General features: G+C 37.2%; 2 protein-coding genes across 4 annotated transcripts; one reads left to right on the forward strand and one right to left on the reverse strand.

Annotated features, from left to right (window-relative positions):
• The first annotated feature begins 29,935 nt into the window (after positions 1 to 29,935).
• LOC129268998 (dynein beta chain, ciliary) lies at positions 29,936 to 96,855 on the forward strand. 2 transcript variants are annotated; one of them, XM_054906449.2, is made up of 66 exons: positions 29,936 to 30,687; positions 31,648 to 31,841; positions 32,251 to 32,440; positions 32,821 to 32,920; positions 33,304 to 33,515; positions 33,956 to 34,189; positions 35,324 to 35,491; positions 36,037 to 36,153; positions 37,665 to 37,930; positions 39,184 to 39,198; positions 41,143 to 41,211; positions 42,913 to 43,039; positions 43,435 to 43,935; positions 44,271 to 44,456; positions 44,872 to 45,018; positions 45,599 to 45,853; positions 46,377 to 46,546; positions 47,700 to 47,922; positions 48,285 to 48,401; positions 49,061 to 49,147; positions 50,645 to 51,046; positions 51,445 to 51,690; positions 52,509 to 52,733; positions 53,260 to 53,351; positions 53,979 to 54,105; positions 54,785 to 54,937; positions 55,311 to 55,544; positions 56,362 to 56,654; positions 58,984 to 59,140; positions 59,654 to 59,916; positions 60,510 to 60,648; positions 61,093 to 61,458; positions 62,496 to 62,628; positions 63,546 to 63,673; positions 64,289 to 64,437; positions 65,235 to 65,368; positions 66,016 to 66,164; positions 67,412 to 67,585; positions 69,408 to 69,612; positions 70,425 to 70,525; positions 70,958 to 71,125; positions 71,889 to 72,128; positions 73,251 to 73,412; positions 73,885 to 74,078; positions 74,220 to 74,382; positions 74,730 to 74,996; positions 75,617 to 75,778; positions 76,350 to 76,583; positions 77,486 to 77,746; positions 78,833 to 78,976; positions 80,589 to 80,870; positions 81,488 to 81,683; positions 82,461 to 82,573; positions 83,103 to 83,461; positions 84,192 to 84,396; positions 84,788 to 85,093; positions 85,612 to 85,782; positions 86,348 to 86,470; positions 87,373 to 87,566; positions 88,185 to 88,461; positions 89,153 to 89,291; positions 89,996 to 90,276; positions 90,735 to 90,854; positions 91,290 to 91,532; positions 91,991 to 92,173; positions 94,283 to 96,855. In XM_054906449.2, exons 1-66 carry the CDS (start codon positions 30,340 to 30,342, stop codon positions 94,898 to 94,900), a joined length of 13,401 nt encoding a protein of 4,466 aa, XP_054762424.2. In that variant the 5' UTR covers positions 29,936 to 30,339; the 3' UTR covers positions 94,901 to 96,855. The 2 variants fall into 2 exon arrangements, with proteins under 2 accessions (XP_054762424.2, XP_054762425.2); XM_054906450.2 differs by lacking the exon at positions 39,184 to 39,198.
• A 5-nt stretch (positions 96,856 to 96,860) lies between these two features.
• LOC129269650 (protoheme IX farnesyltransferase, mitochondrial-like) lies at positions 96,861 to 114,834 on the reverse strand. Of its 2 annotated transcripts, none has more exons than XM_064105180.1 (7): positions 113,849 to 114,088; positions 108,573 to 108,689; positions 104,020 to 104,401; positions 103,495 to 103,619; positions 102,407 to 102,477; positions 100,169 to 100,401; positions 96,861 to 99,756 (listed from the first exon to the last, which is right to left on the reverse strand). In XM_064105180.1, exons 2-7 carry the CDS (start codon positions 108,684 to 108,686, stop codon positions 99,332 to 99,334), a joined length of 1,350 nt encoding a protein of 449 aa, XP_063961250.1. In that variant the 5' UTR covers positions 108,687 to 108,689; positions 113,849 to 114,088; the 3' UTR covers positions 96,861 to 99,331. The 2 variants fall into 2 exon arrangements, with proteins under 2 accessions (XP_063961250.1, XP_063961251.1); XM_064105181.1 differs by lacking the exon at positions 113,849 to 114,088 and adding an exon at positions 114,743 to 114,834 and having other exon boundaries at positions 96,867 to 99,756.
• Positions 114,835 to 118,804: the final 3,970 nt, after the last annotated feature.

Genomic DNA, 118,804 nt, shown 5'->3' on the forward strand with positions numbered 1-118,804 from the left:
CTTTAAACCAGAGTTTAAATTAAATGCGACTTCAGAATAGAGGCCTTTGAATTCAAAATATTAAATATCTATGATACCAAGAAACATATCCCGTGCACTTAAACAAATTGGTTGAATAATGAAGCCTTGTTTGTAATACAAATGACAACAGACAAAATACTGTGGTCCATGACATGAAACAAGCAGCGTGATTTTCTCTCACTCTTTGAGATAAGCTACTGAAAAAAAATCATCTGATTGTCTCTGAGTAGAATTGTTAGTGACTATTTCACTCTAAAAAATGAAGTGTTAATTTAATGTCCTTGTATAGTGACTGCACTTTGAGTGCTGATTTTCTAGTTCAAATTTGAATGACTAAATCAGCGCTTAAAGTGCAGTCACTATACATGGACATTAAGTGCTAAATTAGCACTTCATTATTTAGAGTGTTGTTTCATGAAATGTTCCTGAGAACTTTGGCAGACGACTATCGTACGTGACTCACCTGTAAGTATCGATAGCCGGTTCATCGCAGGGAAGGGGTTGTTCCCAGAAGTATCGAGGATATCCAATCGATATACCTCCCCTCGAATCTTGTAGATCTTGCGGTGAAAGTCTTCGATCGTCGGCGTGTACTGTTCTATAAATTCGCCCGTCAGGAATCTCTTCACGATGGACGTCTTTCCCACCTTGGACGAACCGAAGATGACGAGACGATAGCAGTTTTTGGCGGGAGTGTTGAGTTCCGATTCCAGGATACTCGTGCTCAAAACCATAGTCTGCTCCATGATTGTTGTGCTTTATTCCAACAGTATAATCCCGACTGTGATATCGATATGGTCTCTCGTCTTTCGTGTAGGAAATTCAACACACATCCATCAGGTGGATCAATAAAATCCTAAATGGCTCAAACAATCTCAGTCGACTTGGAAGAAAACGAAGCGTCCGGGCGAATTTGGAATACCCATCGTTCGGCAACCTGTAAACGAAACGTCAAGATAAAACAATTTTAGTCAAGGTCAATGTATATACACTAGTTGTTTTTGTTCAAATGATCACAAAACAATTTCGATGCATACCAATATATGCTTCTTAAAACTTACCTCTTTTGCTCTTAAATCCTGGTATAAAAAAATCATTGGCGATTTTGTAATAATCTAACATTTCCAAATCATTCTAATTTATTCCATAGTTATTTCATCGTGAATTTATCTGTAAGTGCTAAATATTTACATGTAATTGATAAGCGACTTTTGCCATACTTTAATTGATAATTATGTTATATCCCATGTTGTATCAGATTTTGTTTAGCTTTTTAATACTTGGAAATTCCTTGTTTTTAATTCCATAAATATACATGTAACTCTGTAAAGCATAAAGCGCACAGAGAGATGCTAGTCTATTTTGCGCATTATAAATTAATCTTTATTTCATCACCATTATAATCAAAATAGCCACAATTTAATTTCGAAACAACCTTTGCATGACGTTTAAGTGATAATGCATTTGCATCACAATTTAGGGGCAGTACATATTTATGGATCGCCCTGCAATGTTTACTCTAGAGTGTTACGTAATATCATGGGTTGGGTATAGATATGAAATCATGACGATAGAACTTGCCCTTTACGGAGGATGGCAGATGGCTTTATTTTAGTCAATCGATGTGGTTCATTTTTAATCTAAATATATACGGACGGTAATTACAATGGTTTTGATCTAAATAAAAGCATGGGATAATGAGAGTCATGGGACAAGTAGTTTGTCTTGGTGTTACAATGATGTTGCCGATGACTTACTATATAATGCAAAATCCCCGTTTATGAATTTGTGATTTATTAGCTCACCCTAAGAAACGTTTTGATATATTAAAACTTTGCTTTATTTTACAAAAATATGTATACGCACATTGGTCGGTGTGGAGATGTGATGGGATCACAGAGAAAAAAACTTTATATACTCTTAATTTCTTTTTCTATTTTTTATTACATGGAAAAAGAGTATTTTTATATTAAACAGAGTTTTATTCCCCCCTGATATAAAATTGACATAGTTGAAACTATTATGATTTATGATATTATGATGAAGAGATTCCTTATCCTCAAATCGGCAAAAATTGAAATATTGTGTAATTCAAATAATAAAATACAAGTGAATAACGTGTGTGTAACATCATCGACTCTTATTTGCGTATCACCGTCTTGTGCACATAACTGTTATGTGAATAATAAATGATATTTAACAATGTTATGACTTTTTAATTATAAATGCGACTTCGCTTAATTTTTCAGAGTAATACTTTTCTGCTAACATTCGAATCAACTTTTCGTTTAGGTAGACCTCCCCTCTTTGAAATTATTTCATTTCAAGAAGGAAATGAGAGACAAGTGAATAGATCATTATAGTATACTGCCTCAAAATGGGAGTAACAGTGTCCTACTGTAGGATTATATAGTGTTTCGTAATGCCGTCGCCAACTGGTCTTAATAGTCGCGTTTCACCGTAAATAGTTTTTGGATCTTTACATGGCGCCTGTGTAATGGTGAAGATCTTCCTTATAAATTCATTCAAATCTCCATGATAGAAAACGTATACGAAGCTTCGATGTAGGGAAGACGACAAACACGGTGAACGCATAGGATTCTTGAAGAGAATACTGTATGTGAATGAACTTCTTCCTACGCAAAGTGGAGGGGAAATGTTCGTTTACCTTGTCCTCCTGTTTTACGTTGTGTCTATAGACCCGGTTAATAGCTACTCGTGAAATAACCGCCAATGTACATAGCAGACCGGTGTTGTGTTTGTACATTGAAGAGGAAGAATGTAAAGTTTGTACACTGATGTTATTCGCGGATGAAAAACTCTCCGTTACCACCACACCCTTTGCTCTGCCCATCCTTGTACATTGTCTAGTTTTGTAAAGATGTGTTTCGATTAATATCAGATGCAGAAACACACTGCGGTTTGTGAGTGAGGCCATATTAACTGAATAAATACACGTGTGACTCCAAGATATTGTGATATAGGGGCACGGCGACCTAAGAATTACCTACTTTTTTCTAATTCATATCCCATGTTTGAATGGGGGTTAAAAAATAAAGACCCGTAACTCTCCTTTTTTTTTTTGCCTATTTCTTTTCTCATTTTCCCTCTTTTTCCGCCGCTAATATACTTGCAACATTAATTAGGTTGCTGTACCCCCCCCCCCCCATACCCCACCTGCAGCGCCGCCTTGCACATATTGATTGCATGATATCCGTTTGCAAGAGAGGAAAATGCCAAAATACTATAATAAATTACAATATTCCTATATAGAAGAGAGATGTTCATGATATGGTCTTCGGATTAGGAAATAAGATTTCCCTTTACTTCTTATTTAAAACAGCATAAAGAGTTGTTATTCATAAATGAAATATGAATTGAAAAGTCGAATGTAACTGCACAGTTCCTATTAAAAAAAGAGATACAAAATAACTTCAGTGCAATCGTGCTTATTGTTGAAAGGTTAACCCTTTTCACACACAATTAGTGTATAATCTGTTTTGATACCATCGTAGATAGGTTGACATGCGGCCAAGGTTATCTGTTAAGTCCCATATACTTATAATGACGATAGCCAGGTAGTTATAAGAAAATCACGTGATTGCAGATTTGCCTTACCAACAACATTATCAAAGGGTGTTGGCCAGCTTTTCATGGGCCTTTCAATCATGGCCGAAAAAAATGAAAAAAAGAAAGAAAAGCAAAGGGAAAAAGGGTGACATATTTTCTGAATATATTAAAATCTATCAAAATGGGGTTCTTATATTTAAAAGGCCCTTTTCCATAGAAATGTTGGCCTTATGCCATGTCTGCCCCCCTCAAAGTGTTTGGCTCATTACACCACGGACAGCTTTGGATTCATTCTCAAAATGAAAATTGTCATTTTTTTTAAGTATTCGCAAAATGAGAATGCATTGTAATGTTATCTATCCTTGGCAAAAGTGCTTTCCACTTTGTACTAACATAGATAAAAAGTTTGTTGCACTGTGTTGGCCCAACTATCTTACTCACTAATTACGCGTAAATATTTCCCAAGCGCACGATCGAAGCAAACACCTTCGTGCATTAACAGCAAACATTTTAAACATAGCCAGGACTCAGGCATCATTAGCCATAATAATTTTACGTTATGTGTCATTTTGCGTTAAAGAAATGCACTCCCTTTCCTTTCAATAAATAGTTTCCGAAGTGGAATATAAAGCAAATAATCACCTGTTGGTTTCAGTGAATCAGACAAGCTATCGTTGACGATCTGTAATATTGATGAAATCATTCCTTAAATAGGATACTCTCGGGTAATACAGTTATTTGATTTGATTTTATTTTATTTCACATATTTCACAAGTACAAACAAAATTATGAAACAATATCAGAAAACTTATGAGAATACAAATCAGACAAGGCATAACAATTAATTCAAATTAAAGAAAATAGCGATTTGGAATTAAAGACAATTTAAAAGAGTGAAATATGAAGGAACCTGCATAAAAAAGCAAGGCTTGTTAAGTCTGCAGGATCCAGAAAAAAAATCGGTCTTAATGAGGAGAGGACAGGTAAGTAAATTGATTATAACAAAGTAATGCCAAAAATGTGACGATTGTGTAAGGAATACAAAAAATAAAAAATAAATAAATAAAAAAAGAGTCCGCCACTCTATGACAATTATTTATTACTCATTACTCGGCCAGAGCGTATTAACAAAGTGCATGAATATAAAAGTTTACAAAGGGAAATTATAAGAATTGATAAGCATCGCTTTCAATTTACGTTTGAATATATCCTGATCGCAATAAAAAGTTTAATTTGTCCCAACCACTTTCATCAACAGTAATTATTTGCTTAACGTCTGTTTTATTGTAATATCGTTGACATAGCGCTCTTTCCTAAAATTATCTATCATCAGTAATGAAGAAAATAGTTAAAAGTGGAAACAGGAGAGGCAAAAAGAATATGAACTAAATATTGAGTTGAGATTATCACGAAATATTCATTGTCAGTCTGTCTGTTCCTGCTCTACTGGCGAATGAATTTTTATCAACAACAATATTGGTAAAAAAAAACGTCACATCCTCGCTAACACCCACATGCCCGCTCACACGATGACATGCACAGTGCATAAAAAGGTGTTTGTAAAATAAGATCAAGGGTTGTATTCATGGGTATTCAGGTGTGTAACTGAACAAACGTAAACTACGTTAAGCCCGTCTCACCTATGCGATTCGTTGCGATCCGAATTTCAAATTAATTGTGATAACATTTGATATGGATATTCCAACTAATAAAATCTTACGGATCAGAGTTCAGAACAGTGGTAGGACTACTGAAATCGAAATTCAGTCCAGTTAGAGCCTCCCTGAATGAATTAAAAAAAAATCAATTCCAAACCGTAATGACGTCAACATCGGCTGCGACTTGAAGCCGATTTGGACTTTACTCCGACCATAGGGCTTGCCGCAGAGTAAAAATCTGATTTTTGTTTTCCTAAAAATATGCCCAAATTTAAATAAAATAATTTTACTTCTTGGAACTTAAAATGCGATTTCTTGAAAAATCGCGTCGCACCGGATCGCATAGTGTTAGACGGGCTTCATTAAAAAAAAAAAAAGACGTTTGATTTGACAAATATGATTTAGGCTTTGAGTAAAGCGTCGATAACTCATATGGAAACAATTCTGTCAAATATCTGGCTTAGTCAATTTCCATTACTCATTCATTCCATAGAATGAATGATGCATCATGACTTGTGTGAAAATCCCAATATCCCATTATTTGGAAACAGACACCCCCCAAAAGAGGACTTATAAATAAATAAGGAGGTGACACCTTTTTTTGCGCTTATGATTACAACTTTATTGAGCCTGATTCCGTTACCGAACTGCGTGCACCTTCGCCGACGATGATTTTCATTTCTTTTGAATAAAATAAACTAAATAACCTTTTGTTCCACGCCTTAAGTTTGTTCCACGTATCAAATTCTCATTAACCGTGGTCTAGTGCGTACCATAAAGATGAGAATCGAATCCTGGGTCTCGTTTTATGTGTATCAAAGATTAAGAACCGTGTATGCCATGAATGATAATAAAGAATCGAAGACTTGTGCTTCTTCATCCTCATGGATAATCACGACCTGAATGTCGGAGGCATCAGTTTCGACCCTTTTCACCTGGGCTGGCCTCGGTTCGATCTGAGAATGTTGGTGGACTAATTCAGATCACGATCTTAAAGACCCTGACCGGTGTAAAAACAATCATATATCAAAATAAAGGTAATGATTCATACAATACGAATATACCAAAAATATTACATATATCTCCTTCCAATAGTTAAAAATATTAAATAAAAATCAAAGAAACTGCTCCTCCAAAGTACGCTTCGATTGAGCACCCCCACGTCGCCTGGAAATGATGACGTCACGTTGTGTCAGGAGGGTTGTGATTCCATAGGTTTGTGTACAAAAGCATTGGGTATTTTCTTCCATTTCCATGTTATGAATCCATTTTTTTTTTCGTTTTCAGATGAAAATGGCACTCAAAATTATTCACTGTTCAAATTGTTGTAAACCTACAACTATTCACTACCTTTTTTTGTGATTTCTTTATTTGGCTCTTATTGGGCCTACATTGCTATGTCAGGAAAAGTTGTTATACATAATCTAAATGCAGATAGAATTGAAATCTGCGCCAAATAAGCAGGAAATAAAATATGGCAAAAACTAGTTCAAAACTGCAGATTTCATAAATTCAAGCTTGTGGGTAAAAATATATGTGATATCCCTCTGTGATAGAAGTGAAGAGAATGAAATGCGTTATCTGGAAAGCAAAAAAATCACCCAGTTTTTCTGTGTACAAACCTATGGAATCACGACGCTTCTTACACAACGTGACGTCACGGTCTCGAGGCAGGTGAAAAGCACAATAAAGTCTATTTTCTAAGCGGGGTTCGAAACCCGATAATTGGAATATTCTTAAGCAAAATACTCAGCTGGGAAGCGGTGAAAATGCATAAAGCATACCTTGGTGTATTTAGTAGCTTATAAGCTTTCGATTGGTATATAATTTATCAATTTCATTTTCGGGTCCGGTCTGGATCTTTAAAAGTTGTGACATTGGTTGTGGGGAGGCGTTCAAGCCGAACTACTCTGAGATCTGTTATTATTCTTCCCCTGACGAAGTATTTCTAAGAACTGTATGTCACATATTCTTTTCTGCATGTTTTACAAGATGCAGATAATATAAATCATTCAGTGATTAGATTTATACGCGATTGAGCCCGGTCCATATATTTTTTTTTTTTTGGGGGGGGGGGGTCGGTATACCCTGGACTGCTGGACATGCTGATCAGTGTTTTCGCTTCTAAGTGAACCTTAATAGAAATAAGAGAAAAAATACAAAATTCCCACCTCTTGTACGATTTGACAGTTTTTGCATTCATTGAAATGAACTTACATAAACCCTCACCCACTAAAAGTTTACATCACTGTTTTGAAGAAGAAAAAGACAATAAATATTCAAGAACACCCCAACACACACACACAACCACACAGACAAAACCCCTAAAAGAGTACATAGATGACAAGTGATATACTTCCTTAGTGCGGATCATCATGATATATACGCGCCTCGGAAGGCCGAAAAATGCAACACCATGCGTTTTAGTGGTGCTGTCTGCCACAGTTCCGACAAGATACTTTCAACTTTCTGCATTCTCAAATAACAATAATATTTCTTATCAATCCATCAATATTTTTTGTGGTGTTGGTAAACAAAATTTGTCGCATTTTCATTGACAACTTCGTATTTCCGTACACACTAAGAAATCCCGGTGCAAATGGGGTGTGCGATACGTGCGTACACCCCTTAATACCATCGAGGTGCAAGTTAGCTCTTATGCGAGAGTACGTGTCTGTTGTACACCAATGTACTCGTTGCGTGCACCCTACCAGTCTCGCTGATAGACGTATGGTATAGATAAAGTTGATTTGTGATCGAAGATTACCCGAAGTAACAATGCACTAACGCCACACTTTACCTAAGTGATGATTGTTTCAAAAAACATTTGATTACGTACACATTTGGAGAAACAGTAAATAGAGCTACTTGAATCACAACCATCAGAACAAGTAAAAAAGAATCGGATCATGTCGCCAGAGACCTCATCCAGTCTCAGCGCTTCTCGCTGGCGTAGCGGGAATAATCTTGACTACAGATAAGACGAGGTGAGTTCGAGTCACAACTAAGGTAACTAAATAATCGATACAGAGAGTAAAGAGACCGAAAGTCTCGACAATCTTTTTGTCATTTTAGGTGGGGTACATTATGCACCCTAAGGGGTAGACGTGTACACCCTCTAAGGTGCAGATGGACACGCCAAATAGGGGTGCACACTGTACACCCCTATTCGGGGTGTACGTGACCGCTAGGGGTACCCGTATTGGGACAAGCCTGTGCACCCCTGGGGTGTAAAATTGAACCCGAATTTCTTAGTGTGTAATAACTTTCTTGGCTTTCAAGAACGAAAGGAGAATATCCATTTCTAGTTATTGTTGTAAGCAATGACTTCTTCAGTGACATCCCATTCACGGGTTCTCTTTCGAATAGCATCTTACGTCCTCCATTAAGGATATTGTTTAGATTTAGATTTAGATTTATTTATTTCCGTTCAAACAAATGATATAATCCAAGTATCAGTGTAAATACATGTTCAAAATAATACATACTCAAAATAATGCATACAGTTCTATAACATTTCATAACAAATATTGAAGATAAATTATCTGAACGGAGGGACTTGCCAGGAAAAGCAGAGCTTGTAAAAAAAGGCAAGTCCCTAAACTTAGTTCCAACACTAATTAACATTACCTATATACAAGAGACGGACGGAAAACGAAATTAAAATACATAAGCTACAAAATACCAAAATAGAGCGAATAAGCGACAACAAAAAGTGGAAAGTAACTTGGATAATAATTGTAATGATAACGATAATAATGATAAAATTTTTAATAGAAATTATAAGAGTGGAAAAAGGGAGGCAAAGGAAAGAGAGGGAGAAAAGGGTGGTGCAAATAAAACTGAAAATGAAAAGAGGAACATGGTAGGTACACAGGTCATAGGGCACTGTAGTGACATTATTTAGAATATATAATATTAGACAAATTTATTGATAATTAAATGTTAGATTTAAATACGTTTAGTTACAGTTATATATTAGCTTGACTTGTTGGTGTGGAGTATTGACAAATAAGCATCTTTTTAAGTTTGCGCTAGAAAATATTAATGTTCGGTGATTCTTTAAAGGTATTGGGCAATGAATTCCAATACACTGGTCCAAAAAGACGAAAGAGTTTTTTGCTAATAGAGTACGGGTTGGGGGTAGATGATAACGATAACGTTGTCTCGTTGGGTAATCATGTATGGAGGAGTTTTTACAGAACATATTTGAAAAAAATGTGGGGAGATCATTTTTACTTAGTTTATACATAAATTGGGCTAGTTGGAAAATATATAAATCATTCACTTTAAGAATATTATTTTGGAAAAAAAAGAACATCTGTGTGTGATCTGAAATTAGTTTGAAAAACTATTCTAAGGGCCTTCTTCTGCAACAACAGTATCCTTTGTAATTGTGTTTGGATTGCACAACCCCATGCCAAAGTGCCATAATTAATGTATGGTAATATTAATGTATGATATAATGTAAGCAAAGTGTGAGATGGAAGAAAATATTTGAGTTTGTTAATAATTCCGATGTTTCTTGAAATTGTTTTGCATATATTATCAATGTGTGGTTTCCATGATAGCTTATTGTCAATAATAACACCCAATAATCTGGTCTGTGATACATTTTCAAGAACGGTGTTATCAAAAAATTAGATTGTCAGGTAATGTATGTGTTTTATTACTTAAAAGCATATAATTCGTCTTTTGCAGGTTAAGTGATAGTTTATTCGCCTTAATCCAGTCAGTTACATGTATGAGTTCAGAGTTTACAATTATTACAACTTGATTTGCATTATCATGAGAAAAGAAAATATTCGAGTCGTCTGCAAACAGTATGAATGTTAGAAAATTTGAACTTTTTTTAATGTCATAGATATAAGTAATAAAAAGAAGAGGGCCAAGTAAGCTACCCTGAGGTACTCCGCATGTGATAGGAAGAGTAGAAGAAATAACTATGTTAACTGATACGAATTGAGACCTATCTGTTAGGTAACTCGTGAACCACTCCAATGCCTTCCCCCTAATACTATAAAAAGAAAGTTTATAAAGAAGTATTTCGTGGTTAATGGTATCGAAGGCCTTGAAGAAGTCTAGGAAAATACCAACAGTATGAAAACCCTTATCTATGGAAGTAGTGATTTTATCAATAAAAGACAGAATTGCATGTGAAGTGCTATGATTTTCGCGAAACCCAAATTGTGAGTTAGAAAAGATATCATATTTATTAAAGAACGTACTTGTACGTGTATGTATAAGTTTTTCGAGAATTTTAGATAATGAGGTGAGTAATGAAATAGGGCGGTAGTTAGAAACAAGTTGATTGTCGCCTTTTTTGTAAAGAGGGATGACTTTGGCTATTTTCATGAAATTAGGTTTATCGCCCTTCTTATTCATATCTTTTAAAGAATCCTTAAATTTGAAAAAAATACGAATTTAAATTTCTTTTAATACAAAAATATTTGCCATGCTTCAATTATTGAGACAAAGCATTTCTCTAAAAATAAGAATAAACATTACTAACGAGAATTTTATTATTTTACAATGCTTTTGATATGGGATTTGTTCGTGCATCACATTTTGAATGGAGACGATGAGAGAACCTTACCAATTTTCGATATGTTTGCAGAGCTCGGCAATGATATGGAAATTGCTTAAGCTTTCCATAATCGGATTGTGTCAGGAAATTCATTATTCACTACACTGTAGGCCTATCATCGACTACGCCAATGTTTATTCCAAGGATATCACATACTGAACATAGATGGGACTATTATTTGATAACTTACACTCCATTGGCCGATGCCTATCGATATGCGTGTGCCCAAGTCAATTAGGTATGTCTTGTGAAATATATTTTGCCCAAGAAAACCATTTGAAGAAATAGAATGTGATGAAATGGAAAGTGCTTGTGTCAGTATTGATATAATCATTTTGATTGCGTACAAAAAGTAAGGCGCATTCTTGCAAGTTCCAGATGCTGTCCTTGAATTCTCAGACTTGCGGCTTTAAGAATGATATATATTCATTCGATTAATCAATAGGATTTAAATGCCAAATTTAATTTGCGCAACTTTTTATAAGATATTACGGATAAGTGAAATTATTATACTAAATATTACGGTGTTTTCCCCCACCCAAGCACTTCAAATATGAAATTTGATTTAAAGAATAACGCTTTTCATAAAAGTTTGTTTAAGAAGGGATAGCGTACCTTATAGAATGAAAAAGGAAGTTCATTTGTTTTAATTCTCGAATAAGGCAGGGGAGTCTTCGAAGTTTATTGACCAACCTCTTAACGCTACTTGTTCTTTTTTACTCACTCTTCATCTCCATCCATTCATTGAGCCCCCGTAGAGGTTGTCCATACCATTATAAATAAAGCTTCAGTCGATGAGATAAACTGTGTAAACTACCACTAAAATCCAGTCACGTTTGCCTTTGACCATGCATTCTAGTAGGATCCATGCTTTGACCGACTCATAACAAGAGAGTGGATAATTATGACAGTGTATACTGTCTGCCGTCAATCTCATTAGCTTTCGGTCTCGGAGTGTGGTATCCCCAATTCATATAGGCCTAATAAGAGTAAGATATGCTTATATGCTTGGATGGATTGGAAGCCTTGTTTATCACGTCGGTGATTTACATGTAGTCCAAGCCATATCATTTCTTGCCCTGGGTCCCCTTAGCCTAACACAAAGGTTAATCGTACGCTTGATTTTCACGATTGATTGTACATTGTTAGTCAATGCAATCAATCGTAGAAAAATGTTCTACGATCATTGCTAAGCTTTGTGTTACGGGCTCCAGAAGTATAATTGAGTCATATGGAACATAATGCAATTATGTAAACATCATGTTACGAGGGGGTGGCCTGTGAAGTAACAAAATGTTGTATTAAAGACCAAATGGCGTCATTCTTTTATAAGATCGGTATAGATGCACTCTTTATGTGAAGAGGATGTCAAGATTGGTATGGACGCACTCTCTTTATTTAAAGATCACGTGGTTATTAAGAATGGTATGGACGCACGATCTTTAAGCGAAGAAAACGTGGTTATTAAGATACAGGTATGGACGCACTCTCTTTATTCGAAGAGCACGTGGTTATTTTCATAATGCACCAGCTGTGTATTACCGGGATGAAGCGCGGGGCAACCAGCCGTAAAAGCAGGGGATCTGGCTACTGATCTATCATGACTCCACTTCACTCCGAGGGTCATGCCATACTTCTCCGAGGTCTGTTCCCATTAACGCACCTGAGAAAAGGATGATGATTTCATGAAACGTGGAAATCTCGTACGTCGCTTTAAGGGTTGGATTTTGAGTGAGTGGAAATGTGCAATTTCACTTATTTTTTTCTCTGTTATATCTAGAAATGCACAAACAAAACAATCCCACTCAAACGCACACCCACACCTATCGGCATATGTTGCACATACAAGCAAGCCCCCCCCCCCCCCCGCAAGCGCAAAGGGGGGGTTAATGAATATATAGGCCTATATACATATCTGATTTGCTTTCATTTTTCCTTATTCTTGGTGTATTTTGGTATATTTGTTTGAAAACTCGTATTTTTTATATAAAAAAAGAAAGTAGGCCTATATGGTTTGCATTCATTTTTTTATTGTTATTACGAAATCGGCGCTACCATAAAAAAATCATAATCAGATGGTTATTTTTTACGTTTTTGTACACGGTTTTGGAAAAAAAGTGCGGGGGCTGAAGCCACCGCCGCCCCCCCCCCCCCTCCGTTTCCGCGGCCCCTGCAGAGGATACAATTTATACTGAATTATGACTATACATAAGCAAATAATTATGTCTATTTTTCCAAGTTGTTAAAATTGCAATTCTTTGAAATGCTATCAATAAGGAGGATGAAATAAGCTATTATAAAAGTCAGGTGCACCCTCGAGATTACCAATTATTTGATTTCGTTTTCACCGACCGTCACTGATGACGTATGCATGGCCGTTTTCAGGTATAATAATCAGAATATTATTTCCTTATGGAATTAAATGATCAAGAATATTCTTAGCCCCCCCCCCCCCTTCGGACGTTGTCATAATTTCATAATTTTGTTCACGTTTAGAGCTGATGACAAATGGGATTTACTAATCAAAGCTGAGTGAAAATAATCCTGTTTTGTTAAAGGTACATTCACGAAAATGAAGCACACGCGATGTTGTCTCACCGTAGTGGTATGAAATGATTATTAATTTTATTCAAAAATAACTGAGCCATCTATACTTCGAAGACGACGGAGTCTAATTTTGCTCTATTTTTTTGTTGTTGTGATAATCCATAGTTGTTACGCAAAGTAAAAAGCATTACATCCTGGTTTCAGTATGGAGCGAATGCAGCTAGAATGTTGAACGAAATTCAAGTCCATCTGAAATTGACGCGGAACAATTTTGAAATTCAGGGGGTGGGGTGAGGCAGTGGGGGCTGAACATGCATTGAATCCCCGGTGACCCTGTCCTGTTATCGATTTATAATATTTCAATAATGTTTTATTTCATATAGGCCTTGTGAATCCAGGTAATGCATATCTATGACGTCATGTGTTCAAATGGACTCACATCACTTTACACTCTGTCATCCTCTGTACCGCGTGCCAGTCAATGTTGTCGATAATTTCAATTCTTCATTGTGTAAACGTGTACACTGCAAATACTCCGGTGTTGATTTAACACCAGCCCGGAATCTATATATTATGTCCACACCAGAGAAGGGTTAAACAACACCAGATAGGTGTTTATACAACACCAATTAGTATTAAAACAGTTGTTTCAATACTTCTCTGGTGTGGACATATATAGATTCCGTGCTGGTGTTAAATCAACACCGGAGTTTTTGCAGTGTACTTCTATGCTTTCAGGGATAAAAAGAATACGAAAGCAACTGAGTGATAGTCTTATCCAAATCTCTCGTTGCCATATTCCATAATGTACTCTCACATTATATCATGTATATTATGATACGTCGTTTCCTCAAGCCGTTAGCCGTGGTCTAGTTTCCATAGAGACTTGGAATCCTGATGAATGAATGCACTTGGTGACCCAGTCGACGTTCATGTGATCGTTCGATTGTCCTTCGATAGCTGCCGTGTCCTAGATCGAACAAGTCACCTGAGTACTCATATCGACCGATTGCTCTTAACGTAGTTTGTAAGTGCGACGTTTAAAGGCAGGGTTTATGTCTTGTCGAGTCATCACATCGGAAATATGAACGAACTATTTGATGAATAATATTCATTCACCTTTTTGGTTAAATCATTCGGGTTAAAAACATATATTAACGATATTATGATTAATATATTTGTGTTAAAAAGATTTTTTAAATATATATATATTGTTCGCTCGCTGCGCTCGTTCGAATAAAATTTCTCTTGTTTCTAACCCAGTAAATCGGTAGGTGCAATGTTGTGAGACATATCCTAATCATCAAATCAGAATGTAGCGTCAAGGAATGATAAGATTTATGAAAGCAATTAGGGTTTTTCCCTTTACAGTGAGTTTTTTTTTACAGTGAGGCAAAGAAAAACAATCAAATCAGATGACACGGTAGTTTGCAATTTGCAAATTAGGTAAGACACGTCATGGACACTCTACATGACTCTGCAGGACTCTACATGGTTTGTATCATTAGAACATATATTCCCTTCAGAAAGATATGGAAATGTGGTAAAACCTTCGGGCTTGGAGACTTTAATCACAGGAAAAGACAAGCTTCTCAGCATTAATCGGTTGGTTAAGGTGACCTAAGTAATTAGATCTCTTCTGTCTCCGCAAGCAAGACAAAACACACCAACAATTAGCACAGTACACAGAAAGACTAACAAACACAGGAAGGGTTACGAAGATAGAGAAACATCGAACCCCTTCTTCTCTATCCAGCGCCACTTTTGAAAGGTAAAATTGTTGGAAAGACTTGAAAACCGGTGGAAGCCCCCCCCCCCTTATCTCAAAACACTTTGTTCTTGGAATCTTGGACCGAAAACCACTTATAAATAGGAGTAGGAGCAGCTTCAGGATTTGTTTATAGAAGTCAAGACAAGCTTAAAGTGACATTTTTGTTCTCTCTCTCAATCAAATAATACGGGTATGTTAGCGTTACACGACACATGCTTCTGTATATTTATTCTTCTTACTTCCCTATTCTTTCCCTTTTCCTTCTTTTTCTATTTTTAAAACTTCTTCGAAAATCACAAGAGGCGTAGCCCCCCCCCCCCCATAAAAGTTGTGGTGCCTCCCCTCAGTTGAAGCTTAAAATAGCTCAGTTGGCGTGATCTTATCAAATTTATCAAATTACCAGCAAAAAAAGTATTTCAAGTGGTATGCTTATGAACTTTCAATTCAATTATTTATTCCATTTCCATTCAAAACATAATACAAATTAATATAAAGTAATACAAATCAAGTACAATTTTACAGACGAGCATTCTTACTTCGTAAAACAAAAAACGGTATAATATTGAGCATAAATGGAAATGAGGGGGGTCCACTAAAAAGCAAAGCTTGTAAAGTGTGGATCCCCCTTGGAAATGAAGAAAATATAGTCGACTTATTCATAAATGCGTATATATACAGGAACAAAAAGGTCGAAATCATATTGATGTAAACATAATTACTGAACAAATGCAAAGCTATTCACACAAAGAGGTCTTCGCTGTGAAGGATATGTTGCGCAATAGACAGAATAAAAAGTAGACAGAGAGAGGGATGGTGGGTAATTTCAGAATGGAGAACGATCTAAGGTAGATGTAGAAATACCGTTAGACAATATACGGAAAATGATATTCTAAGGAATATATTAATTTCTTTATTATGTAAATTAAGAAATAAGTAGAATGCGACTCATTTTAGGTAAGAAATTCTTTACTCATGAATATTTGGACAAAACTTTTAGTTATGCCATTTGAAGGAGTTCTAGACCTAGAAGATGAAGAAAGAACGTCAAAATACGGTCCAGATTTGATCTTTTTGAGAAAAAATAATTTCTAAAGGTCTTTTTCTACATATGGAATGGTTAATCATTCACAGAACTATATCATTACAATGTTTAGGCTTTTTCTATACTCTACTTACCTCTACTTTCCTCCAATAACAATTGCTATTCACGTATCGCTGGTTGCAATCCAAACAAATACTATTGAGTATTACATCCGATTCCACGCTAACAAAAAAGTGACTGCGTCCAAAAGCCACCAACTCCCCGACTGACACAATAAATGTCTCAGTTGGAAGACATATAGTCAAGGTAGCCCTAAATGCTATAACGCGAGAGCAGCAAGCAGGTCCCTGCCAACCGAGGCAGGCATTTATCACTTAATTGCTATCTAAGCCCAACGAATTCTAAATTGGCTGCTAATCCTCGCATCCATGTGTCGCAAACCATTTATGTACACCCGCTAGCACGGCAGTCACGCTCCGCTCCAATTCGTCACTTGCAATGACGCCACGGCGTCAGATACCGGTAGGGGGGGAGGTCGTCTCCTTGCGGGGCTGCGAGCACAGCGCTGGAAACTTTCATGAATGATCGCTTAAAACTAAGTATGACAGCTTAAAAACTCGTCACGTGCATAAATAAGAATTCTGAGAATTATGGATTGAAAGGGGACCTCGTCTGCAAGCATTATGCTTCTAAGGTTTCCCCCGACATTTCCGATTTATGTACTTCATTCACGTACCATCAAAGTTGCTTGCCATTTATATTTCATACATCTTTATAATGTTATTGTATCAAAGTTTTTTAAACGTCGTAGATTTGTAGAAACAAAACCTACTTGAAAATGAAAAACAATGACCAATTCTCGAACAAGTATGCCCTCATCATGACGGACTGTTCTATGAGAGGATAAATTATACGAATGACTTATTTTGACACTGACTCTCCTCTTCATATATATAGATAGTACTGTGATAGTTCCAGTGTAATTGATGACAACCCCCGTGGTTAAAGATTTACGGTATATGAAGGTTCTTACTTTCACAAATATTTTATGACCCTGGCCTGGACGGCTCCATCAATCACAAGAGTACAACGGTCGATTTTTAATAGAGTATTAATCTGCTCGAGTACACATACGTCAAACTGGTGATGATAGATGATTGTTGTTTAAAAAAATGACCCTTCAAAAACCTGCTGTCCAATTCGGAGCCGGTGGGTTCCTTAACTTCCCTTTTAATACTGTAAGGTATAGATTTGTGCAAAGTTTACAGATAATGATAATTCTATCCCATTTCAATTAGTGATTCGAGTTTCACTAACATTCAATGGGCTATGCAAAAACAGGAATTTTAGTATTCACGGAAATGAAATGAGATGAGAAATAACCCCACATAATCGTTTGAATTGTAATATCGCAGGAGGCCCACTGAGTGTCTTAGAAGATAGAACTTGGACACTTCAACATTGTTGTTATAAAATCAGTAATTACTATTGTTCTTAATATCATCATCATTTCTATTGTTTTTATTCTCTCTATTGGCATTAACGTTATTATCATAATGATAACAATAATAAGTAGTAGTAGTAGTGATATCAATACTATTATGAGCGAGTCGTACATTTTCTTTTCTATGAATATGTGAATCATGAATAACTAGCTACCAAAATCATTTTCCCTTAATTTAAATTGAATCACTAATTTTCAAAGAATATTTAACTGTCTAAAAGTAGTAACCTTTTAACATAAATTACAGAAAAGTAACCCCCCCCCCCCCCCCCCCCCGTTATTTCCTTCAACTGAAAAATTCTAATTGAAAATTGTGATTAAGGATTCTGGCAAAATATTCATTACGTTGTCGTGGGAACTTAGCGAGCAATTAAACATCTCACGCATGTGTAAAATGGAGGTTCGCACACGTATTTGTATTTGTTACCCTTTTAAATACTCTATAAAGTATGAAAATGTGTGATACAGCATATCCCTGGCGTGAATGTGAATTAGCACTTCCAATACAATACGAATGTGAAACATGAATATTATTACGACCAATGGAAAAAGCAGGTGTAACTATGGAATTGGCATTATATTGGTGGTCAGGAAGACTTATTTTTACAGAGGATGTATAAAGTATCTCTTACTCTTTGAGTTTGATGCGAAACCGCTACTTTATACGTGCTGCGAAGTGTCTATGTTTTTCCGGTTTTATGCTCGCGCGATTTCCTTTCAGCATCTTTTGCCAATATCTGGTAATTTCCCTATATTAACTGCCAAGATATAATTATATCTTGGCATGGGAATTAGGTTTTTTTTTTGTCAAAGAGCCGATGGATTTGGTGATGCATCTGTCATATTCTCATTAACTTAAAATGCTCAATATGTTACTTCAAAATCTTCAAAACTGTCTGTGGTAAATCTATTTTTTAAGTAGTTGCTTTTCTCTACGGCGAGAAATGATGTGTGATACAGGTATATTTCAATATATATGTATAAATGTGTGAAGTTATACATGTACAACAGCTTTGGCAAAGAAATGGATGAAGAGAACAATTGTAGGCGTAGCTTGAATCATTGTTCAAAACCCACCTTCACCCGACAAAGGAAATTATAATTGGTATAGTGTCGAAAATCTGTCTATCTGACGGTCAATTGGATCGGGCTCGCCCAGGCCACTAACCCGTCTCTGTGGTCTAGTGGTTAATACCCCCATCGTTCAAAGCTGGGGGGCCGGGTTCGATTCCCGGCAGAGACATTTTTTCGGCATCACCAATTTTTCCAAAGGGTAGATAGCTCTGGGGAACCTTGATTCAAGCTACGCCTACCATTGTTCTCTTCATCCATTTCTTTACAATACATATTCTGTAGCATGAAACCTTTCCCTTATATTCTTTATCGTTTTACAATGGGCATACAATATGACGATACCCTTCACATATAAGTATAGAAAATTGATTACTAAATATTCTGGTATATCATGACGATGAGTTACAGGGTTATTTATATCGTTTTAACATTCTTGTAGCAAGCTTCTCATTTTGCGGATTCTTTTTTTGCATAATAACAATACTTGGCCAGATCAAGAATGACAAGAATTTTAAGTAAATAAGTTATTTTAAGTTAATGGTCATGCATTTTAGAACTTCTGACATTTCAAAATCTGATCTGGAACTGTATACATTGTAGGTTTATCTTAAATGAGTAAAATTGCAAACAACCAATCCAGCATTTTCATCAAGTTTATACTAGCCGTTAAATTAATTCAAATTATTTATGTGTGTTAAGTCCTAATTTAATGAAAATAAATAAATAATTTACGAGCTTGTCACATTCCATGGCAGCGAGGGGGCGGGGAGCAGTTGCCCCTTCCCCCCTATACCCAATATTTTGAGAACTTATATTTTTAGTGAAAATTGTCACAAAATTCACCAAAGTGTTCAAGAAATCATCTAATTTCACTTGAGGAATTGCAAAACTGCCAAAAATAACAAGTCCAGTCGCCTCACTCCACCGACGCTTTCGAGTTTCTTTGACGATTTTAATGCATCTTGCACCCCCAGGGAAAAAATTGTCTGTGTACGGCCAAGTTAGGCTTAAAAGGACAGATGGGGAATATCTGGCTCACGTTAATTATAAAACTACTCGGAATAGACCCCAAGTGTAATTACGTATCAGGTTGATGTTACGTAATCAAGCTTTTATAATGCATAATTTTTACACTAATAAGTTTAGCTTCATTCGAAGCTACAGGGTACAATGGCTGCGGCAGGATAGAAGAGAGTGTAATTGCTACAAGCTTCATGAGCAGTTTCTCTCCTCAAATTATAGTCTTCGCGAGAACCCTCGCTTCCGAAACAAATTTAAAAAGCGTTATTTTGCGGGACGCTTTACTTCAAACTAAAATGAATGTAAATTATGAAAATATTGCTGCCGCCCTAGTTAAATGGATGATAAGCCCACCTCAAGAAAATATAATCGATATGTTTGCCTCTAACCGGAAGATATCAGGAAATAATGGATTAATTGGGGGCCGGGGCGCTTGACTAATCCAAAAGAGCCTATAACGAGACCTCAGCATTAATCAGGTGTCATTGCAGGCCTATATAAAATGATTATTAGCATTAAAGGTCAAGTCCACCCCAGCAAAATGTTGATTTGAATGAATAGAGAAAAATCAAACTAGCATAACACTGAAAATTTCATCAAAATCGGATGTAAAATAAGAAAGTTATGGCATTTTAAAGTTTCGCTTATTTTTCACAAAACAGTGATGTGCACAACTCAGTGACATGCAAATACGTCAGTTGATGATGTCCATCATTCACTATTTCTTTTGTTTTTTATTGATTGAATTATACAACATTTTATTTTTTACAGATTTTACGGTAGGGACCGACTTGACTGAACAATATAGTATTAAACAATGCTAATTCCACATGTATAGGGAGGAATTAATCACTGTTTCACTTGACAATGAGGAGAAATTTAGAATATTTCATATTTCATGTAATAAAATACAAAAGAAATAGTGAGTGGATGACGTCATCAGTCTCCTCATTTGCATACCGACCAGGATGTGCATACAACTGTTTTGTGAAATTAAGCGAAACTTTGAAATGTCATAACTTTCTTATTTTACATCCGATTTTGATGAAATTTTCAATGTATGATTGTTGGATTTTTCTCTTTTTATTCAAATAATTTTTTTGTTGGGGTGGACTTGTCCTTTAAGTATGCAACTTCCTATAAGTAGGCCTACCTATCAACTGTCTAATGAATTACACTCCCACATGAAATACACACCCTCACCTGAAAAAAGTGCATTACAAGCCATATAATAAATCATAAACGAAATACAATCTTCACCCCTTCCCTTTAAGAATTCTTCCCTTTCCCTTTAAGAATTCTTCCCTTTCCCTTTAAGAATTCTTCCCTTTAAGAATTTTAGTGCGTGAGGAAAACTTACCCGTGCCTTGAACTCAAGTTGCAGAATCCACTCACTCGACCACACACAATATTTTTATCCGAGATTTGTCCACTCAACCTATCCGACACGGGAGAATTAATCCACTCCCTTCAGTCAATTTCCGCCTGCACGTGAGTACGCCATTGAGACTGAACCTTTCGACCCAATTCCCTCTGATGAAGGTGTAACATAACGCCTGACTCGGTAGCAACACAAACACTGGGAATTAGCAGACACCATGCATGCTGCATTCCAAATACCAGACAACACGGTCGCACATCACAACGTCGAGCGCACGCACCCGTAGTTGGTGGTGGATGATTCGTCTCGTCAGTCACATTGCGAGCCAACCAAAAATATCTAACATGCATTCTGACACAAAAAAGTAGGGCGCATTTTGGCGCCGCAGATGACCAATCAGGAGCTCGCTCCGATTAATCTAATCACCCGATAACTCTTAAGACCTCAAACCCACCCTCCTTTAGTTTTTCATAATTTTTTACCCTTCCAATTGTTATAGGGAACGCCCTTCAACTTCTAATGAATGATATTGATAGGAATATTAGTTATGTTTGGCACCTTTGTATATTGTACCTTAGCGTTACTTGCTATACTATTACACTTTCTTTAATACCCTTCCATTTCTATCCGTCACGCGCACACTCATCCACCCACCTGTAAAGTGTCAATCGGGGACACATTTATCTTTTACCGCCAAAGTGAGGACGTGTGTATGTGTGCACGCGATGCTATACACTTGAAATTTTGAAATTAATTCACTTACCAAAATGTTAACAATTTAAACAGCAGTGTTTAAATGCCTTATATGCCTACGTACTATTATTAACTAATGATTGAACATTTTTGTTGTTTTAATTTTCAAAACATTATTTGTTTAAACTCTCAAAGAACAACCATATAACCCGAATTCTCAAAATTACACATTTTGTTCAAATTTATTTTTACTGTTTTGGGATGCTCCGTATCCCCATACATACAAATGGATTAGGCCCTACTTTTTATGACTGACCAAACATAATCTATTCACAAGTTATACAATTTCGATATGAAGCTGTTTGAAATAGAATGAGGAATTGAATGGCATGGCTTTTTGGGTGGGGGTGGGGGATGTCCCTCACTTTTTCGGTGTCTTCGATCAGTGGGTTAAAATACTTGATTGCCCCCCTCCCTTGTAAATTTATACAAACCAACATTATGATAAATTTATTTTTAAAGGACAAGTCTAACCCCAATAAAAAGTTTTTTGAATAAAAGGAGACAAACAAGCACATCGCTGAAAATTTCACCAAAACAGACGTAATTATAAGAAAGTTATGACATTTCAAAGTTTCACTATCATTTCACAAAACGCTTATATTCCTGCATGGCCGGTATGCTAATGAGGGACTGATGACATTATCCACTCACTATTTCTTTTTGTATATATTATATTTCTCCTCATGTGGTATATAGGGAAATTGACAATTTTAAAACATTTTGCAGTTAATTCAAGTTGGTCCTTATTGTCAAATTCGTAGAATTGATATATTTTTAATTAAAATAATAAAAAAAGAAATAGTAAGTGAAGGACAGTGGCGTTCCGTGGGTCACGACTTTGGGGGGGGCACCAGCAAAAATTTTGAGTCACTTAGTGAGCGCGCAAAGCGCGCTCAGTTGGAAGGTATACTGACCTAATAGAGACATTTTAAGGACAGTGCCATTAAACGGATATGTATCTAACTAATCAAATAATGTGAGCTGAAATTTTTTTATATTCAGACCTAAAAAGGGACATTTTAAGCACATTTTTGTAATCATAATACGTACCTGTCTCGCTAAACAAACAATACAAGTGCGAAGCGCTAGTTGAAATTTGTGTATATATTGACCCAAACAGGGACATTTTAAGGACTATATTTTAGGAATCCATTAAGAGTATACATATCTCACCATAGTCATCTAATGCGAGTGCCAAGCGCTTGCTGATTTTGTTAAAATTACTTTTAAACACATGAAGCACTTGTAGTCATTGTAATAACATATGCATCTCACTAATCAAATATTGCGAGCGCGAAGCGCGAGCTGAAAATTCAGAAGAGGGGCATTCTAAGACTTTTTTGTAGGAATTCACTAAGACCATACGTATTTCACTAACCAAATGATGCCAGCGCGAAGCACGAGCTGAAAATTTTTGATATTCAGATCAGAAAAAGGGAATTTTTAAGGACTAAATTTAGGAATTTATGAAGAGCAGACATATCTCACCAACCCACTAATGCGACCGTAAGCACGGACAGGAAATGTTTTTTTTTTATTAAGACCTTAAAATGGGGCAATTACTTAAAGTAGTCATGAAAATTATGCAAATGTCACTACTTAAAACAATAATAACTCGAAGTGCGAGGAAATGTATATTTGGTGTGTATTGACTTGAAAACGGGAGGTTTTAATACAACAGGAATATATATCTCGTTAAACAGACAATGCGAGCACCAGGAACAATGGAGGCATAGGCCCTGAGCAAATTATATTTTATAAAGTTCTGAAAAAATGTTTCTTATGTAATATAACATAACATAATTATGATATAATATAACATTATTATGAACAATAATTTTTTTTTTCCCACGACGTTTCTCTTTCTTTCTCCTTCTTTTTCTCCTTTTCCCTGTTTTTTTTTTGCCTGCCGATTGAGGGGGGGCACGTGCCCCCCCATGCCCCCCGTAGTTACGCCACTGGTGAAGGACATAAACGACTCTCTAATTTGAATATCATTGACTGTTGTTTTGTGAAAAATAAACGAAACATTGAAATATCATCATTTTCTTATTATTTGTTTACATTCAATTTTGATGAAATTGTCAACGTTGTACTTGTTTGATTTTTTTTTATTCAAATCACAATTTTTCTTGGGTGGACTTTTAATCACATACTACTTAAGATAGCAAAATCTTATGATACTGTTGTTGTAGTGAAGAAATATCGAAACAAATAAGTTTTTAAATATTATGCCCAAAACTGAATTGAAATGTACAGATGTATTATTGATTATTATCATTATTATTATTATTAGGCAGAAGAAGCCTTATTTGTATGTCGCCATTCTATTGTCCTTTACGTGGAGTGTTTTTATTGAAAAAAACTGAATCACGATGATACAGGAAACAATATTTATAAAGATAGTGATAAAATATCGTTTGATATCTTTGCCCTATAATTTCTTTTGCAGAGATGTATACGCATGTCGTTACAAAAGGCGCAAATTCAAACAAAGTTAAACACCGAACACTTATTTTCCACTGCCAACGTTATTCCTGTATCTACTGCTAAATGCAGTCTGCAGTTGGAAATTGAAGTTTCTCTGCATAAAGTGCGTTTACATCAGACTTGCATAACAACTTCGACATCATAGCGTATCGACCATACCCAACTGCAACTCTGTGCCCGATACCAAACGTAATTATTGATCGATAATTTCATTAAGGGCTCCCCTATAGCCACGTTATCATATTTTGGAAAGAAAATGATCAAATTTGTCCTCCCCAACATTCTTCGTCAGGTGTGGAATTTTACTTTTCCTGATTTTCCTTTCCTTTCATCTGAATTCGATTATGACGCGATTTCGCCGCTTGATTGTTTTTAAGGAATACCGAGGTATACAGTTGCAGACATTATTTTTTTTTCTCTCTCTCTTTATTCTTCCACGGGGATGCTTTATTGAATATCAACATAACATACCATTTTACATAGTATACAATTGAAATATCAAAGTATTTTATGGCACAAATTGATACATATACAACAATCCATAATTATTGTCTTATCAATTATGAAGAATTATAGGCTTTTCAAGGGTAACATAACGTGTAACAAACTTTATAAGCAAATAAACTGAGGTAAATTCTTCTCATTCATTTATTTTTGTGAGAATCATTATTTCCTTAGAAATATGAAGAAAATAAATCTAAAAAATAAAACTGGAAATGATGATGAATGAAGGGGGGGGGGTTCCCTTTCGTCGGGATTGTCATTCGCAACATACAGTGGGTTGTTATTTTCATCTTTTTAAATTTATTTTCTTCATATTTCTAAAGAAACAATTGATTCTTACAAAAAAGGCAACCAGACACATTTAATGCAATACAATTTAAGAACTGGCCACCTTTTCATTAATTTCTTTTAGATTTGTTTTGTATACATACTTTTCCATGTCATTTAAGATTTTATTACTGACATTATGATAGACATGATTATGATATAAGCTAGACAGTACGGATTTATTGGGAGCGAGAATATGAATAAAATCTAAATGTTTCGTTAAAATATTGACACAAAAAGCAACGGTAGTCGAAAAATCAAGCGGTCAAATTATCTTACCATCAAGATAAGCTAATTTAAGAATGTGAAATTCTTATTTTGCACCATATCTTTCAAAAAACTGTATTACTAAATAATTAGGATCATTTTTTTTAAATAATCTAATCGTAAACCGCGTCAAGAAAGCAACGATAACGTCCCATTATTTACAACTCCCAACTTGTGGTTATTTCCATGGAAACCAATCAATATGAGTGGCTTTTGAATGTTGCCATGATATACAGCACTAATGAAAAATCAATGGTAATTCAAGATTTAACATAATTTGAAGACTTGAAACGACTTGAAAGCCGCAAGAATGTCTTATTCATCATGAAAGTGCTAAATTTCCTGTTCTTTTTACAGCCTCTTGCAGTATTTTGCTTTATATAAGGCAGATGAGGAACGTTTGCTCCTTTAAATAAACATCTGTTCTGAAACATGTTTATTAAAGGGGAAGTTCAGCCTGAAGAAAATTTGTTTAAAAAATAGCAAAAATATTGTGAAAATTTGAGAAAATCCATTATAGATTAAGAAAGTAATCAGAATTTTAAGTTTTGGATTTGTGACGTCATAAACGAGCAACCGCCCCATTATTATGTAATAATAAATGCATAAATTTCGTTTTTTATGGTTCATGATGACTTATTTTTGTTTTATTTTTACGAACGGATATGACATGATTTGTCTATTGGTATATTGAAGGTACAGTGAAAACCATTTTCAGTTTTCAGAGAAAATGACATTTTATTGACTTTTTACCATATGGTAAATTATGTTAGAAAGTTGCTCGCATATGACGTCAGAAATCAAATAATTAAGATTCTAATAACTTTTTATTCTTTGATGGATTTTTCTCTAACCTTCTGCAATATCTTTAATATTTGTTCTGCTATTTTTACATAAAAACTTTTTGTCAGGGTGAACTTCCCCTTTAAGTCACTTGAATGTCAGTTCAACTTTTTGAAGCAGATATTGCAGTGAATAATTTTCTGTTTACGTGTAAGTTGTAAATCTTTTGGTCGTAATCTACACTGTGATTTACAAGTCTGCCATTCAACTATAGTTCATGCGTTGACACTTTAAACTTGCCCTGAGATCGCCAAGATAGAATACCACGACCATCGTCTGAATGCGATGAAACTTGACATATTGTCTGTGAATGAAGCCCCCCCCCCCCCCCCCCCACTCTAAAAATTATGATGGTCCGTTGTTACGTTTGGTATTATGTTTTATTTATTTATTTATTTATTCAGTTTTATTTAAAAACAGGGTAGTCCTTTCAGAGCCCAAAGGCCTGCTATACAAAAGAGCCCTGTAGACATAGAAAGATTTACAAAGTAAATGAAATACAATTAATATAAAGTAAAATATAGTACACAATCAAAATTACATGACATCTCAATGCTATCACATTAAATGAATCAAAACAAAACTTAAAAACCTATATTAAAATCAAAAGACGGTTTAAAAGTAGAAGAAAATCATAGAAATAAAGGAAATTACTTCAAAAACATGTGACTTAAATTAGACTAAGTAAAATTAATAAATAAGTTATAAAATTGACAATTTAAAAGACAATGAAAATTATTAATATAAAATGGCATAAAGCAGATAGCATACAAGGAGAAATAAAAATGGGTAAAATGAAACAAACAAAAAATACACAAAAGTATCACAAATACATAAAAACGAAAAGAAAAAACGTCACGATAACATCAAAACGAAAACAAAATAAATTAACCTCATGGCAAAAGACATTATAAATAGGACCAGTGTTAAACAATAAAGAGAGTGGCCTGATTTGATTTTTAAACATTTGGAGTGAAGTTGCCGTGCGATATGAGTCGGTAGATTATTATAGATATTTGGAGCGATATAAGAAAAAGATCGCTTTTTAAATTCTGTCCTAGGTTTCGGGATAGATAAAGGATTTAAGGTAGAATGACGAGTAACATATTAGAGTGGTCGTTTACAGGCAAAAGATTCTAAATAATGTGGGGCTAGATTATTGAGTATTTTGAATACGAAAATAGAGTAGTGGTAGATTATTCGAGTTTCAATACTTTGCCATTGAAGATTGTTTAAAAGGATATCCTTTGCCCGGGATCCTTTGTGGTACGATAGTCTGCATTGAGGACTAATCTTGCATATCTGTTTTGTGCCCTCTGTAATTTAAGCAAATCTTTCTTTTTACATGTACCCCAAACAACCGAACAATAATCTATATTTCGGAGAATAAGAGCATGGTAAAGGTGTTTGAGAATGCGTCGATTCAAGTAACATTTAATCCTTCTAATGCATGCAATAGCCCGGTTGATTTTATTAGTTAGATTAAAGATGTGCGGTGTCCAACTTAGACTTTGGTCAAGGGTTACCCCTAAATATTGATATCAGAAACATTCTCAAGGTATTCTCTTCCGTGAAAGATATTCATACTTAGATTCTTAGTTTTATGTTTCGTCCCAAAAACCATCACTTTGGTTTTCTTTGCATTGATTTCCATACTATTTATTTCAAACTATTTGCACAGTAAATCATAATGTTTTTGTAATTTTTTCTGAGTGCTTTTTGAATTATTTCCTTTACAAAACAGAGCCGTGTCGTCAGCGTAAAGTGCAATCTTGATTTGATTACTAAATTTCAAGTTACAAATATCATTTAGAAATAAGCAAAAAATCAATGGGCCCAAAATTGACCCTTGTGGCACACCTGAATATATCTGTAAAAAATCACTCTGCACGCCTTGAAACGAAACACATTGCTGTCTATCTGTTAGGTATGAAGAGAACCAGTCTAATTCGACCGATGTTATACCATAATATGTCATTTTTTATAACAATATTTCGTGAGATATATTACGTCGAAGGCTTTTTTCAGATCAAGGAATATCGCACCTGTTATTAAGCCACAATCAATATTATTTAACAGGTAGTCAGTTATTTCAATTAAACAAGTTGCGGTTGAGTGCTTGGGGCGAAAACCCGATTGGCGCTGTGACGTTTGAATTCTTGTAAATAATCGTTCATGTACACCTTTCGTTTTAGTTGTGGTAAACTGTTTTTGCATTACAAATATGGTTATTTTTGTCATTGTTATTATTTTACAGGTATAATGTTCAATTCATATTCTCAGTATTCAGACTGCGTGACTGTATAACCTTGTTGTTGCGTCAAAAGCACACACATATATATACATTGCACTGGCGGATCCAGGGGGGCACGCCCCGGCCCGTGCCCCCCCCCCCCTCCTTTAGAGAGGCACAATTAAAATTTGAAAGGTAAAAATGCCGCTAAAACACTTAAAAACTTTTTGTTTTGTTTTTGCTTGTCAGTTTTTTTCTCGTGGACGAAATGTCCTTATTTTTTGTTGAATTTTTTTTTCCTTTTTTTTTGCTTGCTTGTCAAATTTGTCCGCGATTCCTGGGACTGAATGTGCCCCCCCCCCCTTGGAAATCATGGATCGGCCCCTGGGGCGGTAATCTGAAAATCGTGTTAACTTTGGTGTTAAATATTGTGTTATCTCTCTGATTTAACACATATCTAATACATAATGAAATGGTTTCCCTCCGTGACTTCATGTCTTTAATTGTTTACAACGAATGATAACGTTTTTTGTGTTTTTTTAACTAATAAACAGCTAATGTTAAATTATCCCATGTAACAATATCAACTTTATTCGGATTAAGTTCCAGATTCCAAATTCCTATCTACATTTTACACGTAGCACTTTTTTATCTTTCGAGGACTGAGATCATTTTGACAGTAGTTTTTTTTTTTTGCCCTGAATAAACATATTTTCGATAACTAGATAAGATAATCGAACAGATTATTTATATTTTCACAGAGGCACAATAATCAGTCTTTCTGCTTGAAGGAGAAATTCGCATTTGCAAATAAAAGAGATATGTATACGAGTTGAAAGGGTCAACAAAGGAATGAGATGAAGAAACGGTAATAGGAATGAATGCATTTGTTATAAATACAGTATAATTCCCGAACTTTAATTCTGCTTGAAATCGAAATGTCAGATGCCAGGAATAAAGTTCGCATTACGAGTTCAAGAGAGGTTTGTTATGGTATATGGTTATGGAATTTTGAGGGCCCCCCCCCCCCCCTCCCCCCAGTACGCTTGGATATTCTGCATGACCCCCGCGGGAGACAATCTCCCCTAACTTTTGTCCGTAGTTTTATTATTTAAAAAAATCTCTCAAAAACTGCTGTTTGTTACTATTGTTTCGGGTGGCTGGCGAACGGGAGGGGGTGCACGAACCCCGGCACGAACTCGACCCGCCAAAACCTCCACACACACAAAAAATGATGAAAATTACTGGCTTTTTGGGGTCGTTTTCCGAAGGATTGTTTGCCATCTCATGGACCTACATCTCCGATCGATCGAGGGTCGCATATCGCGCTGCGCATGCGTAACTCAACCATGGCAACGCGAAACTAAAAACGCCATATTGAATCGCCGCTGCGAGATGGTGGATTTTGGCGACGAAGTCGAGCGACGTCGAAGAAAAGTGCCTGGAAATGGAGTGAGAAGAACAAGGCACTTAATGTAAAAGAATTTGATGATGTTGATTATACATGTAGAAATAAGTTGGTAATCTTGCAAGGTATGATACAATTTTCGAGAATTTTTGTTCGAGATTGAGCTGAGCGATGACGTTAATTGATTGACTCGAGTTCGTTTGTGCAGCGCAACCGTTTGTATAATTGTAATATTGTGTGTGTTACTAGTACCACAGTGCCATCGGCCAATTGAAATTGAAATTGAATGAAGAAAGAATTCTTGATTGAGTAATTTCTGACTTGAGAACATTCACCATGGCGGATGTTGTGGACCCAAGACTTGACTTTATTTCAGAATACATTCTCAAGAGTTACAAACTGAAGCCAGACAAGTGGGCAAAATGTGTAAATGTGGAAGAAAACAAGATTTTAATGTTGGAATTTCTGGAGAAGGCGGACAATCCACAACTGGTTTTCACAGTCAATGCAGCAGGATTGATAACTCCATCTTATGAATTCCCATCTGCTCTCAAAAATATCAAAGCAATCTACTTCATCAAAAAGGGACGTGAACCAGTAGGGAAGGACAATATCAAAACCACTCTTGTGTATGGAGACCTGTCGTACACTCCACTTGAGCAACTGTCTGCTTTGGTAGACGAGGTGAGTAAAAAAAAATATAAAAAGAAAGGAGTCTTACAACGACGGTACAGCAGAAGCTAGGCCCTACGTAAAAAGAAGTACAACCTCTAATGTATATGCATTAGCCTATGCTGCCATGGACCTGGTTTTTTCACCATTCAGGCAGAAAAAAGGTTATTTTACCTGGGCTGGGGTCTTTTTCGCACTTCTCAAAAACTAGTAGGATGGGGGATCGGGTGTCCGGACACTTTATATTTTTGAAGCCTTCTTTTTTGTCTTAAGATTACACTAAAAATATGAATTCAATAGTTGTAATCATCTTCTATTTTGTTCTCTATAATATTTTCTAAAATTTTGTACTAAAATTTGATGAAACTTCGCTTGTAATTTTTTCCAAATGACTTTCTAAAATTGATCGTCCGGACACACAACCTGTCCGGACACACAACAACTGGGTATAAGGCCAGGGCAAGGCTCTAGTCTAAGTTAGTACCGGTATACTAAATTACTAACCTCGCAATACGTGTGAGTGGGCTCTAACTCTAAGCAACTCCACCATTTGAACACAATTTGATTTATAAAATAAGTGTGAAGATGGGGCTTTCTCTTGTTTTTTTGTTGTTTTTTTTGGCGTTTAAAGTTAAACCTAACTCACTGCAATGCGAACGGGCCCCTGAATTGCTCTAAAAAAATATTTTTAAAAATGAGAGTGAGTGTGAGCTTAATTTTATGGTTATGGTCCATTTAAAATAAGATTTTTAGACTTGTTAGATTTATGAACAGCTCTGTGGAATATCTTTCATATCTTGAAGTTAGTTGACTAGATATGTCTGGAGGACTGGTTGGGCCTACAACAAAATAATCTCTGGGTAGATGCAGTTTCAGTGTTAATTCTAAAAAAAAAATTAGGTGATCTATGAATACATGAGAGACTGCAATTTTACTTTTTTTTCTCTCTCTCTCTCTCTTATCTTTCTATAGATCTTGGTTCCGTTGCTGGCCAACCCAAGGAATCATGAACAGTGGCCTGTAGTGGTATCACAGGATGTCCTCCGTCATGTACACAATCTCAAGAGCAGTGTCTATGTTGTAGCTGGCCAAGTCAAAGGCAAGACACTGCTACCCCTCCCAGTAGGCTCAGAGAAAGTGGAAACGGCTGCTGAATCAGAAGAGAAGTAAGGCTTTTGGTTTAGATCTGGGCATCCTATCATAAAATCTATTTTAAATAACAACTTGAAAAAAAAAATGATTTCAGACTGAAAACAGATTTTTAATAAAGTATTGAACATATTTTGTTAGATGGCTCTGTTGGGGTTTTTTTTCTTAGAGAATTACAATGTATCTTCAAGGCTTTCAAGACATTTGTCTTGATTAATAAGATCAAGGTCCATAATCTGTGTACAGGTAAAGTTTGTTGTTGCTGTTTATTATTCAATTAGTGTACCTTCTGTTTTATTCAATGCTTAGCAACTTTTACTTTTGTACCTTGTAAATCTTTATTTTTAAGATACATATTAATTGCATTCCTGCACAACATAAAGATGGGCGTTCATCCTTCAATACTGTTTTTTGTTTTTTTGACAGGGATGACTCCTATGATCGTAGCCTGGTTCATGCCATCGAGTCTGTGATCATCGACTGGACCCATCAGATCCGAGATGTGCTAAAGAGGGACTCAGCCCAGCCACTCCTTGAGGGGCTTAACCCTGGTCCCATGGTCGAGATCAATTTCTGGAAGGCAAAGTGTGAGAACCTGGATTGCATCTTCCAACAGGTGAGATGATGAGCTTCTCTAACATTTTTCAGGATTTCAAAATTTGAAAATTAGTAAAGACATATGGTTGCGGCGTGATAACTGAATTGACATATGTTTCACAAACTGAAATGAAAAAACACTTCTAACAACAAAATTACAACAAATAAAGAATTAAAAAAAGAACAGATGCTTGTACTTTACAAATAAACTTTGAAATATTATGGCATGCTAATTGTGATATTGGTTTTGGACAGTTCCTTAGGAAGATACATATGTATATGTTTTTTTTTTCTTTTGACTTCTTATCCTCAAATTTATTGTTTTATAAATTTTTCTTGCTCACGGAACTGTTATCTTCAAATCTAATTTAAGATTTTATTGCTCTTTTAACTATGTAGCTCCGTGACCCTAAGGTACGCAAGATGAAGGAATTGCTGGAGAGAACCCAGAGCAGCTATCTGCCATCTTTCAACAACATTGAAAGAGATGTTGAAGCAGGTAAAATAATCAGTAGACCTTGGGGGGGGGGGGAATCATTGAGACACCCCTAGGAGATGTTTCACGAGATTTTTGTGACTTAGAGTCACACTTAAATTTCCATTATACGCTACTGCGTGTTAATTACATTGCACATTAAATTTTATGTATGCGTCAGCATTATGCATGCCTCTTCAGTCATACTTAACTCTTGTGAACCCCCCCCCCCCCTGATCCAGTACAGCTTCTTATTAAAAGTTCATTGAAAGTTTAGACGGACATCATTGTTTGTTTCCAAAGGAACTTGATCATGCTTGTTTCATCTATCATTCTATAAAGTCTTAGCAGGGATTTTAGTTAATACATTAAGACTTCATAGGTGTTTTCTTTGGTTTCTACTCCAGCTTTGACAGAGGCCCAGGACATCAACTGCTATCTGAAGCCCCTCATCTACCAGGTCGAAAGCCTGGACGAGTTGGAGTTCCCAGACATGACTCCTCGGCTCGCTCCGATCCTTCATACAGTGTGTCTCATCTGGAGTAACTCAGACTATTACAACACCGCCCCCAGGGTCATTGTTCTCCTTCAGGAAGTGTGCAACCTGCTCATTGACCTGGTAAGATAAGAAATTGCCAATCCATGTGAAAAGATTATTCGTAGGCAAAGTGGAAATTAGGCCAACTGGGAATTACACTAAAGGAGAATTATCTAAGTTTGTATTAGACCAAGTTACATATAGACCAAACAGCAATGAGATGAAATCAAATGTAGATCAAATGGGTTTAGCTCATGTGATATAATAATATCTGAGTAGACCTAAGGCTCGTATAAAAAAATATAAAGAGGTAAATTGACAAATAGCTTGCCAAACAGAAGATGTTGTATATTTACATGTATTTTCAACATGATCATAAGTATCCTTAATATACAGTACACATTTTGGGTGAAAGGCAGAATAGATCAATTGAATTCTCATTTTGAATAAAGTGCAGTGGTGATAAATCCATCACACCTGAGAAAAGATTGTAAACATTGCATTATGTTCACTGATTTCAGTGTCGCACCTTTCTGGACCCTTCGGAGATCTTCAAGCTGGAACCAGAGGAGTCTCTGGAGAAGGTACGCGGTGCTTTGGCTGTCCTGAAAACTTGGCGGGACCTCTATGACGAACACAGGGCCAAGCTGAAGGATTACTTTAAGGATGGCAGGGAGTTCAAGGGATGGGAGTTCGCCTCGCCTCTTGTCTTCACACGCATGGATAATTTCACTCGCCGCATTGAGACGATCCAGGTAAGAAAATGGGAGATATATTATCAAAATTGTCGGAACTGAATTCAACTGATTAAAAGTGAAATTGTTGATTGGCTTGCCTTTGATTTACTATGAAAATGTAAATAAGTATTTGGTACCAAATAATCGTGAAATAGCCTTAAAAACGGACATACTGAAGCTTTTTGACATGCACTCATTAGAGTTAAATTGACTAGAACGCTAGAGCAAAACAATATATAATAGAACCGAAAGAGACAATGGACACTAAACGGCAAGCTGTGATTGGCCGTCAAGGTAAACAATATAGGCTTTGTACCAACTGTAAATTGAAGCAAAGCAACTGAAGTAACACAAGTGTTCTTACGAACTCCTTCTGGTGGCACAGAATAGGGTCTGTTAGCTGGATATACGCTGCCTCGAGCATGTGCAAGTGAGCGAAACTCCTTGCTCCCTGTTAAATGCGGGGCTCCCAGCAAAAAGCCGGGAAATAATTCATGCAATTTTACTCCAATGGGTGCATGTCGAAAAGCTTCAGTATGTTTATTTGTAAGGCTATTATGACAACTGTCAGAGAATGAATTTGGTGCTGACAACTTTCATGAGATGATCTCTTTAAATGTACTGGACTTAATTTTCAGATGATACAAACTGGCTCTTGCTTTTAATAGAGCAAGATTTTCCTGCAACACACAAAAAAGGTGACACTTTACGTTTAGAGATTTAAAGTAATCCTTGAAAATGCTGCATTTCACTTAGGGCAAGGCATCTCTCTTTCGCATATGTGATTCATACTAAGTTTACCTAGATGTCCTAAACAGGCTGGTTTGTGCCTAGATGTAAACATTTTATGGATTCTATGACATTTGCTCTTATGACAATTGCTCCTACAGAAAATCAGCTTATTAAACCAACATAAACCCTAACCTCAAGCCCTATCCCTTATCCTGATCTTCACATCATTCTGAATTAAAAAAAATGTACACAACCCATACCCTTTATCTTCAGAGAAACTAGCGGGGGAGCAACTGTCGCAAGAACAAATGTTACATTACCACTTTATGACATCAAGTTTGAATTGAACCAATTTTTCTATTGATCCCGTCCTGGTTGAAACACTTGTCCTAATCATATCTGATGTTTGTACCTGTACAGAGCTTGTTTGAGACCAACGTGGAGTTCAGCAAGTTGGAGAAGACCGAGATGGGGAGTATGAAAGGAAGAATGCTCAGTCAACAGGTGGAGAAGATCCATGAAGAATTCCAGGAGTGTGCTAAGGTCTTTACTGAGAGACCCTATGATGGGCTGGACCCTCTTTGCCAGGTAGGAACGATAATAACCCGCTTTCATGTAGTGCATTTTACATCATGGCCCTATTGTGTAAAACTTATTATGAATGTAACTTTGTTATCCACTTATAACTTAAATTATATAACCCTGGTAACGGGCTCAACAACCAATCAGAATCGAGGATTCCATGAAAGTTAACATTAGATGGTAAAATTTGTATATTCGACAGGGTCTGGAACAATATTTGAGCGCTTTACAGATATGTTATTATCGGATTCTGGATTGCCTATAGACAATGCATGTGCTATTTCCACTCCTTGAGGAGCATTCCAACAAAATTTCCAAACCCTGCATACTATAGGCTTTTGCATCCTACTGGTTACCCATCTAATCATCTAATATTGGGTTGAGAGTGGCAAAGTGGATTAAATAGTCATTTCATAACCATTATTTCTTGATTATGGTTAGATCATAGATGAATAACACAAAGTTCAATGTACTAAAATCACAATCGGATATTCGGCACCTGTGTTTGGGTGTTTATATGACATTGCACTGCCTTTTTTTTTACTGTGAAGGATTTCTTGGATGACTACGAAGAGTTTGAGAAGAAGGTCTTTGACCTGGACAGGAGGCTTGGATCCATCTTATGTCAAGGATTTGATGATTGTGCTGGTTTAGAGGCTGTATTCAAGGTTAGTACACTTCGGTTTATTTCCTTTGGGGGGGGGGTCTGAATGTACTAACTGAAGGTAGTTTGTCCTTTCAAGTAGAAAATATTTTGTTGCTTTGTTTATTCCCTCAAGCTATGTTTCGTCCTCTTGGAAATGAAAAAAGTGGTCATTTATGGGTTTGGTTTTGGTATGGTTTCGGATGTAGAAATGTTTGAATTAAACAGGTGTTCGAAATGTATGAAATTTTTGTGTTTAATGTTTTTGTCTCACCTGCATAGCAGAGTGAGACTATAGGCGCCGCTTTTCCGACGGCGACGGCGGCGGCGACGGCGACGGCGGCGGCGGCGTCAACACCAAATCTTAACCTGAGGTTAAGTTTTTGAAATGACAGCATAACTTAGAAAGTATATGGACCTAGTTCATGAAACTTGGCCATAAGGTTAATCAAGTATTACTGAACATCCTGCCTGAGTTTCATGTCACATGACCAAGGTCAAAGGTCATTTAGGGTCAATGAACTTAGACCATGTTGGGGGAATCAACATCAAAATCTTAACCTAAGGTTAAGTTTTTGAAATGTCATCATAACTTAGAAAATATATGGACCTAGTTCATGAAACTTATACATAAGGTTAATCAAGTATCACTGAATATCCTGCATGAGTTTCACATCACATGACCAAGGTCAAAGGTCATTTAGGGTCAATGAACTTTGGCCGAATTGGGGGTATCTGTTGAATTACCATCATAACTTTGAAAGTTTATGGATCTGATTCATGAAACTTGGACATAATAGTAATCAAGTATTACTGAACATCCTGTGCAAGTTTCAGGTCACATGATCAAGGTCAAAGGTCATTTAGGGTCAATGAACTTTGGCCAAATTGGGGTATTTGTTGAATTACAGCCATAAATTTGAAAGTGTGTTGGTCTAGTTCATAAAACTTGGACATAATAGTAATCAAGTATCACTGAACATCCTGTGCGAGTTTCAGGTCACATGATCAAGTTCAAAGGTCATGTAAGGTCAAAGAACTTTGGCCACGTTGGGGGTATTTGTTGAATTGCCATCATATCTCTATAAGTGTATTGGTCTAGTTCATAAAACGTGGAAATATGAGTAACCAAGTATCACTGAACATCTTGTGCGAGTTATAGTAGTTTTCAAAATCAGCACTGCTGCTATATTGATCGCGTGATGCAGGTGAGACGGCCAGAGGCATTCCACTTGTTTGTCTATTATATTAATTTGAAGCATGTGTTGTCTTCTTGGTAAAAAGTGGTTATTAATGGGTTTGGTTTGGGATGTAGAAGTATTTGAAAATATTGAAAATGTTCTTCAAAATCAGAATAATGAAATCTGGAAGATTAATTTAAGACTTTGTATTGTGGTGGTGGTGATGATGATCATGATCATGATCATGATCATGATCATGATGAAAATGAATATGATGATGGATGGCATTTGTATTTATCTGTAAGAACCATTCATATCTTGTAACAAATACACCCTGTTTCTGGATCTGTTGTAGATGCTGGATTGCTACGGCCCACTCCTCGACAGGCCAGTCATTAGGAACGACTTTGAATGCAAGTATCCCATCGTCCTGACGCTCTACGACCAAGAACTTGACCAGTCCAAGGACATCTACGACGTACACATGAGGGTGGAAGATAACGAAGGGAACGCCCCTCTCAATAAGAACATGCCCGATGTAGCCGGCCAGCTCAAGTGGTCAGCCCAGTTGCGAGACCGTATCAGCAAGCCTATGGGGAGCTTGAAACACATGGAGCATCCGTGAGTTGATTTTTTTTTGTCCGCGTCTTCTAACATTCATTAAAAATATCTACATATGCCCCATCTATAACTGCTTATCCATAGTGGTTCATGATTCACTTTTGAATTTAAGTCACATACAGTCATCTTGAAGTGATAAACAATCAGTATATTTTATTTGCATTCCACTTTATTCCAATTTGTCGCCATCACACTATCTAAAACAATATATTTTATTTGCATTCCACTTAATTCCAACATGTCACCATCACACTATCTAAAACATATTATAGAGTTAGAATTGAGTGTAGTCATTTACGTGATTCCTTCATCTGTACCATAAAGATATTGAAATCCATAATTCTATTTCTGAAGATAACAAGCATGGAATAATATTAGAACCGATTATCTAAATTATCTACTAATTTCCCGCAAAGGAGGGCAAGATGAGAAATTTTCATGCTTTCTCCCAAATTATCCATTATACATCACATTCAATGACAATACATGTGATATATCTATATTGTTGCAAAAGACTAGCACAAGTCCAGTTGACTGATCATGAAAATAAATTTGTAATTGTAACAACATTACTAATTCTTTACTGGGAAAAAGGTATGTGTCGTGAGAATGGTCTTTGAAATATATCTGCAGAGGATAGGAGGCTATGTTTAATGAAGGATACTTAAAACCATAACATTCCTTTAATTGTCATTTTACACATGAATGCATTATATAGATATGTTGTGGGAATAAATTGACTTGTCCAAGATTGTATCTCTTTCCTCTTAAGTTTTAAATTCATGCTATACATTAAAAAAGCATGCTTATGAGTTTTAAGACCAGTCAACTCATTTACGTTTTTTAAGGCATTTCTGTTACAAAAAAAAAAGAATTTGGGGAAAATAGGCAAGCTAATATGAAATTTTGTGCTAAATATCGCTAGTTATATCATGATTATACTGATTTCAAATGTGTGATACTGATAGTTTTCATAATTGGAAATTTGTAATGCAAGAACTAAATATCTGATATCATAATATAAAACAAATATTGACTGCCCATGCTCATGCAATAGTAGAAATATTTGTCACATTTGGAGTATAGTATTTCACTCAATAACACCTCATGAACAGGAAAGGTAAAAATTTGACATCAGTTTATATTTCATACTATTGCACTCTCAGGCATTCAATATTTGTATACCATTGCATGTTTGTCTTATTACATAATGCCTAATCTCTGTCTCATTGTGGTATGTTGGTTGTATGCAGGACTGGTGTCAGGAGGTAAATATCTCACACAGTGTAATGGAGTTCTTGGTGCTTGCACAATTTTTTTTCACTCACTAACTTGTGTTTTGAAATGTTTATACTAACTAACATCACTTTATCCACCCTTGATGTTCCATTTATTTAATTACTGTTTTGTATTACATTTACAGGTATTTGGTATTGGTTTTAGTTTTTGATGAAAACATATGGTATGATTGCGAATATTCTTTATTGAATTCATACTTCACTATTCTGTGATATTTATTGTTGATACATTTCCAAAATATTATCAAACAATGTTTTAATTGGATAGTTCTTTTAGTTGTTACATGTTTTAATTATTTCTTCAGTATTCAATTTCACTTTCCAAGTTTTCAGTTTTGTTCACATTTGTACACAGCCTTTAAACAATAAGATTTTTTTTTTTTTTTATTGTCAAGAAACTTTTGATAGCCATTGTGAAATTGGTTAACGGGATGAACTGTATCAACTTCCATAGAAATGTACAGTAACACAATTTATACTGTAAAGTGTTTTTATACCTATTAACCCCACCCGTTATAGAAATTATGATCAATCAATTCATTAATAAAGCAATTCATACATGTAAATATTGTACATAAAGTGTTCGATCGATAAAGAAGAAAGCACTGTAAAATTAAACGCAATAGAGTATACAAGGCCTACATGACATACATGTAGAGCACTCTTCAAGGACTCCAGGATCTCTATGGTTTAGGCCTACATAGTCATGTAGATAAGCAGTTTAAGTATCCTGGATTTATTTCATAAAATTATGATAATAAAAGGTCACTTATGATAATTGCCCAACAGAAACCTTAATTTGCTTCGCTCTTTTTGGCATTTCCATGACAGTTTGAATTCATTGCAAAGTTAATTACAAGGAAAGTTTCAGGCAAATGGGTCCAGATAATGAATGAGTAAACCAGAATATTTAAATCAGCAGCACCTGCGGCTGTTTCACAAAGATTTAAATGTTAACACGTACATGAGGTTAAATGCGCAATCTCATTGATTAATGCGCAGTAGCCCTCCTCATCTTAGCATGATCTGACCAATGTGGCGATGCGTTATATACCACACACAAATGAAATTTATAAAGCGTGACTCTGAATCTTTGTGAACCCCCCTCCCCCACTGCCATCATATATTTTGATATTGTCATGATTGTTACACTTTCCTACCCTGCAATACACCCTTACCCTTTTAGCTTTTCACTTGTTATCCTATTACCAAGTTTTGTAACAAAACTATCATTTTATCAAAACTAATTAAAAAAAAAAACAGTATGAAGCTGGAGAAGTACTACACGGCACTCTGTACACAATTTTACTAAAAATCTTATGTACGATAGCCCAGACTCATCTCAAATTTTTGAGTTACTAGTTTAGCATTTGCACATTTTTATGTAAGATTAATACTCCTATATTGATTAAATAAGATTCCCCTATAGATTTACAAGACTTTGAGGAAAAATGAAAAGAAATGTTTGAGTGTGTTTCGAGTGTATTTAGAAGATGAAAGAGAAGTACCGGTACGTGTATTTTGTGGAAAGATCAATATTATTGATTCTCGCTCTGATTGCTGCGTGACTGTGAAAGAAGCCATTTATTGCGCCACTGATTCATAAAAATAGTACTAATGGTGGCTACTTATATAGCGCACAGGATACCTTTCGGTGCTAATGTCGCTTCTAGACAAATAAACATACAAACAAACAATAATAGAAAACATAAAAGAATAGAATTTTGAATTCTCCTGATTCATGAGATTTTACAATGCATTGCATTTGCTTTGATGTGGTAATTGCAGTCTAGAGTTCTTAAATGATTTGTAAAATGAGCTGATAACAAATAAATTTGCCTGTTACATAAGTTTCTTTTCTGTTAACTAGTAAATTAGGCACCATGTGAAATTGTTGATTTCTCTCTTCCACAGGATTTTGCAGTCAGAAGATGCTGCACTTGTTTTCCAGAAGTATGAGGAAATGATTAGTCTCCTGAACAAGTAAGTGTACCCCTTGACAGGGGTGGGCTCAATTACTTTCTTCAATGACAATTACAATAGCAACTACGTAATTGAAGAAATATTCAATTACAATTACTTTTCAATTAAATTACATTATTTTCAATTACAATTACCAATTATTTCTGTCAATTACATTTACAATCCAATTACTTTCTGTAAGTCATAAATCACATCAATTTATATCTTGTATGTAGCGCCACCCAGGGGCGGATCCAGCTTTCGCCAAAAGGGGGGGCCGAAAAATATTTTCATCAACATTTTTCCCGATTGGCCCCTATAATCTGATTTTTTTCTTGGTTTTTCAGGGGATAGTCCTAACAATAGACTGAAGTTTTAAGTATATGTTAGTTTTTATTGTTATAAACAAGATAAGGTATCTCATGTGGTCTTAATATATAATGCGAGCGCGATGTGCGAGCTAAAATTCTTTGATATTTTATGTCCTTAGAACTGAAGATTCTGAGCATTTTTTATAATCATGAACAAAAATAAGTATCCAACTAAACAATGCGAGCGCGAAGCGCGAGCCGAAATTTTATTATAGTAACGTGAAAAGGGACTCAATTATGACTATTTTTAGTGATTAATGAAATGGATACAAGTATCACCAATTAAATAATGAGAGTGCGAAGCGCGAGCTCTAAATTTTTTATATTCCGATCTGAAAACTGGACAGTCTAAGCGCCTATTTATTTAAATAAAGAACAAGCTGTGTGTCTCAATAATTTGTTGGTATACTCACATGATAAAGGAGCATTTTGACAAATTTTGGAAAGAATTTCCAAAGAGAATAGGTATCTCACAAATTAAACAATGCGAACGCGCAGCGCGAGCTGAAAATTTTGATACAACAATTTGTGTAAATCAAACAAAATAATGAAAGCTTGATGTGCGAGCTAAAATATTGTGTGCAAATTGATTTCAGAACTGGATATATTAAGTGTCCTTTAATCCTCTTGAATGGGATTCATTACACAGGCAATGCAAACGCGAAGTGCGAGCGAAAGTTTTGATATAAAGTCTATTTTCCAATTCTTCCCCTCACCTTTTTCTTGTTTCCTTTCGGGGTCGGGCCGGCCGTTACGAGGCTGTAAATTACACATCATGGGTATAATAACCTCTTTCCTACTTTTCTGTCTGTTTTTCGTAGTTTCTATCAAGTTAAAGAGTACACTTTTTCTGCAAGTTGTAAAAAAAATAGGGGGGGCCGGGGCCGGCTCGGCCCCCTCCTGGATCCGCGCCTGCCACCCATTTTGTGCACTTCTTTATAGCAATAGCAATCCATGGCTAGGATTCAAACCCATGACCCTCTGTTCCCTCTGTTTGTATTATGGATCCTAACTTAAAATGGCCTCGGAATATCTAATCATATTTTGAAGGAAGGTCTGCCATATTGGCGCATTTTTTAAAGAGGTTTCAATCGTACCATTTCTCGTATCATCACGCTTCATTCAAGCATGAATTTAAAAAAATACTCTTTGCCGAAATGGCACATCTACAATTGGACTTTTATTGAATACAGTGTATGCGGTAAAATAAGGGTTGTGCTGGCAAACTCTGCGTAGTCAATGGTTTTGACAATTATTGAAACCTCTTTTGAGTATATGGGCTGTTGAGTGTCACCTGGTAAAAAAAAATCCTATCGTGTATAAATACCAATATTATTTTGTGTTGTGACAGGTATGAGCAAAAGGTGTTTGAGAACTGGACAAAGGGAGTGGACGAAGTGTGTCAGACCAACCTAGACCAGTCGCTGATTACAAGGGATGAATCCACCAAACTCATCAAGATCAACTTTGACCCCAAGGTATGTCTGTCTTCTCCTCAAGTTATCTTGGTGAAAACATTAAAAATTGGACCAATTATTAAACATTCGAAATTCTCCAAATGATTGTATGTTAATTACAGTGTAGTATGTCTGTAAAGCTTTCAGTTCCTATGTGAAAAGTGCTTCATAAATGTGGATTATTCTTTTTTGTTTTTATTGTACTATCAATACGACAGTCCATGAAAGACAGTAAAATTACCTTTTTGTCCATTGATGTGACATTAATGTGTTGAAAGAGAAAACCCAGAGTAGATTTCCTAATTGCTTTCTTCCCTGTTTGAGAAGAATGTGACGAGAACTCATGTGCATTACACGATCACATTTTCAAATGTCATTATTGACTATATCAACCTACTTAATTGACTTTCTTGTAGTTGGTGGCTGTTCTGCGTGAGGTCAAGTACCTCCAGATCCGAGGTGAGGAAACCATTCCTGGGAGTGCAGCTTCAATCTACGAGAAGCACGAAACCCTGCGCAAGTACGTGGCCAACCTGGACCTGACCCAGGCCTGGTACAACAAGGTCCGAAACACTGTCCTTGAGGTAGAATTCCCTCTAATCGAGGGCCAGCTTGCTGACCTTGACACGAAGCTGAAGCAGGCTGAGGAACAGCTGAACTGGACCTCCGACTCGGTCTGGGAGTATATCCAAGAAACGAGGGATCAGGTGCATGACCTTGAGAAGCGGGTGCAGCAGACCAAGGACAACGTGGATCGCATCAAGAAGATCATGGCTGAGTGGACCAAGCAGCCACTGTTTGAGCGCAAGGAACTGAAGAAGGAAAGTCTTCTGGCTTTGGATGATCGGCAGGACAGGTTGAAGAAGAGATATGCAGAGATTACAGTTGCCGGAGAGAAGATCCATTCCCTCATAAAGGTAAACTCCTCTTCCTCACATTCCTCACATAATATGTATCATTTCTTGGAGATCCTTTTACTCATAGAGGTAAACTTCTCATCTACTGATTATTATAAGTGTCACTTCTTGGATATCCATTGAGGTAAAATTCTCCTCTAATCATCATCAGTAACATTCTTCATGATTCGTCTTGAATACTAAACTGGGTTTGCTGAATCTGCTTTCTACAAGTTAATTTTACTTTCCAACTTAACTTTTTTCTGTTGATTTCATTGTTTCCTTAATGTAGCAATTCTAGCTTCATCTATGGAATCTTCTAAGTTTGAATTGCCACCATTTCTTTTTCTTTGCAGGAAAATCTTGGTCTGTTCAAAGCGGAAGCTGGCAGTGACATCTGGAAGGCATACGTTGACTACGTGGATGACATGGTGATCGATGGCTTCTTCAACTGCATCCATTGCACCCTTACTTACCTCCTTGAGAACACCGACCCAAGACACTGTGCTGCTCCACTCTTTGAGGCTCGCCTTGAACTGCAGGTAGGGAGTCCAATCCAATATCCTAATGATAGTTATTGACAGGGATGCAAGTCTGTTGCCTAATTTCTAGCCCTGTCAACACTCACATTTCCAACATTTTTAGGATTTCTGTTGTATAGTGCACATGGATTTTGACATGATTTGGCTTCCTTTTAGGCCCAGTGAGTAAAAAGTAATTGGCATCAATGTGTATATTAAAAAAAAACCAGGACCTTTACATGTTTTATAAGAATAATTCAAAGAATTGCAAGGTGTATACTGCTGCAATGTAAATTGAATCTATTTGTAGTTGAAAGATATTGAAATGAATTTAGCAATTGTAAATCTTCAAATAACCAGTGTTTTGTCACAACTGAGTATGGTCAGTGCTTTTAGATGGTCATTCCTGATTTTGAGTGTCTTTTCATGTTTGTAGGTTCCAGATATGATCTTCAACCCATCGTTAGACTATGGTGGGGCTGATGGCTTCTACGATCTGGTTGACATGCTGATAAGCGACACCTACAAGATGGCTTCACTGGTCAGTAGGCTAGCTGAACACAACGGTCAAGAGCATTATCAGGTAAACTTGCCATTTCTTCCCCTGCATTGGCATTTTTTTTTTTAAATAAAATAAGCATTGCATGGATGAAAAATAGACAAAAATTATCGCTTTTGAACCTTTAAAATGTGTTCATGTTCTGCATTTCAAATAATTTTGAAAAATGCACTTGTCGATTACCTTTTAGAATGTTCAGAGGTAATAAATGGTTCACATAAAGAAACTTTGGAATCTGTTTCAGGTTTTGAAGTAATTTTATTGTGGCAAGAAAACTTGAGTAAGGTGAATTAAGATGATGATATTTGACTGACATTAACACTTTTGTTGACAGGTCCGTCTTAAAAGTGTGAGTGATCTGTTTGAGTATCACAATGACCTCATAATCTGAGTCCAGTCGAGCACAACTAAGCACTGGCGTAAACCCAAGTGGTGAACCTTTTGTTCAGGGGGATGGACTATTGTTTCACCCACCCCCCCCCCCCTCGAAAAATACAACATCATGGATTTACGCCCATGTAACCAAGGCTCGGTTAACAAAGAATAAGAGGAATTAAGTTGATGATATTTGAGTCTTATGATTTTTTTTGATTTTTTTTGACAGGCTGATCTTGAAGGTATGGATGATCTTTCAGAGCTTCGCAATGACCTGATGGATCGGGTCCAGACCATCATGACCAAGGCCCAGGAGTACCGCAACTCTTTTGACAACTACGCCTACCTGTACGTGGACGACCGCAAGGAGTTCATGCGTCAGTTCCTGCTCTACAACCACGTCCTAACCACGGAAGAGATTGAAGCTCACGCTGAAGATGGGGTCCCAGAATGCCCGCCAACATTGGATCAGTTCAAGGAACAGGTCAGGAACTGATTCAGTAGTTCATATTTCTTTCTACCAAAGGATACTTTTTCAACTTTTTGATGTTTCTTATGGTAGTCTGTTCATTCTAATTTGGGATAGGTGAGAAAGAAAGAACAAAGATGTTTGAAATATTTTGATTGTACACAGTGATGATTTCATGCAAAACTTAAATTAAATTGTTGTCCTTTCAAATTCTAACTTCAGTCTATTGGTGATCTATGCTAATTCGTTTCAGTTGTCAGTGTTTTTCATACTTTTAAAGGTAATTATAAGGTTTTGTTCCGAAGTGATCATCATGCCAATGATAGTTAAAACAAGGAGATACCACCTTTATTACTAATACATTGCTTCCATTTCATGATATTTATCCAAGTTATCAAGTCATCAAACTTATGAAATGCTGCCCTCATGAGCATTAGAGACGTAGGCTTTAACAGTCAATATAATAGCCATTTTATATTTCCTTTCTGGATTATTCTGAGCCCCTTGAACATTTATTCCTTTACTTTTCATTCACTAGGTGGATACGTATGAGAAGATCTACAGTGAAGCAGATGAGATTGATCCAGAGCAGGTGTTTGATGCTTGGTTCCGCGTCGATTCCAAACCTTTCAAGGCGGCGCTTCTTAACATCATCAAGAAATGGAGCTTCATGTTCAAGCAGCATCTCATTGACCATGTCACCAACAGGTAGGAAGGGGATTTTATAAGTCAATTATATTCCAGGTTCTGAAGTTGCCATTGACTTAATGCAGGGGCTTCAGGTTCTAGGTCAAGAATGTGTTAGTTTCATAGAGGACCAACCATTTTGGTAACGTTGCCATGATGGAAACCTCCATGCAAACCTTCGTCTTAATTGGCTGCAGAGCCATTTTACCATGGTAGTTGCCATAATGGCAAAGTCACCCTAATTATAAGTACTCAGGTTAAGAAGGAATGACCTGGTAGCTAATATAATAAAAGGAATTTTGATTCAAAGTGCATCTTAATGTAAAGACTTTTACTCAATTTTGCTTCCACTAAATATTTATGTTGCATGGTAGCCTCAGATGACCTTTGTCAACATATATTTTAAAAGTGCAAAGTATCCATGCTGATGTGTGTTTTGTACATAAATATGTCCCTGTAAAAACAGTTACAAACTGTGGAAAAAGGTGGTTTAAATTTCACTTTTTTACCTTTAGATCTGAACATTCATCATGTCACAGTTTGATCTGTAATCCATAGGGTTAAGCAATCTTTGGAATTGTGTTTTGTTCGATTCATTTTTTCAAAAAGTTTATAAAAGTGCAAAAATGCGGAATTTTGTGAACAGAATCTTCACCTCTAAAAGCTCTGGTCATGTGACCTATGAATATCAATGAGCTGCCAATACGTGTGTATAGAGTCAATCAGATGACAATAAAATAAAATTATTTCATGGAAAATACATTTTAATATTACAGTGAGTGAATAAATATTGATAAAATAATGTTAAATAATAGTTTAGGCTCTGATTTTGTTTCAGAAATTTAAAAGAGTGAAATTCTAGCAAACTTTTTGAATCACTAATTGTACTTTCTTAGCCTTATTTTTTGTACATATAGAGGTGCATATCTCCATTTTCTTACTACACAGGATTTTTTCAATAGCAAAGCTTTGCTGTTAGGGACATTGGCACTGACTAAGAAATGTGTCCATATTCCCGCGTGTCCGATCGGCAATTCGCGAAATCCGCGAAAATAACAGCTTATACAGTAATCACTCGTTTCTCCCAGCAGATTAAGTTGTACCTTTTATGGTTTCCTCATGGAATTTTCAAGGCACATGTTGAAGACATTTCTATTGATCTTTCTTTCAACAGCTTGAGCGAGCTTCAAGAGTTCATCAAGGCTGGAAACAGCGGTCTAACCAAGACTGTAGAGGAGGGCGACTACACCGGTCTTGTAGACTGTATGGGTCATTTAATGGCTGTTAAGGACAGACAAGCAGCTACTGACGAGATGTTTGAGCCAATCAAACAAACCATTGAGCTTCTCAAGACCTATGACCAGGAGATGTCTGAGGAAGTCCATACGCAACTTCAGGTAAACTTGCATACGTTGACCTTGCATCAGTCAAATGTTTGCCTAAGTTGAAGCAATTTTCAAGCCAGATTTTGCAATTTGATGCAATGCAATTTCATTGAGACACTGATTAATTGATTGATTGATTGAGTGAGTGAGTGATTGATTGATTGATTGATTGTTTTGTACAATGATGCAAATATTTTTACATTGTTATCCATTTTGTTAATCATTGAAATCTCAATAGTTATTTTTATATTATTGCCTATTATTTGTCTTAGATTAATTATTATTATTATTCATGTTGCTAAAACACAACACTTCAAAAGACTGAGGAACGAATGATTTTCATACCAAAACACTTCTCTAATTGCTATTCACAGGAACTACCCGAGCAATGGAATAACACCAAGAAGATTGCTATTACTGTCAAGCAGCAGGTTGCCCCACTCCAGGCTAACGAGGTCGCTATCATCCGCAGGAAGTGCACATCATTCGATGTAGGTTTCTCCTTCACTGCTCTTGAAAAAATTGTTAATTATGATAGTTGAGGATTGTACTAGTCATATTACCTACAAAAAAATTCTTTAATATTGAGTGTATAGATTTCCTCAATGATAATCTTAAACGGGATTCCTTAAAATGGAATTGATATAAATAGATACTTTACTTGGTGAATATTATATGGTGGGAACATTTTCACAAATTTTCCAGACTTCAAGCAGAATGATGAAATGTTATGTAATAAACTAGATAGAAAAACAGATATTGCTTGGAAACTTATAAAGAATTGATTTGATCTGATTTATTCATATTCCACATTCATTAAAGCATTATAACAATATTTACAAGTTTATATTAAAAAACAATGAAAGACAGATGGTACAAGAGCAATTGGAAGCATTTTGACGAAGACATGAATTAAGTGGAAGGCTCTCCTAAAAAGATAACTTGTGTGATACAGATCTCCCACTAGATTAAAACTAAGACAACAATCGCTTTGGCTAATTATTTATCGGAATAATCATTAAGTATTTAGTATTAGGTATTTGGTGCTGTAATACTAACAAGGATCGTTGTTTCATGAAAATATATAAAGCAATACATTCAATGAGTAAACACCGATGTAAGCTATCGTGCTTTATGTATTTGTTAACAGGTCCGACAGCATGAGTTCAGAGAGAGGTTCAGGAAAGAAGCTCCGTTCATCTTTACCTTCGAGGGTCCATACGCGTGCTTGGACAGGGTAAATTGGTCATTTAATCCTTAGCAGTAATGTAGTTATGTAATATTAGCTGCCATTGGCAGACCTGCCAACCAGCACGTTTTAGCCGTATTTAGTACGTTTTTGCAACCAAAATACGGCAGTACGTTTTTTCTTTAAAAAATATGTTTTTTGTAAAAAAATATAAATGATTTTTTTTTTTTTTACAAAATCGTAATTTATTGAGAAAAATCATCTCTATATGTCTCTATTTCATAAAACGTACACAAATATGGTTATTAGATCAATGTAATTTCAGGTAACTTGTTTTTTTTTTCAATCATTTTGTAAAATCAGGGTGAGATATACACAAGTTTCAATGGTTTTTTTTTCATCTGCAAGAGCAGTGCACATTTTAGCTTGCATGCAGCTTGAGTGCCGTGATGGGCGAGTGCGCCAAGCATTTTATTATGAAATACACTTTTTTGGGGAAAAATACAAAATATTTATCTCACATGGTATAAATACTGATTTTTTGTCAAAATACTGATTTTGGGGGATAAGAATACTGAAAATGCAACTTGGCAGCTCTGCATTGGTGGTATATCAAATGTATTTCATTCTTCGTGCAAACTTAATACAACTGCATGTTGAAAGTTAGAGTCACCTCTTTCCTGCAGACTTCCAATCCTGACATTTCATCATGATATTAATAATAAATATTGATTTATTAAGCGCATGATAGAAAAAGCTTTCTATATTCGCTTTACAGTTTAAGACATGAATATTGACATCATATAGGCAAATTAATGAAAAAACGCATGATGTCTTTAGAGCTGGATTTCTGCTAAAAGTCGTGGCACAGAGTTTTGACCAGTTTTCTTATAAATCCTGCATAAGCGTGAAAGATTTGCCAGTATTATTATTGTTCTTTTAAAAAATCAAATAATAGTTTCATATTTACTATGAATGAAATTCTAGATAATGAGAGTGATGAGAAGCAGTAAGACATGAGTGGAAGAGCCGTGGTGTAGTGGTTCTGACTCTCGCCTTGTAAACAGAGGGTCGGGTGTTTGAATCCCACTGCGGTCTACCGTCCTTTGGCAAGGCGTTAATCCACACTTTGCCACTTTCAACCCAGGTGCTAAATGGGTACCCAGTAGGATGCGAAAGATATTGTATATTTGATTTTGCCAGCGCCATAATGAGGCTGCGATGAATGCAAGGAATGCTCCCCAGGGAGTGGAAATTGTGCACTTTTTGTTCCGGAATAAAATGAATCCAATGACCGGCGTAATAATATGCTGTTAAGCGCTTTGAGCCATTCTGGGAAAAGCGCTATATAAAAATTTGCTATTATTATTTACCCCTTTTGTCATTTGCCCTTGTCTGCACCTAGTTTAACATTGAGCAGAGTGCAGTATGGCATGAAAATTTTTCATACAGAATGCAATATGCTAACAATATTGAACTCTAGTAAAGTCAAATCAAGCAATTAAACACTTGGCGTAATTATCGTGTTTATACTGTATTTTACAGTGCCATAGTGAGATTTATGAGATGGAGAAGCATATGGCCAAACTCCAGGAGTCTGCCGGCCTCTTCGAGGTCAACATGCCGGACTACAAGCAGCTGAAGGCCTGCAGGCGTGAGGTGCGTCTACTCAAAGCCCTCTGGGATCTGATCATGATCGTCAGGACCAGCATCGACGACTGGAAGACCACGCCCTGGCTGGAGATCAACGTAGAACAGATGGAGATGGACTGCAAGAAGTTTGCCAAAGACATCCGATCCTTGGACAAGGAGATGAGGGCGTGGGACGCCTACAACGGTCTGGATGCTACTGTCAAGAACATGCTGACATCGCTGAGGGCCGTCAGTGAACTGCAGAACCCAGCCATCAGGGAGAGGCATTGGCAACAGCTTATGGCCGCTACCAAGGTATTAAAGTGCCCCTTTGAATATTGCCCATTTTCTTTATTAGTCATATAGTTAGTGGTACTGACAGTTTTATGTTCCTTGGTTACCAACAGAATTTCATGTAGTCATTGAAGGTATTACCAGATTATTTATTCTCTGGGTTCGATAATGACATATTAGCATTTCCATATCAGTATGGTCGATGGTAAAACACTTAAATTCTTTGAAATGGAAAAGATGGCTAATTCCCATATCGCTATGACCCTTTTTCTGTTTAACTGTCGAGAATCCCCAGCAATGACAGAGAAAGATTGTTCCAAAGAAGAAGAAGAAGAACGAATCAAAGTGATGTACTTAATCGGCCTTGTTCATATCTCAAGACCACAATCTCACTGCATTCCTTAATTGTTTGGTCACAGGTCAAGTTCACCATGGACAGAGAGACAACCCTGTCTGACCTCCTGGCCCTCAACCTGCACAACTTTGAGGACGAGGTGCGCAACATTGTTGACAAGGCCGTCAAGGAGATGGGTATGGAGAAGGTCCTGAAAGAACTCAACACCACCTGGTCCTCCATGGACTTTGATTACGAGCCACATGGCCGTACTGGCATCTCCCTCCTCAGGTCCAATGAGGAGTTGATTGAGACTCTTGAAGACAACCAGGTAAGATACTATGCATTATCATCTAATGTATATATACGGCCTGTTGGCGATGCATTGACAGACCTGCCAACCAGTACGTTTTAGGCGTATTTAGTACGTTTTTGCAACCAAAATACGGCAGTACGTTTTTTCTTTAAAAAATATGTTTTTTGTATTTTTTTTTTTTTTAACGAAATCGTAATTCATTGAGAAAAATAATCTCTATATGTCTCTATTTCATAAAACGTACACAAATATGGTTATTAGATCAATGTAATTTCAGGTAACTTTTTTTTTTCATCTGCAAGAGCAGTGCGCATTTTAGCTTGCATGCAGCTTGAGCGCCGCGATGAGCGAGTGTGCCAAGCATTTTATTATGAAATACACTTTTTTGCGGAAAAATACACTTTTTTTTTATCACAGAATACAGTTTTTCATTCCCAGAGGTTGGCAGGTCTGCATTGAAAATGTATTTTGGTCTGCATGATTTGCCCATGCGATATCAGAGCGTTTTGCATGATGCACTAAACTGTGACAAATTTCTCATAGGCTTGTGTACAAAATGTTTTGTGCAATAGCGTGTCATGTTGCATGGTCTAATGTTTATTGAAGAGAATATTGATTATATTAGGAGGCTTTTTTTTTCATAAAAAACAGAAATATTCCTCTTTTTAGGGTTGATATTGTAGAGTATATGTGCACAATATTTGCCAACTCATGTTATATTTCTGATGTCCAATATGGCAACTTGGTAGTCCTTCCAGGCATTTATTCATTGATATCCATGTTAAATTAGTTGATGTTTACATCATTTGAATGTCATTGCTTTCCAAATCCAGGTCCAACTGCAGAACCTGATGACCTCCAAACACATCGCCCACTTCCTGGAGGAGGTATCCGGCTGGCAGAAGAAGCTGTCTACCACTGATTCTGTCATCACCATCTGGTTTGAGGTCCAACGAACCTGGTCCCATCTTGAGAGTATCTTCATTGGCTCTGAAGACATCCGTAACCAGCTGCCGGAGGATTCCAAGCGCTTTGACGGAATCGATACCGACTTCAAGGTGAGATACTTGGTTTAGAAATTGATATAGAGGTGCTTCAGTGGATAAAGTCTGGGGACTTGGAACCACAAGGTCCAGGGTTCAATTTATGTTCCAGGTGTTTATCTATATTTGCCACACTCCACCCACGTAACAGGTTTTCCCCTGATAATCAGAATATGACAAATAATTGCTGATTGCAATAACCATTATGATGTTACATGTGTATGTGAATCCTTGTACAAAGAGGTAATTACGAAGTCAATTCATAGTTTTACCTTTACCTCCTTCACATTGCTATTGCATGACTAGATGTTGAAAATCTCTTAGGATAATCCTGATGATTCCAGAATGGAAACCGGTAAAATATCTCTGGGATGATTGTATGTATATTGGTGATAAAACAATTACTGGTATGAAAAACTTATGCTCAATAAGATATGAGAAATGTATACTCTATCTTCTTCCCTGTATGCTACCATAATTATCCAGCTTGACTGATGTGTTTTTAATGGTCATGGTCATGATTTTTGCTATTGATATGCAGGAACTTGCCGGAGAGATGGAGAAGACCCCTAATGTTGTTGAGGCTACCAACAGGCCAAGGCTCTATGATAGACTAGAGGCCATCCAGGGCAGGTCAGTTCATGTTGCACACTTTCGGTAGTCTTGGACACCGTTCTCATCTACGTCCTTAAACTAGTTTAGTAGAAACCAGCTTAACATGTAATAGCTACGTTTGGAAGCGGTCGTGGAAGCGATCTTAAGTGGTCTTCCAAACGGAAATGGAAATGCACCTCATGATGGTGGTATTCAAGACTGTTTTCCTCGTTAAACTAGTTTCAGCGTAGGTGATAAAAACAACCGTTCTTTGGGAAGTGATCTTGGCACGGAAGTACAAGAGCGTGTGCATGTTGGGCACGCTACTTGGTACACACTGTTTGTAGAATGCCTATGTTGCGGTTTCAAATTTTGTGCCAAACGTGTGACTCCGCTGAGAGTGTTGCCATAGCAACAAGACCACGTAAAGTGATTCTGGAAATCAGTTCTGGAGATCATAATAATCATGACTATTGTATGAAATAGGGTGAACAATAGGATTGACTATGAAAAAAAAAAAAAGTGAATGATATGATTGATATGATTGATAGATATGATTGATATCGAATTAAAATGTTGAAGAATTCAGTCCAGGAATATAAGGACATTTTGATGTAAATTATATATAGAACAATCTCTAATATGCTTCTTGTTTTTCCTCTTTAGCTTGGTGGTTTGTGAGAAAGCTCTTGCTGAATACCTTGAAACTAAGCGATTGGCCTTCCCACGTTTCTACTTCGTCTCCTCCGCTGATCTCCTGGACATCTTGTCCCAAGGCAACAACCCAACTCTGGTACATATCAAATACATTCAATGTGCACACTCCTCTAAAACCTGTGTGTAAAGACCGCACAGGAGGGGGGGGGGCGAAGAGAGAAAAAAAAAATCAGTCTTTATGAGTAGGGTCTTATTTCCTAAACACTTTTTATAATAAACAACAAATGAACAGTTTCTATAACTATAACTTTCAGCCAATCAGACTGAAGGATTCACTGTTATTGCAATTTTTAAAACAAATTTCAAGAAACAGGCCCAAGGTTGTCTTTATGATGGATAGGTATCTTTTATAACATGTTTCATTTGGGTATTTCATTCATGGGGGAAACTGAACATGTTGACACTAAAGACTGCAGTAGAAAAAAAAAATTATCTTAATTTTCGAGTATGTTGAGAACAAAAGCAAAATTCATTAATTTCTGGTATATTTCTATCAACTCACATTCTTATGGCTACCAAGTCTCCTTGATTGTCAGTGAGACCTCCTGAAAATTGACTGATTTTTAGTGAAATATTGCAGATTTTCAACATTTCCATGATTCATATTGATTTCTTTCATGGGATTGTGTGTAATTGAGAAAGATCTCCCTTCTTCCTCAGTAAAATCTCCCTGAAAGGTGAGTATTAAAGTTAACAGCTCTGCATTCCCAGTAGTATAAGTTTGACATGCCTTTGATTCTTCTGCTTCTCCTCAGGTTCAACGTCATCTGTCCAAGCTGTTTGATAACATGGCCAAGCTCAAGTTCAAGCAGGATGACGAAGGCAACGATACCAAGCTGGCTCTTGGCATGTACAGTAAGGAAGGAGAGTATGTGGACTTTGACAAGGAATGCGAGTGTACAGGACAGGTCAGTTTGATTCAGAGATCTTTGCCCGAATTAGTGAAAAGAAGAGAAAGATTTCTCTGATGTAAGCATTACGGTGCCACTGGTTAGAAGATTGTCCAAATTTGCAAGCTAATCATTGGTAGTCTTTCTTCTATTTACCATATATTGATTGATTGATTTATATACGCACATCTTTTGGGAGTTGATTGGTTGTATGGTAGTGGAGAAGGATTTACAGATCTTTCCAACTTCTATATCTTTGGTACGGTTACACTCATGTTCCAGTCATTCTATTCCTTTTATGGAATACTGTAGGATGGTAATGTTTTTTTCATTATACATGTATTTAAAGTATAACAATGCCATATATATTTTCTTTTTCCCTGACACACAGGTGGAGATGTGGCTAAACCGGGTCATGGATGCCATGAGATCAACCGTTCGCTCGCAGTTTGCCGAAGCCGTGGTGTCGTACGAAGAGAAGCCCCGTGAGCAGTGGCTCTACGACTACCCGGCCCAGGTGGCCCTGGCGACAACGCAGGTCTGGTGGACCACCGAGGTCAACATTTCCTTTGCCAGGCTGGAAGAAGGCCATGAGAACTCCATGAAGGATTACAATAAGAAACAGGTAAAGCCATCTTGCCACTCTCCACCCGGGTGTAGTAAATGGGTAGGAAGGAATTTTTCTTGAATGCTCAAGCTCAGGTTCAGAGTAGCTGTGCTAAAGGTAGGCTAATATTATGCAACGCTGCTATATAAATGTTGCATTTTTTTTTTTTCATTTTACAAGTCCTATCTTGTTTTGTGACTCATCTTCCCAACACCCCCCCCCCCCCAAAAAAAAGAGAAAGAAATATAGGTGATAATGATTCTAAGATCTAAACATTCTAAGATTCTAAACAAGTTTATAATCATGCGTATAGTAAGAAAGACTTTCATGAAATCATTCCCTAACATGCTAAAGTGTAATGACGATTGGAATGTGGTAGAGGAGTTTTTGGTACTAAGAAAAATCCATGACAGCTTATTACTTTCAAGAGGAATAATTTATGTTTAAGTGTTGATCATTAATGTGCAAATTGATACAAAAGTAATCTTATCCTGGTTTAGATAAGTGCATGTTGTGATATGGCCCTATGGAGATTTAGGCAGAAATAAAAACACTTTCACTTAGAATTAAGGTGGCTTTGTGGTGCCTTGGAAAATCCCATCATTCTCTGAGCTCTACCTGGGGAGCGTTTCATGAAAGGACTTGTCGGACGTTTTATCCGACAAGTCCCGTTTTATCCGACAGTTACCATAGTAACAGTGCCTCTCAGCCAATCAAAATTAAGGAAAGATGTCAGATCTGACAACTTGTCGGACAAAAATGTTGATGAAACGCTCCCCTGATTCTTCAATATCAACTTTTTTTCTGATTTTGAATATCCCTCCCCACCCAACAGATCCAGCAGCTGAACACGCTCATCGGCCTGCTGATCGGCAAGCTGACCAAGGGTGACCGTCAGAAGATCATGACCATCTGTACCATCGACGTCCATGCCCGTGACGTGGTGGCCATGATGGTGCTCAAGAAGGTGGACAATGCCCAGGCGTTCCAGTGGCTCAGCCAGCTCAGGCACAGGTGGGCCGAAGACGACAAGAACTGCTACGCAAACATCTGTGATGCCCAGTTCAGGTACTCCTACGAATACCTCGGAAACACTCCTCGTCTTGTCATCACCCCTCTCACCGACAGGTAATAGTTGCTACGTTGTTTTGAATCACTTTATTAAATGAAGAGCAAAAAAGGATTATCGTAAAAATAACAAGATATTGAATAGCACATAAAAGAGCCCAGAACACGGCGACATTACTGACTCAAGTAGGGTAGAATAACACATTGTTACAGTAATATAAAGTACCAGAGTAACCGTAAATGAAAAAAAATATACATATATTAACAATTAATTGCATTGAATGGAATTAAAGTAACTCTTGATGGATAGTTGCATGAAAATATTAAACTGCTAATTATCATGTTGATTTGTTATGAAAATAAAGATATGTCTGATTTTGTTCAGATAACAAAACATTTTGAAACTTGAGGTTTTCTTTGATTAACATGATATATCTGGACTCAACATGTATGTAGAACTTCATATTCACATTTTTAACCGCTTACCATGTAATCATTATTACCCCGGTCATTAGTCTCAGATACACACAAGTGCACCATCTCCATCCCCTAGTGAGTACTCAGGCATCATTGTTAGCATACCTCAAGGATATATCTGACTCTTTCCTGTCATATTCCCAACCTATTGATCATTTGTAGAACTGCATACTGGGTTTATCCAATTATATGTACATATTCAGCGATATTTATCTTAGCAAGTGGATAAATTGCTTATTATTACTCACATAAGCAATTCACTAATAATCCCACTGCCCTACCTGGTGTATACCCAGAAGAATGCGAAAGCCAATGTTGATGCATAACGTCCGCACATAGAAACTTGCTGGAATGCTCCCCAGGGAGTGGAGAAAGTGCATATATTACGTGTGAGCAAGCCAAAATTTGCTGACCAGGCTCTGAGATACCTGCAAAGCGCTTAGAAACGTTCCAATGTATTTAGCACTGTAAAATTCAGAGATGCCAACCGTTACGGATTCGCCGTATTTGTTCCGATTTTATTCCTCCAATTACGGTGTTACGGCAACAATAAAAAGGTTACGGAAAAAAACAACTACAATACATGTGTATTGTGTATTGTGTATTGTGTATTGCTTTGCTGTGCATGTGTATATATGCGTGTATTGTGTATTGTGCATGTATATATGCGTGTATTGTGTATACATGTATCGTGCATGCAGCGTGTGTGTGGCCAACGGTAAACCAACGGGAGTTTCTCTACTATAATTTATAAACGCGCGCACTGCCTACTACGTTCATTGAGTTATGCTTTTATCAAGGCTTTCTGATTAGAATTATCGATATCCTGGCCAACCAATGCGAGCGACAAGTTCCGAACGCACGCACATAGACAAGCACAAATCAGCGGCACGAATCGCGGTATAATAGCGACTGGTAAATACGACTGTAAAGATGATGACGTCATCCAAGATGGCAACTTACGATGACCAACGAAGGAATCGAGGATGACTAAGTTTTTATCATCATTTGAAAGGAATTAGCGGTAACTGCGGTCTAAGGTACGATGTTTCTTAATTTTATATATTTTCTCGTAAGTTTGGATGTAATTATTTTTTCATAATGTGACATTTGATGTACCAAAAACGATCCGAAAATCGGGTTTCCGCCGAATGTTAGATCTAACGTTACTGCTGCATGCTGATACGGAACTCGGGGAGCTCCGGCCCGAAAAGTGGGCCGGAGCTCCTTGGGTTACGTACGTATCAGCTAGCCCAGATCTCCCTGGGTTAGCTGATACGTTGTCTTAATGTACGGGCCAACAACTCTTCAGTCTATGTATTGGTGAGTGGAGCCAACGCGGTTCAGCTGAACAACCAAAATACAGAGACTGAAGCTTTTGGTCTAGCGTTCTATGAGAAACACACAACTAACAGTTTTTCAAACCTAAGTCCTAATTGACTTCAAAGTCATCAATCACAACAAGGTAAGAAGCCACTTGGTCCCCCCCCCCTCCCCTAAATTTGAGGTGGGGGCAGACCCCCCCTCCCCTAAATTTGAGGTGGGGGCAGACCCCCCCTCCTATTTTTTTTTTTTTTTTTTTTTTTTTTTTTTTTTTTTTTTTTTTGCTTGTCCAATTTTTTACCTGTGACATGTGTCCATCCCAAAATTAAAGGTGGACCCCCCTAAATTTTTTTTTCTTGGACACTGTCCCGGCCCGCGATGAGTTTCAGTATTTTTGGAGGACACCTAGTGGCATCCCTGTATAAACGATGCTACTTCGCGGGATGTTCCTGAGAAACTCCCATTTGTTCCTGACAAATATGGTAAATGTTCCTGACAACCATCCCTTTAGGTTGGCATCTCTGAAAATTGCAGAATATTGTCATTATGGTAATTGATCTTATTCAATCATATTGTTATCTTGTTACAGATGCTATATCACCCTGACACAATCCCTCCATCTTGTGATGAGCGGTGCTCCTGCTGGTCCTGCTGGAACGGGAAAGACTGAAACCACCAAAGATCTTGGTCGAGCCTTAGGGATCATGGTCTACGTCTTCAACTGCTCGGAACAAATGGACTACAAGGTAAATATGGTACCCCTGACAGGGGTGGTGGAAAAAATATTAATTGAGGGATTCTATTTGCCAAGTATAGTATAGGAAATACAACAAAAAAACATGTGTAGGGTTAAGAATATGAAAATATTTTTTGGAGGATTGTCCAGTGGCTGCTCAAGAGTTATGAGGCAAGCTGTCGTTCCACTGTTGACGCACAATAGCTTGTCCATCCTAACATTTGTCTTATCACAACTTTCTGATTCCGCTTTACTAATGTGATGATGATGATGATGATAACGATAATGGTGATAATGAAAATATTAATGACAATAATGTGATGATAATAATGATGACAACAATGATGATGTTGATGATGATAATGAAAATAATAATGATGAATAATACTAATGAAAATCATTGTGACGAAGACGCGATGATGATGATTTTAATGACTATTTTCAAAAGATTTTCTCTAATAGGTAGTGGTAAATAAACATGTAAGCTGTACGTTGATGTTTCATGCCTTTCTCTCAATTACAGTCCTGTGGTAACATCTACAAAGGATTGTCTCAGACTGGAGCTTGGGGTTGCTTTGATGAGTTCAACAGGATCTCTGTTGAAGTGCTGTCTGTCGTAGCTGTCCAGGTGAAATGCGTGCAAGATGCCATCAGGGACAAGAAGGAACGCTTCAACTTCATGGGTGAAGAGATCTCTCTCATTCCAACAGTCGGTATCTTCATCACCATGAACCCTGGTTACGCTGGACGTACCGAGCTCCCAGAGAACCTCAAGGCTCTTTTCAGGTACCTGTCTTATTCTATATTTGTTGCACATTGTATTTGCCCTAAGACCATTTTGTAACAGGTATTCCTAGATTCTGAATGATAATGCCTGCATCAAAGCAGTTTGTGAAGTAAAGTAAGAATAGAGAAAAATGGGGTCAGGGAAGGTTTCACAAAGATTTGAGTATGATTTAAGAGTCGCACTTAAATGCTGACGCGTATATGCAACGCGCAATCGTATTTATTAATACGCAGTAGTGCACATCCTCTTAGCATATCTGACCAATGCGGTCTTGCCTTTCGTAAGGCGTGCAACAAGTCATACTTAAATCTTTGTGAAACACCGCCCAGATTTCCAAAAGTTTATTATTTTATGGAATTGCCCATACAGTGACAGAAGATTGATGTTAAGCATATTTTATGAAATTGGGTCTTGTTATGATAACGTTGAGTAAAAATCTAAGTGAAAATTGTAAATAAATGATAATATCAATGTGCATTTATTCTCTAATTTTGACTAGATATTTATTGATGACCTTGAGCCGAAAAGATGCATAATGCATTGTACATCAAATGTAATGTTTTTAATCAAATTTTGGTCTTTTTCTTATCAGACCCTGTGCTATGGTGGTACCTGACTTTGAGCTGATTTGTGAAATCATGTTGGTGGCTGAGGGTTTCCTTGATGCGCGTCTCCTGGCCAGGAAGTTCATCACGCTATACACTCTGTGCAAAGAATTGCTCTCCAAACAGGTAATTACTAAAAAAAATATCAGGAAAAGTTAATTGTTAAGCCTTGTAGATATCTCTCTTCATTATCCATAAAGGGAAGTAATACTAGTAATCATGGGCGTCAGCGCAGAGGATTGTCTTTTGTGTTTGAGGGGGACACAACAGTAGATGTCCCCCCCCCCCCATGAACAAAGGATAATCCTCCGCACTGACGTCCATGTTAGTAATCACTTCCATACATGTGTATAAATTGTATTAGGAAGCGGTAGATGCAGAACTGAAAGATGAATTATAGTGACTTTGACTTTGTTTGCGAACATGTATGCCTTTGGTCAGGAGTATGTGAGAATTTCTTCACTTTGAAGTAAAAGGGGAATTCATTAGCATGAAAAATATGAATCGAGTGACTCCTGCAATTATTGATGCTGTTTACCTGAAATATGTGTGCTTTACACTGTTTACTAGGATCATTACGATTGGGGTCTGCGCGCCATCAAGTCCGTGCTCGTGGTGGCCGGTTCCCTGAAGCGTGGTGACCCGCAACGTCCCGAAGACCAGGTGCTGATGAGAGCCCTGCGTGACTTCAACGTGCCCAAGATCGTCTCGGACGACACGCCCGTCTTCATGGGTCTGATCGGAGATCTGTTCCCCGCCCTGGACGTTCCTCGTCGAAGGGACATGGACTTTGAGAAGGTGGTGAAGCAGTCGACACTCGACCTGAAGCTGCAGGCCGAGGATAGCTTCGTCTTGAAGGTGGTCCAGCTGGAAGAGTTGCTGGCTGTCAGGCATTCTGTCTTCGTCATTGGCAATGCTGGTACTGGCAAAAGTCAGGTAAGAAGTTATATTGATCAAATATCAAATGAATAAATAATAATGATATATAATGAATAACTAACTATAAATGAAATATATAAATAAGTAAATGAAATAGATAGATTTATACAATGGCCGTATTCTGAAGTCGGGTTTAATTTAAACTCAGGTTTAAAGTTGTGGTTTAAGTATGGATAGCCAATTGTTACATAAATCACTAACAGTAGAGATATCATATTTCAGCTCATTTGGCTCTCAAATCATTCATAATTGTCTAGGAAGTATAAATAGATGATGGTCTTCACCATCGATGAATCAGGAAAGACCACAGTAAACATAAGAAACATACAACTCAATACCAATTTTGACACTTTTGGCTTCCCATAATATAAGCATAGAGTTAGACCATGGTCTGAGTTAAACCTGACCTCAGAATACGGGCCAATAAATTTAAGTAGAAATGAATGAATGATTGATTTCATGAATGAATAGATAAATAAATAAGTTGGTAAGTAAACGTATACATAAAGAAATAACAGAATGAATGAATAAATGGAATAAAATGATAATGTATTGTCAGAGAAACCAGACATCAGACAATTACCCAAATATAATTCTTGAAAGAAATAAAAAGTCACCCCTTCACAAAGTTTGTGCCATCGGCCTGTATTCTGAAGTTTGGTTTATCTTAGACCATGGTCTAACTATGTGCTACAATTATGGGAAGCCAAACGTTTCAAAATTTTGTTTACAGTGAATGCTTCTCATGTTTACTGTGCTCTTTACTAATTCTTTAATGGTGAAGACATTGTCACTCTTATCCTTCCCAGGCAGTTAATAGTGTTTTGGGAGTCAAATGAGCTGATACATTGAACCTCTACTGTAAGAGATTTGTGTAACAACTGGCTATCCATAGTTAAACCACAACAAACCAGAGTTTAAATTAAACCCGACTACAGAATACGGGCCATCATATGTACAAAGCAGTGATCATCCTGAGGGATCTTCAGAAGATGTCTAGTTATATCCTACATTGTTGTGTGTGTCTTTCGCAGGTTCTGAAGGTACTGAACAAGACCTACTCTAACATGAAGAGGAAGCCAGTACTGGTCGATCTGAATCCCAAAGCCGTCACCAACGACGAACTCTTCGGTATCATCAACCCGGCCACCAGAGAATGGAAAGACGGTAATGATAAGCTAATCCAATCTTAGTGGATGATCTTTGCTATTTATCTCATGTAATCTTGGATTGAATCAAGTTTCCTGCATCCCAATGGATGAATGAAAGTGACATTCTCTGTGGACAGTATTCCAGGGTCCTGCATCATATATACTTTAAAAAAAAATAACAATTGCAAAATTTCTATTACAAGTTTACTAATAGCCATTTAAATTGAATTATTTCAGTGTTTTTAAACTGTTATTGTATCAAGTTTAATCACAGGCCCCTGATTTCAGTTTTTTTTTTTGATTTTTGTGAAGAACTATTAACAGCAATTATACCGCAAAGGAAGATATTGATATCGATCGTATTCATTGAAACCTGCGGGCAAAGGCTTGATATGGAAACGGTCTTTACACGCACAGGTTTCATTCAGTATCTGCTCCAGTCAGAAACTGAATTCAAGAAAGACAGGTGTGTCCCTAAAGCCTGTCTCACACTATGCAATCCGGTGTGACGCGATTTTTCGAGAAATCGCATTTTGCATTAAATATGAAAGTTCCAAGAAGTAAAATTATTTTATTTAAAGTTTGGCGTATTGTTAGGAAAAATAAAATCATATTTTTTCACTTTGCGGCAAGCCCTATGGTCAGAGTAAATTCCAAATCTGTTTCAAGTCACAGCCGATGATGACGTCATTGCAATTTGGAATTGACTTTGTTCTTATTCATTCAGGGCGGCTCTAACTGGACTAAATTTTGATTTCAGTGGTCCTACCACTATTCTAAACTCTGATCCGTAATATTTTATTTGTTGGAATATCCACATCAAATGTTATCACAATTGATTTGAAATTCGGATCGCAACGAATCGCATAGTGTGAGACGGGCTTTGTAGACAGGTGATTGCTAAGCTAGTTTGGCTATTTCATCTTGATACAGGTCTGTTCTCTGTGATCATGCGTGACATGAGCAACATCACTCATGATGGACCTAAGTGGATCGTACTGGATGGAGACATTGATCCCATGTGGATCGAATCCCTCAATACTGTTATGGATGACAACAAGGTATGGTGTCCTTATTATTTTGGGGGTATTTTTCTCCTAAGAAAAAAAAAAGGAGGATAATTCAAAATGTCTTTGAATTTAGGGAAGACAGCGATCAACTATTTTGTTGCATTCGTGTGTGAGTAATTGAATTATTAAAGACTTTTATAAACCAGTTATGATTATATCTAGACTTGACCTTTAACATCTCCATCTAAAAGAAATAATTCAGGGTTTGATTGCCAAATATTTGCATCAGTTTCTAAATCCCAAATATAGCTTGGATTAGCTTGGCGCACACCACAACACCAAGTACTGATGAGTAGTAAATGAAATAGTTTGAACATGCGTGTTATCAGTACAGGTATACATCACTGCCACGATTTTCCTGTAGATGATGTTTTGCTAATTCTACCCTCCTTTCACCCATAAAGTATGTATTGCCTGTAGGCCACAGAAGCATCAATAGCTAAAATATAACGAAGACTGCTCTAAAGAGAATTATAGACCCATTCCATGTCGCACAATAGTGCCTTGTTTCAGGGTAAAAAAAACAAGCTTTTTTAACTTTTCTTTATATTTATTGTCCCTATCAAAATCAGGATGATTGGTCATATCTATTTTTGTCTTATTTAGGTGCTGACCCTTGCCAGTAATGAACGTATCCCTCTGACTCCATCAATGCGTCTTCTCTTTGAGATCAGTCACTTGAAGACTGCTACCCCTGCTACCGTATCCAGGGCTGGTATCCTCTATATCAACCCATCTGATCTGGGATGGAATCCGTAAGTAATGCTTATCTCTCACTGGTAGCCTTGGTCCATCAAGCAATTTGAATTTATCAGCATGCATCTAACGCACTGCTATCTCATTTAGTAATGTATCTGCGTGATAAAGGTCCCGGTCTAATACCGAAATTGAACGATGATGCTTCAGTCACCAATGAAATTGATTCCAAATCGAAAATGGTTTGATGGTTTTAATCGGGATGGAATTTGTTCTGCAACATAAACTTCACATCTATTCCATATTTTTATCATATTTCTTGAAATGATAAGAATCATTTTTCTGACCTTTTTTGTACATATACCTTGCTTGATGATGATGATTTTGATCGAGATGATTTTTTTTTTTAAATATTAATTGCAAAGAGAATATTGAGTCTTGTGCATATACCCATGTACCCAGGATCTGGGGGTTTGAGTTGCTATCCCAGCTACTGATTGTTGGAAAAGAAGGTTTTTCTCACAGTATCACTCGACATCTTCAGATTATTTTACTGTGAAGTGTGTCTTCATGAACAGGCTTTATCAAGTACACCCAAGTCTCTTTGTAAAAAATGAGCTATTAAATTTGATGAGTCTTCCTTTGCTGCGTTTAAATAATAATATGACCTTCGACGAAGCATCGAATTTTCCTTGCAGAGTGCTCAAGACACACAACTAAATGAATGAAATAGTCTGGAGAAGGTTTTTGAAAGACTCAAAGAGATTCCACAATGTAGGACATACATGAACAAATATCCTTGAGGTATGATTTATGTAATTGATTATTTGTATGATTGATGATCATTCACCATTAGGATTGTGACCAGTTGGATTGATACCCGTGAGGTGCAGTCGGAGAGGGCCAATCTGACCATCTTGTTTGACAAGTATCTTCCGACCCTCCTGGATACCCTCAGGATCCGCTTCAAGAAGATCATCCCTATCCCAGGTAAGATCAGCCAAGTACATGTAGTTGTACCAAACAAAGATTTCGTGAGAAAGTATTTTGAAAACCGATCAAGGTTAACTGTCATTATTTCATTGTAGTTTTTGTTCTAGTTTACCTAAACCTAACTCTGTAGAGTCATGAATTGTAAGCTTAACAATTATCACATTTAAGATGACCAACACAGATAAGCATATGTGGGACAATAATATTTTTCTTGGAAATTGATCTTATACATAGCTGGAATGCCATTCTTATTATTTTATTGGTTTCTTAGCAATTAAACACATTTTCCGCTTCAAAATTCATTAGTTTATTCCAGATCAGATTCATTAATTTATCGTCCTCAATGGAAATTCAGTCTGTTGGCATTACAAAATTTACATAATTATTTACATAGATAATACTGCACAACAATTCAATTAATATACATAATATGCACACCATAGATGTCATTATTTCAGTCATTATATAGTTACTATCATTATTATACTATTATTAATATTATTATATTACATGTATTATCACTTAAAGATATGTTAACTGGTTGAAGAGGTGAAATTTGATGCAGTACAGATAATGTAGATCTCTTGAGATCTTCTGTAATGTTGTCTATCTATTCTATTTTTTTTTTGTCTTCATCCTTACAGAGCAGAGTATGGTCCAGATGTTGTGTTTCTTGCTGGAGTGCCTGCTCACTCCCGAGAACACCCCGGCAGACTGCCCCAAGGAACTCTACGAACTCTACTTTGTCTTTGCCAGTATCTGGGCCTTTGGAGGTTCCATGTTCCAGGATCAGGTGCGTGTTTCATAAAGCTGTTCGTAAGTTACAAGTGACTTTAAGAACGACTGGTGATCCTATCTTATGCGCTAAGTAATCATTGTGGCGAATATCATGTACCACAAGAAAGGATCACCAGTCTTTCTTAAAGTCACTCTTAACTTACAAACAGCTTTATGAAACAGCCCCCAGGTTTGTAATTCATGTGAAAGATAACCATCCCAATTTGGGTTCAAAGGATCTGGGCAGCGTTTCACGAAAGGACTTGCCGGATGTTTTATGGGACGAGTCCCGTTTTATCAGACAGTTACCATAGTAACAGTACTTCTTAGCCAATCAAAATCAAGGAAAGTTGTCAGATGTGACGTGTCGTGATGAAACACTCTCCTGGGGGATGTTTTACAAAGATTTAAGTATGACTTATAGTCGCACAAAACAAGAAAATAAAAAACAACCAAGAATCAAAATAAAAAATACATTGTGAGGACCAAGCGCCCCCCCCCCCTCCCCGTCATTTCGCACCTGCACCCTTACGTTAAGATATGTTGGATGAATAATAATTATTGTTTTCTGGGGTTGCCACGCAGTCAAGCTTAGCTTACAGTGGCAACCCCTGCAACCTTCAAAAAATCGATATGTATTAATAGAAAATAGAAAAATAGAAAATGTTCAATGTTTTGCTTGTCAGTTATACATATATTATTATTGTATTTTCTTTGTTCATGTGTTTATGAAAAAGTGTTGCAGAAACCAATAAATGAAATGAAAATGCTGACGCGTACATCTTATTGATCAATATGCAGTAGTGCGCGTCCTCTTGGCATGATCTGACCATTGCTGTCAATGCCTTTTATACCGCGCGTAACTAGGCATTTAAGTGCAACTCTAAGTCATACTTAAATTTTTCTGAAACACCCCCTGGTCTCCCTCTTAGCACAAACATTATAAAAGATGGCCAGTATTCTGATCTCAGGTGGGTGTTTCATAAAGCTGTTTGTAAGATACGAAGGACTTTACGCACGACTGGTGATCCTTTCTTATGCTATGTGATATCTCTATGTAATTGAGTTATGAACTTAGAACATGTTCCAGTCGTGCGTAAACTCGTTCGTAACTTTACGAACAGCTTTATGAAACACCCACCTGGGTGAAGGAAGTCTGACTCTGAATAGGTGATTACAGTAACATTTTGTAATCCTTTAGGTATGTCGGCAATTAGTAAATATCATGCATCTTTCCCCGTTTGTATGTATATTACTTTTTAGCTTGTGGACTACCGTGTGGAGTTCAGCAAATGGTGGATAACGGAATTCAAGACCATCAAGTTCCCCAACCAGGGTACCGTCTTTGATTACTTCATTGACCAGGAGTCCAAGAAGTTCCTTCCATGGAGCGAGAGGGTGCCGGTCTTCGAGCTTGATCCTGATATTCCCATGCAGGTAAATATCCAGTGGATGGTTGAGCACATATAATTTTGGTAATAATTCTTATTTTTGATCATGATATGAGTTTTATTTAAATGTGTATTTAGTTTGAATGCTGATAAACATGTTCATGAAAAAATTATACCTGTATCTCTTCATATGAAGCTTCCCATACAGAAGAATGAATGTTTTGTCTTTTTGCTAGAATTATGATTCATTATACATAACCGGTTTCATTTTCTATAATCTGTTCCTGGAGATGATCTGAAATAAAAGATGACTCTAATTGGAGATCTTTGCTTTGTTTACTAATATTCATGGAAATCTAGTTTATTATGACCTTGTGATTTCAAGAATCAGTATGTTGTTTAAAAAAAGTGAGATCTTATTTGTAGAAAGAAAAAAAAGGCACAAAATATTTGTTATCTGCCCTGTCTCATAATGAGTTGTGATATATTCAAACTAATCAAACTTTCACAAATTAAGATTGATTTGAATCAATGGTAACTCTTTGTAAGACTGAGCTCAGAGGTAATTCTATTAAGGGAAATATGAGTTATTAATTGATTGTCGTAAAAGGTTATGTATCTTTCCATGTCTTCGTACCTCTTGAAAAGATCAGATGAATGCAACAGCCAAATAATTGTCATTAAAATGAAGGGCATTGAAAGTTTGAACATATACTATATCTATATATTCTGGTGAATCATTTGATGTAATTTATTTTTTTCCTTTACTTATCAAAGAAAAAAGCTCGTTCCAAAGTTACAAGTATCGAAGTAATGTATTTTGTACAATAAAGTGCTTACACACAGTCTCTGGTCAACACACAGAAATATAATCATATATGTATCCAAACACAAAGAATGTTGGAGTATGTAGAGTATACCCTGGTGGAGGGTTTTATCCATAGTGTCTCTCCTGACTATTTCAGTGTATTAACAACTAGTTAGCACTGAAAGTTGGTAAAGTGTCAACACTAGTTAAAACCCCTTTAGACTTAGACCAATGTATATACATGTAACTACTGCTAGTTAGCACTGAAAGCTGGTAAAATGTAAATTCTAGTTTGAACACTTTGGAATCAGACCAAAGTATGCAATCACTAGTTAGCACTTAAAGCTGGTAAAGTGAAAACACTAGTGTACACGTTCTAAGTGTAATTATGATTTGTTTTAAACTACACCAAACCTGCACTTAATGAAATATTTTCTCATCACAGTTTGTATTAAGTTGAATGTATCATAGATAGTAAGATCTCCATCAAATCAGTAATAAGAGCGCAGTAAAATCTGTTTTACTTCTAAAATTTAAAAGTATTTTGTTAATGATTTAACTTGTGTTGGTATACATTGAATATATGATTTATTTTGTCACAATTCCAATTGCACTAGTATAGTCGGATGTAACCTGTGTATAAAATTGTCATTGTGTATCGTGAATTTGTAGAATACAATTTGTGAATCATGGCGGTTTTGAAGATGATCTTTCTGAAAATCAGTGAGGTTAACTTTAAACGTACTTTGCTGCCAAAATATGTTTGTGAAAGATGTGAAAGATGATAATTTTAACGCAAAAACCAATTTTCTATAAATGGATAAAGCTGTAATTAATTATTAATAATGATGATGATGATGATGAAATTTTTTTTTTTTCAGATTGAAGATATCAAATTTGTTACCGGATTTCATAGAAAAAAAATCGCTAAAAACAAAAATTTGCAATCAAATGAATTTTTAACAGAGATTGAGGTATCGTATTTAGCTAGAGTAATTATTTATTATTGCCCTACAACATCATTACATTTGTAACACTATGCTTATCTCTTCTCAACCAGGCTGTATTGGTACACACCAATGAGACAACCAGAGTACGATTCTTCATGGATCTGTTGATGGAGAGGGGACGTCCAGTCATGCTGGTCGGTAACGCAGGTCTTGGAAAGAGCGTGTTGGTCGGTGACAAGCTCACCAACATCGGTGAGGAAAGCATGGTGGCCAACGTACCCTTCAACTACTACACCACCTCGGAAATGTTGCAACGTGAGTATCTGAGGTCTTTGACACGGAGGCGAAAGGTCATCGTTATTCAGTTTTATTTAAGATTCCAGGGGAGCGTAACACAAAGATTAGCGATCAATCGCTAAATGAACTAACCAATCCTGATCATTGTTACACGTGCCTTTGGCTCAAAATACTGACCTTGAACCAATCAGAAGTGTTCTTTCATATTTGTCATTCATCGCAAAGCTTTGTGTTACGGAGCCCTGGACTCTAAAAACCAGACCTTCTAATCATAGGTAGCGTAGTTTAGGCCCAGGACGAATACCCCTTTTGCCATTCGATTGTTCTCCGGGTAAACAGTCAGATGTCTGAATAATTGAGACTCGTGGATTTGCAGGATTCATGAAAAAATTGACCTGCTTACATGTACATGACCTACTAGTTACCTGCACTGAACATTGAATATGAGCGTGAATGGGCCTTTTTCGTCTCTCCTGGGTGTATCCAGCCCGCCTCCACTGATAGCTGATTGGTTCAAATTGTGGCAATCTAGAGGGGCGAGTTAGCATAGCTGTTTCATTGTTCTCTTGCACTTTGTTTTCAAATATCAAAGATCATAGCCATGAACATTTGACAATCGAACGTCTCAAATCAGTAATCAACTTCTGGCAAACATTCGATTAGTGTAAAAGGTAGTATTCGGTTGCTGATTGTTAGTAAACTGCTTCAGTTGTTCGAGTTTGACTCCCAGGCCTAGTGAAGATCATACTTCTACATCATTTTCTAAAATCAAAGTAAAATTTTGAAGAAGACTAATATTGATTTTAATGGATTGTTATTTCGTTTAACAGGTGTATTGGAGAAACCTCTTGAGAAGAAGGCTGGTAGGAACTATGGTCCACCTGGAACAAAGAAACTCATCTACTTCATTGATGATATGAACATGCCCGAGGTATGTTCAAAATACTTTCCTACGGAATTCGGTGTTGCCATTATAGCCAATATGCAGAGGCCCTTATTCTGAATTGAGAAAGTTTGCTTTAACTATGAATATTGTCACAGGCATCGCTAAGAGTACAAGATTGATTTGTCGGCTCATTTGATCCTCAAGTCATCCATAGCTGACTGGTTATAATTACTGAATTATCCACAATCCACTTTAAATAGTAAGAAAAAATCTATTAAAATATACACTGTGCATAAATATCATACTGAAAACAAGGGGGACTTGGCCATTTAATTTTTAATCTCATGGTATGTGGGAATATCATTTTAGATATTATCAACAATTACAGACATTTTGTATCTTCAGACAACGTTCTTAGAATTTACCTTCATTATGGAATTCCAGATGACCTTTGATATATCTGTTGTTTTTCCGTAGGTTGATACATACGGTACCGTGCAACCCCACACAATGATCCGCCAACATATGGACTACAAGCATTGGTATGACCGTTCCAAGCTTACGCTCAAGGAGATCCACAAGTGTCAGTATGTGTCCTGTATGAACCCCACAGCCGGTAGTTTCACCATCAACTCCAGACTGCAGGTATGAATTGCTTGGAATGTGTGTTTGGAATTAAATATTGTACAACACATACTTAGCTTGTTGTACGCGTGCAAATGGGAGGCTGGATTTCAAACATTCATACCGTTGCACCCAAGACGTACCATCCAAAATGTACCTGCTTTAGGAGGTGTTGTTCCAATACGATTTAATTCATTGTGCTCAGTAAAAATGAAGGTGCAATACGCATATAGCCTGCCTGCTGGCTAAAATAATGCACAATGCTGCCCAAGGTCATGTGCGCTTGTGGGATTTTGCTTTTCGCTTTCAATATTTTTGCTCCCTTTTCATAGATTACTACAGGGAAAAACTCTTTGTTTTTTTCATATTTTCGCTAAATTCTGAGGGGTTGTACAACACAAATAGCAAATATTCTTATTCGTGCAATGGTGCGATATTTCGCATTCGGTGAAAGAAAGTGACGCTCTATTCAACTCGGCTAACACCTTGAATAGAGCATCTTTCTTTCAACTCATGCGAAATCTCGCACCATCGCACTCATGCCCATTCGCTATTTGTATACAGAATGCTAGAAAATTTCTCTTTGTCTTCGCTCTGTCATAGCATCCACCTGTCTTTAGTGAAAACCTGTCTTTTGTGGCCACCATAATTGTCTTTCATGTGATTTAAATATTGGTCATTATAGGGCTTCGTTATATTTTATACATTCTAAAGTATTTGAGGTAGCTATTTGTATTATGTTTCGATTAATATCTGTGACCTTTGACATGATTTTCCTTCACAGCGCCACTTCTGCGTCTTTGCTTTGAGTTTCCCTGGCCAGGATGCCCTGTCAACCATCTACAACAGCATCTTGAGTCAGCATCTGGCCAACATCGGGGTATCCAATGCCCTCCAGAAGCTCTCGATGACCGTGGTCTCGGCGACCCTCGACATCCACAAGAAGATAGCCCAGTCCTTCCTACCCACTGCCATCAAGTTCCATTACGTCTTCAATCTCAGGGACTTGTCAAACGTCTTCCAGGTCAGTCTTGGTTCTTACTTCTTAGGAATTTTGTGTCCAAACTAAATTTAAGGGACATGTGTAACTGTATAAAGTTACCAAATGCCGCTCCTCCCCGGGGGGGCCACTTACATTGACGAGTGGATACCATGCGCGACCAAAAAAACACGTAAAAAGGATGTCTTTTTCAAGATAGGGCACGTTACGTACGTAACGTGATAAGGGTGTCAAAAACACAAAAATAATGAAAAAAGGGCATCTATTTCGCTAGGAAAGTTACGTGTTTAGGGTCAAATTTGTGGGGATGATAAAACAAAATTAAAATGTTTTATAAAGGATGTCCTTTTTGCCCCAACACTACGTGTTTAGAGTCCGATTTGCGCGAGGTGTGGAATGGGGTCGTACTAAACCAAATGATGTGTAAAGGTAAAACCGACGACCGAAGGACCCGTGACATAACAATAAAATATGGCTGTACTTGTTTAGGGGTTCATTTCAGGGAATACTTGCCAAGAGTATCGTTTTGTTTACAATACTTGTTAAGGGTACTCCGTAGGGTTTTGCACGCCAATACTTGTTAAGGGGTGCATTTTCAGTATATGGAAAATACGTGTTTAGGGTGCTTTTCGAGACCCCATGGTCGCGCATGGTATCCACTCGTGAATGGAAGTGGCCCCCCCGGGCGCTCCTCCCATGTCCACAAAATATTTACATGTAGATGAAAAGAGATCGATAGATTAAGAATAAAATGTATCTTTTATTGTAAGTAAGATGGTTGAAGAAAACAATAAATCTAAGCTAGAGAAATCAAACAAAAATTAGAAGTACCAGCCTAATGGCCAAGTTAATTCCATCAGACTCTGCTCAAAACGTACATTTTCGATAGATGATCGTCTGGTATAGCCCAGTTGTGGTCCAGTTGATTGGAGGTCCATACCAGCTTTGATTTTCAGTGTTGATTCATGATTCTATTTTTGATATGATTTTGTATTTCTTTTCCCAGTTCATTTTGTTACCAAGTCTTACATTATTTACAGAAACAGTGGCTTCGAAATGTGCAATTTTAATGATTTGTATCATTGTTTTTACAGGTTTCCCAATTAAACCATTAATTTTCCTAATCACTCTCCTATCATCATTCAGGGACTCTTGTACTCCGGAAGTGATTTACTGAAGGCACCCATCGACTTAGCTCGTCTCTGGATGCACGAATGCACCAGGGTTTATGGAGATAAGATGATCAACGACCAGGACATTGAGGCTTTTGAGAAACTTGTCTTTGAGTATGCCAAGAAATTCTTTGAGGTAAGTGATATTACACCTCGGAGGGGATTTAACGAAGAGTTGAGAGTGACATTCATGCTTAAACACCAGCGCACACTGTATCTGATTCATAACCTTGTTGATGAATTTCCATAACTGCGCGTCCCTCACAAATGCGGTGATGCATTAGTAGTATTATTTTTTGGAGGTGGCGTCTTGATTTAGTGGTTATGACTCTCGGTCTTTCATTCAGAGGGTTGTGGATTCAAATCCCAGCCATGTCATGTTTTCCTTTAGCAAGAAAATTCACCACATTACGCTACTCTTACTGTTTTCAACCCAGGTGAGGTGAGTGGTTACCCTGTAAGATTAATTCCTTGAATGCACTGAGCACTGGAGGGCAGCTCAAGCTAAAGCTGGGGTAATATTATTGTGCTTCAGACTATATTATTTGTAGTTAGATCGCGCTGTATAAATGCCAATTGCTAGTATTATTATCATCCCCTTTTTTTAGGATGTTGATGAGGAAGCCCTGAAGGCCAAGCCCAACATCCACTGCCATTTTGCCACCGGTATCGGAGAACCCAAGTACATGGCGGTGCAAAACTGGCCGGAGCTGAACAAGATCCTGGTGGAGGCCTTGGACACCTACAACGAGATCAATGCAGTCATGAACCTTGTGCTCTTTGAGGCCGCCATGCAGCATGTGTAAGTTATCCCGGTTGATACTCGCTTAGTCTACAATTAGTCGGTATGATTCTCAGATGTCCTAAACCCATTGACCAGTATTCTTAAAAAAGGTTTGAGTATCTGTACTGATATAGCTCATGTCTTTTCTGGCTCTTGCAGGTGTCGTATTAACCGTATTCTGGAGTCGCCTCGTGGTAACGCCCTCTTGGTTGGTGTTGGTGGCAGTGGTAAACAGTCATTGGCCCGTCTGGCTTCTTACATCAGCAGTCTCGAGGTGTTCCAGATCACACTCCGTAAAGGCTACGGTATCCCCGATCTCAAGGTAAAAAGAATATCTTTGGTTACTTGATATATCATTGTTTCATCCATGACTAATTTCCTTTTGTGAACGAGAGGTAATTTTGTACCATCTTGTGTAATAGTATGTTTGAGCTTTCCAGTGTTAAGTGGATCTTAGTAGATGATGTGATTCTGAATGAATAGGCATAGAATATGATGACCCTCTTTAATCGCCTTTGCAGTTAAGTATATTTCTTTATTTTGATAATAGTGCAATATTCTATATGAAATCATTAAATGAAATTAGATATTTTATTTATTTATCTAATACTTAGATAATTAGATTTTAGTTGATTTTTATTGTTATCATTGTACTATTTCTTCTCACAGCTTGATCTTGCATCTGTCTGTATGAAAGCTGGTCTTAAAAATATTGGCACCGTGTTCCTGATGACCGATGCCCAGGTCTCTGATGAGAAGTTCCTGGTCTTGATTAACGATCTGCTGGCCTCCGGAGAGATCCCAGATCTCTTTGCGGATGACGAGGTCGAAAACATCATCGGAGGTGTGAGGAACGAGGTCAAGGGCCAGGGGCTGCAGGACACCAGGGAAAACTGCTGGAAATTCTTTATTGACAGGCTTCGAAGAAACCTGAAGGTGAGTGTAATATCTTGATGATGATGATGATGATGACGACGACAACGATAATGAGGAGGATGGCGGTGGTATTGGTGATGATGGTCATGATGTTTGTGGTGGTGGTGATGATGATGATGATGGTGATAGTGGTGGTGGTGATGTTGGTGATGGTGATGATGATGATGATGATGGTGATGGTGGTGGTGGTGGTGGTGATGATGATGGTGATGGTGATGGTGGTGATGGTGGCGGTGGTGATGTTGGTGATGGTGATGATGATGATGATGATAATGATGATGGTGGTGATGGTGGTGGTGGTGGTGGTGATGTTGGTGATGATGATGATGGTGGTGATGGTGGTGGTGGTGATGTTGGTGATGGTGATGATGATGATGTTCGGGATAATTAGAAGGAGGAGGATGGTGATGGTATTGGTGATGATGAAAACCATGAGGATGATCGAGAGGATGATGTTGGTGTTGTGATGTTGATGATGATCATGATTGATGGTGGTGGTGATGGGGACGATAATGTCACGGAAACCATAATTACAATACCAAACCCCTTGTAGCTCCTAAAGACACTCTTTATCATCACATGACTCACCATATGTTTTCATTCTGCTCTTCTTCCCTCAGACTGTTTTATGCTTCTCCCCTGTGGGTACCACACTCAGAGTGAGGAGTCGTAAATTCCCCGCCGTGGTCAACTGTACCTCTATTGATTGGTTCCATGAATGGCCGCAGGAAGCCTTGGTCTCTGTAAGCATGAGGTTCTTGGACGAAGTGGAACTGCTGAAGGTTAGTACCCTATGTGCTATTTCATTTATTTCATTTCAAACAAAATACAAATCCGGAAAATACAGTTTGGTCAAAAGAATTAAATCAATGCAATAAACAAAATATGTATCATCATTACACTTAAAATAACTAAATGGCACTATATGAACTATAAGGGGAACATTCATGAAAAAAATAATAAGTGGTTTTCACTTGCTATTGTTATAAGCTCTTGCAAATCCTTGCATCAGATTGGCAGAGAGCAAATTAGCCAGTGAAAATTTTCATGAAACGCTCCCAGGCCACCATTAACAAATAATATGTCCTGTGTCCTCAGGTGTGTAGAATTGATTTTTTGTGTATGTGTTATCATTAATGATGTATGATGGAATGAACTTCATTTCAATGCCAAACATCAAATTTGGTGATTATGTATGTCAGACCCCCCCCCCCCCTCCCACATCCCTTTCTGTGTTATCATCTTTATTCACAGCGCTTCCCTTTATCAGGGCAGAGTGTCATGAATGACATAGATATATGTTCCCACATTTAGGTCACACCAAGATATTTTCTATTCTTTGTGTTCACACAGGGTGATATTAAAAAATCCATCGCCGAATTCATGGCTTACGTTCACGTGAGTGTGAACGAGAGCAGCAAGCTGTATTTGACCAACGAGAGGCGTTACAACTACACCACGCCCAAGAGTTTCTTGGAACAGATCAAGCTGTACGAGTCCCTGCTCGCCATGAAGTCCAAAGAACTGACAGCCAAGATGGAGCGCCTGGAAAACGGTCTGACCAAACTGCAGAGTACTGCTCAACAGGTATGTAGATGACGTTGCTCGATGGGACTATATTCTGCACTGCAGTTAGATTGGCTAACCATTAATTTGACTCCTTTTGCTAACTATCACAGTCGTCTCCCTATCTGAAAAGCTGGCTGAACCTTAGAGCTTAATTTGAATTAAGAGCATAAGTTGAGTACAAATAAAGTCTTACATCATGATGTCTGGGCTTTGTTTGGTGCGCCTGTAAGCTACGTGGCGAAGTTATGAACTCATTTCAAGGTTCAAGCCCTTGGTCGTGTTCAGATGGTGATGTTAAAGTTCAGTCCCAGTGTCCGAATCATATATGATTGATACACATCAGCAAATTTTTAAAAAATAAAAGATGAAAATAATAATGATAATCTACTTTAATATTGCACTTTAATACATTGGCACGGTGTCTCTGAGCACTTATTACCCTGGTCATTAGATCCTGGCGTGCTCGCTTACAGTGTATGCACCCTTTTCCCACATCCTGGGGAGCATTCCAACAAGTGTTTCAAGACTAAAGGAAAAAAACGCATACTCAAAGTTATCAGGGTTCCCAGCAAAAAAAATCAGGGAATTTTGATCAGCTCAAAAGTCAAAAGCACGGTAGTCAGTCAGACTCTGTTATATTTTGTTGCATATCAAAACGGCAGCCATTGAATGACTGGTTATGGTGGTACTGATAAGTTTTACATTATTGTTTTTATACTGAAAATACAATGTAATTCACTGCAACCACTTAGAAAACATGCGAAACTGGGAATGGGTGTAAATAATTATCAGGGAATTTTTTTAACTTCATCAGGGAAAAATCAGGGAATTTTGTTTTCTTAGAGCTTAGAGAAAAACAGAACTAATTTCAAACCAATATGCCATGATTGACACTCGATGGCTTCTTTCTTTACCTATAGGTGGATGATCTGAAAGCCAAGTTGGCCTCGCAGGAGGTGGAACTGGCCCAGAAGAACGAGGATGCAGACAAACTCATCCAGGTGGTTGGGGTGGAGACCGAGAAGGTGTCCAAGGAGAAGGCCATAGCCGACGACGAAGAGAAGAAGGTGGCCATCATCAACGAGGAGGTGTCCAAGAAGGCCAAAGACTGTACCGAGGATCTGGCCAAGGCCGAACCTGCTCTTCTGGCTGCGCAGGAAGCTCTTAATACCCTCAATAAAGTATGCATCAAGAATGATTCATATATGTTTCCGAAAGCACAATAATATTCTACCTGCCACTGAACCAGATTTGTTTGTACATGAATGACAATTTTCATCCGAAAGTTGGTTTACCTGCCCTTGAAATTTATTTTGTATCCGAGTATTTTATTAACTGCAATGAATTATATATATTCCCAACTTCTCTCGTCTCCCGGACTTTGCCGGCCAGTTGAGCATTAACCTTATCTAGGCCGGGGGGGCCTCCGAGGCCCCCCCCCTCAACGATTCGCGCAATATTTTCGCCGCGCAGAATTTCTTGACCACACCGCTCACTGACTTTTTACTTTCAAGTCTTGCGCAACTTTTGAGACCAATTTGCGTCCTCCGGGTACGTGGTTCCGAAATTACGCAACATTATGTAAGTGCATGTCAGACCAAAAATTGCTCAAAAACGTGATTTTGTGTACAAAGTCAATGCAAATTGTGTTTTCAACCAAAAATCATAAATGTATGATTATTTTTAGTTTCGCTGGTCTAAATGTATTTATTTTATGCTTTTATTATCTCAGATGAGTCCCCATCAAAAACAAAAGGTCAAAAAACAAACAAATACATAAGAAATTGCAAAAAACAATATAATACATAAGAAAATGATTTGATATCGCAATTTTGTTCATGTACACTTGCTAAGATACCAAAAAAAAATATATACCAAAAATTAGAACATTTGGAGCTTTATTTAGGGAGTTAGAGGAAAAAGTATGATTTCGCATACTAATTACGCATAAATTAGCATAATCACTTAATAATAGCAATTCGCATGAAATAAATTACTATACAGTTTTGTAGATTATGTCCCAGACAACCCGCGTGCCAATTTTCTGCGCGGTCGACGGCTGAGATCTCAAGGGGGGGCCTGGGAGGCCCCCCCCCCCGGCCATATGAACTCCCAAATACCCCGGCCTAGATAGGGTTAAGGAGTAGTGTGCAATCCTATTTCCTCATGGTACATATCACTTTCATTTATTTTTCAACTAGTTTTATTCTTATAGAATGTTTGCTCTTGTTTATTATTTGAACGTTTGCTCTGATCTATTCTTCTAGAATAACTTGACGGAGTTGAAGTCCTTTGGTTCACCGCCCTCAGCTGTGCTGAAGGTGGCAGCTGCCGTCATGGTTCTCCTTGCACCCAATGGCAAGATACCCAAGGATAGGAGCTGGAAGGCCGCTAAAGTTGTTATGAATAAGGTAAGATACACCAGAGGATTCCATCAATTCAAACCTATACATGTGCCCTGTCTTCTAGATGAAGATATATATAAATTGTTATTCATTTATTCAGTGTGATGGAAGATTTATTGGTGAATTTCCACTTGGTCTACGCCCATTTTTGTCCATTTTCCATTTATTTCCATCACACATGGCCTAATCCTAATTTGTCTCTAACCAGTTCATCTTACCAACTGTTAGGGATTCAACCTTCTTCCCCTATGCTATCCCCTATTGTTATGCACAATAAGGCCTGGGACTGAATAAACTATTGTTAGGCTCCAGTGCACTCTCCCTGGCTTAACAGGTGGAACATTTTTGCATTGGGTGGGTTGCCTTACCAAGCATAGGCTTCTTCTATCTGCTCAGAAGTCAAACAGGGAGGACCTACGGGTCAATTGGTTCAGAAATGCTGTTGGAAAATTGAAGATTTTAGACTTGAATTTAGGGCAGATAGCGCTGCATTTTTCATGTCAAAGCATCAAGAACATTACTGCTGACAATTGAGGCCTTCCCGATGATTTCCTGCCTTAAGTCACAGACGTCAAACTATGGTTCCAAGCCACCCAAGGGTTCATTACATGCCGCCGCGCACAGAAAAATCAAGCCATAGAAGTCGTGTGTTGTGGACCCAAGAAGTGAGATCCCAGCACGCGCAACCCACTAGTTAGAAATCCACTGCCAAACGCGGTTCATGGTGCGAGGTTAGTATACTAATCTACTAACCTCGCAATACGTGTGAGTGGTTCCAAGCTTGGTTCCACTGGTTGTTCCAGTAGCCGTTCCGGTCCCATTCCCGGCCATGGCTTTACCATGATTATGACTGTCAAATCCCGCTATGGACAAGACTTCTAAAGAGAGTCAGAGAGGGAAGACAGATTTTTTCGTCGAATGATGTAACTAGTTAACGATTCGTCAGTATCAATGAAAATTGAACTGGAGTGATTATTTCACCGCATAAAGTGGGTTACTTTGTATGTTATTTCGAAGACTACTATTTTATATGTTATTTGTACTCTGAAACAGAGCCATTGAATTATCGTTCTACAAGACCCCGAATACAGTTTTAATAAATTCTTTGAACTGTATTTTTATTATTCATGTAATTACTTCATTTTATGTCCTCTGGAGTTACTTGGGTGTGACAATTGGTTGCGAGAAATGATTGTATGTCCTCTTGGGTTGACTTGGGTGTGACACCAACCTTTTGGCCTAATTGCTATTTAGCCCATTTGTATAATTTCCAGATAAACTGTACCCATTTCGTCTAACATCCACTTGGTCTTAATGAGTGGGATGTTTCACAAAGATTTAATGCTGACGAAAACGCACCTAAATTCCCAAATGCATGTGGTGTTACGTACATCAACGCATTTGTCAGATCACACTCAAGAGATACACATTTGCATTTAAGCTTGACCACTAGTCATGTATAAATCTTTGTGAAACACGATATCGGGACAAATTCCTTGAATGCTGTGTGCAAAGAAATCAGTGGCCTTGTATGGTGGGATAATGATTGGAGTACCTTGTCCAGTGTATGGATGCGTGTACCAGATTTGTTATTATGGTTATTCTTTTGCTACCCAAGGTTGATGCGTTCTTGGATTCCCTGATCAATTACGACAAGGAGAACATCCACGAGAACTGCCAGAAAGCCATCAAGGAATACCTGAGCGACCCCGAGTTTGAGCCAGAGTTCATCAAGGGCAAGTCTCTCGCCGCCGGTGGGTTGTGCTCCTGGGTAGTCAACATTGTCAAGTTCTACAATGTCTACTGCGACGTGGAGCCCAAGAGGATCGCCCTGCAGAAGGCCAACGATGAACTGAAGGCAGCCCAGGACAAGCTGGCTATCATCAAAGCCAAGATCGCTGTAAGTAATTCAACATCATGATCAACACCACCCCAAAAAAAAATGGATAGTGTGTCACAAGGCTGTTCATAATTTACACAGGATTGTACTAAAGACTGGAATATGTTATATTCAGTTACATAAGAATATCTCATTCAGCACAAGAACTGATCCCCAGTTGCGCTTGAAGTCTTGCATAACTCGCAAACGGCTGTATAAAATGACTGCCTGATCTTTTATTACATGAACTGCCAATGCACGGTGATACAAAGCTTTTAAGGAAGTAGATTATCACGAGACACTATACGTAATTTTGTTAATTTTTTTCTTGTGTACATTGAGGGGGGGGGGGGGGGAAGCTGGGACAAATACTTCTTTAGTTGACGTTAAAAAGGATGGATAGACCTTCAATTTTATGTTATGTTGGATCTCATTGGTGCATTGTAGAGTTTCATTGGCTATAGTGCCGCCACGTTGCAGCAAAAAACAAACAAATCAAATGCAAATCCCCAATATGCACCTATCCTTGGTTGATAGTCAAGTTGTGTTTGATATTTGGACTTGCATTTGATCGCACGAGGCCCCTGGTAATGCGCGAGTTTACCGTCTTTTGATTTCTGTTACTTTTTGCTTGATAGGAACTGGATGCCAATCTTGCCGAGCTGACTGCACAGTTTGAGAAGGCTACCTCTGACAAGCTGAAATGTCAGCAGGAGGCCGAGGCCACCTCCCGCACCATCACCTTGGCTAACAGACTGGTGGGAGGTCTGGCCTCGGAGAACGTCAGATGGGGCGAGGCCGTGGCCAACTTCAAGATTCAGGAGAAGACTCTGCGTAAGTATCTGATAATGAATGATAATATCCCGCTTTTCATATAATATTTGATAACCTTGTAAGAACACCTCTAATCGTTTTATAGCTTTTTGCCCCCATAAACCTTTCGTAGTTTTCGCATGACTTTAAGCACGACTGGTGACCCTTTCTTGTGCTGAAGGATATATCCCTACATAGCTGACTGAGTACCTAAGAACATGTTCCAAATGTACAAACTGCTTTATGGAACACCACCAAGGGTCAACTGACCCAGCCAGTACCCTTTCTCCACTCCGTGGGGAGCAATGAGGTAGCTTCATATATATATATATATGACATTAGTAACAGTTTAGAAGCTCCTGAAATTAGGAAACTTGATTTGTCAGTTGCCATAGGCTTATAGCATTTAAATCCTTGATTATCACATATCACTTCTACACTAATCATGTTGTTGTATTCTCGCCATTTTTATTTTTTAAGTCTATTCTCGTTTTTTGTTCTTATCACCTATAAAATGATTATTTTGTTTTCTTATCACTTATACAATGATCATTTTGTATTTTTAATGATGATGATGATCCACAACATTTATATTGGGCAAAATTTCTGTTAAAAACATTCTAATCACACATACAATTATTTTATTGTTTCTTATTCTTTTATTCGATCGTCATTTTGTTGTTTTCTTATCACTTTATACAATGATCATGTTGTGGTTATCTTGTCACTTACAAGATGATCATTTTGTTTTTCTCTTATCACTTTGACAATGATCGTTTTTGTGCTGTTTTCTTCCAGCTGGTGACGTTCTTCTGATCACTGCCTTTGTATCCTACATTGGTTGTTTTACCAAGACCTATCGTATTGATCTCCAAGAGCGAATGTGGCTTCCTTTCCTCAAGTCACAGAAGGTAGGTTCTCGTGTACCTTCATACCATTCCTCTCTACTGAAACTGTTCAGGGTTTACTTGAAAAAGGGAGGGCAATATCATAACAATCAAACCCTTTTGTGTCTACGATCTCCATTGTTTTCTCCATACTTCACTCTGCGAAGTGCTGAAGCTTTTATAATTTTAGAACATTATAACCTTTTGTATGAATTAAAAAACAGAAAAATTTAGTTCAGGAAAGTTCCACATTTATGGAGTTAGCCATTCATACTCTCTGGAATTGACCATCTGAGTGTATTTAGTGCTCAGTCTTATAAAGAGCTGTGATAAATTTTCTAAACAAATTCAAATTGTGATTAATATAAATATGTGTAGTTAGTAGATACAAATTTTAAATCAATTGCAATTCAGGTTTGATTAGGGACCAAGTCTCTGTGATATCTTAGAAGTAAGATTGAGGAAATTTACATAGACTTGAAAATATCTGAAAAGTACATCTGCATTATTTTTTTTTTTAATGTTAACTTACTGCTTTGCTTCCCTATTCTAGGACCCTATCCCAATCACGGAAGGACTGGACGTTCTCAGCATGCTGACAGACGACGCGGATATCGCTGTCTGGAACAACGAGGGTTTACCCAGCGACCGAATGTCGACGGAGAATGCCACCATCCTGTCCAACTGCCAGCGCTGGCCCCTCATGATCGACCCGCAGCTGCAGGGCATCAAGTGGATCAAGCAGAAGTACGGCGACGACCTGCGCGTGATCCGTATCGGACAGCGTGGGTACCTGGACACCATCGAGAACGCCATCTCGTCGGGTGACACCGTGTTGATCGAGAACATGGAGGAATCCATTGATCCTGTGCTCGATCCAGTGTTGGGTAGGAACACCATCAAGAAAGGAAGGTGAGCAGGTTCTTCTTCCTTTTCCCTTTTTCATCCTTCCTTCTGCTTATTTATGCCTCTTCATGATTAAATGTTCTTGCAAACTTTTTGTGTTTCAATCACAGTCTACATCCTTTTGGTGCTATTTACAGTTAATTTACAATGGATTTTCAGCTTGTACCCCAGAACAGATCAGGGGAGAATGTCATCAGTGCTTTTCAACAACTATAGTTATAAGCTACTGAAATTATTTCCGCTGATTGGGCTTAGTCACTGACCATAGATTAGCTCTCAGCTAAAATCATGAGAAGCCGAAAATGCCCAATTTTGTTACATTACATGTTTACTGTGCTCTAACTTTGCTCATTCTCCTGAGGACGACAAGAACACACTTGTCGAAACGTCGAGATTGGGTGGTCCTTTTCAGGACCAACATATGCCCAAGAAAGAATACATGGTGTACCGTGAAACCTACTACACTATTTACTGTGCTCATTTCTTATGCTTTGATTGTAAAAGAAAACTATTTTAGGTAGTATTCTCGACAGAGTTGTGAATGACTTGAGTGTGCAATAAGCTGATGTTTGAGATTTGTGCCCCGATCGTCTTTCCGTAGTTAAGCCACATTTTTAGACCAGAGCTTAAATCAAATCCAAGTTCAGGATACAGGCTTTCAAATATATTATGTTCATTTCAATGAGCAAAGTATCATTTTACAGTTTCTTGACCTTTGACTTTTCTCCCGCTTCAGGTATATCAAGATCGGTGACAAGGAAGTGGAGTACAACCCTGAATTCCGGCTGATCCTCCAGACCAAGCTGGCCAACCCTCACTACAAGCCAGAGATGCAGGCCCAGACGACCCTCATCAACTTCACTGTGACCAGGGATGGTCTAGAGGATCAGCTCCTGGCCAATGTGGTGGCCCAGGAGAGACCTGATCTTGAGAAACTAAAGGTAAGAATCTAGCTTCTGATTGGCTGAGATTAGTCGGTAAAATCAATGGCAATTTGTTTCATGAAACCCACTCCCTGGGGAGCGTTTCATGAAAGATTTTTTTTTCTGTGATTGTAAAAAAAAAAGATACATATGTTTGCACCATTTCGTATTTCCAACTCATGTAGGTCAAATAATTTTATTATAATATCTCATTGTTGTCAATATGATAACACTTTATACTTGACTTTTATTTTTTGTGAAATCGCCAAATATTTTATTTGGCATTTTGTCAACGCTTTGAAACTTTTCGGATTAAACACTCTAGATATATGATATATAGAAAACTATTTTATTGTTGCCATCACTATTTTTTATAACATCATTATATTCCTGTTTCTTTTGTGTGCAGTCTGACTTGACCAAGCAACAGAATGACTTCAAGATCATCCTGAAGGAGCTTGAAGACAACCTCCTCTCCCGTCTGTCATCCGCCGAGGGTAACTTCCTGGGTGACACCGCCCTGGTGGAGAACTTGGAGACCACCAAGAGAACTGCCGCAGAGATCTCGGTCAAGGTAGAAGAGGCAAAGATCACCGAGGTCAAGATCAACGAGGCTCGAGAGCTGTATCGTCCCGCTGCCGCCAGGGCTTCGCTCCTCTACTTCATCCTGAATGATCTCAATAAGATCAATCCTATTTATCAGTTCTCTCTTAAGGTGAGTCACATTTTCTCTCGCTTCTCCCTTATGCCTGTTGCAGAGCGAGTTGCAATCGAGCGCAACTCCAAAAATCAAACAAATCTTGAATTGAGCCAATCATACGGGCATATTGACAACTTGCATTTGATTTTATGAATTGTGTTTAAAAGCAACTCTTTCTGCAACTGGGACCTTGGGTGTCATTCTCATTAGCTAGCATTTGGAGTGTATAATTTTTTTGTTGCTAAGAGTAATGTATGAAAACTGGTTCCACATGCTGGTGAAACATCACTAGAGAAATTAACAATATAGGAAACTTTAACCCTAACCATTTTGGGGTTAAAATTTACCCTCGTGTCAGTTGTGATGTATTCTTTATGTCACTTGAGTTGTTTGCATATATCTTATTTTGAATGTGTTTGAAACTTCAGACATGAAAGAATATCTCGTCTGATTGTAATCATTGTACAAAGTAATAAATGGTAATGCTTTTTTAAAATGAAGATGTTTTCTCTTTTATTTTCTTATCGTTCCAGGCCTTCAACACTGTGTTCTCTCTATCCATAGCCAGAGCTGAGCCGTGTGAAGACGTCAAGGAGCGTGTGAACAATCTCATTGACTGCATCACGTACTCTGTCTTCATCTATACCACTCGTGGTCTCTTTGAGGCTGACAAACTCATCTTTACAACCCAGGTCGCATTCCAGGTCAGTTCATGGTTTACATAAAACTTATTGATTGATTGCATGCTTGATTTTCATGAGTGATTGTGCATTGTGGTCAATGTAAGTAATTGTAAAAAGCTGGTCTTTACAAACCAAGTTGCAATCCAGCTGGGTTTATGATAAATTGTTTACACAAAACTTTATCAATAGACTGTATGCTTGATTTTCACAAGTGATTATGCGTTGCATGTTTTCAATGTAAGCAATTGTAAAATTATTAAAAAAATTATCTTCACAACTCAGCCAGGTCACATTCATTTCCAGGTCAGTTCATGATAAATGGTTTACACAAAACTTATCAATTGATTGTATACTTTCTTTTCCATGAGTGATTATGCATCGTGGTCAATGCAAAGCAATTGTAAAAAGCCGGTCTTTACAACCCATGTTGCACATGTTGCAATCCAGGTGTTTTTGATTAATGGTTTCTGTTTTTAATATCATGGAAAATATGAATAAAAAATTTATGCTTAATCTAGTAATATGTTTAAGTTTTTTTTTAAACATTTTTAAAGATGAAATTTATTAATATTAATTCAAATTGCAGGTTCTATTGATGAAGAAGGAGATTGCCCAGAATGAGTTGGACTTCCTGCTTCGTTTCCCAATCCAAGTCGGTCTGACCAGCCCTGTGGACTTCCTGACTAACTCGGCCTGGGGAGCTATCAAGGTAGAGATCTGCATCATTTTATTTTGATACATGTTTGCATTGTTGTCTGGTGCCTAATTTAGTGGTTAATTTCAACTCGGGCCGCACCCGCTGTGTTAACTTTCCATTCGGTCTCATTCTGAATGGTTTAAACCTAATTCATCTACAACCACATCATCTATTAACTATTTTGTCTTATTGCCATTTAGCCTGTTTACTTTTTTGTCTTAATTTCCAGTCAGGCTATACCCATTTGGTCTAATATTCACTTGGTCAAACTCATAGTCTAAATGTACAAAATAAGTAGACAAACGCTATCTGGTCATTAGAGTAAATAACAGTTATACCACGTGAGTATTTGACTAAATGATGGTTGGACCAAGTCAAGTGGTAATTTGATCATTTCCCTGTAGACCAAGTGGATACATTCCATATTATGTACTGGAAATTCAATTGGATTAATTCCTTGAAATAATGAATCTTGATCAAACGCAGCTATTGCTTTAAAGTAACCACCTTAGGCATTCATGATTTGAGATGTTAGTGCTACACAAACATTCCTAATCGTAGGATGGACGGATTATTGATAGATTATGAATCTTTTACAAAAACTGCTAATGCTTCAATGGTAACTCCTTGGGCATTCTGTATTGGAAGTGTTAATGTCACATGAACCTCTTTAATAGTAGGATGATATTGACTGATAGTAATAATAATAATACATAACATTTATAAGGCGCTTACTACTGGTGTTTCTAAGCGCACTGTGTTCTGTTTATGGTTTGTACTTGGGTTAAAGAAAGAAAAAAAAAAAAAAGTGGCAGGGGATAATGAAACAGGTAATACAACTATACTAATAATCAAAAATCAAAACTGGTGTGCACCTCCAATTGACTGATTGTCTCTTTGCGTTCCTCAAATAGTCCCTTTCTGCGATGGAAGATTTCCGCAACTTGGACCGAGACATCGAGGGATCGGCCAAGCGATGGAAGAAGTTTGTGGAGAGCGAGTGTCCGGAGAAGGAGAAGTTCCCTCAGGAGTGGAAGAACAAGTCGGCCCTGCAGAAGCTTTGTATGATGCGTGCCTTGAGAGCCGATCGTATGAGTTATGCTGTCAGGTATGTGGGGCTCTGTGCTCCCTAGCCCGCATGTCTTTTTTTCTAGCATGATGCATTGAAATGTACAATGTTAAAGCCAAGTACCTTAGTTGCAGCAAGCCGTGATTTCTTGACAATGTCTTTCAAATCGGGTATAAATGTAACCTCGTCATTGTAGATCAAGATCTGGGGCCCGTTTCATAAAGAGTTACAACTGTTGTAACTTTGCCATTATGGCAACTACCGTGGTAACAGGGCTCAGCTAATCAAAATCAAGTTTACCATGGTAGCTGCCATAATGGCAAAGTTACAACATTTGTAACTCTTTATGAAATGGGGCCCCTGGCTAGTTTACAGAAATCTTGCTCTGTGAAATCATGAAATCTGACCTGAGAAATGAACACACTGAAGATCACTAACACAGATAAGCACATGTGGGACAGTGTATTATTATTGCTTAGAAAAGAGCCGATATTTGGCTGGTATGTCATATTTATTTGTCAATTTTTCAACAGCTTCACATTTTCCACCACAATCATTTGGCCCTAATTTGTGTTTAAAAAAAAAGAAATAAAAACTATATATTAGAATCCACAGTATCAGCTGATGTACCTTATGCCTTGTATCTTTTTCGTCCAGGAACTTCATCGAGGAGAAGCTCGGTTCCAAGTACGTAGAGGGAAGGCAGGTAGAGTTTGCCAAGTCCTACGAGGAGAGCGACCCAGCCACGCCCGTTTTCTTCATCCTGTCTCCGGGTGTAGATCCTCTGAAGGACGTGGAAGCCCTAGGCAAGAAGCTTGGCTTCACGTTTGACAACAACAACTTCCACAACGTGTCTCTGGGTCAGGGCCAGGAGATCGTTGCCGAGCAGTGCATGGACCTTGCTGCCAAGGAAGGCCATTGGGTTATCCTACAGGTGAGTGTTTGTAAGCGTACAAAGAGTTGCAATTGATCCAATCAATCACAACTACGGAAAGCCAGAACCCAAACATCTAAAATGCATGTGTCTGTTCAAAGTGTTTTCTGAAAATATGATGATATGATGATATGACATTATCTTGACCGACCATTGTGCGCCTCTTTGTTTCCTGTGGGACATTGTGCAAATATCCTGGATGAAAAACTATGACTTTGATGCATTTCCTTAGTTGCGATTGATCAGATCAATCGCAACTCTTTGTTGTCAGATAGGACCCTGAACTTGAAACAAGAATTTTGTCATCTATATGCATTTAGCTATCATTTCTTCCCAGGGCCATCTCTAATTTCTTGTTTGCTCCCTCCCCCCCCCCCCCCAACATTGCTTGTACTTTGTAATTTTTGTCATCACTTTGAAAGCATAAGGACTTATTTCTTAAAATTCAGAAACATGGATGATCATGTTTTACCTATCATTTGGCATGACTTTCAGGTCATGAATTCCATGGCCCTAAGTGGCCTTTGAATATTACATCAAAATATAAAATAAAGAAGAATTATGAAATGTGTTATTTTTCATTGTCACAATTCATTACTGCTGCTACATTGAAATGAATTATGCAGATCAATCTGCCCCGGGCACATTCCGCTTATGGTAACCATCATCCTTCTTTTACTCTGTTTGATAGAACATTCACTTGGTAGCCAAGTGGCTGAGTACATTGGAGAAGAAGCTGGAGCAGTATAGCGTTGGCAGTCACGAGAGCTATCGTGTATACATGAGTGCTGAACCCGCAGGCACACCCGAGTCTCATATCATCCCTCAAGGTACTGGTTATTTCTGTATAAGATCATAATTACAAGAACTATTTTTTTTTTCATATATGAGATAGGGTAGCAGACTTCGCCTTCACAATTCATTTTTGTAATTTAAAACATGCGTTCATTTAATAACAATAATGCCAAAAGTATTTCGAATTATTATTAATTAATTACTATTGATGTAGCGTAAAAGAACACTGGACACCAAATGCCTTGCTCAAGGGCATAGGTGCTGTTGCATGGGATTGAACCCCGGAATTTGAAGTGTCTAGTCAGGTGCCAAGGCATTTCCAGACTTGTTGAATAAGTTGTTTTTCCTCAACATCAAAGTGTTTTATACTGGGTGGTTGTCTATGAAATAACATGTAAAATGTACTTTATGCATTGACACTTGTGCAGAAGTAAGAAGTGAGTCACATCATTCAATCATCAATATTGAATGAAGTCGGTGACAAGAGCTATCAGTGGACAGTGTTGATGAAACACCCCCAGGGCAGCTCCTGTTGCATTCTTTCAAACAATTCTGCCAATCATCACTCCAACTCTCCAAAAACATCTCCTCTCTTGATCTCTTCAAAAGCATCTTGAAACACACCTGTATAACTATAAACCTCTACTTTTATGCCGCTAAAAGCACTTTTTATTCTTTGGCAAAGTACTTATAAATCCATCCATTATTTTTCTTATTGCTATTGTTTGAATTCCATCAGGTATCCTGGAATCGTCCATCAAGATCACCAACGAGCCTCCTACGGGCATGTTTGCCAACCTGCACAAGGCGCTCTACAACTTCAACCAAGACACGCTGGAGATGTGCGCCCGCGAGGCGGAGTTCAAGGTCATCCTCTTTGCCCTCTGCTACTTCCACGCCGTGGTGTGCGAGAGGCAGAAGTTTGGACCCCAGGGTTGGAACAGGAGCTACCCCTTCAACACCGGAGATCTCACCATCTCTGTCAACGTGCTCTACAACTATTTGGAGGCCAATTCGAAGGTACAGTATTTATAGGGTTATTTTCCTGGGGGCGTTGCGCCTTCATCAAACTCCCCCTAACAAGAAAACACCAAGTCACAATCTAAAAAGAAAACAGATAAATATCAAATATTTTTGTTTGCTATTAGTTTTGTTTAGTTTAATTTCTTCCGTGTGGCATTTCATTGATCTTTCAGGAAGATCTTCTTGATAAGAAGTTCATCTGGATGTAATTAATTTTGTATAAGATTTATTTGTTACTTTATAAAGACATATGGGCTCATCTAACATTGATTTTGTGCTACCTTTACTTGCAAAGGTTTATAATCTGCAAAAAGAGTAAGTTATTTCATTAGTGCATGTGACGACTATTGGTTATTGTGAATCTTCTCCTGCATCTAAACCTTACAGATTATTCTCCTAGTACGATTCTGTACTGATTGTTTGATCTAACAATATTCTTTTCTATAATTGTGTAGGTACCATGGCAAGATCTACGTTACCTGTTTGGAGAGATCATGTACGGTGGTCACATCACTGACGATTGGGATAGGAGACTGTGTAGGACCTATCTTGAAGAGTACATGGCACCAGAAATGGTAAGTAGAATGACAAAATGGAACAGAGCATTTTTAGTGACCAAAATATGCAATGCATGTGTTCTTTGCATTTTATAAGGTCAAATTTTGCCTCATTCAATCACATAACCTTTATTGCCAAATAAAATAAAATCAACTCAAATGACAGTGTCCTATTAGAAATTTTACATTGGCAGAACACCCTGCATGCCTAGTGGAATATTCATGGAAACTACAGGTAAACGTGAATAAGTCGAACTTCCACAAGTCAATTATTTGCCTAAGTCAGCAATTTTTTAGACAAGATTATTCCAAACCTAAGTTATATACTTCTCCTCTGTCAATTTTCTCTTAAAGTCGAACAGATTTCTTTGGTTAGTAAATATTTAACTTATGCAAAGTTATGTGGATTTCTTAAATATAATTCACTCGTGTCTTTCCTCTTACCTTGACCAGCTTGATGGTGACCTGTACCTAGCACCAGGGTTCCCTGTACCGCCCAACTCGGATTACAAGGGCTACCATCAGTACATCGACGAGGTCCTACCACCGGAGAGCCCCTACCTCTATGGACTGCATCCCAATGCCGAGATTGGCTTCCTTACTACCGAATCGGACAATCTCTTCAAGATTGTCCTGGAGCTCCAGCCGAGGGATGCCGGTGGCGGAGGCGGCGGAGGATCCAGTAGGGAGGAGAAGGTCAGTATACCTTTGTGTTATGGCCTTGAAACTTTGAAGAGAGGTTGGTGGTGGGGGTGGGGGGAGATGTTTAGATGTTTATGGTATGCATAATGAGATTCTGTGTTCCTCTCTTGCCTCATGATAATGATAATATTAATGGTGATGATGATGATAGTAATATTAATAATAATATAATAAAAATAATAATTATGATAATTGTCACCATGATAATAATAATAACCTCGATGATGATGATGATGAGGATAATGGTGATGATGATGATGATATTAATGATAATATAATAAGTATAATTGTGTAGTACCCATATTATTATTCTTATTACCACCCCTGCTTTAACTCAAACTCTAAACTCCTACTTTCACCTACTTGCTGTTATTGTATGATATTAGATTACTTCATGCCCTATACATACAAGAATGATATAAATAGTGTTCCATATTTTCTGTTGTTTATAGATCAAGTCCCTGTTGGATGAGATCGTAGAGAAGCTTCCCGAGGAGTTCAACATGATGGAGATCATGGGCAAGGTCGAGGACAGGACACCGTACGTCGTGGTGGCCTTCCAGGAGTGTGAACGCATGAACACGCTGACTTCCGAGATCAGACGTTCCCTCAAGGAGCTGGATCTGGGTCTCAAGGTAGGCATACCAGTCAACCGTCCTGGGGCCCGTTGAAGAAACTTTTTTAAGATATCAAGCGCAAGCCCCTGATATGCATGTTTTGTTGGTTTAAAAACCAAGTTGCGTCTGATTGTTTGGAGTTGCCTTTGATCCAAGGAAAAAATAACACGAGGGCTCGGGGTGATTTTGCCCCTGAAACGATCAAAGGAGCGTTGGATTATGAAAAAAATAGCCCTGGGAAATCCCCACTCACTGCAATGTTATAGCATATCCAATGTTGCAGATTTCTGGAGTAAATTGTGAAAAGTAGCCCTCGGAAATTTAAAAAAGAAAAAAAAAATGTTTTGCTTGGTTTGATTGCCTAGAACACACCCGTGTTTGCAGCGCGACAATCACTTGACCATGCTCGCACTACATGCACTTTTGCATTCATGAATGTCAAATAGCAAGGATCTATTTTTAGGTGTTATAAATATTTAAAAAAATCATGATTTTTTTTTTCATTTGTGCAATGGACAGAATACTTCCTTCGGTGATGGATGAAATGAATGATCAATTCAATGGATCATTTCATCTATCAGTTCATTGAGTATTCTGTCCATTGCACTCTCAGACATTCATTATTTGAATGGAAAAAATGTGTTAGTGCAGTGCATATCCCAATTTATTTTTTTTTACAATATACCGCCATGCCATGAAATGAAATTGGCACCTATTTGTCACTTCTGTTTGCCCATTTCCAAGCAGACAGAAGTGAAAAATAGGTGCCGATTTCATACCCAAAAAAATTAGCAGAATATGATTTAGAGTCGAAAACGCAGCCCCACTAGCATTACCAACTTATGCTGGCGAAAAACAGCCAGCATAAATAGATAATAACAAGACCAGGATACAGTGAAAAGGTTAGAGGTTAGGCATGTTGTATAGTCTTGTGTTGTACATGGCTGTATGATGTTGGTTACATGTGTCACTGTATCCTGGCCTTGTGCGCTCGGCTGCCTCCAACCAAGGCCTAGGCGAATCTCCCTTATAAACCTGTCCAGAGTACATGTGTGTTTTTAATGGTTAGTAAAAGTTGACCACGTCTTGTCAGTCTTGCCATCAGGCCATGAATATTGATGACTTATTTGAATGAGATATGACCCTTGCCCTGTCAGGCCCTATTCTCAAGTCTTACATGCATATTCATTCTTGACAGTCAGAAAGCTTTTATTATATCCTATCCATTGATCACAGGTGAATGGGATACCCCGCTACTAGGTTCACTAGAAAGAAGCATTCACAAACCTAAAACCCCCACTAAGGAATTCTTTTCATGTCAAGCTGTTATATACATTACAATGGGTGATATTTACACATTGTTTGGACTGTCAATGGTATGGAAAGAAAGTGAAGCAGTGTGTTTCAATACAACCAATTGATGAATGATAGTAACTTTGACTTGTGTCTTAATTAATCAATGCCAAAATATTGTGATATCAACATGAAAAAAATGTCTACCAAAACATTCAGGGACCATTGAATCATTGTTTTTTCTTCAATTAAAATTTCAATTGATTAGGTATCAAGCACCCTCTCTCAGTAATGAATGAGTTTATTTTTCTTTTAAAATGGCATTTTGGGCATTTTATCCTACAAATATAGTGATTTTGTGATTCAGCTCCTGGGAAGTGATAAGAAAACATTCAAATATGGTATGGCATCTGATGAAAATATTGTAATTAAAACCACAAAATCATCCAATAAAATATTAATGAAATGGAATGGCGATATTCGCTCATGGGACATCTACCAAAACTAGAAGTTTTCAATTAATCATATCGGCAAATTAAAAGCACGAAAAAAAAACCTTAAAGGCCAATCATCCTCAAACTTTGATCATTAAATAGTTATAGAGGGTAGAGAAAATTCATGTCAAAATGTGTGGTTTGGTAATCTTTCCTTTGTTCAGAATCATGCAGTGTGGTCTTCAAAACTTGCTGTCAATTTTTTCATAGTTCATCAAAATTAATTACGTAATCTTTCTATAATGATATATTTATAAATTTGGTATCAGTCAATTTTTCATTTTTTTTCATTATTTTTAACTTTTCCACCCATATACTTATTTGTCTTTGAAACCTCCAGGGTGAGTTGACCATCACACCAGATATGGAGGACCTAAGCAATGCCCTCTTCCTGGACCAGATCCCAGCAACCTGGGTCAAGAGAGCCTACCCAAGTCTCTTTGGTCTGACAGCCTGGTATGCCGATCTCCTGCAGCGTATCAAGGAGTTGGAGCAATGGACCGCGGACTTCGCCCTCCCCAACGTGGTCTGGCTCGGTGGCTTCTTCAACCCTCAGAGTTTCCTGACGGCCATCATGCAGTCCATGGCCAGGAAGAACGAGTGGCCTTTGGACAAGATGTGCCTGCAGTGCGACGTCACCAAGAAGAACAAGGAGGACTTCAGCAGTGCCCCCAGGGAAGGTTCCTACGTGCACGGCCTCTTCATGGAAGGAGCCCGCTGGGACACGCAGACCAACATGATCGCAGATGCCAGGCTGAAGGAGCTGGCGCCCAACATGCCAGTCATTTTCATCAAGGCCATCCCTGTGGACAAGCAGGACACCAGGAACATCTATGAGTGTCCCGTCTACAAGACTAAACAACGTGGTCCAACCTTTGTCTGGACCTTCAACCTCAAGTCCAAGGAGAAGGCTGCCAAGTGGACCTTGGCTGGTGTGGCCTTGCTTCTCCAGGTCTAAAGGACTGTAGCCACACTCCTATTAGGTAGAGATATACCGCATCTAAAGCACAAGCTCATGTGCAGTGTGCATACCATTATGTTTACCAATGCAATCCTAGTACCCAATTATAATCTTCTTGTTTCCCGTTGCAAATCTTGATATTTTCAGATCAAATTACAACAAAATGTTGTTCATGTAACTATATCAGGCAGCTACTGAAAGAGAGACCTCGGGATCACTTCATGAAAAGCTTTGTCAGTGATTTTCGCTGATGGATGTTCTAAGCTACTGCAAATCCATGCATCTGATTGGCAGAGAGCAAATTAGTCAGAAAATCACTGATAAAACATTTCATGAAATGCTCTCCTTGTAACTGCATTTTTCAGGACTTTTGAATGAGAAACATTCCAGTAAGTTTTGTGCATGATGTCAAACAATGTATTGATCACAAATACATAGAAATAAAAAAATAGACAAATTAAGTGAATTTCATGTGGAGTTCCTGTACTTCTTAAACACATTCATTTGATTAACTTTGAAGCGGTTGCAGTATTTGGGAGATTTGTTGAATAGATCAGCATTTCACTGAATGTACGATATATGTATATATTTTGCAGAACCTTGATACTGAGGTGGTTATTTGATGATTTGCAAAGTAACTTAAAATTTTATTCAACGTGACTTAACATGCAGTCACATAAATGTATTGTATCACATATCCGTCCAAAATTTATGTACATGTACTCATAAACGTTTTCAAACATTGCCATTATATTATCATTCCATCGAAGATGCCATTCAAATGTCACTCCTAGGATTTGAATGAAAAAAAAAAACACCTTGAATATTCTAAATCGTTGTGCCTTTTGTACGTATATCTATGCACTGTTGATATCAGAGATTTTAATACCACCTAGAAAAGAAATTTAATTTGGTCATAAGTGTTTGCTCTTTGGCAGGCATTCCTGAATATATTCTATAGATGATTTTATAATAAAGTTAAGAATTATACTCTGAAATCTATTCAGATATCATATTTTCTAAATGTTCAACAACCAAAAGTGAAATAGTATATAAATTTTATCGAGAATATATTATTTATGTGAATTTGGATTGCTGTCTTAAAAAGAGTGCTTGTTTGACGATAACAGTTCCTTTGACCTTAAAAACTTGTGTTCATATATTTTTATTTATGTTGTAAATGCAGTTGGGTCTTTCTAAAATAACTTGTGAGTGGAAAAACAAGTTGCTTGCTTTTATTCAGGTGCAGGAGTATAACTACATTTGATTATTATGATATGGAAGCTGTAACCGTACCATAGCAGTTGTGATTTGTCAGCTTTCTAACACCTTATCCCCATATACCAAGATGACAGCTTGCCAAGTATGGCACATTTATCTGGAATTATTCCTAAACAAACCGTACAACTCTGTCTTCGGAAACTTCAGATAATAATTTCAACAATAAATTTGACCTGCCAACAGCATATGGGCATTTTCACGTTACACGGCACATTTTCATTGTGTGTATGATTATCTCTAAAACGACAAATGCAAACTCCCATCATTGTGCCATGTAACGTCAGTTACCGTGAAAATGCCCGTATATGGATTACTTCTATTTGAATACTGTGGCAATACCGTAGTTTTTATTTTGCGAGAGTGTTCCAACATGAATTACTGTACATCCGTCTCCTGATTTACCTTCTATGTATAAAATCATCTTGTTTTTCCACTTGTGATTTCTCTAGAGACTTATGTTCACTATGGCATTCAATTTTTATAGCACCAAGCTATCTCATATTCACCCCCCCCCTTTTCTTCCATTCTCTCTTTGAGTTCTCATCACACCTCTTCCACTAAATGTCTTTCTCCTATTCCCCTATATTTGAAATGTATCCTATACATTCAAAGATTTAATGTCAGTTTCTCTATAACTCATTTATGAAATAAATATTACAATGAAATGTAAATATTTGTCTATTAAGTTGTGTACTTTCTTCATTGATTATGTGGGTATAATGAACTTAAGCACCGAATCCAGAATAAGCTAAATTTGTAGTAATCTGTACAGTCATTTTATACAAAGACAAGACAATGTTATATAATTCAGAATTATGCTCCATCAAGAACAATATTTTTTATTTCAAAAGATATTGATAAATATTTACATCTTCTGAGTAATTGTAATTACGTTCAAAATGATTTAAAGACTGGCACACTCAATACAATATTTTGGGAGTTCATATGGCCAGGGGGGGGGGGGGGGGGGGGTTAGATCGCGCGGGTTGCCTAGGACATAATCTACAAAATTGTATAGTAATTTACTTCATGCGAATCGCTATTAAGTGATAATGCTTATTCATGCAAAATAATACTTTTCCTCTAGCTCCAAAAGTTCTGAGATCATAAAATGCATACAATAAGTTTAGACCAGCAAAACTAAAAATAATCATACATTTATGAATGTCGGTTGAAAACACAACTTGCATTGACTTTGTACACAAAACCACATTTTTTAGCAATTTTGGTCTGACGTGCACTTACGTAATTTCGGAACCACGTACCCGGGTGACGCAAAATTGGTCTCAATTGCGCAAGACTTGAAAGTAAAGTCAGCGAGCGCCGCGGTCAAAAAAAATATCGCGCGATTCGTTGAGGGTTATATAGGGTTAAGATAAGAATCTTAATTTTTTAATGAAAACATTTCAGAAATATTTGTACCTTTTCACACACAGGTGGGTAGACACAGCAGAAAATGTGATTTATAAATCATATAAAAAATATCAAAATTCTACATCTTATCTTAATATCTTACACTGTACTATCAAATGAAAATCAAATCTCTATTTCTTTATTGCACACATCAAATAAGTGTCGCTAAGGCGAGCACATAATACGCCCATCTGTAACGTGGAAAATGGAGTTACTGTCAAGAAAGAAAAGTGGGAGGTGGCGACTTCACCTTTGACCTTCTGACCTCAAAATCAATAGAATTGGTAGGATCTATACTAGTATTATACACACCAAATTATATGTGCCTAGGTTAAGTTCATTTAAAGTTATCGCATTAATAAAGACTTCAGAAGGGTAAGATGACAGACTGGCTTAAAAAATCTTGATTTTCACAGCCATATTTTGGCTTATTTGACAAAAGAGGATCCTTTTTGCTGTATAATGCATGTGTTTAACAGGATCAATTCAAAAAGTTTGAAAAATGGGAATATTTGCAAACGTTTTACTGAAGCTAGTCTGAAAATCAGAGTACCAGAAACACTTAATGAGGTACGGCACCAGATACTTTGATTTTAAAAAAAATTACAGGTTGAGGCATGGGTACCGCTAACCCCATTTAGTGATTTTGTTCGAAATATGCCCACATGCATAGATATTTCCAGTAAAAAAGGCAATCCACACATACACTATTACTGAAAATTCTGCATGATGAATATATATGCTAGAAATCAGGTAATAAAGGCATTGTGGATTCCCATTAAAACCATGAGGTAGCAATCAAACTTTGGTTAGGTGGGGTAACACAAATAAATTAAGCATCAAGGTTTGTTTCTAATGAAATTTGAATTCCTTTTTGCCTTTCACTGATCAAAATTAATCTGCCGTGAATGTAAATAAACAATTAAGAGGAATATACAGCATATAAATAAGGAGTGTTTAGACAAAGTGAGCCTATTCAACGCTAATGAAGAAAATCTGAAAAAATAATGATTCGCTTATGCACACAAAATGTGTGAGTGAATACAAAAGAACTTGGATTGTTTAACAAGAATGGGAAAATAGGGCAATCTATGTTTATTTGTAGCTTTTAGACAAATATGAACAGGTTCAGATTGACATACTTGGCTGTTCTAGAGCTTTAGGGGCAGATATGGCTAGGAGAAATTTGTGGAAACTTAAAAAAAGGTCTATGCAGCAAAAAATGCAACATTGCAATATGTGCTGAACAGATTCATAATCAATAGTTCATACCTTAGTGTGCATCTGTGTTAATTTAATTTAACACCAGGGAGACATTTTATAAACACATATGACATCTGACAAGTTGTCAGATCTGCTAACTTTCCTTTGATTGTGATTGGCGGAGAGGAACTCGTACCTGGCTGTTACTACAGTAACTGTCGGACGATGACAATTTGTTGTTGCTGACAACTTTCATGAAATGGTCTTCAGGGCATGTCAGGAGCCCGCAGTCATTTGCTAGAGAAGTAGAACTGTACTCCGAGATTCAATCCTGCAGTTTGCACTTCCCACTCTCAAACACAAAAATTGCTGAACGTTCCTGAATGCACTCCGTTGGAACATGACCTTTAGATCCATGGTACATGATTCGTCCGCTTAAGGCACACCATATAAACGTTTAGATGAAGATCATGCCATCATCAATTCACTGGCCCTGCTGAGACGCTAGGACAGCAGAGCAGGCAATCATCATCACGTCACTTGATGCAAGCCTTCGGGAAGGGCAGGATTCTTGTCCCAATCATGGAGTTCCTTCTTGCTGATCAGCAGCAGGAGCATCAAGAGCGGCAAATGCAGCAGCGTAAACTTGAAGAGCTGTCTTGCCGACTTGCTGTCAGCGTCCCTGTAGAACTTGTACCCCAGGTAGGTCAGCCAGAGGTTCAGGGGTAGCGAGTCCACGGCGAAGGTCCACGTGGTGAGGTCAAAGACGGGTGCCAGGGTACAGAGACCTATCAAACCGAAGCAGTGCCTCAGGGCTACCCTACGGCACAGGCCAGGATCAGTGGTGGCCATCATGCGGTAGCCACCTCTGGAGTAGTCGCTGCGGAGGTTCCAGCTGAGAGCGTTGAAGTGAGGAAACTGCCAGCTGTAAAGATAGCCAGCCATGAGCAGAGCACCTGGAAGGAAATTTGTATAAAAAAATGAAATGTTCGAAGTTTGTAAAATGATATTTTAACCTAAAATTTGAGTTTTAAATCACATTTATTCTTCCAGAAAAGATGAAATGTTTCTCATTCAAACTATCAAACCTGATCAATTCTAAATTTATATCTTAATTGTAACTCCCAAAATAGATTTATTTCTATTATTTTTTAAGGTGGGCATGAAACAATTACTCTTAGTTTAGCTCTAGCCAGGTGCTCAACATTTAGAATGGATAGGGGTAATACTAACATATCATATTACTGCTGGGAGAGCAGTTTATGTAGAATTGAAGTTGAGATCATAGTTAGATATGACATTATTGTTTTATTATTAATTTGTAGAGCAATTTTGCTAAATTTATCAATAACATGAAGAAAGACTTACCAGGTCCCAGTGTACCACATGACGCAGCCCAACCGATGGCTGGAGGAAGGGCCCCGACCACAGCGCCAATCCACGTATTGACTATACTGTAACGCTTCATCGGCGTGTAGGCTAGGACATAGAGCGCCCAGGATGACCCTGCGATAGCCGCTGCTAGCGGGTTCACTGCAGTAGCCAGAAGAGCCACACCAGAGATACCCACGACAGAGGCAAAGGTGAACGCATGGAGGGGGCTGCAAGGGAACATAATAAGATTCATATAAGTATATGTTTTATTAAATTTGTACACTGAAGATTGATGATGCTTCATTGGTGTAGAGGCTGGGACCTAGAGCACCCACAATATCTATTAAGGCCACCGCACACCTTACGACCCGACTGGATTGTGACTGAGTGAGGGGAAATGAATCGCAAGGTAGTCATAAGCCTCGACACCGCACACCTTGCGATCCGATCTGCGACTCACGCATGCGCTTTTTGCTTTTTGGCATAGCAACTGAGGAAGTGCGCTTACTACTGCGTATACGCGTCGTGCAACTCTACTGTCTGATTGGCTGGAAGTTGGATTGAGCTTGTGATCCAGTCATAAGGATTCGACATGTCAAATCCTTCCGATATTCCTTGCGACTTGTCTCTGACCGGTCTGCGATGTGCAAGCTGACAAGAGCCGTGACGTCACATCTCCCCTCACTCAGTCGCAAGCCAGTCGCCGACCAGTCGGGTCGTAAGGTGTGCGGTGGCCTTAAGGCATATGGAATAATATACGGTAATTACAAAAGGTTTAGTAAATGCTGATATGCAAAGGTGACTGCATGGAGGGGGTTGTAAGAAAATATGAATAAGATTGAAATTGGTGATGGAATGGTCTTATTAAATAAAGTAGGGTATTTATTAAATTGTTTGCACAGTAAGACAGTGAGAATGTTTCATCAGTGTACACAGTGTACAGGCAAATGACTTAAGGCCACCGCACACCTTACGACTGGTCGGCGACTCGATTTCAGAATAAAATGTAGTAGAATTTGATGCTAATATTGAGACTTGGAATATCTTACTGTGTAATGTTCTAAATCATCATACGAATACCTATGTTCAAATCTGTGACTATGCTATCATCCTCCTTAGAATAAAAGCGAATTCAATATCTAGTCGTAATGACGTCATAGCAGTTGTACGATTTGAAACTAATTTGGCCTTTACTCAAAAATAAAAGCTTGCAATCTTTCAAAATGGTTATATTAGTATTCTTTCAATTGATTTCAACCTCAAATAAAATGATATGTTCCATTCACATTTTCAGAAAAAAAGCGAAAAATGCGATTTGTTCGAAAATCGGATCGCGAACAGTCGTAAGGTGTGCGGTGGCCTTTAGAGCTGTGTGTCTACATGACCATCAAAGTTAGTAGCGGATTAAATACAAGTAATCAGTCAGATCACATATATCAGATGACCAGCACCCAACTGATTTTTGTAAAATCTTTCTTTGGGGTCACGGGTGACGTTTGAATTATTGATGTCATTTTGTTTGTACAAGATGAAAATACCAACAACAAAAACATGTGGTTTTTCGGTACATGTATGTATGTTCATAGTTGGATGAGAAACATGGCTGGTTAAAGAGGGTACCACCTAACTCCGCATTTTGGATGACCCGTCCCCGCCAAAACAGGGCCGAGTTGTCCAATGAGGTATGAATCAATGATGGAAAGGATCACTATTTTGTTGACAAATGTTTGTATTGAATAACAAATTATTGCAATGTTTTGTACTATGATTTGAATTGATTTGTTGTATCTTAGTATCAATCTTACCATACTTATTTTTCCCCAAAGGAAAAGTGCAAGAAAACATCAGGTAAATTGCTTAAAATTAGCATCATTGCACTGCTATTGGTAAATGCTACAAAAATGTGTATACTTTCAATAACTCCAAATCATATAGAAATGATAATGAAGTATTAATTAAGACGATACAATACAAGCATTTGACCAAAAAATATAGTGATCTGATCTTCAATCGCTGCACGATCAATTCATATCCCATTGGACAACTTGGCAACTAATTTCAGTGGGGCCAACTTTTTCAAAGTGATGAGCTTAGCTGGACCCATACAAACGTCTGGATAAATGAAGGCCAGATAAACAGGATTATAAAATACAATCAAATCATTTTCTCAATTAAGCTTTATCTCATCATCTCTCCCCATATACCAAAGACAAGATTTGGAGACAAACCTACCTGATCAATCCTCTAACTAGCACACGATTTCTTGTCCTCGCCATTTGAGAATCATATGGCACTTCACAAAACTGACATGAAGAAGATCAAAATCAAAAGAATAAATAATTTTCTCTCGTAAACAAAGTTTTTTATCATCATATTTTAAAACAAAAGTACAAGCATGGAAGTCACATCTAATCAATATCTACAAATCTACTTGACAGACCCGTGTTCAAGATAGAGTCATGTCTTTCTGATGCTGTGTAGTCCGAGATGTAAATAATCATGTGTAGTAAAGAAACTGAACTTATCCACAGTATCCCACTGTGACAGATTCAAATCCAACTAAAATTGTGATTAAATGAATTGACCGAATCTATTGCAACTCATTGCAAGACGAAGGAGGTTGGGGGTTTCATCGTCATCTGTCATGCAGTGCCGACTAAATTTGAGATTGTTGATTGGTTGAGAAGTAATGGCCTCTGAAGGTGTTACTATGGCAACTGTCAGAGAATGAACATTTGTTGGTGCTGATAATTTGCATGAAATAACCCAGGGGTCCTAATCCAATCTACATGTTATCATTATTTATCTAGCATTCACTGTCATGTATTCATGCTAGATATATTAGTGGGACAGATAGGGTTAAAGGTAAATGCTAGTTTTGGTAACGATATCAAAATGAGTTCGTACAGAATCCAGTGAAATGACCACCAAAGTGTCTGTTTGTATAAATAAAACGCATGTGCCAAAGGATTCTTGAAGAAATTGTGTAATTGCTGAGAAATCAGCAAATAAGCACAGGATTCGGGTAGAGCGTCGGGCCCGACGCTCAGAGCAATAATTATACACTGTCCCACGTGCGCTTATCTGTGTTGGGGAAGTTCAGTCTGAACATTATTCAGCGTAGATTTCAAGATTTCACAAAGTTCAGTTTATGTAACTGTACCAGATCTAGATCCTCGATGATATACTGACAATTAAGCCTGGTTTTACAGACTTTCTCATGAAATCAGTGTTTACTGCAAGTACTGGAATTTCTCTTTAAGAGTTGGCAAATGAATGAAAACAAAGAAAAAATGGAAGAAAAGAGAGATCTGATTTACCTGGTTAATAGTATTTGCAGAGCAGGAGGTTAGAAACGTCCCCAGTCCCATTAATGCACACGTTGTAGCATCAAACACACCAGGGGCAATGCCATAGCCAGCTAAGGCAGATATAACTACAAGACCTGATTCATTAAAACATTAGAAAATTATGAGAGTTCAATGAAATGTCAACATAAACTTGGCAACATAACAAAGATCATTATTTCCTGACTAGTCTAAAAACACGATTCCAACTTGCACAGTGATCATTGGAAATAAAAGAGAAAACTATGAAATATCATGTAGATGGTTTTACAAATGCAATTCAAGGCAGATAATTTGACAATGAACTTGACAGTTTTAGATCTATGAACTTTGTTGCCATGGGCTTTACAAACTATTTAAGTGTCAACAATATTACAATTAAATACACTTACGGTAAATATTACTATTCAGAAACACAGATATATTCACACATCAGCTTGCCTGCACATAGCATGTGCACCTCCTCCACACCCTGTGGAACATTCACAAGATACTTACCAGTCAATCTGCTCTTGGATAGTTGCATATAAATTGAAGGTAGCTCTGAGAGTTTGACGGTCTGCTCTCTCCACCTCACGTCCTCTTCCGCCCCTACCTCCGTCACCTCAACTTTATTCCCATCTTTAGGTTCAATAGGGCATGGTGAAACCTGGTCCACCGTGCTCTGTATAGCCTTTTCTACTCTCTCATTGAGTCCAGGTTGAGGCTTGTGAAAGTCTTCTGGAGATGATTCAGTGTCCTCAAGGTGAATTTTTGTCGCGGTGGATGCTGCCTTTGCTGTTGATATCGGCTTTGTTGTTGCTGTTGCAGTGGTCTCATGCTGAAGCTGTTGTTTCTGATAATGGCTGCTCGTTGTGGATGACTTGTGAAGGGCTGGACACTACGAGATGCCATGTCGAGATGTTTGGAGGAACAACATGAAATGGAAAATTACTTGCAGTCGGATGCAAAAGAGCATTCTCGAGACAAAGTAATTGGTATAATCAAACCAACAGAATACTGCACATACAAATGTTATTTATTTAGTGCAAGGTCACATAACAAACGTTTTCAATGGATTGTAAAGATGAAAGACATGTTTGAATTTAACAATGACTTTGATTGGTCAATGTCATTCAGAGATCGATGACCCTTTATGTAATGGTGCCTGAACGACAGTCTGTTCAGCCTCTTTAATCAGGGAAAATGTCAAAACATTGAACAAAAGAAAGGTAAAGAAATCAGAGTAGATCTTCGTTTCTGAAATTTAAAACTTGACATCAGATTACCGTTCGAATGATAACACGCTTGTTAATTTGCTGTTAAATCAACCAAACAACTTAAACAAGTGGAGCGCCTCTGGCAGTCTCACCTGCATCACACGATTCAATATACATGTACAATGTAGCAGCAGTGCTGACTTTGAAAACTACTAGAACATAATTATTCACAAAAACACAATTCATATAATGATGTTCAATGACAATAAATGACAGTTGACCTTGATCATGCGACCTAAGACTTGTCAGTGATACTTGATTACCCCTATATCCACATTTCATATTATATCTATAAACTTTGAAAGTTATGACAGCAATCTAATAATAACCTTGAAAATGGCCAAAGTTCATTGACCTTAAAAGACCTTTGACTTTGGTCATGTGACCTGAAACTCGCATGAGATGTTCAGTGATACTTGATTACTCTTATGTCCAAGTTTTATGAACTACCGCAGGTGAGACAAAAGCAAAGTCTAACAGCCGAATAAATTTTGATGAACTATGAAAAAATTGACAGCAAGTTTTTAAGACCACACTGCATGATTCTGAACAAAGTAAAGATCACCAAACCACACATATTTTGAACAAGTGAAATGCCTCTGGCAGTCTCGCCTGCATTATGTAATTAAAAACATTAGCAGTGTCAACATTATGACATGAATTTTCTCTCCCCTTTATAACTATGTATAATTTAATGATCAAAGTTTGAGGATAATTGGCCTTTAAATTTGTATATTTGTAGGATAAAATGCCCAAATAGCCATTTCACAAGAAAAATAAACTCATTCATTACTGAGAGAGGGTGCTTGATACCTAATCGATTGAAATTTTAATTGAAGAAAAAACAACGATTCAATGGTCCCTGAATGTTTTGGTAGAAGTTTTTTTCATGTCGATATCACAATATTTTGGCATTGATTAATTAAGACACAAGTCCAAGTTCAAAGTTACTATCATTCAACAATTGATTGTATTGAAACGGACTGCTTCACTTTCTTTCCATACCATTGACAGTCCAAACAATGTGTAAATATCACCCATTGTAATGTATATAACAGGTTGACATGAAAAGAATTCCTTAGTGGGGGGGTTTTAGGTTTGTGAATGCTTCTTTCTAGTGAACCTAGTAACGGGGTATCCCATTCACCTGTGATCAATGGATAGGATATAATAAAAGCTTTCTGACTGTCAAGAATGAATATGCATGTAAGACTGGAGGACAGGGCAAGGGTCATGTATCTCATTCAAATAAGTCATCAATATTCATGGCCTGATGGCAAGACTGACAAGACGTGGTCAACTTTTACTAACAATGATAAAAACACATATACTCTGGACAGGTTTATAAGGGAGATTCGGCTAGTCCTCAGTTGGAGGCAGCCGAGCGCACAAGGCCAGGATACAGTGACACATGTAACCAACATCATTACATCATCATCATACAGCCATGTACAACACAAGACTATACAACATGCCTAACCTCTAACCTTTTCACTGTATCCTGGTCTTGTTATTATCTATTTATGCTGGCCGTTTTTCGCCAGCATGAATTGGTAATGCTAGTGGGGCTGCGTTTTCGACTCTTAATCATGTTCTGTTAATTTTTGGGGGTATGAAATTGGCACCTATTTTTCACTTCTGCTTGCTTGGAAATGGGCAGACAGAAGTGACAAATAGGTGCCAATTTCATTTCATGGCATGGTGGTATATTGTTTAAAAAATAAATTGGGATATGCACTGCACAAATTTGAAACACATTTTTATCATTATACAAATATTTTTATCATTATACAAATAATGAGAGTGCAATGGACAGAATACATGAACTGATAGATGAAATGATCCATTGAATTGATCATTTATTTCATCTATCACCAAATAAGTATTCTGTCCATTGCACAAATGGAAAAAACATGGTTTGTTTTATATATAACACCTAAAAATAGATCCTTGTTATTTGACATTCATGAATGCAAAAGTGCATGCAGTGCGAGCGTGGTCTGGTGATTGTCGCGCTGCAAACACAGATGTGTTTTACTTGTACCATCTTATGGATCCAAAATAATGATGTCATTGTCACGTGGGCTGAATGATCACTATTAAACAACCAATCAAATGACAAGGATCTATCTAGGTGTCATACAATGCCAGATATTTCTTTTCCTACCATATCTTTTCCAAAAAGATAGCATTGACAACCCCACCCCCTTTCTTTATTGTCAATGAACGTAGTATTGTATCATTATATGAATAGTGTTTTTTGTGAATAATTATATTATAGTAGTTTTCAAAGTCAGCACTGCTGCTGTATTGAATCGCGCGAAGCAAGTGGAGCGCCTCTGGCAGTCTCACCTGCATCGCGCGATTCAATATTGCAGCAGTGCTGACTTTGAAAACTACTATAACATAATTATTCACAAAAAACACCATTCATGATACAATACTACGTTCATTGACAATAAATAACATTTGAACTTGATCATGCGACCTAAGACTTGTCAGTGATACTTGATTACCCCTATATCCACATTTCATATCTATAAACTTTGAAAGTTATGACAGCAATCTAATAGTTACCTCCAAAATGGCCAAAGTTCATTGACCTTAAATGACCTTTGACTTTGGTCATGTGACCTGAAACTCGCATGAGATGTTCAGTGATTACTCTCATGTCCAAGTTTTATGAACTAGATCTTATCATCTTAACACTTTCGAAGTTTTGATGGTTATTCAACATGGCCAAAGTTCATTGACCTTTGACCTTGGTCATGTGACCTAAAGCTTGCACAGGATGTTCAGTGATACTTGATTACTCTTATGTCCAAGTTTTATAAACTAGACCAATATACTGAGTTACGATGGTAAATCAACAAATACCCCCAACATGGCCAAAGTTCATTGACCTTAAATGACCTTGATCATGTGACCTGAAACTCACATAGGATGTTCAGTGATACTTGATTACACTTATGGCCAAGTTTCATGAACTAAGTCCATATAATTTCAAAGTTATGACGATATTTCAAAAACTTCACCCTAGGTTAAGATTTTGATGTTGATTCCCCAACATGGTCTAAGTTCATGGACCCGATTAATGACCTTTGACCTTGGTCATGCGACCTGAAACTCAGGCAGGATATTCAGTAATACCTGATAACCCTTTTGTCCAAGGTCCACATACTTTCTAAGTTATGCTGTCATTTAAAAAACTTAATATTTGGTTAAGATTTGATGTTGACGCCGCCGCCGCTGCCGTCGGAAAAGCAGCGCCTATAGTCTCACTCTGCTATGCAGGTGAGACAAAAACCTATGTATTGTAGAAACATCATTTAAGGCGAGTCATACCCCAGCCCTATGTGAGAAACATAGTTAAAATAAAAATGTCTTCCTAGTATTTACTATTGTGATTAACATATAATATGAACCTGACACAGAAAAAAAAATGTCTTGCACATCTTTACTCCATCAACAATGTTACTGCCTACTAGTCTCGTGAGCAAGTTGCGAAAAACTGAGGATATCTTTCATTCCAAAAGACCGACTGACAAACTGGAATACTGCAAATTGAATTGTGGATTGACCATGACAGGTCAATATTGCCTTTGTTAATCCCTCATGATTTGTTTTCTCTTTTACATATTTAACTTCTCTGTATTTCATATTAACTTTGATCACCATATTTAATTGCTGTTTTTATCAAACTTGTGGAAAATAAAGTGAATAGAATGAAATACACAAAAGCAGTTTCCCTATGAATATTTCAATCATGAAAGTCAAAATGATTTACTATACCTGCAATAGACATGAAGATACAAGGGACAGACCATTTTTGTGGACTTGTTTCACGCCGTATATATGAGTCCTTAGAGCAACAGACAGCTTCGTGTTCAGCTGCCGGACAGCCATAACCTACATGTATAAAAAAGGATCATCATGATGAATGATATTTCAGGTCATTTGAAATTATACACTTCTGTTAGCAATGGAAAAGTTACCCAGTCAGTTCACAGTATCAATTGCATTTCCAACAAAATGAAAAGGCTATTTATAGAGTAGATATTTATCTATTTATAGATTGGGGGGCACTCACATATATTGATGGTACAGGGATGTGCCGCTTTGATGACCCCCTTTTTCAGACCTAATTTTCAGTTCTCTAGATACTCGGAATGACAAAAGTTCAGTTCAGCAGCCGCCCAGCTCCGCTCATAACCTCCGTTACGAGACATCTGAAGTTCCCCAGCCCTGCCAAAATTGTCAAGCCCCCCCCCCCCCGAGGGTAAAGGGGAAGAAATAAGAAAGATACATTTAAACACATTCAGCTTACCACCTTTCCCAAAAATAAAAAGTGAATTTTGATGACATATAGATCAGGATCAGCAAGGTTCTTCTTCGATAGCCATCAGCGCAGCTAGCTGAGCGTACGAACGTGCCAGCCAATCCGCTGGCGTGTCCACACGCTCAGCTGTATCTGACGGCAATCGATGTCAAGAACCTGGCTGATCCCGATCGTTTGTCATCAAAATTCTCTATTTTCCACTTCTAGCATATTTTTCTGAAAGGTGGTAGGCCTAAGCTGATTTGTATTTCATTATTTAATATAAATTTATCTTTATTATTTCTTCCTTCTCCCCCCATCATAATAAGCAAAATTTAGGAGTAGATCTAGGCCTAGATCTAGATATCGAGACTAACTTAACGTTAGAGTCTAACGTTAACTGTAACGTTTGGTTCACACAATCATCAAAATAAACAGTAATGGCTAACTTGATCACTACTTACAGTACTTGATCTATATTCCCCCCAAAATGAAACCGATTGTGTAATTATGATGCCTATTCTCCATTAATTTGAAGTTTATTTCGATCAGAGTTTGAGTCTTACTTGTCTGCTCGTGCTGAGATAATTGATGCACAATGAATTCATGAACGCCATCGATCACGCAAGCGCATTTAATCAAACCAGAAAATTGACGCGATCAAAGTTAAAATAAACTTTGCTTTCATGGACAATATTAATATCATGACCATAGAACATTATTTAATCGTAATAGTTAACAATAATTTTCATATGATAATTATTAATATGAATTTATGGCTTGATATGAAACATTTGTATTTCGTTTTTAATGACGGACATCACATCATGATCGATGTGAGTGCAATTGTCTAAAAAAAATCATCACGTCAGGATTGATTCTCGAACATTGTCAACATGCAGAAACTATTTTCAAGTTCGTAACATCACCATATAATAACATTTTACATGACAAAACAGAGAAAATTACGTTTGATATTTTTTTCCATCAATTTGAAGCTCGTTTGTGCCCAACTTTGGGCTCTAAATTCATGAATGGAAAAAATGTCATCGAACGCGCAAGGGCATTGTGCTTCTTTTCTCGGAGACGTCCAGAGGTGGAATAAAAATAAAAATAATGACAGTATTAATACTTCCATATGAACATAACATACTTCGCTGACATTGTCAATATTTTTAGTATTGCCATAAAATATTATTAAATCGTGATTATTCAACATTTATTGAACAAATAAAAAATGGAATATCAATCATATCAGGATTAATTCTCGAACATCGTCATAACTCATATTCCACAATATTTCCTCACAATTGTTATATCAGCATTGAATACCAATTCAAATGACCATCCAGAGAAAATTACGTATGATATTTAATCCCATCAATTTGGAGCTCATTTTGGATCCAACTACAACTCAGGCAAGTTCCAGCGCTCTCCGCTGGTACAGCACTTGTTTGCCGGCAAGCACGCCTGTCGTTTCGGGAGAGTGAGTTTACGGCCCGGGGCTGCGGACGGCCTACGGGGCTGTAGTGTGTGCGAGTCTAGACTGCGAATGCTAGTTGACCAAAAGTAATTTGGATCGACTCTGCGTGATTCACGTCTTTAACATTGTTTTATTCTAAACTTATATGTTGTCCTCTGCAAATTTATATCATTAAGATATTTTGGGAAGAATTCTGCATTGGTCCCTTTTTTTGTGTTTTGTGATCATGGAAAATACACGAAAAATCGAACTTTGCTCCGTCATCTGCTTGTGCAACGCTTACACTCCCAGTGCATACCGTCACATTGCGTGCATCGACGCGACGGCTGGAGCAAAAAAAAATTGACTTGATTTTCCCCGCCTTCAAATTTCGATGCATCGATGTTCGATCAAATTAAAGCTGTCGAACACCGGTTTTCAAAATAATCAATATGACTCAGGCTTAACTGTCGTTAGCTAAACATGCTGAAGCAAGGCCCAGGGTGCAAAACTTTGTTTAACTAAGCACCCCCCTTCTTTAATCTTTCTCAAACTCAGAGTCAGAGTCAGACACCAAATGACCAATTGACCAAAATTAAGCGCTAGCGGCAATTGTTTGCTACACCACTCTTGCCCAATGGCCGTCATCCGTCTGTGTAGACCAAAAGCTTCAGTCTCTGTTATGTTGGTTGTTCAGCTGAACTCCGTTGGCTTCACTCACCAAATACAGAGACCGAAGTTCTAGCGCGATCTGTACAGGGGACTCAATGGCCATATGTTTATGTGTATTAAGTTTGGATAAAACAGGGCAGTGAAGTTGCGCGACAGCCGAGGTAAGTCACTGTTTTTGTTCCTTTTAACTTGATTTTCCCCATTTTTTGGCAATTAATGCCAAGAGTAGGCACTTCAGGTGAAAATTAGGAAAGGCTGTTCCAGCATATTTGATGGGCTCACAATGAGGCTCAATATCTACGATTCACAAAACTGTTTGAATTTTCAAATTCCGATATCTAGAAGTCGAGTTATTGTCATCTTTGTGATGAAAAAACAGGCCTTTTTGTGGACAAAAGAAGATTGCGAAATCTTATTATTCTCTTTGTTTTGGGCATGGCACATTTATAATACATAGCTTATGGGGAATTGTACAAGCTTTTTATTTAAATCTTAAAGTACTCAGATTGATTTGACATATTGGCATATGATTTATTTGGTTCAAGGGCAACTACCCCTGGACGATAACCCCCCACCCCCCACCCTCGGACAATTCCCCTCCCCCCACCCACCCTGGACAATTACCCCCTCCCCCCACCCACCCTGGACAATTACCCCCCCCCCCCCCGACAACTACACTGTACTCCTATCCAAAAATCTACACCTAACCTAACCCTATTTCGGGGGTAATTGCCCTGTGGTAGGTTTGTGCACAGGGTAAACATGACTTGATATTGATTTTCTTTGCTTGAACATTAGAAATTAAGTTTTCAATGAATATAATTTGTAAGCAAAGAAAGAGAATTAAAATAATAATCTTAGGATTTCTAGAAAAAAATAAAAACAGATTGATTTCAATTGTCTATTATCTCATTATTGTCTTGTTATTATGGTCTCAATAAAATTGTTGATATTATTATTGTCTCATCATCGTTTCATTATTGTCCCAATTAGTATTATAATTATAATAATTATTATTATGATAATTATTTTTGTTTCATTAATATTATTTTCTAAATAATTATTACAATTATAATTACTATCATAGTAATTATTGTTATAATTATTTCATAATAATATATTATTTCATAATAATAATTATTATTATAATAATTATTATTGAAATAATAATTATTATTGTCTCAATAATTATAAGGCCTATAATTATAATTATGATTATTTTTATGATTATAATTATAATTATAATAATTTTTATAATAATAATAATTATTGATGACTTATCAATATTACTGTCTCAGTAATTATTACAAGTACAATTACTTTCATTATAATTGTTATCATTATAATTATTTTATAATTATTATTAATGTAATAATAGTTATTTGTCTCAATAATTATAAGGCCTTTAATTATAATTATGATTATTTTTTATCATAATAATTTTTATGATAATAATTATTGATGACCTTTCAATGTTACTGTCTCAGTAATTATTACAATTATAATAACTTTCATTATAATTGTTATCATTATAATTATTTTATAATAATTAGTATTATTGTAATAATAGTTATTATTGTCTCATTAATTATAAGGCCTATAATTATAATTACTATAATTATAATTGTTTCTACAATTATATTTATTTTAATTATAAGTAATATTATTCTAATGATTATCATTGATATCTCATTAATATTATTGTCTCAGTAATTATTACAATTCAAAGTACATCATTATAATTGTTATCATTACAATTATTTTATTATAATAATGATTACTGTAATAATTATTATTGTCAATAAATACTAGAATTGATGTCTCAATAATTATTACAATAATAATTATCATTATAATTATAATTGTTATCATTATAATCATAATAATTATTATAATTGTCTCAATGTTTATTGTCTCATATTATCAATGTCTCATCATCACTGTTAATTGCCTCATTATTGTCTTCTCTTACTTTTTCATAATATCTTCAAATTAAATAATTAACACCATAACAAAGGTCCATAAATCAGATATCAAATTCATGAAACACATCTCATGTATGTAAACCTATTTCTAAATTAAATTCATGCAAGGAGCTTTCTGTGCCATTCAAAAATACGACTTTCATTAACAATACCATATTCTAGACATTCAGACGCATTCCAACAAAAAAATCACATATCAAACAAAATTCTTGAAGTTTACTTGCAGTTTTGCTCTTAATACTTATTTCACACGAATTCTACAAAATTATTTTCAAAATAACAATTTGATTTTCATAATTAACAGAGCTCAAATCGTAATTTAAAAAAATATACAACGGCTGAGACATACTGTGTCTGAATACCAAGACTAATCTCAGGCCCAACGCAGTGGGGATGACGTCACTCACAGCTGTTCGTATACGCTCAAAACAACCCTGCTCGATCGGCCGAGTCAGATTCACAAACACCTCATGACACTCAAAACTGAAGCTCATATTCGCAAACTCTCTACGGACCAAATTTGATTAGAATTTCACAAAATGTTCTCAAATATACAATTTTATTACTGACCGAGTTTACAAGGGATCCGATGATTACAAGAAGGTGATTTCAAGCAAAGAAAAATAAATACCTGAATATTAGGTCCTTCCCTCGCATGAAGGTAAGTGAGACTCCGTCTTGTATATTTCCGATGTTTACCGAAGATGTACGAAGCAACCGCGGGAATTTTTTACCAATCAAAATCAGCGGAATAAAGGAAGAAACTGACTCTGTCTTTTCGAGCAATGCCGAATGCAACTCCAGCGCTCGGCCAAAGTGCCGAGCGGAGCGAACTGTGTGTGTTAGATAGGCGCTCGCCATTCACTGCAATGCAAAAATCTACAAAGACTACATCTAGCGCTGTGTCCGCGCGATCGCCCGCCCGACTGAAGTGCCTACCAAGACTCAAGAGGGAATATTAATTTGCATTTCGGAATTCGGTTGCGTTAATTTTCAGAAGTTCATTAAAGACAAAAATTGATGAGCCCCGACGGGGGGATTTCGCATTGTAAGTCCCCTAATGGTGGCTGCATGATAGCGAGCCGTCTGTGTATGAGGAGAAATTTAAAAAATAAAAAAATGTTAAAAAACTCCTCGAAACAGACGGCTGCCAGCTGTCTACCGTCTGTGTAGCTGTAGTACAGGACAAAAAAATCAGGAAATGTCAAAAAAAAATAAGGAAATGCCGAAACAGCAGATTTATCAGTCTAACTTTTTTTTTTTTTTCGTTTTTTTTTATCATGGCATGCTTCAACGACATTAGCGGACGCTCGAGCGGCACCGGCGCCGAAGCTCCGGGACTCAATCGTGTTGACGGGGCCTCGCTTGCTTGCCAGTGCCAGTGCGGCCTGTGGCCGGGAACGTCGTCGTCCACTTTGCAAGCCTTTTTTACCCACACTCCTCCCACGACTGTTCAATTAACATCAACAATCAAACACAGTATATATAAAAGACTCTTTCATATGGATTCAACATTTTAACGTACGTATACATATGACTGTGTCTGTATCCAACTCAAAGAACACACTCCCAAGTGAGAAATCTCCAATTCCGATCTCTTGGTCTTGCATAAAACTGGTGTACAATGTACCGGTACTGAACGTAGAGGGCGTGAAAGCTTCACGTAGCGCACGTCCGGTTTGTCCGTAGCTAGCAGGCCGAACTTTTTTACTTGGGATCGGAGAGACAAACAATTCTGAGGTGAAAACGGTTTATTTAAAATATATACCCATATATACCTAGTTCAGAGCTGATCAAAATTAGGGAGAGTTATCAGATCTGACAACTTATTAGATGAAAAATTATGGTGAAACGCCCCTTCCCCCTGCAGACACGGACTAAAAGTTTTTATTCTTTATTATTATTATTTGGGGGGGTCCCCGGGGGGTCCTTTTTGTTTGTTTGGGGCCGAGGGAACTAGGTCTGAATTAGATGATCATCTGGGGCAGGGATCTGGGGTTTCAAAGGCAATGAAGGACCCCACCCCCCCCCCCATAAATGTTGAAAACCTACATTTTCTTTACTGAAAATATTCACACAATTCACGAAAAGTGCATGTGCACAAAAATCCTTCAATTTCACTTATAAAACTGAAGTGCCCCGATTCCCTGATTAAAGGGATGGTCCGGGCTGAAAATATTTATATCTTTTTTTTTTTTTGCAGGAGTTTCTGCATTTTATTCATAAATCAATAATAAATCAACATGTTCACATAATTGAATGAATACAATTTAAATGTGACAATTAAAGAGATACATTGTAGATAATACAGAAAAGACTGATAATTAAATCATACCTAAGCATGTGATATAGTTCGGTAAAATACAGGGGCCAGCTATTATAAGCACAAAGGTGCTTGAAGCAATAGCAGCCAGGAGAGGGGGCTACATGAAAACCATCATAAATCATATTTGATAAATTGATCGTCACGAAATATAAGATTTAAATATATATATATATTGGTAGAAAAAAAATGGTAAAAAGAATTGCAAGTGTGTGCATGTGGGTGAGTGCAGGTGAATCAAATTAGGTATATTTAGATATAAGAAATTTTTTCAACGAAGCTTTAAACGAATAGAGAGATGTACATTGTTTAAGATCATGTGGCAATGCATTCCAAATATCTGGGCCATGGTGGCGTATCGTCTTATGAGCGAGTAATATTCTTGGGTTGGTTAAGTGAAGATCTGTTGAATGTCGTGTTGGATATTTGTGAATGTCTTTGTTGTAAACAAAAAAATTGCGAAATGGAATCGGGATAATATTGGATGAAAATTTAAACATAAATATGGCGGTTTGATAAATGTTAATATCTTCAATTTTCAATGTCTTTAAGTTGTGAAATATTGGATCAGTATGTGCAATGAAATGTGAATGAGTACATATGCGGAGTGCTTTCTTTTGGAGACGGAAAATCGTTTCTATTTTTACCTTACTACTATACCCCCATACTAAGTTGCAGTAAGATAAGTGGGATAAAACGAACGAATTATAAAGCATAAATAATGATTTTTTGGAGAGATAATATTTTAATCTAAACAAAATTCCTATTCCTCTGGATGCCATCATGGAAATATTGTGAATGTGACTGTTCCAGGTTAAATTTGAGTCAATCCATACACCTAAGAATTTGGTTTCTTGTTTTTCAATGATAGGTATGTCATCTATGTATATATTAAGGAATATATGTTTAGTTTGAATGTGTTTAAAATACATAAAATTTGTTTTGCTTAAATTTAGGGAGAGTTTATTAGCTTTAAACCATTTTGATAATTTCTTTAATTCTAAATTAAGTGTCGGGACGAGTATATTTAAGTCTTTGTGGGAATAGAAGACATTTGTATCGTCTGCAAATAAAACGTATGTTAATTCTCGAGATGCATTTACAATATCATTCATATAAATCAAAAATAGCAAGGGACCTAAAATCGATCCTTGTGGTACTCCACATTTCATGGTACAAATATTGGATGTTTTTGATTTGAAAGAAACATAATGGCGTCGATTACTTAAGTAATCTTTGAACCAATTGAAAACCACCCCCCTGATTCCATATCTCTTTAATTTACAAAGTAAAATGCGGTGATCCATTGTATCGAATGCTTTCGATAGATCCATAAAAATCCCAACAGTGTGTTCTTTTTTAGAGAGAGAATCAGATATTTTGTCGAATAATTTTAAAATAGCATAATCGGTTGAATGATTCTCTCTAAAACCATATTGATTTGGAATTAATATATTATTATTGTTCAAAAAGGAATACAATCGCTTGTAAACTACTTTTTCAAGAATTTTAGAGATACTCGGTAATAAAGATATTGGTCGGTAATTGGAAGTAAGACATGGGTCATCTTTCTTATATATTGGTATTATTTTTGCAATCTTAAGTGGATCGGGAACAATGCCATGATACAGAGACAGGTTAAAAATATGCATGAGCGGTGAAGCTATAAAGTGAATTATTTGTTTTAATAAATAGACACTTATTCCATCATGCCCTGAAGATTTAGTCGGTTTCAAAGACCTAACAATTTCTAAGATCTCATGAGTATTAGTCGGATAAAAAAATACAGAATTTTCCGGAAAGTCGTTTAAGTATTCAGAAAAGTCATTATCATTAGATATTATTTTTGAAGCTAAATTTGGACCGATATTATTGAAGAAGTTATTAAAGGCATTAGCAACATCACTTGGGTTTCGCAAGTGTTGACCATTTTCTACGAAATTAATGTTATCATAGCTTTCTTTTTTCTTACCTAATATCTCATTTACAGATTTCCATAATGAATTTTTATTATCTTTGTTATTTTCAATTTTATCAGAAAAGTAAGATTTGCGAGCTAGGCGGATAACTGAAGTTAATTTGTTGCGGAATTTTTTGTATTTATTTATGTTTTGAATTGTAGGCGATTTAATGGATATTTTATAGAGTCTATTCCGAGTAAATATGGATTTAATTATACCTTGTGTAACCCACGGTTGTTTGTTCTTCTTTTTGCTCGATTTAACTCTTATTAATGGCACGTTTTTATCATAATAATAAAGAAGTTTATTTAAGAATATTACATAAGAGTCATTTGTATTTTGTTCTAGGTAAATATCATGCCAATTTTCTTCAGCCAAATCTACCTTCAGGGATTCTATATTACGTTGGGTTTCTTTTCGTCTGGTTATGTTTTCTTTGTCCCTAGGTTGGTGAGGGCGTTTATCATTTGGATACATTGCAAAAATAGGCAGATGGTCTGAAATATCATAGTATATTATTCCATTATTATTTCTATCAAGTGCATTAGAAAAAATATTATCAAGTATTGTATTTGATATGTTAGAAATTCTAGTTGGTTTATTAACGAGATGTTGTAATCCAACTGATGATAATAAATTAGTAAAATGTTGACCTATTGTAGTATAGGGAAAGGACAAATCAATGTTAAAGTCGCCCGTGATATAGATTTTTTTGTTTTCTCGAGAAACTGATTCGAGACTAGATTCCAATTCATTTAAAAATGTATCAGCATTATAGGTTGGGGGTCTATAGATTACACCGATTATTTTATTCTTATTTTTAGCGTTAGAAATTTCAATGAATAAGGATTCTATATTTTGAAGTTCAATATCATGTCTTACTTTGTAATTAAGATCTTTATGTACATAGAGAGCGACACCTCCTCCCTTACCAACTTTTCGATCTGTATGGAGGAAGTTGTAATTATCAATGTTGTAAATTGGAGGAGACATTGGATGCAACCATGTCTCTGTGAGACCAATAATAGAAAATGGAAATGTGTTTAATGTGGATAAAAATTCGCAAAAAGTATCAAAGTTTTTTTGTAAGCTTCTTATATTTAAATGCATTAAACTAAAGTAGTCGGGAATATCACTTTGAGCTACTTTATGAAAAGCCTTATTAAATTCACTGGCTGTATAATATTTACACTGGGGAGAAAAGGTTTCACCGTTTAATATATCTGCTCTATTGAAAGAGAATAAATAGGATTTTGGTTGCAATCGTTGAAGAAGTAACCGAGGTGCATGGTGCATGTGAGTG

This window comes from Lytechinus pictus, chromosome 10 (genome assembly GCF_037042905.1).
Source record: "Lytechinus pictus isolate F3 Inbred chromosome 10, Lp3.0, whole genome shotgun sequence".
Lineage (NCBI taxonomy): Eukaryota > Metazoa > Echinodermata > Echinoidea > Temnopleuroida > Toxopneustidae > Lytechinus > Lytechinus pictus.

What these genes read in the sequence shown, in the direction of transcription:
- LOC129268998 (XM_054906449.2), top strand. Translation starts at nt 30,340, where the DNA reads ATGGCGGATGTTGTGGACCCAAGACTTGACTTTATTTCAGAATACATT. An exon ending in ATTGACCATGTCACCAACAG is followed by an intron (nt 46,547 to 47,699) that starts GTAGGAAGGGGA and finishes TTCTTTCAACAG; the next exon opens with CTTGAGCGAGCTTCAAGAGT. An exon ending in GTCTCATATCATCCCTCAAG is followed by an intron (nt 89,292 to 89,995) that starts GTACTGGTTATT and finishes GAATTCCATCAG; the next exon opens with GTATCCTGGAATCGTCCATC.
- LOC129269650 (XM_064105180.1), bottom strand. Translation starts at nt 108,686, where the DNA reads ATGGCTGTCCGGCAGCTGAACACGAAGCTGTCTGTTGCTCTAAGGACT. An exon ending in CTAGTTAGAGGATTGATCAG is followed by an intron (nt 100,402 to 102,406) that starts GTAGGTTTGTCT and finishes GTTCCCTTGCAG; the next exon opens with CCCCCTCCATGCGTTCACCT. An exon ending in ATGTGGTACACTGGGACCTG is followed by an intron (nt 99,757 to 100,168) that starts GTAAGTCTTTCT and finishes ATTTCCTTCCAG; the next exon opens with GTGCTCTGCTCATGGCTGGC.